Here is a 118,667-nt window from a genome sequence, read left to right on the forward strand (position 1 = left end):
TAACGGCAACATTGGACCTTGCGCTGTGGGAGTGTGAAGTCATCGGCTCCGCCTTCAGCGAGGATAGGTGGGCTGCGCTCTTGGGCAGCTCCGAATTTAACGGCCACACCCTGGCACACCAGTAAAACACGTTGTGGGGCTAGTTGGTGCATAGCTTTCAATAGATTAAGCGCCAAAAGTGCACAAAGCGCCAAAAGTCTTCGTCACTTTTGGCGCTTAATCTATTGGAAAACCTGGCAAACCACGCGGACGTTGTGCTCCGGGGGCAGCGCGCGCCCGCCCGCGTCGCTCTATCTTGAAAGCCATCTGCAATGGGAACACAGACCGCAACGCGCTGTGTTTCACCGGCTTAGTTGGCGTTGATGAAAGACGCAGCACGAATGCCAGTTCCCTCGCTGCTGCCGCCGCGTTTCTTCACTCTAGCGTTTTCGCAGTGTGTTTCCGCAATAATTAAGTAGGATGTCTTCATGTTTGCTTGTGCGCTCGTGACACTATGCTTGTTAATTTAGCTAGTTAGTCTATATCTACAAGTTCATACTGCGGGTAAAACTACTATGCTTACTTCGTATAGACTTCCAATAATTTTCTATCGCAATCGACACTCCGCCTTTCGGGTGAAACTGTGACTTTTCTTTATTTTCGCGACTAAGCCAAGATTGCTGGTTGGGCATATATTGGTAGCATGCGGAATTTGTGCACTCCTTGAAGGCCACTTATTCTTGTACAAATGATAAATATCGCGTTCGCTCACTATAAGTAACGTAACACGCAGATTTGGCCGAACTATACCGTCCATTTTCCCGTTCTCGCCTTACTGGCTCTTCCGGTGGCGGTGCAATGGTGGACTCGTGGTACAATGGTTTAAAAAAACAATAACCATGTTACCACCACGTACCACATCCTTATCTGCCACCGAAACATGTTAAAACGACGCACGCGATCATGTTAGGCGCTCTGGTAAATTAATAAATAATGCTTAAAATAGCTGGTGTCCAAAACAGGCCATCTGCGACGTATTTGCGGCTCTCAAGATCACTTTCGCCGCGAGCAACAGGCACAAGCATGACCTTTAAGATCTGTATTTGTTACAACAGAGGGCGTCAATAGTATGGGACCTTAGTTCCTGGCTTCTGCAATCGCTTTTGGCCCATTTAACCAGAAAAAGAATGGCCGTTGAAATTTGTTTTTCCTGAGTGGTGGATACACATTAAATGCACAAAATATAGCCTTATAACATTATGACATCATCTCAGCTGCAGCAATGGCTTTTGGCCACCACCGTGCTTCTGAGCATATCATGAGCAGAATGAAAGAAGGAACTGAGGCATAGCCTCCGAGATTTGATCTTGTAACGGAAGCAGCTGTCGCGGGCCTTAAATATGACACATCAGTAACGAAACCATTTGCCAAAAAAAGCTAGTTCAAAAGTTTACTACTAACAGAAATGCTTATATTTTTAGCCCTAGCTTTTTCTAAAGATGATGCCTAATTCACCATCATTATTGCCGTCGAAGCCAATCTAAGCCGAGCCAGGCTGAGCGGTTTTTCGTCGCAAGAAGTATTGCTCAAAATTTAGTGTTCTGCAAAGGTGACTATAAACGTTATTTCCATACGTTTGCACCGTTTTTCTCCCCTTTTTGCACGCATTCACAGTTTCTCATCAATCAGTGCCCTCGCGTTCGCTATTGCGCTTCTTTAGTTTGGATCTGTGCGCTTTCCTTAGTGCGAGTGTGGGAAGCCGATGCGGATGTCGAGCGATGGTGACCATCAAAAGTTAGAAGCAATGTAGTCTGAAAATAAGAACAATGAATAAATATTTGCATTCTGTTTTATAGGCTATGTTTATTTCTTGACGTTCACTTGTTTTTGTTTTGTTTTGCTGCAATTATTTTGCACTTGTACGGGTGAGCACGTATCTCCGCTAAAAGGTGTTCTATTGGGAAACATTTCAACAAGGCTACCTAGAAATGAGCTGGTCAGCACCCTAAGGCAGTCTTTCTGTACTAGCTGTGCTTCTATGCTTTCCGGGTTACCAGTCTCGCGCCTATAGCTGACGCACCTAATTTTGATGTCATTAGTTGCACAGAGTACTTATGGCAGTAAAGAGCCGGACGGTTTCGTACACTTCAAGTGAAAGCCAGCTGATCTCTGAAAATGTTAATTATTGAATAATTTCGTTACTGCGCCCGAAGATTGCCAGTGATTCTATTCTGTGTGATCTTGCTTTACACATGGACTAAGGTATCAAAATGAGCACTCAGTTTTATGTTTCTTTGTTCCTTCTCTTTAAGTGCGCATTACTTTTCTTCCCTCCTTCTAGAGGGGTCATATGGTGGTTCAAGGCAGGGACACAGCCAAGGAAAAGACATCACGCATCCTGTGCAGCATTCTCGTGCCAGCAGTAGCGGCGCAGTTCAATTTGTTCGGGGGCAAAGTAGAAAAAAGAATTTGTGGACGCCAACTAGCGCAAGCTGTCGTGCAGTGTCATTTATGTATGTATGCAATACACTAGTCTTAAAACCATACCTGATGGTTGTCTTGAATGCATACCCCTTGGGTTGTGAGCTGTGCAGTAGTGTGAAGCATTCACAGTAACGTTTACTAGCTGATTTGTCGTTAACAAGGTGTCTTTCTTGTTTTGCACGTTGTGTAAATTGGTGTTCCTTGTGACCTTGAGTCTTACCTGTTACGTTATAGCCATCAGTAGAACGCAACTGGGACTAAGTGACCATAGCAGAGTAAACATAAAATGAAGTTGAAAACACTTCACAATTTAAGAGAAAGATAGCAAAACACTTGAAACTGAGATGGCTCCTAGAGTTTAGTTTTTTCCTGCAGGTGAAAAACTTGATTTCTTTATCTCGAAAGTGGTCATCTTAAGAATCATTATCATTATTTGACTTGTAGATAGATACACATTTCAAAGAGACGACAAGGTCTACTGGAAATGTGTCATGAATTGAAGTTCACATTTTTCACTAGGGAAACAAATCATTGTCGAGAATTGTTCGTTAGGTAGTGCACAATAATATAGTTCAAGGTAGCAATAAATAAGGAGAATTATAATGAAATCCTGCAGCTACCTATGCCAAAAACAATCTGATTATGACGTATGGTGTAGTGGAGGACTGCAGAATAATTTTAACCACCTGGTGATCTTCAATGCGAAGAAGAACATTTTGCATTCTTCTGCCATCAAAATCTGTCCACCGTGTAAGGTAATATGGTAGGTTAACATGCTGCCCAACCATTCACATAAATCGCATATGCCTAAGGATGAGCGACATGTTAGTTCCAGTGGTTTAGTGGTATTTGTCTTGTTTGGTAGCTGAATTTTCAGGGTTCAAACAAATTAATGCCACCTAGCTCACACCCTTTCCGCTAATTCAAAGCAGAATGTATAGCGATTTGAAGGGTTGGCCTTGCTTTGAAATTTTGCCTAGTACCTTAATAACTAAAGCTGTCTTCGTTCTTGTGATGAAGTTAGCATGAATTCGTTTGCCTTCTTTTTTACTTGCGGCCACAATCACAGACAGGCAGGTTTCATCCTAAGCAAATGCATATGTAAAATAAGCATCAAAATGTGCAATGCGGTGATTTCGTCATGCGTCAGAGCAAGAAGCTTTCTTGCTCCATTAGAGAAGAACGGAGCGGCTGCTGTTTACCCGCCTGTGATTGTGTGGTTTCCTACAGAGTCTTGGTTGCTTCTTACTCTTGATGTAATTTATAGTGTTGCATTTTAGATGGAGGTTTACCTTAGCAGGAGCTCTTAGGTACGCCCATTCATTCAATGTTTTATCCCTCCGCAAGACCTTTTGTGACCTTAAGGGTTCCCTTCTCTTCATTGATGCATCGCTGATGGCGACTTTCAAAATCAGCAAGCAACCTGAACCTCATGAAATTGCACTGATTGGGTCATACGTAATCTTCAGTCATATCTAACATGGTCAAATAGATACTGAACTCTCTTAATTGCTGGAGTGCAAAATGTTTGAAATCAAGGGAGCACAGTAGTTTTGTGAAGAGCTGTTGGTGCATATGCACACTCACAGAATACTTTATTCTGTCAATGAGTACGTTGCCGTTTAACAGAATAATTACACAGGTTTATTTTATTTGTTCCAGAATAGAATTTTCAAAAATTGCCCGAGTGTAGTCCTTGATGTGGGCTAGTTGAAGCGGGGGAATTTACTTGCCCAATAAAGTTAGCAATTAGCAAAGTACTGACTTTTAATCTAATTACTCTATGGCACATATCGCAATTTAGAAATTGTGGCTGTCAAGTCTGCAAGGCATATCTACTAGACATAAATAGTGACGATTGCACTGGTTTTAAGATATGCACCGTAAAACGTAAGGAAAAATTAGCTGTTCCACTTTTAAAAGAAAATGTTGTTTTGCGCACTGGAGCACAAAAGTAACGGGAGGCCTGTATTGTGGTGCCAAACTGATAATTCCTATTGTATACGCTTGTTACCCGACTGGCTATAATTAAGAAAGTAAAACACGTGCTATTATTTAATTAATTGAAAGCGTGATTAGTGAATGTTTCTTCATCAGTCGAACATGCATTTAGATTTTGCATGCAAGTAATGTCTGCTGCTTTGAGTAATCCAGCAGAACTACTTCAATTGCGCTACCTGCCACCGACGATCTTCAAAAAATTTGTTCGGTCGAAGAAAAGCACTTCGCATTTGATGCACATAAGCCAGTGTTTCGTAGATAAGAGGGTGTTCATTGACATGCCTGTTTAATGTACTCTGGCTTTGCTTTTTAATAATTTTTTTCTGTTGGTTTCTTCCCCTCTCTTAAGGGCCTGATGCCTGTTCGCAAAATTCATTTACTTAGGCAGCCCGATGAAAAGTTGCAGTAGAGCTGTACAAGATTTACAATGTTGCTCCACTCATTTGCATGCAAAGGCCACCAGGTCGAACAAAAGCATTTTTTTTCGCAAAATTCATCCACTTAGGCAGCCCGGTGACAAGTTGCAATAAAGCTGTACAAGTTTTACAATGTTGCTCCACTCATTTGCATGCAAAGGCCACCAGGTTCGCAAAGTACATCCACTTAGGCAGCCCGGTGACAAGTTGCAATAAAGCTGTACAAGTTTTACAATGTTGCTCCACTCATTTGCATGCAAAGGCCACCAGGTTCGCAAAGTACATCCACTTAGGCAGCCCGACGACAAGTTGCAATAAAGCTGTACAAGTTTCACAATGTTGCTCCACTCATTTGCACGCAAGGGCCACCAGATCGAAGAAAAGCATTTGGCATTTTATGCACATAAGAGCTTGTTTTGAAGATAAGATAGTGTTCATTGACGTGCGTGTTTAATGTTGTCTGGTTTCGCTTGCTAATTCTTTTTTCTATTTGTTTCTTCCCTTCTCTTAGGGGCCTGATGGCAGTTCGCAAAATTCACCCACTTAGGCAGCCGGATGACAAGTTGCAATAAATCTGTCCAAGTTTTACAGTGTTGTTCCACTCATTTGTGCAAAGGCCACCATGCGCCTAGGACAAGCATGACTAATAACATCCATTTTACGTCCCGAGCCTCGGATATAACCTCAATACCGCATCCAAATAAAATCCGAAAAAGATCCGGCCGGGACCTCGGCATGAAAAATCTTTTGGTCTTTCACATGGGAGGTTTTGTGGATTGGCGTGGAACATTTTACAAACATCCATCAAACGTCCTCGGGGTGCCTGTGTGTTGTCTGGCTAGGTGTAACCTGCAAATTAAAATTTCTCAATAAAAGGGACTAGTAATAAAGACGTCTCGTTATTAATTGGTGATGATGATGATTTATTTACATCCGCTTTGAAACGGAGTGGTGACAAATAGTTACCTAACCTCCTTAAGGTAATTAGGTATGTTATACATGCTTTTCATTGTAGTAATTCTGTATACATCTCCCTAATGTCTTTTCTCTTCCTCAAACTTCCCTATCAATGGCTGTAACGGACGCTGTCTTATCACTCTCTTCCCTGATTTTCTTCCCACTAAGACGCTAAACGTCTCATGCTTATCTCGACTGCTCAGCAGTTCATGCTTCCATCCCATGTAAACCCAAGCGCTTCTGGAAACTTTACATTACTGACGGTTCTCACTGGGTGAATCCCTTCGCATGCCTTTGGACGTGCTGAGTCATAGAGGTCGGCAGTTTTGCCTGCAACATACACAGTCTCATCTTGTTGCGAATATTTCTCCGGTACGTTTTGTCCTTATGCAACCATATCGTGCCTCAAAAAGCAAGTCACTGCCCATTACGGTACAGATTGGTACAACATGTTATGGTACAGATTTTTCCTTCTAGTGTGTTTATTCGCGTTTTCCGACCGCTAAAGTGCCATCTGCCTCATCGTAGATGAGGCAGATCAGGTAGGTGCTGTCGTAGCCCATCGCAGCCGCAAAATCCACTGATGGAAAGTTACGCCGCAGCGACAAGTGCCAGCTATTTTGACCAAGACGTGTGACTGGGGACGGTCAGTTTCGTCCGTTTTCAATGTACCCGTGAAAGTTTCATCATTGTAGTCACTTCGTTTACGTTATTTATGACTACCGTAAGCGACACGACTATGAACATGAGACTGAAAATATGAAGAGTCGGGCAAACTCGCAGTTCCATTTACTAAAGACGCAGTTGGATCTTTGGAACCCGTACCGAGAAATGTACGCGTATATTCTCAGTTTTGCCGTAATGCTGCTCTTTCGCAGAGTAATTTTATTTGGTAGAGACCAGTGTCAAGAGATGTCAGTATAGTTCTTCTGACCGCCTTCAGGACTGTTGAGAGCGCTTGTCTTAAACAAGGCGGCCTGACCGCTAGAAGCAATGACGCTGTGAAGCTAGCATTTTTATTATAGAACGACATACGAATGATCGGATCCCATGGCACCTGTAAGTTAAAGCGTCCATCCGCATGGAGCCTACCTCCAACGGAGTTCATCCATCTCTTGCGTAACGTTTCTTGATTATGCTGATAAAGGTCGTCATTTTTGTACCTAGGCAAGTCGGAAGGGCATCATTTTCCACAGTATGGCTTTGAGATAAGTTCACTGTAGGGAGCCAGTGTTTACCATGCGGCAAATACATCGTACTCTAATATCAATGGGTAGTAATTGCAGAAAACTTGGCTGAAATACGAACTTAAATGGCAATGAAATAGAGCTTAGATTAGCGTCGTGGGTTATTGTTTGTCTTATGCGCTCTTTTTGTATTTGCGTTGGCACTCTCCACGAGGTGTGTAATGTAAAAAGAGGCTTGGTCCTTCCTAAAGTACTTGACAGGTTAGGCTTGTTTTTCTTATTCCACTTTTGCTTACTATAGTACCTGACAATGCTTTAGGAACAGTAAAAGCACCGAGATCAGAGTGCAGTGCTTCAAATATTTTAATTGCCTCAAGGAAGCAGTTTCCGTGCCGGCCGCATCGAGGTAGAAGGCATGTGACAGACATTTACGCTGCTTGTGCTCATTGATGGGAAAGAAGACCATACTTTGCATGTTACTTCCATATCTATAATCCCTATATTCAAACAGAAGCATAATTTGCGTTTAATATGCATAAAGGTCTGTGATTTGTATAACAGAAATTAAATACTTCACAACTAATGGTAGGTGTGCTGCCAAACGCTCTAAACAACGCTCTAAACAAAGCGCACTGAGCTCGATACCACACAACTGTTAATCAGGGGTTGTGGTTGAACAAACCCACAGAAGGTATCGCTACCAATGCTCCACTAAGATGACGACGTCCTTGAGAAAGTGCGGCTAGGCGTTATCGTGGGAAGGGCCACAATGGAAGGACAGCTTCCGCTACTGCTAAATGAAAGCCGCGTTGCGATTGTAAGCAGCATATGCCGCACTGGGTGAGTGAAATGCAAGAGGGTATGTCTTGTTTGTTTTTTCGTTCTCGTTTTTGTAGTAGGCGTTTATTTTGATTTTGTCAGTTGGATAATCTTAGTTTGCTCTCTTCAATTTGCGTAATTCTTTTAGTGTTCGCATCGAGTTCACACGAGAAACGAATTGCGATGCAGAATTCACGAACTGTGAAGCAGAACTTTGCGGGTAAAGTACGGTCTCAGGACCCCTATAAATTTGTACTGACATGATATTTTTGATGTGATGTGATAACTTTATTTGGAATCCGGCGATTGGGAGGCCCGGGCCTGGGGCCGCCTAGATGGCCACTGGGAGCTGCTGCTCCCGTGCGGCTTCCTTGGCTCGCTGGACGGCCCAAAGTTGGCCTTGGAGTTCTGAGCTGAGCAGCACGGCCGACCACCGCGCCCGTAGATTTTCTGGGGAGGCTGCCATTTTATTTTGGTATATTTCACATCCCCACAACATGTGTTGAAGGGTGGCTCTAACAGACTTGCATAGCTTGCACATATCGCTCTCGTATACATCGGGGTAGAAAGTTTTTAGTTGCACGGGACTCGTATAAGTTTCTGTTTGTAGTCGCCTCCAAGTAACGGACTCAGCTCTGTTCAGTTTAGTGTGAGGCGGTGGTAATACTCGCCTCCGATTCTGATAGAATTTGGTAATATCGCTAAATCTTGTTAATATATCTTTTTCTCTCCAGATTTCCTCCTCCGCGTTCTCTTGACCGATGGAAGTCACTCTTTGCTCAGCTCGGCGAGTAAGACCTCGAGCTTCGCGGTGTGCTACCTCGTTGAGGTTGACTGCGGGAATGTCTGGAGTCGTATGCGCTGGGAACCAGAGCAATTGCCTGCCGTTCTTCTCTGCATCGGAGAACTTTGCTTCATTGACTCTGATGATGTGCCATGCCTCAGGAGAGATCCTACCTTTTGCATAATTTCTAATGGCCGCTTGAGAATCGCTTATGATGTACTGAGCATTCGTGGAGACCAATGTTAGTGCAATGGCTACCTCCTCTGCGGTCTCGGAATGTTTGGTATTAACCGATACGCTTGTAAGGGGTTTTGGGTGTGATCTACGATTACTGCTACATAGCTATTTCTGTCTGGGTATTCAGCCGCGTCTACGAAGATTGCTCTGTCGTCTGACCCAAAGCTTCGGATAATTTTCTCTGCTCTACTCTTGCGTCTGCCGTCGTTGTAACCTGGATGCATGTTCTTGGGTATATTTGGTACCAGGAGTTTGTCACGAATTTCTCTCGTTATCGTCCCCTTTTCCCCGTATAGATTGTGATAATTCATTCCTAGTTTTCTTAGTATATGCCGTCCCGTTTTGGTTTTGGTTAGTCTCTCTGCTTGAGATGTTTGCTGTGCTTCTATGAGTTCGTCCAGTGTGTTGTGGAGTCCTAACTTTAGCAACAGATCCGTGTTCGTACTGATGGGAATCCCTAGAGCTAGTTTGTATGCTTTTTTATCATGTTGTTAATTTTACGCTTTTCAGCTGCAAACCAATTGTGGAAGGCTGCTGTGTATGTGATCTGACTGATTACGAATGATTGTATAAGCCGTATGACACTTTCTTCCTTCATACCTTGGTGCTTGTTAGTAATTAGTTTGATTAATCTCATGGTGTTTGTTACCTTTGTGTTTAACTTCTTTACGGCTTCCTTATTTGTGCCTTTGTTCTCGATTACCAGATCCAGCACTTTGAGCTGGTTGACTATTGGGATATTCCGCCCGTTCTTGGTGTGTAGCTTGATTTCCTCATGAGCCTTGTTTCTGTCGTATCCTTTGGGAGGCCTGCCTCTAAGTGTGGGGCGGTACAATAGAAGTTCAGATTTCTCTGCAGAGCATGTGAGGCCTGTTCCTATGAGGTGTTCCTCTACTGTGTTAATTGCAGTCTGGAGTCGTTGTTCTATTGATCCGTCGCTGCCATCACAGGTCCAGATAGTAATATCGTCCGCGTAGATTGTGTGATTCAGGGACTCTATGTGATTTAATTTTTCGGGGAGTCCCATCAAGACGAGATTAAACAGCATCGGCGAAATGACAGCGCCTTGCGGCGTGCCGGCCCCCCCTATGTCGATCTCGGGCGACTTGAGCCCTCCGACGGAGATGACTGCTTTCCTGTCTGATAGGAAGCTCTTGATGTAGTTATACGTCCGTCGCCCTAGTCCTATTCGTTCGATGTTTTCCAATATGGTTGCGTGGTTGGCATTATCGAAAGCTTTTTTAAGATCAAGGCCCAAGATGGCCCTTGTCGAGCGCGTGTTATAATCGATTACCTGTGGAGCATCGCATCTTGTGTCGAAAGATTTTTGCGAAATCCTATCATTGTATCTGGGTATATGTTATTATCCTCTAAGAAGTTGTCTACTCTGTTTAAAATGACATGTTCCATTAATTTTCCGACGCAGGATGTTAGGGAGATTGGTCTGAGGTTGTCTATCTCAAGCTTCTTACCAGGTTTTGGAATAAGCGTTATCGTCGCTTTCCTCCATTGAGCTGGCACTTCTCCCTTTACCCAACACTCGTTTATGTATTCTGTTAGTTTGGCTATCGATTCATCATCCAGGTTCCTGAGAGTCTTGTTGATTATACCGTCCGGGCCTGGGGCGGATTTGGTGTTTAACTTTTGTAGGGCCGCGCGGATTTCTGCCTCCGTGAGTTCCTCGTCTAATTTTGCGTTTGTATTTCCGCTGTAGATAGGATAGATGCAAGGGGGTGCCTGTTTTAAGTATTGCTGCTGTAATTCATTGAGAAATTCCTCTTCTGCACCCTCATATGCGTGTATTAACTTATTGATGGCTTGCATGTGATTTTTCTTGTTATTGTCATGGTCAAGCAGGAACCTGAGCATGTGCCACGTTTTGCCGGTGCTTAATTGTCCGTTCATGGAATTACATATCTCGTCCCATTGTTTGGTCAATTGCTTAGCATGTTCTTCTATTTTTTTTGTTGAGGAGTGCTATGCGCTTTCTTAACTTTCTGTTATGCTTCTGACCGCTAAGTCTATTCTGAAGCGACTGCTTAGCTTCCCACATGTGGAGAAGTCTGCTGTCGCATTTATCCAAGTTAGATTCAGGTGGTGCAATTTTTGTGGCAGCTTTGACGTCATCACTGAGCTCCTTAGTCCATTGTTCTATGTCTGCGATTGATCGTTGCTGTGTCTTCTCTCGCGTTCTACGAAATAGTTCCCAGTCTACTAATTTGATCTGTCGTTCCTTGGGTCTATTCGGCCCTTCTCTGACGTGTAACTCTAATATGCGGTGGTCACTACCCAAATCTTCCAGTGTGTTGTGCCACGTCGCCTTTTCAATATTCTCGGTAAAGGTTAGGTCTGGGGTTGTGTCCCTGTTTAGCGCCGTGCCTACTCTGGTTGGAGTGGCGGGGTCTGTGACGAGCGTGAGGCCTAATTCTTGCGAGTCGTTCCGTAAGTCCCTTCCTTTTGCTCTGGTATATAAGTATCCCCACGTGGTGTGTGGGGCAATGAAGTCTCCTCCTATAACTACCGGATTTTCTCCAGCAAGTCTGAGTGTTTTCTGGAATAGGTTCTTGAATTTGTGTTTAGGTAGCCTGGGGTTACTATAAATGCTGAGAATGAATAAGCTATGTCCTGTCTTTTTTTGTGGGATGAGTTCCAATAGAATATTGTCAATGTGCGTTATTCCTGTGTTGTGCTTCATGCAAGTTATGTTTCTTTTTACCAGCGTAGTTAATGCCCTGGTGTCCCCTTCGGCATAGCCAAAAGATCTGTATCCTGCTAGCTTCGCAATCCCGTGTGTTTCCAGCAGAATTATGACGTCCGGTGTATCCTTGTCTTTCAAATACTGCTGCAAAACTGACTTTTTGTTTTCGTAACTTCTACAATTCCACTGCCATATCCTGAACCCTTCTTTAGCGCGCCTCATTTCGGGTACGACCATGGGAGGGAGACGGGAGGTTGGAGAGAAGCTGATCTTATATAATTATGTGGTTGTGAAGTGGGTAAGGATTGTGGTGCTTCTGACGCAACGGAGGGGAGTCCATTACCTGGTGAGTGGTTTGCCTCTAGGATGTCTAATCTACTCATAATTGCTGCTATTGCCTTAGCCATTTGATTCATCATTTCGTCCCGTTTTTCATTTGACTTTTGTATTTCTCCTAGGCTCTTTTGAATATCGGCTAATGCTTTATCTGCCACTGCGTTATCTTGTTTATCACTGATGGCTTGGGCCTTGCGTTTGAGTGGAGGGGGGTCATCCCCTTCGTCCATCTTATTGTCCGGAATTTCTAATGGCTCTTTCGTGCTCGCCTGTGGAGCGGGAGTTGCCTGATTTATTTGGTTTTTTCCTTCCTTGAGAATTTTGATTTCATCGCTCATACGTGCTAGCAAAATCCTCAACTGTGCGTTCTCGTGTTTTAGTTGCTTGATCTCGTTATTAATGGCAGTCTCCCCACCAGCCCGCGGGCGCACGCCATCGACCACGTCTGCCCAGCTCACCGTGTTAGTCTGGTTTGCTGAAGAGGATGGCCTAGTTCTGGACCTGGATCTGAATCGTGTACCCGGTGTCCTGGAGCCGGACCGGGATAAGGATCTGGTGGTGGATGGAGACCTTGTTCTCGATCTGGAGCGTCGTTCCCTGGCGTTTAGGAGGCCAAGCGTTCCGCGAGACTCTGTTCTGTCTTCTCTTGAGATAGCGTCTTCATGTTCTTCTTGTCGTTCTCGTTGCAGTCTGTGCCATTGTCTCTGTTTAACGATGAAGGGCTTCTTGAATTTGGCTTTGCACGTCTTGTCTGCGGTCGGATGGTCCTCGCCGCATAATTGACATTTAGGTTGGCACATGTGGTTTTTATCTGGGTTTGATGTTCCACATCCCGCACAAATCTTGTTGTCAGGGTTGGGACATACATCTCCTCTATGTCCAAGTCTGTTGCATTGATGACAGAAATCCACTTGTTTCCTGTACAGGGAGCAAGGGAGTAGCGCTGCCCTGTATCGGACGTACGTGGGCACTTTGTGTCCTTCAAAGAGCACAATCACTGTGGTAGTATTACTGAGTCTTTTTGCTGCTATCGCCGTTGGGTTTTTACTCGTAACCACCGCTGCTGTGATGTCTCTTGGGCCCTCGTCGAGTGGGATTCCTCTGATGACTCCTTTGGCCGTCATGTCAGGCGCTGTCTCGTAAGCATTGGTCTCGTAAAACTTGTCTTGAATCTTGATACGTGCTACTTCCTGATAATTGTTTGCCCGCTCTTGATCCGAGGTACTGACGATGAGGATATTTTGATAATTGTTGGGGCAGACAATGTCCTCCTCCCTTTCGTCTCGAGGAATACCTGCCGCATCTTGTACCGCAGCTGTGAGGGGAACTATACCATGCTCGGATAATTTGAGTCCTCCACGTGGTCTGATCACAACCTTGTAATCCCCTCTTGGCAAATGTGGCATTCTGCTTGCCTTGCGTATTTGCTCTAGCCGGCCTTTCCATGGGTTATTGTTGCGCTTGTCGAGCCGCGTCGGCGACAAGGTGCTCTCGCGATGTTGGGAGGGTCGCCGGTCTGATCTTTTGTGTCTGACCTCCTTCCATCCCTTGCTTGTATCCATTTCTTCCTGGGATATGCTGCGCCCCTGTACGGTGACTTCCATCATTGAGAAAATGATCGGCAAATGTTGAAGAAGCCGGCTCCGGCGCGTGGCCTCGCGGCTCTGCCGCCACGAGGTCCGGCCAAAATATTGTCGTAGAGGCTTGAAAAATGGGAATCCCACCTGGTTTTCGGTATCCACTTGTTCCTGGGAACGAGCTGAGTCCGTTGGCTTGCAATAGCGGGTGGCTTTTCGGCGATTTGCGCTAGAAGAACATTCGTAGAATACGGAGCCGACGTGATGTGCATCCGCTCCCTCCGGCTTCTTCTTCTTCCCATGATATTTTTGACTATCCATCTTTTTCAGCTGGTCGTATAAGTACTATAGCCGTTACCTCCAGCAAAAAAAAAACAATAAAAACAGGGGCGCCTCTGATTACCCTAAATAATGTAATAGAACTCCTACAGCCACTTCCGGTTTTATTTCCCAAGTAGTTACTGTGTCGTGACGTCATGACAGAGTAGAGTATCGCCTCGGAGGAAGACAATTCGGTGTTTTAACATGCTTAGCCGCCTCCTATGACACCCCGGGACTTCTACGGAGGCCCGTGTAGTAGCATAGCTAATGACCTAGTGAGCCGGAGCAAGTGTCAAAACCTCACAGTCGAAAATATTTTGTCAGCACTCCTTTTAGTAATTGTTCAGCCCATTTGTGCGTCATCTATTTGAACATAGTGATTGCTCCCGCAGTTATATTCCATCTCATCAAATAGTCCAGCCTAAGATCCATTCGCCGCAAGATATTTAAAAAAATATCACAGACTCTTCAGCACAGATTCAGTGACTGCGCTACGTTGCTCCAATCATGTGCAGAAATCTTTAACATTGCCCCTTCAGCCATCTTTCGAACTTCACTGCAATGCACTAATTTAACTCAATATGCGCCACCTAAAAAATATATTCGAATAAATCGGCCGAAGAAGGAACGAAGGGGACGAGGTAGGAATGTTAACCAAGAATGCGTCTGGTTGAGTACTCTACACTTGGTGAAGGGAAAAGTACATTGAAAGGTGCGTAAGAGACAGAGAACAAAGAAAGACGCAGTGAGTTCGAGAATGCGCGAGCAGGGCACCCCTAAGGGAGGGGCGTTCACACAGACCTGTCGCCCTCAAGAGACAAAGTGCTTTCACAGCCTTGTGGGCCGATGAGCAGTACCGCCTGTATCGGCTGCTACGGCGCCCATGAACCGCACCGACAGGGTTACAGGTGCATGAACCACGTGCTTTATTGCGAGTTAGATTTATACCCGACATCGGCAGTTGAGGGCGAGGGAGTGACCTCCTCTCCCAGAGAAGCTGGATGTGCGCGAATGCCCTGTGGCTTATGGGACAATGACTCGGCTACTGTTACGTCCTCCTCCGTTAGGAAAACAAAACCCAATGAAAGTGCAGTCACAAACAAATCTCTGAATGTCGTATGCCGTTCACACAAACGGTTTGTTATAGAGCAGCGCTTGTATTGTACAGTATTGTACTCGCTCAATGTCCTTGTTGTACGCGAGGTGACGAGGTGGTGCTCGTTCTCGTGTCGACCTCCTCAGGGCTCGTATTGGTGCGGTACAGCCTGGGCGCCCGGACGCTGGAGGCACTGGTTGAGCTGTGGCACGGGTGTATGAAACTGCGGTATACCGACGCGAGACGTAGCTGAATTGTCGGAGCTGGCGTCCTCGATGAAATACGGCAGTTCCATAGCAAAGAGGTCTCTGGTCGGCAGCAGGTGCCGCCGGTTTCGTCGCAGCACTCTTCCATTCTTAGTGAGGACGTCGTACGACCTGGGAAACATGGCCTGCCGCAACACTTTAGCTTCTGGGGTTCACGCGCTCTTCCTCACCCGAACGACGTCACCCTTCTGTATTGGAGCCAACGGCCTCTGTTTGTTTGACGATGCTTGTACACCTTGTGTTCAGGACTGCAGCGCAAGTCGGGCAAGGTGGTGCAAAGGGCACGGCCCTGGAGGAGCTCTGCAGGGGTTCGGCCGCACTCTCTAAAGGGGTGGTCCTGTAAGCAAGAAGTCCCAACATGAAATCTTGTTTAAGTCCCATGGTTTTCTTAGGATGGCGCTTTGTTATTTGCACTACCTTTTCCGCTAGACCATTTGATTGAGGAAATCGTGTACTTGAGGTGGTATGCTTGAAATCGTATCGCTTTGCAAACGCAGCCAAGTCATAACTTGCGAATTGCGGAGCGTTGTCAGCGCACACATCCATTGGCATGCCTTAACGCGCAAAAATGGAACTGGTTGACGCAATGGCGCTCCTCGCTGACAGGTCTTTGAGCAGTTCTATTTCGGGGAAGTTAGACAACGCATCGTGTAAACACAAGTACGATTTCCCACCGTAGTGGAAGATGTCGGCGCCCACTCGGTACCAGGAATTTTTAGGCACATCGTCCATTTTCAGTGGCTCTCGCTGTTGGCTGTATGCGTATTTCATACATACACTGCACTTCTTAACGAATCTCTCAATGTTGTAGTTCACTCTGGGCCAAAAAACGAGTTTCCATGCCCTGAATTTGTTTGTGTTGATTCCAATATGGCCGCGATGAATTATTTCTAGCATCTCCCATCGCAAGCTAGTTGGTATTATAACCTTGCTGCTCGTGAGCAGAACCCCTTGAACTTCAGACACTTCGCCCTCGGATGACTTGAGCCGCCCTTCAATCGGAGTGTCGTTGCTTAAAAGTATGTTAGAACGCCGCTTAGATACGGATCGTTCCTCGTTTCTGCTGCCAGTCTCTTCCTGAAGAGATAGCGTTCGTGGATTTCGTTGCGTTGGGCAACGCAGTATTCTTCGAAGTTCCTGTCCACCGTCGCATAGTCAAGCTTACTTTTGCCGTCCGCAAACACAAACGTGTTGTAGAATTCGATGCCTTCTTCGGCTGCGATGATCAAAAGCAACGCAGCTTTTGCAGACTCCGGTCGAGGTTCGTCGGTTGGCTCCGAGGTTGTCAAGAGAAGATCAAACTCCTGTTTGAAGAGCTGCCAGCGTCTGCTGATATCCCCCGTCAAACGCAGTGGCTCCGGTGGCTTCAGAAATTCAATCTGGCTGGTCGGTGATGTCCGCTGCTACGTCGGCGACGATGTAATGTAATGTATCGGGTTTTACGTGCCAAAACCACTTTCTGATTATGAGGCACGCCGTAGTGAGGGACTCCGGAAATTTCGACCACCTGGGGTTCTTTAACGTGCACCTAAATCTAAGTACACGGGTGTTTTCGCATTTCGCCCCCATCGAAATGCGGCCGCCGTGGCCGGAATTCGATCCCGCGACCTCGTGCTCAGCAGCCTAACACCATAGCCACTGAGCAACCACGGCGGGTGACACTTCTGGCAGCATGTATTGGCTGTTGCGGCGCCGATGAAGCACACCGACACGGTTGCAGGGCAATGAACCACCTGCTTTATTGCGAGCTAGATTTGTACTTACCATCAGCAGTGGAGGGCGAGGGAGTGACCTCTCCCAGAGAAGCTGCATGTGCACGCATGCCCATGGCTTCTGGGGCAATGACTCGGCTACCGTTACACCGCCTGCACGGAGAATGGCCGATCGAGCAGTCATAGCCTCCTTTATTTTTGAAAAAAATATAGAGGAGGTGATGGTGCAACGTTCTGTAAGCCTTCCTGAAAGCCACTGGCAAACACAGCAGAATATCGGCCGAATTTTAGCAAGTTTCAGTTAGAAATGTCGGAAGGTTCCTTCGTTTTACTAACTTCAGGATTTACGGCACCAAGGTACAGAGATTTACGGTAAATTTAAGAGTTTGGCCATTCAACTCCATCGCCTGACATGCTAACCCCAATCATACGACTGGCCGAATGTTTGTGGAAGCAACACTTGGCATTAATTTTAATTTGCAACGTCTCTGTGTACTGCTCGTATCTATTGTGAGTTTGAGGCACCGCACTGATAAAACACGGAAATTGGGAGGCCTGTGGAGCCTTGGGTGCAGAGTCAAGAAAAAATTCTCCATAGACGCACTCTCGTAATCACAACATAAAGCACGGTTTCCGTCGACACCGGCTGATCTTGAAGGGGACTTCGGCTTGAATGAATGCGTACTGTGGGAAAGAGGGTGTCCCAGTAATCACGCACAAAGTTCATTTAAAACTTGTGAAGGCTTGTTTATGTGTGAAACAAATAATCTTTGCAGCAATTACTAGAAGGCCCTTTATTTAATTTTTATTTATTTACATAAACTGCAGCCCAATAAAGGGCTGTAGCAGGAGTGGGAACATTATACATTGCTATACATTACACTTTAAGAACACAGATATACACAAAAAGATGAATGATCAAAAAGAAGTGCTTTACATCTTAGCGAATTCCTTACCAATGATAGCTTTAAAATCTCTTAGTGATAGTGAACGAATTTTACCGGGTAGATAATTCCAAAGCTCCATTGTAAGTGGAAAAAATTGTACTTGAATGTGTTAGTACGGGCATAAATAGGTGTTTTGTTCAGGGCGTGGGAGCTGCGTGTACAACTTGCGTTAGTAAATGTGATATAGTTACAGTGAGAAAGACCAAAGGTGGAGGTATATTTGCATATAAATGTTTTAAGGCTTCAACGTGATAACGGGAAAGTAATGGCTCAATGTTCAAAGATTGTTGAGCCCGCGTTGGTGAGACACTGCGGGTGAAAGTTTGGCATGTGAAACGGATAGATTTTTGTTAAACGTTATTTAGTGAGCTTATTTCAGTGTTTGCAGGGGAACCAAACGGCAGATGCATATTCTAGAACAGGGAGAATTAACGTTTTATATAATAGCAGTTTAGTATTGCGGAGGGTCTTAGCTAAAGTGCGGCGCAAATAACCTAATTTTGAGGACTTTCCCGTTTATATTTGATGTGTTTAGACATAGAAAGATGTTCTGTTAGAATGACGCCTAAGGGTTTATACTGAGACACTCTTTTAAGTTGGATGCCCTTCACAGAATACTCGTACGAGAGAGGGCTCCGTCTATTGGCAAATAAAATTCTGACTGTTTTACTACAGCTGATGTTCATTTCCACGTTTTTCACCAAGCACAGAAAAAAGGGATTGGGCAAGACGGTGGTTGTAATCAATGGAATTAATAGATTCGTATAATACACAGTCATCTGCATAAAGTATGATTTTAGCGGAGGTGCTACGAGTTAAGTCACTGATTGATATTAGAAATAATAAAGGGCCTAATACGGGTTCCTGAGGAACGCCTGACGTAACGTCCACAGGAGTAGATTCCACTGAGCTGAAAGAAACAAATTGTGAGCGATAATGAAGAAAACTGGCTATCCAAGAAACAAAAGAGATTAGTGAATATGGCGTTTAACTTTACCAGTAGTTTAGAATGAATTTCAGAGTCAAAAGCTTTAGAGATATCAATAAAGGTGGCATCCCACTTGATTACCTATGTGTAGGTTAAAAGCGATATCATGAACCAAATCGACTAATTGTGTTACAGTGCTATAACCACGAAGGAAACCATGCTAGGCAGATGTTAGAACATCATTAGAGCTAAGGAATTCGATTATATGTTTGTGAGTAATGTGCTGTAACATCTTGCATGAGTGGGTTGTGAGAGATATCGGCCTGTAGTTAGAGAGTTGTTTTTCGCCTGATTTATCCAAAGGCAGGACTTTGACTGTTTTCCATTGAGTTGGTACTTCACCAGAGTATAAGGATTTCTGGAAGAATACGGTAAGGTACTGAGCTGTCCATAGGGCGAACCTTATAAGAAAAGACTTCGGGATACCATCTGAACCGGTACACATTTTGGTGTCGACATTCCAGAGTAGGTATAAGACACCATCAGAACTTATTACGATATCACCTAATTTATTAGTTTGTACATCATAACTATACTTTGGGACTACATGGTTATCGAGCGTGAAAACTGATTGGAAGTACGAGTTAAAAGCTTTCGAAGCTACAGTGTTAGTACAGTTTTGTTAGTAATAGTGTCCTTAATCTTGAAAGAGGTACTGCACGTTGCACTAGGTAAAATTGATGTCCAGAACCTGCGAGCATTTGATTTAGGTAGTATTGGGAGTTGGACTGAAAAATGACAATTTTTAGCATTTTTAGTACGAGTACGAAGTTCCTCCTTGGCTTTTCAAAAGGAACGCGAAGCACAGAATTAGAATGCTTTGATTTACGTGGTCTACCGACTCTGCATGGCAGGTGCAAGATATCCCGGTTAATCCAAGGAAGCATAATATTTATCTTTCTTATTTTTAATGGAAAATAATTATTGACGCAAGATCTCACTAACGACTCCAAACAATCGAGAAGACTTTAAACATAACATTCGGTATTGAGTGACAAAAATGGCCAAAGTTATCAGGGATAGAGGCACTCATATTGTCTTATGTTTCTTTAAATATTTATTTTTTATTTATCGCTTACACAACTTCCTGATTATTATATTCACATTAGATTTGTCAATGGGGAAGTGTCGATAACACGTCAAAGGATGAAAGCATGTTCAGTTCGCTCCAGCGCCGAGTCGTGGTTGGTATTGAGAGTTTGTCGCTGAAGAGATTCGGTGAGTCCAAGGAAGCTGAATGATGTGGTGGAGGTTTAGAAAAAAAAATTCTAACAACATACACAAGCGCTATTCCGCTAACAGTGCACAGATGCCTCGAACACCAAGACCGAGCACACACCACGATGTCACGTGATTCACCGGCGATGAGGGTTTTTTCTCTAACCGTTGTTCTAACGCGTGACCTTCTCGTCGTCTCTGCCGTGGATTCACTCTGTCGAGAGGCAAAGCTCCTTCGGAGCAAGCTGGGAGCGGCGCTGGGCTAGTTTCCGCCGGATCTTGTCGATCTCCACGCCTTCCCAGTGGCTGCTCGTTGGCTTCCGAAAGAACCTGTGACAAGCGTGGATTGAGAAAATTGAAAGTACGACAACCAGCTAGGCAAAAACCTTCTTTTGCCCCACAGCGGCGCAATGTGGAGGTGGTGGTCAGCTCTTCAAGTGCCACACCAAATGCCCGCCACCTGACACGCTGAATCGATTATCAGTGCTAATAAATACTTATAGAATATGAATTTCGAATATCTAGCCGATGAAATGTTCAACCCCGTTTCTACAGAGACTCTGAAATTTGCTAAAACTGTCGATCACTACTTTATGCAACCTTTTTTCATAATCTACACACCGGCTTTCCATTATGGTATCGACACATGGTGAATAAATACTTGCAAATTCGACAAACACATGTTACCTATGTGAAAAGCGCAACTCCAGCAAGCGCTTTGAGCGCTCGGGAGGCCAGTATACATTGCAAAAACTGAAGAATTCTCGATTGAAAAAAGAGTGAACAAGCCTGCATTTGATTTGAGACTTCAATTACGTGAACGAAGACGCCACGTTCACAGTGGTCACCTACAATTCATGTGGCGGCAATTATAGTGCGTTCAGATTATTCAACAGGTAAGGACTAAACTATAGCAAAGAAAGGAAAGGCTGCAACAGCTCTAAACTTTCCAGAGTTCCACAGCCACCAATAGTGACAAAACTGCTCACGGATGACAATCCGCCTCATGTAGTTCTCTTTAGCGGGGCTAGCCAGGTTGTGTCGGGTTACTATTCCAGTTTCGAACACTTATAAAAAAGAAAAAAGTTCAAATTTTTAAATTATCTTTTGCGTTCCAAAATTACAATCTCATAATGAGGCATGCTGTAATGGGGGACTACGGACAAAATTCGGTCACTTGGGAATCTTTAACATTCCCTCAATGTACGGTAGGTGGCTGCATTTCGCCTCGATCAAAATACGACTGCCGTGACCGGGATTTGATACCACGATCTCGTGCTGAGCAGTGAAACGCCATAGCCACTAAGCCACCAGCGCAGGTGGAAAAGAAAATTAGGAATATTCGATTTCTGAACCAAAGTCCACCTCCTTCTCCTCATCATCATCATCAGCCTGGCTATGCCCACTGCAGGGCAAGGGCCTCTCCCATACTTCTCCAACTACCCCAGTCATGTGCTAATTTTGTCCATGTTGTCCCTGCAAACTTCTTAATCGCATCCGTCCACCTAACTTCCTGCATCTCCCATGCTACGCTTCCCTTCCCTTGGAATCCAGTCCGTAAACCTAAATGCCCACAGGTTATCTTCCCGCCTCATTACATGTCCTGCCCACGCCCATTTCGTTTTCTTGATTTCAACTAAGATGTCATTAACTCGCGTTTGTTCCCTCACCCAATCTTCTCTCTTCTTATCCCCTTAACGTTACACACATCATTCTGCTTTCCATAGCTTGTTGCATCGTCCTCAATTTAAGTAGAACCCTTTTCGTAAGCCGCCAGGTTCCTGCCCCGTAGGTGAGTACAGGTAAGACACATCTGTTATACACATTTCTCTTGAGGGGTAATGACAACCTGCTGTTCATGATTTGAGAATGTCTGCCAAATGCCTCGCAGTCCATTCTTATTTTTCTGATTATTTCAGTCTCATGATCCGGATCTGCGGTCACTACCTGCCCTAAGTAGATGTATTCCCTTACCATTTCTAGTGCCTTGCTACCTATCCTAAGGTGCTGCTCTCTTCCGAGACTGTTAAACATTACTTTAATTTTCTGCAGATTAATATTTAGACCCCCCCTTTTGCCAAAGTAGGTTACCACATAAGGTGCGGGCTCTGTTGATTTTTTTGCCCTCGATGCAGACTTCGCTCCTGATGCAGGCATGCTGGGTTGTCACATGCATCACTGAAGCATAAAGTTAATTTTAGCCACGACAATTTCACGCAACTAGGGTGCTTCAGGGAGTCAAGAAATACATATAAAACCGATTAGACGCGACCTAGTACTGACCTACAATCAAAGAGAGCCTATATGTTTTCGTATGCTGCGTGAAACAACGCCAATTAGGGCAGTGGTAAATGCGTGTCGTCTGCGCTGACACTGCTCAAAAGATGCCGATTTCTGTGCGACAGAACGGTTACGCCATCTGTCACCGCGTGGCGTGTTTACCGCGTTTTTGTGTAACGGTGACAAATTTTGCCACTGGTTCATTGCAGTGATATCGCGAGCTGCTGGTGTGTTACCACGGGCTAGCTTCAGCGCCTAATATCGAGAACCAATCTCAGGAAGGCAGCCGCAGAGATAACATACGAACTTTTCTGCCGAGGTAAGATAAAGCGTGTCAGCTCAGCAATGATACTCACTTCTATTGAAGTGGGCAAACGGGTTATAAACAGCCGCCCGCTCGACCTGAAACGTGTAGGCTCAGGCTGGTGTCAGAGGCCACCACGTGAAGCGATAGCGCTAATTCCATTGCATCCGCGCAAAGAAAAATTGGAGGACGCTTAAGCTTCGCCTTCAAGAGTGGGACGCGACAGCGTTCCCGTCGACCCGCCAAGGGGTATATGACAATGCGCTACGGCACAGCAATCACTTACGATGCGCCCCGCATCGGACTTAGCGCCCACCTATCACGCGGTGAGCGTCGAGCAACGCAGCGTTGGGCGCGGCAACGAAACGTGCGCCTGAGCGAACGAAACGAACCAAAGAACTCGGTGTCTCGGAGGGGAAACGATCTCGTGATCGGCACGGGCAGAGAGATAGATAGTAATCTAAACCGGAAGCACGGCGAAGCGTCGTCAGGGGAGAGGGAGTCCCGCGACGCGCCTGGCAGCGGTCCCAATGCGCGCGCGGCGCGCCTCCTGTCGGGGCAGCGCCGTACATTGAGAGGAGGGGGTCTTCTGTGTTTGCCGCAAGATGGCTCTGCGTGTGCGGAAAGCGCAGAAGAAATGCAGCGGAAACGCACTTCGCAACTCGTGTAATTGTGACTTCTGTACGTTACATGTTCATAATTACCGATATACACCGCAGTATAACTTTCTACGGCTCGTTTCGAAGGCAACACCGCATTCACTAGAGGCGCGTTTGCACCGCTTGGAAGCAACGAACTCGTGGCTGAGTGGTAGCGTCTCCGTCTCACACTCCGGAGACCTGGGTTCGATTCCCACCGGGCCAATCTTGGAAGTTGCTTTTTATTTATGAAGCGCCTGCCGTGATTTATCGCTCACGGTCAACGCCGCCGACGCCGACGCCGACGACACCGGCTTTTCTGCGACACGAGCTCCTTAACGCTATCGCGTTAAAATCTGCAGGAGACCAAGAGATGGATTCAGGGTACCCTCCGGGGAGATGGGATAGGACCTGATTAAGAGGAAACTTTAGCTCGGGCCCAACTCCGATGCGGCCTATAATCAAATACATGTAAAACGCAAAAACGTTTTCCTGAGATAATCCCGGACCGATTTTAATGAAATTTGTTGCATTTGAGAGAAACAGTTAAATTCTAGTGACTGTTGGAAGCGCAATTTCGATTTTGGACCTGAAGTGTGTTAAAAAATTTTTCAAATATTCAACAGTTTGAAAGAAATAGAAGCACGAAGTTTACAAATTCATAGCTGTGCATCAAGAACATATATCGCAGTTCTGTAAAGGGCATCCATTAGATAATTCAAAGCGGACAAATCGGATGTGTAATTTTACAACTTATATGAATTGGTTACGTCATTTACAAGGGTTCTGCAAAAGCTGCATTTTCGCATTACAAAATTTTTGAGATTCATGCGTAACAAATCCATTTGGTCCGCGTTAGATTTACTATTAGATGGAACTCACAGAATTGTCATATCATTTTTTTATTACTGAATTACAGTTTTAAATTTATAGTTTTGTTTTCATGAAAGTTTTCGATATCTGCCAATCTTTAATAAAAAATTTACGACAAAAGTAAAAAATTCTAAACCAACAGTCACTACACTAAGTTTTTATTTTAAATCCAACAAACAACGTCAAATTTGGTGCAGTGGTTGCTGAGAGAAAGAATTCTCCTTTTACATGTATTTAGACAGGAGGACCCGAGCAAAAGCTTCCTCTTAAACGTACAGCTAACGGAGGGGTACGGGATTGCCGGCTCGCTGCACGCTCAATACTGGGAGCCGGCGTGCCTCGGAAATGTCCCTTTGGCCCTCTCCCCATCTACCATTGCAGTGAGACCTCGACAGAAACAGCTTCTGCAATATCGCACGGTATGGAGAAACAACCTTAAGCCAACCGAGATAATTGACAGAGATTGCTCTTCAAGTGAGGTCAGCGGTAGTCTACACCATCATTCACTTTCCGTGCAGTAGGCAAATGAGTACAAGGACGTAAAAGGGCAGAACTTGGTGCTCTCTCGCCTGAAGAAAGCAGGTTGCGCACAGCTACGCTCATCAGGGCAAAGGAGGTTGCCTCCGTTTCCCTGGTACAGCGGAAGTGTTTCGGGGACAGCCATAAACCGCTGCTTCTGTGGTACGAATGACGCTTGTCAATAGTTCAGCGGGCACTATACTTTCCAAGTCCAATAGAAATTACACAAAGCAGAGTAAGTCACTCACTTTGCCTTGAGGTCGTGGGCGATGTTCTCTTCTTCCTTGCGGACCGTGCTCAAGCAGGAAATATTTTTGTGCAGCACTTCTGTACTGTAATCGAAACAAATGCGAGGTGTGACAAGGTGGGACACATGCTCAAATAAAAACAAACACGATTTGCTATTGGTATTTGTTATACCAGGTGGCTTTTTTCTCTCGCTTTTTTTTAATTTGAAGACGTTTGTAGAAAAAATGTATTCGGCAAATGGCGTTACTTTGTTTTTGCAGCTGCATTTATGAAATAGGCGGATCGTACTTGCGCGAGAAATCGCAATTTGCAGGTAACATGTTCGACATATATTGCAAATTCGAATAGCTATATTAAAGCCGAGCAGCAGTGATGTCACGTTTTCTTAGCAGGAATTGTTAGCCTAGCAGTTCGAAATATCCGGCCTTAAGGTGTTCCACGAAATACACGGACGTTTGAGCCTACTGACATGTGGACGTGTTTATGTTTTACGGGTGAGCGCTTTTCACCATCTATCCAATGTTATTGCTCAGCGTGGGACTCGGCCGCATTTATTGGAAGTTTCTCAAATGGTATCGATGGTGCCGTTGTCAGCGAAGCTTGTATAATCTGATTGCATGTGCGACGTGAATTGCGTAGAACTTTCGGAAAGACACGCGGGCACAACTGATTACTCTGGAACTTTAGATGACTCGTGTATAAAAAAGGGCGCACTTGACCAGCACATCAGATTTTCGGCATTCGCCGACTGTGTTCTCCGCTGTCGCCGTTCTTTGAGTGCAGTCTGTTTTTAAGGCCACAAGTTCGCCCAATAAAACGATAGTTCCGTCATTCCTAGTTTTGTTGCTTTTTTGCCGTCACTACCACGTGACATCTGGTGGAGGTGCTAGTGCGTACGTGTACCGAACAACCCCGCAGAGGCCCGATCCAAGCCCGAAGCCGGACAACATCAACGTCGCCAAGGGCCAATGAGCTAGCCGTTGGCAGCTGCCAGCAGACTGCTACTGGAATACGGAACTCTTCCCGAGAGGACCATAGGGATCAAGCCCAAGTCAGCAACCCCAATGGCTGCCCCAACATACCCCATTCTGCTGCAACAACCTCGGGACCCACCAACCTACTATGGATCATCGTCTGAAAACCAAGAAACCTGGCTGGAGACCTATGAACGAATCGCAACTTTCAACAACTGGGACTCCGATGACTAGCTGCCGCACGTATTCTTAGCCTTAGAAGACGCCGTCAGAAGGTGATTTGAGAACCGAGAGTCGACGCTGACAACGTGGGACCTGTTCCATAGCGGCTTCTTGCGGATCTTTAGAAGCATTTTGCTCAAGTTAAGGGCCGAAGCTAAGCTAGATTCCCGAATACCCAACGGGAACATAGCAATCTTCTCCGAGGAGATGACGCGCTTGTTCTGCCATGCCAACCCGTATATGCCTGAAGAGAAGAAAATCCCATTCCTCATGCGTAGGGTAAAGCAAGAGCTCTTCGCCGGATTGATACACAACGCACCCAGAACTGTTGCTGAATTTGTTTCCGAAGCAACAACCATTGAGAAGACACTCGATCTGATCCGTCGATAGCTGAGTTGGTAGAGCGGTGGACTGTAGGAGTGCTGCAGGGGAAGACGCTCGATATGCGGACAAGCCAGTATAACCACCGAATCTACACCGATATTCAAGCACTCGGCAGTGATCACATGTGAGAGACTCTCAGAGTGGCCGTTTGCGAGGAACTGCAGAAGCTCTTCCCAACGCTGCAGCCTCAAGTGGCCTTAATCGCCGACATCGTCAAAGAAGATGTTCAGCGATCGCTTGGAGTTCTTGAGGTGCAACCACAATTAGCGAAACCCCAGCCAGAATAGATGACATACGCCGCCGTAGCTCGCCGCCAGATTCCCCTCCGCGCCCGCGCCAGGGCCCCATGACACCGTGATTACGTCGCCAGACGCCACAACCACCCCCGTCACTTCGCCCTCCTGTTGGCCAGCACAACGCCCCGAGGAAGATAGACATTTGGCGCACCCCCGACCGCCACCTGCTCGGCTGCCATTTTACGGAAGCCGGCCATGTGTACCGCCGATACCCATACTGCGACTCGGGACGGCGAGGGTTCGCCGTCAACCAGCCGCGTCCACAGCTTCGGGAGCGCCCTCGTCACATCACCGACTTCTTCGCCGCCACTCAAGAGGAGGTGTTGGTGACTCTCGCGTTCGCCATCACCAGACCACTACCTGTCACCGCAACGCCGACCGTGCAATGGCCGAGCCCGGGGCCGGTCTGCGAGCCTATACCTGGAAAACTAAAAGCAGCAACCAATGGAGGTACGGTTGCTGTTCGTCGAGCTGACGAAGATCCTCGGCTGCCGACGAACACACCGAAGAAAAGACCATCTCTACGATATACCAACGAGACGCCGCCATCCCGACGTACTATAGAAGTATAGAATACGCCGACAAAAGAGGACCTGACGACGCGACGTTCTAGCCACACGTCAACACGACGCAGTCAAGATCAAACGCCAGGACCTAAATGTAACGCAAGACAAAGAACCACCGACCTCGGTGTCCTTCTGACAGCTACGCAGTCACCATGCAAAGTAATCACGTGGACCGTCGCGTTTGCTGACGTGCGGTGTGGTGAGAAAAGACTCGAAGGCGGTAATGGGATGGGTTGCACAAGCGGCCATATAATTCACACTATTCTCTTACATGCAAACAAGTAAGATTCCCTAGCACAGATTATCTTCTAGCGTATAAAGTCTTACGACGTGGCGTACTACGGAGTTTCAGTTACTCGCCCAATAACGCGCAAAGTCCGGGCGTCGCAGCATACGGCCCCCTCGTGGTCGTTACGTGTAGTAGGAGCTTTCGTTGACATGCCGGATGCGTCGGAGGCGGCTTGGGTAGGCGATGACGGGGACGCGGCGACAGCGGCTTGGTTGGTGGCTCAAGATTCTGACACCGGAACTTTGAGAGCACCAGACTTCTGAGCGCACAGGAACTGCAAGATCTCAGGGCCCTGCCGGGCACAGGACATGGGCAGGACCTCGGTTCGGCGGCTCGCGACCCGTCCGAGGCTGCCGAGCGGTACACCCGGGTAGCCCTGTCGGGAGTCCTTCCACGAACCTCGCTTGGTCCTCCTTCGATCGGCCCTGCTGGCCGCAGCTGCCCGTTCGCCGTTGTCTTCCTCTTTCTTTTTCTTCTGCGACCAACTCTTGTGCTATCTTATTTCTCGCGTCGTGCCGCATGTGCAGTTGACATCGTCGTCTTTCACCAGACACCGCCTTAGTGGACACAGGAGCCGCCTACTCCGTAATGAGTGGGCCCCTTGCCGCCCAGCTAAAGGAAGTTAAAACTGCATGGGAAGGCCCTCAAATCCATACAGCTGGCGGACATCTGATAACTCCGACAGGAATCTGCACGGTAAGAATTACGTTTAATAACTGTACCGACAATAACAGGGTCGTTATCCTCCAAGAGTGTTCACGAGAGGTCATTCTCGGCATGGACTTCCTGAACAAACACGGCGCAATCATCGACCTGAAGTCGTAGTCCATAACGCTATGGGAAGATCAAGCGATACCACCGGAAAGCCCTCGTAGTCGCCACGCCTTGGGTGTGCTTAAATATTCAGTGTGCATCCCACCTCGCTCCAGCATTGTTATTTCCGTCGGCACTGAAACACTCGCAGACGTAGAAGCTGTCATCGAGCGTGATCAGTGACCACTGCTCCATCGTGAAATTTGCGTCGCAAAACTGCATGGAGGAAAAGCGAAAGTGATGCTCACAAGCATCAGCCAGGAGTTCACACACGCCAACAAGGGCACGACAATCACATCTGCATTGACCTATCGGATTATGCCGCATCTACCCCCACGACAATAGTCCCCGAACAAGATTTCGACATAACTTCGTCGCCCCGTAAGTAAGCAGCTGCAGCAGCTCGGAAAGCTCCTCCGACGATACAAAGACTACTTGTCGACGTCGTCGAGGATTTGACGAACACCAGTTGCAAGGCATCGCATAATAACCGAAGAGTGCGCTCGACCACTCCGCCAGAGCCCTTACCGAGTTTCGACGCGTGAAGGTGAAGCTATAAGGCAACGAGTTGATGAAATGCTGCGCGACGATGCCATCCAGCCGTCGAAAAGCACGTGGGCATCTCTTGTAGTTTTGGTGAGAAAGAAGGACGGAACCCTGCGTCGTCGACTAAACAAGGTCGCGAAGAAGGACGTTTACCGCCTCCCACGGATAGACACGGATAGGTGCGAAGCAACTGACCATGGCGGCGGTCAGACCTGTGACGCAGCGGAGGGTGCTAAGAATATCTGGATCCGGACAGGCCGCCATTGGAATTTGAACCTGGTAACGTTTAACGCTAGAACGTTATGTAGTGAGGCGAGTCTAGAAGTGCTATTGGAGGAATTAGCGGGCAGTAAATCGGATATAATAGGGCTCAGTGAGGTTAGGAGGACAAAAGAGGCATAGACTGTGCTAAAACGCGGGCATGACCTGTGCTACCTGCGCTCGGCGGAATGACCAGAACTAGGGGGCGGATTCCTGATTCATAAGAATATAGCTGGTAACATACAGGAATTCTATAGCATTAACGAGAGGGTGGCAGGTCTTGTGAAACTTAAGAGGCACAAATTGAAGGTCGTAAAGGCCTACGCCCTTACATACAGTCATAATGACAAGGAAGTCCAAAGCTTCTATGAAGACGTGGAATCAGCGATGAGTAAAGTCAAAACAAGATACACTATACTGATGGGCAACTTCACTGCCAGGGTAGGCAAGAAGCAGGCTGGAGACAAGTGGTGGAATATGGCATAGGTTCTAGGAATAGCAGGGAATGGTTATTAGTAGAGTTTGCAGAACAGAATAATATGCGGGTAATGAATACCTTCTTCTGCAAGCGGGATTGCCGAAAGTGGACGTGGAGGAGCCCGAACGGCGAGACTAGAAATGAAATAGACTTCATACTCTGCGCTAACACTGGCATCATACAAGATGTGGACGTGCTCGGCAAGGTGCGCTGCAGTGACCACAGAATGGTAAGAACTCGAATTAGCCTAGATTTGAGGAGGGAACGGAAGAAACTGGTACACAAGAAGCCAATCAATGAGTTAGCGGTAAGAGGGAAACTAGAGAAATTCCGGATAAAGCTACAGAACAGGTATTCGGCTTTAACTCAGGAAGAGGACCTTAGTGTTGAAGCAATGAACGACAATATTGTTACGTAAGAAGACGCAAATGAAAAGCTATATACAAGTATATTTACAACATAATACGCCGCACTTGGCCAAGAGGCAACAGCCCGCGCTAGCCTCCAATCGTTGTCGTCGTCTTCGTACTGCTCGCCTCTTCGTCATCGGTGAGAGAGAGAGAGAACAACTTTAGTGAAAATGCCTGCAGAGTCGGTTAGGCTCCCTCCACGCAGGGAGGACAAGCTTTCACCGCGACGCGGCCACTACGTCAGTCTCGTGCATTGTGCTCCTCGAGGTCTGCGTGCCTCGCTACTTCCGGGGATCCGAGAGGGTCGCCGCCCCCTTCCTGGGGGTGCTGCTCCCTTCTCGGTTTCGCGCCGTCGCTGCCTCTCTAGAGCTGCGACCAACAGAGACCAACAGAGCGCTCAAGAACCTCAACGAAGCGGCCATCGAAGCGCTCACGAACTTCTACAACAAGTGCTGGCAAGAAGGAAGGCTGCCCAAGCAATTGAAAGCAGCCAAGACGATCCTCATCCCCAAGCCTGGCAAGCCGCCCAACATAGAGAACCTCAGGCCGATCTCGCTGACTTCGTGCGTGGGAAAGGTCCTCGTCATCGGTAATACTATTCCGTAGCACTACCCCCGGCGGCAAAAGCGCCGTCCCGGAGCGACTAAAGGCCGGACTTGGAAACAGTGTAGTAGGCCTTGAGCCTACTGACGTGCACGACATCACTAGGTGCCACAGTAGATGACGAGGTTGAGCTCACAGGGGCAATTTCGTACGTCACAGGCGTCACCTGGCGCAGCACGCGGTAGGGCCCTGTGTATCGCGAAAGGAGCTTCTCTGAAAGTCCGACGTGACGGGAGGGCGACCAGAGGAGCACGAGCGCACCAGGCGAAAACTGTACGTCACGGTGGCGGGCGTTGTACTGACGCTGCTGAGTGGTTTGCGAGTCCGTCAGTCGAGCACGGGCAAGCTGGCGTGCATGGTCGGCGAGAGCGATGGCGTCGCGCGCATACTCGCTTGTTGAGATCGAAGCAGGAGGAAGTGCCGTGTCAAGGGGCAAGGTCGGTTCGCGACCGTAGAGCAGATAAAAGGGAGAAAATCCGGCGGTGTCGTGCCGGGAAGAATTATAAGCGAATGTGACGTAAGGAAGGGCGATGTCCCAGTCGCGGTGGTCCTTGGAAACGTACTTTGACAGCATATCGGTAAGAGTACGGTTTAACCGCTCTGTCAGGCCATTGGTTTGAGGATGGTATGAGGTAGTCAGCTTGTGTTGAGTGGAGCAGGAACGTACAATGTCGGCGATAACTTTCGAGAGGAAGTTACGACCACGGTCAGTGAGCAGCTGTTGCGGGGCGCCATGAAGTAAGATAATGTCACGCAAGAGGAAGTCCGCGACGTCAGTGGCGCAACTGGTAGGGAGAGCCCGCGTGATAGCATATCGGGTGGCGTAATCAGTTGCGACGGCTACCCATTTGTTCCCAGAGGATGACGTGGGAAAGGGACCGAGGAGGTCTAATCCAACACGAAAGAACGGTTCCACAGGGACAGTGATCGGCTGGAGATGACCGGCAGGTAGCACCTGGGGTGTTTTCCGACGCTGGCAGGTATCGCAGGCAGCAACATACTGTCGGACGGAGTGAGCGAGACCAGGCCAATAGAAGCGGCGGCGGACGCGGTCGTACGTGCGGGTTACGCCAAGATGTCCTGCAGTAGGTGCGTCATGCATCTCAAAGAGCACAGTCTGTCGTAGATGTTTTGGCACGACAAGAAGAAGATCAGATCCGTCAGGAAGGAAGTTCCTGCGGTACAGAATGCCGCCCTGGAGGACATATCGGCGAACGGATGCGTCGGTAGGTGTAGAGCGCAGACGCTCGATGAGTACTCGCAGCGATAGGTCTCGGTACTGCTCATCGGCGATGTTAGCGAAGGCAGACACAGAGAAAATGCCGTCGGCGGTACTACTGTCGTCGTCAGGCTCGTCTACCGGGTAGCGAGACAGGCAGTCAGCGTCCTTGTGTAGTCGGCCAGATTTGTAGGTGACAGAGAACGAATATTCTTGGAGGCGTAAGGCCCAGCGACCAAGTCTTCCTGAAGGGTCTTTCAATGAGCATAACCAACAAAGCGCGTGATGGTCTGTGATAACGGAAAAGGGTCGGCCATATAAGTATGGGCGGAACTTCGCAACCGCCCAAACTAGGGCCAGACACTCACGCTCAGTGATGGAATAGTTGCGCTCCGCGGGTGAGAGGAGCCTGCTGGCGTAAGCGATAACACGGTCGTTGCCGCGCTGGCGTTGTGCCAGTACTGCGCCAATTCCGTGACCGCTGGCATCAGTACGAACTTCGGTAGGCGCAGAAGGATCGAAATGGGCCAGAACGGGAGGCGTTGTGAGAACGTCGATTAGATGCGAGAATGCAGAGGCCTCGTTATCGCCCCACTGGAAAGGGGCGTCTTTCTTCAAAAGCTCGGTTAGTGGTCGTGCTATGGCCGCGAAATTTTTCACGAAACGGCGGAAGTAGGAACAAAGGCCGATGAAGCTGCGCACATCCTTGACACACTTCGGAACAGGAAAGTGCGTAACAGCATGGATCTTGCCTGGGTCCGGTTGCACTCCGTTCGCGTCAACGAGATGCCCAAGCACGGTAATCTGGCGACGGCCGAATTGGCACTTCGATGCGTTCAGTTGCAGACCGGCGCGACGAAAAACGTCCAGGACTGCCGAGAGGCGCTCGAGGTGCGTAGCGAACGTTGGGGAGAATACTATGACGTCGTCCAAGTAGCACAGGCATATGGACCATTTGAAACCGTGAAGAAGGGAGTCCATCATGCGTTCAAAAGTGGCAGGAGCGTTACATAGACCAAACGGCATCACTTTGAATTGATAAAGACCGTCCGGAGTTACAAAAGCAGTCTTCTCGCGGTCGAGATCGTCCACAGCAATCTGCCAGTAGCCGGAGCGGAGGTCAATAGAAGAGAAGTAGCGAGCACCATGGAGGCAGTCAAGGGCGTCATCGATCCGAGGTAGGGGATACACGTCCTTTTTGGTAACCCTGTTAAGGTGCCGATAATCCACGCAAAAGCGCCATGAGCCATCCTTCTTTTTTACCAGTACAACCGGTGACGCCCATGGACTACATGACGGTTCTATGATCTTATTGACAAGCATTTTGCGAACTTCAGCGTGAATAACTTGACGCTCAACCGGTGACACTCGATACGGGCGGCGATGAATAGGAGGGGCATCGCCGGTATTAATGCGATGTTTAACAGTTGTAGTTTGGGCCAAAGGACGATCGTGAAAGTCAAAAATATCGTTGTAGGAAAACAGAACGCGGTAGAGCTCACGAGCGTGCTCGGACGGCATGTCTGGCGCAATCATTTTCTGTAAGTCGGCGATGGTGCAAGTTGTCGACTGAGATGTTAGAGGAGGATCGGCTGAATGGCTGTCTACCTCAATAGATGCTATTGAGTGATCTTCGAATGAGCAAAGCTGGGCCAGAGACATCCCGCGTGGCAGCACTTGTGTCGTCAAGCCAAAATTGACCACGGGCAGGCAGACGCAATTAGCCGTAATAGATAAAACGGTATGAGGTACCGTGATCCCGTGTGTAAGGAGGACGTCTTGTATAGGAGCCGCGATATAGTGACCGTCGGGCACTGGTGGGGATGACACTAGGTCAACGTAAGTCAGTGCCGTAGGTGGCAAGCGAACAAAGTCGACGGAACTGAGGCGACTGGGGTGTGGTTCAGCGGGATCCAGAACAGGCAGGTCAAGGCGGAGAGTACTGGCGGAACAATCAATTAGAGCAGAATGTGCGGAGAGGAAGTCTAAGCCGAGGATGATGTCATGGGGACAGTGGGCGATGACCGTGAATAGCACGACTGTTGAGCGATCGGCGAAGGAGACGCGGGCGGCACACATACCAATTACGGGGGCTGTTCCGCCATCGGCGACACGGACAAGAAGCGTCGTGGCGGGCGTGATTATTTTTTTCAGGCGGGTACGAAAGTCCGCGCTCATTACCGACAAATGCGCCCCAGTGTCTATAAGAGCAGATACAGGAACACCGTCGACTTGCACGTCAAGAAGGTTCAGATGAGTGGGCAACGTCAGTGGAGGATTTGGCGGCGTAGGGAGCAATGCAGCGTCACCTCGAGGCGCTGCATCATTCAGTTTTCCGGCTGGGAGCGGCGTCCGAAGGGAGTCGGCGAAAAGGAGCGACGGGGCTGGGGAGAGCGAGATTGTCGTCCTTGGGGCGAAGGTGAACGAGAATAGGGGCGGTTCGGCGCAGGAGAGTCAGTGGCGGCATTATCGGAGCGTGCGGCATAAAGACGAGAAGGGCCACCCGAGGGGCGAGAATAGGCAGTATAAGCAGACCGGGTCGGGGAAGTCCAGCGACTTCGACAGTGCCGAGAAATGTGCCCGATGCGACGGCAGTGAAAACAAATGGGCTTGTCGTCAGCAGTGCGCCATTCAGCTGGGTTGCGGAAACGTGGTGGGTAAGACGATGCGGGACGGGCGGAATCGAAGAAGCCGGATGGGTATCAGGGTGATGGGCCGAGCAGATGGTGTGAAGGCCCATGTTTTCGAACTCCTGGCGGACAACTGCCTGGATCAGGGAAACCGTGACTGCCGGTGCGTTGGTGGGGCTGGAGTCGAAGGCAGCCGGATAGGCGGCCTCAATCTCACGCCGAACGATCTTGGTAATATCGCCGGTGTTGTTGGGACGAGGAGCGTCGGCACAGGAAGAAGTCGCTGGGGTGTTGGGCAAACGGGCAAACTGCTGATCGATACGTCTGCTTTTAGCGAGTTCCAGGCGGCGGCACTCTTTGATAACAGCATCCACCGTCGCGACGTTGTTGAACACGAGCAAGTTGAAGGCGTCATCGGCAATGCCTTTGAGGATGTGGGATACCTTGTCTGACTCAGGCATGTATGCATCAACTTTGCGGCACAGAGCCAGGACGTCCTGAATGTACGTGACATAGGGCTCTGTTGACGTCTGCACACGGCCGGAAAGCGCCTTCTGCGCGGCAAGTTTCTGACCGTAGGGGTTGCCGAACAAGTCTCGGAGCTTTTGCTTGAACAAATCCCAACTAGTGAGCTCCTCTTCGTGCGTCCGAAACCAAACTCGAGGAGTGCCACCGAGGTAAAAGACTACATTGGCGAGCATGATAGTAGGGTCCCACCGGTTATTGCGGCTGACGTGTTCGTACAGGCTGATCCAGTCGTCGACGTCGTCCCCATCTTTGCCCGAGAATACGCCAGGATCACGAGGAGCAGGGAGAGAGATGTAGGTCGTCGAAGTGGCAGGAGGGGTCGGAGGCGGCTGAGTCGAATTGTCATCGCCGGGAGCCATGAAGCTAGGCTCGACGTACCGTCCACTGCGAAGCTCCGTGACGAGGTACAGGGAACGTCCACCTCCACCAGATATGTTACGTAAGAAGACGCAAATGAAAAGCTATATACAAGTATATTTACAACGTAATACGCCGCACTTGGCCAAGAGGCAACAGCCCGCGCTAGCCTCCAATCGTTGTCGTCGTCTTCGTACTGCTCGCCTCTTCGTCATCGGTAATACTATTCCGTAGCAATATCATGGGCATCATTAAGGAGTGCGCAATAGAAGTCGGTGGTAACGCCGTTAGACAGGATACCAGTAAGCTATCGCAGGAGACGAAAGATCTGATTAAGAAACGCAAATGCGTGAAAGCCTCTAACTCTACAGCTAAAATAGAACTCGCTTAACTTTCCAAGTTAATCAGCCGGCGTAAGACAGCTGACATAGGGAGGTATAATATTGCCAAAATTGAACATGCTCTAAGGAATGGAGGAAGCCTAAAAGTACTGAAAAGGAAACTAGGAATATGCAAGAATCAGATGCATGCGCTAAGAGACAAAGTCGACAATATCATTACTAATATGGATTAGATAGTTGAAGTGGCTGAAGAACTCTACAAAAGCTTATACAATACCAGTGGCACCCACGATGATAATGGAAGAGAGAACAATCTAGGGGAATTTGACATTCCACGAGTAACGCCGGAAGAAGCAAAGAAAGCCTTGGGAGCTATGCAAACGGGGAAGGCAGCTGGGGAGGATCAGGTAACAGCAGATTTGTTGAAGGATGGTGGGTAGATTGTTCTAGCTAAGCTGGCCACCCTGTATACTCAATGCCTCATGACGTCGATCGTACCGGAATCGTGGAAGAACGCTGACATAATCCTAATCCATAAGAAAGGGGATGCCAAAAACTTGCAAATTATAGACCGACCAGCTTACTGTCCGCTGCCTACAAAGTATTTACTAAGGTAATCACGAATAGAATCAGGAGCACCTAAGACTTCTGTCAACCAAAGGAGCAGGCAGGATTCCGTAAAAGCTACTCAACAATAGACCATATTCACACCATCAATCAGATGATAGAGAAATGTACGGAATATAACCAACCCTTATATATAGCTTTCATTGATTACGAGAAAGCGTTTGATTCTGTCGGAACCTAAGCAGTCATGGAGGCATTACGGAATCAGAGAGTAGACGAGCCGTATGCAAAAATACTGAAAGATATCTATAGCGGCTCCACAGCCACCGTAGTCGTCCATAAAGCGAGCAACAAAATCCCAATAAAGAAAGGCGTCAGGCAGGAAGATACGATCTCTCCAATGCTATTGGAGCGATCGGTATTCAGAGACCTGGATTGGGAAGAATTGGGGATAAAAGTTAATGGAAAATACCTTAGTAACTTGCGAATCGCTGATGATATTGCCTTGCTTAGTAACTCAGGGGACCAATTGCAATGCATGCTCACTGACCTGGAGAGGCAAAGCAGAAGAGTGGGTCTAAAAATTAATGTGCAGAAAACTAAAGTAATGTTTAACAGTCTCGGAAGAGAACAGCAATTTACAATAGGCAGTGAGGCACTGGAAGTCGTAAGGGAATACATCTACTTAGGGCAGGTAGTTACGATGGATCCGGATCATGAGACGGAAATAATCAGAAGAAAAAGAATGGGCTGGGGTGCGTTTGGCAGGCATTCTCAGATCATGAACAGCAGGTTGCCATTATCCCTCAAGAGAAAAGTATATAATAGCTGTGTCTTACCAGTACTCACCTACAGGGCAGAAACCTGGAGGCTTTCGAAAAGGGCTCTACTTAAATTGAGGACGACGCAACGAGCTATGGAAAAAGAATGATGGGTGTAACGTTAAGGGATAAGAAAAGAGCAGATTGAGTGAGGAAACAAACGCGCGTTAATGATACCTTAGTTGAAATCGAGAAAAAGAAATGGGGATGGGCCGGACATGTAATGAGGAGGGAAGATAACCGATGGTCATTAAGGGTTACGGACTGGATTCCAAGAGAAAGGAAGCGTAGCCGGGGGCGGCAGATAGTTAGTTGGGCGAATGAGTTCAAGAAATTTGCAGGGACAACATGGCCACAATTAGCACATGATCTGGGTAGTTGGAAAAGTATGGGAGAGGCCTTTACCCTGCAGTGAGCGTAACCAGGCTGATGATGATGATGACGGACAGACAACGCTTAGGTGTGGCTCTGCAACGCTAAATACTTCTTGTTGATGGATCTCAGAACTGGCTGCTGGCAAATAGAAATCGACGAAAGTGATCGAGAGAAGACTGCTTTCATCGAGCCAGAAGACTTCTGTGAGTTCAAGGTCATGGTATTTGGACTGTTCTCGGCGCCTGCAATGTTCCAGCACGTCATGGACACTATGTTAGCAGGATTGAAGTGGCATACCTGTCTTGATTACTTGGACTACGTCGTCGTCTCCGCTGCAAATTTCAACGATCACCTTAGGTGGCTTGCGACAGTACTAGAGGTCATCAAGTCATCAGGGCTCATTTGAAGCCGGAAGAGTGCCGCTTCGCTTACAATGAGCTTCTTTTCCTACGCCGTGCCATCAGCGAATCTGAAGTCCGCCCCAACGCGCAGAACACATTTGTCATCGCAAAGTTCCAGCAGACCATCCACAAGAACGCAGTACGTAGATTCCTTGACATGAGTGCCTACTATAGGTGCTTTTTCAATGACTTTTCACGCATCACTGAGTTGCTGACACATCTAATTAAATGTGATGTCGAGCCTAAATGAGAAACGCCCCAGGCCGAAGCATTTCAAGAACTGAAATTACGCATGCAGGCGCCAGTGGTACTTGCTGACTTCCACGAGGACGCTGATAGAGAAATCAACACTAACGCCAGTAGCATAGGCCTCGGTGGCGTCCTAGTCCAGAGGAAAGTCGGATTTCAATGGGTGATAGTTAACGCTAGCCGGTCACTGTCAAAAGCGGATGGCAATTATTCTATGAGCCAAAATAGATGCCTCGCCATCATTTGGGCTACAGCGAAATTCCGCCCTTACATATACGCCTGGCCGTTCAAAGTCGTCAACGACCATCACGTGTTGTGCTGGCTAGTGAATTTATAAAAAACGCTTCAGGACGACTGCCACGATGGAGCCTCAGACTGCAAGAATACGACATCACTGTAACCTAAGAGTGCGGACGAAAACACTCTGATGCTGACTGCTTCTCAGAGCGCCCCCATTGACCCACCACCGCAAGATGACGAGGATGACAACGCTTTCCTTGGAATAATAAGCGCAGAAGACTTCGCTGAAGAGCAACCAGTAGAGCCGGAGCTGGAAATCCTTTTCGAGTATAGGGATACGCTGTCCGCTTTTATAGTATAGGGTATACGCTGTCCGTAGGGCGTATAGGCGAGGATTGTCTTCATTCTCGCTTCAAAACAACCTACTCGTAAAGAACTTCTCGCCAGCCTGCGCCAACTACCTTCTTGTTCTTCAGTCAGCGCTGCGTCTAGATATACTGCACGCCCTACATGATCATATGACCACTGGTCAAATTGATTCTCCTGGACGCTATCGAGGATACAGGAAAAATATTACTGGCCGCGCCTGACCGCTGACGTCGCCCGTTACGTCACGACGTGCGGAGACAATCAGCGACGCAAGACACCACCGACAAGCCCAGCGGGGGCTCTATTCTCAACTAGCATGGCGACTGCACGGCCGCTAATACCCGCCACGTCACGCATCGAAGAAAATGGCGGAATGGCGCAGTAATCGTAGGCTTTGAGCTAGCTGCTTTATTTGTTATTCAAGGAGAAAACTGCTTTGCTTTACGAAGAACGTTAGGTTCGGGGCCTTCATTTCAGGGTCTTAGGCAAAACGTCAAGTTTGCGTGACGTTACGAAAGCAAAACGGGGCCATCAGCGCCATTTTGTATGTGTCGAGGCTACGTGACGCATCGAAGAAAATGGCGGAATGTCCAGAATAGTGCCTCAGGGCTACTACACCTGATAGAGCCTCGTTGACGACCATTTCAGCAGATGGAGATGAATTTATTTGGACCCTTTCTAACGTCAACATATGAAAATGAGAGGATCGTCGTGGAGACGGACTACCTCACCCGCTTCGCTGAAACGAAACCTCTGCAGAAAGGTGGTGCAGCCAAAGTGGCGAAATTCTTCGTCAGGAACATCCTGTTGCAACATGGCACCACAGAAGTCCTCGTCGCCGATGGAGGAACGGCCTTTGCAGCGGAGCTCACCCAAGCGATTCTGCAATACAGCCAGACAAGCCACAGGAGGACAACTGCATACCACCCGCAGATGAATAGTCGTACGGAGTGCCTGAATAAGACCCTCGCCGATAAGCTGGCAATGTACGTCGACGTCGAACACAAGACCTGCGTGGCCGTCCTGCCGTACATAACCTTCGCATGCAACACGGCGGTGCAAGAAACAACGCAGATAGCGCCGTTCAAGCTGGTTTACAGGAGGAACCTGACGGCGACTCTCAACGCCGTGCTGCCGCACGTCTGCGACGAAGACAATCTTGACGTTGCCACCTATTTCCAGCGCGGCCCAGAAGCCCGGCAGCTCGCGCACCTGCGGATCAAGAACCAACAGAGGACCGACCGCCGATACTACAACCCTCGACGGCGATACCAGCCAGGTGTCCTTGTTTCGGCTTGGACCCCGATACACCAATCAGGACTTAGCGAGAAGCTTTTACGCCGCTATTTCGGACCCTACAAGATCATCCGATGCATTGGTGCACTCGACTATGAGGTCGTACCAGACAGCATTTCGCTATCACAGCGGCGCCGCTCACGACCTGAAATAGTACATGTTGTACGACTAAAGCCGTTCTACCAGCGCGGCAGATCAAATTTTCGCCGATCGCAGACGGTGCTCGCCGCTGTCGCTGTTCGTTGAGTTTATTCTGTTTTGGAGTGCACAAGTTCGCCGAATAAAACGCTAGTTGCGTCATTCCCAGTATTGTTGTTTCCTTCACCGTCGCTACTACGCGACACTGCAGTCGAAAGCGCTGTGTGATGCAGTTAGTGACCATCCTAAAGAAATCATGACGCCAAATTTTCGAACATAATCTGTATTTTTTGAGGTAGTCGTTGTGATTTCAAGAACACGCTGGAAAAATTCTAGCGCATTTGAGCCAGCACGTAATTTGTAACTGAAATTTTTCATTACAATCGAAAGGCATAAAGTCTAGCAACACTGGCACTCTCGCGAGCCGTGGCGTCACAAGCTGCATGCTTGCCGAGCGAGCATGTATACTCCGTCGAAGGCTCCGCGTTTCAGCTGTGCGCGCATGCGGGAAACTTATATTTGTTCAGCTTGCCTCTGGAATTGCCACTACATAGACACCCCACCGCGGCGCCTATGTAGTGCGCTGGGTTGCCAGAGCTAACGGAGGAAGGAGAGTGCTGCGTATTGTTATTCAGTTTCTCTGAGGAGCCCGTCAATCGTAAGGCTTGGGAGATGAATGTGAGCAGGAAGAATACTGGCGCGTGTCTGACGGCTTTGTTTCCTTCTCGCAACAGTTCGCGCCAGATAGCTTTAACGAAGATTTGCGCCTGCTCGCCGAGTTTGTGATACCCGTGAAAAAGCTGAGGTTGCGGCTAGACGCGAGGCCGACCATGCTCGCGCACCGGCCCATCCGGCAGGCCAAACATCAGCCTTGCTTTCTTTTTTTTTTACAGCGAAGCTGTATACCGCTACCGTCCGAGGAAATTTCCGTGTTGTTGTGGTAAGCAAAAAAATCCCCATACGTAGGCTGTTCCCGAAGATATATTGCAATGCCGGGCCGACCCGCGGTGCAGGTGAAGCAGGCGTTAAGCACTCCTCATACGGGGGTCAATTCCAAAGATAGTGCAATGCCGGGCCCAGCCGCGGTGGAGGTAAAGCAGGCGTTAAGCACTCTCCATACGTGGGCCGATCCCGAAGACAGTGCAATGCCCGGCCGACCCGCGGCGGAGGTACCGTTTGCCATTAAGGGGCCCACATTGACAGCTTGGCTGATCATCCTTCTTCACAGAGTGGGAGGACACTGAAATCTTTGTTACCGATATCGGGTGCACTTTGCAATAAAGCAGTAAAGCAATAAAGCTTCAGCCAAAGCGTATATCGCTCATATCCTTGCACCATGGACACATGTGCGCGGCCATTTTTAACATATGACGCGCGGTACTAAAACGCGGGGCAGGTTAACAGAATCGTAGTTTTGTTGAGCACAGATTCAAGAAACATGCATGCACAGAATGCATGCCAGAAAACAATCCATGTGCATAACAGCGTGCATTGTGCGAAGAGGCGCCATACTTCGCCTCCCGTGAATGGCGGCCTAAGCACCGCTGCGCGCATGAAATATGATGAAATAAAGCTGTAGTAATCGACAGTGTGGAAAGCAGAGTAATAAACAATGGGCTTCTTGGATTTTCCACTTCTGGCTACCCGGGGGCTGCCAGAGCCAGCCAGAGCGTCTTCGTTTTTCTCGGTTTGCTCCGCCCACCACGCCACGCACTTCCGCCGGGCGTTCGTTCTGCTCGGGCTGGATGGTTCTGGCTACCCGCGGGCTGCCAGAACCTGCCAGGACGATTTTGGTCTGGCTGCTCTCTGGACGTTCTCTGGCTAGCAGATGACTAAAAGAGGCGATGGGCGCTCGCCACCATCTTTGCGGGGACTTCCTGGATTGCAACGCGGGCGCTTGAGGACTTAAATTTACCTCGCTCAGCCTACGGTCATCATTGCATTTCCTTACTTCTATCTTTTTAGGTGCTAATGCACCATCCCACATTGCGAAGCGGTGTGATACGAGCAGTGGCGAACCCTTTGAAGCTTTTATGTGTATGTGTGTATGTCCCCAAGGCTTCTTCGCGGCGCTGATCAGCGCGTCACGCTCTCATGCGTGCATGCTATCTGCATCGTGTTCCACGCAAGTTGTAGACGCTCGTCCACACATATTGCGGTACATTTTCGGTTCGTCTTTTTCTGGTGGTGTTCCTTTTCAGGTATCTCGCATATGTATGTGGAGATATCTCCTTTTTTGCAGTTAGCGAAGGCGTTGCAGCTAGCCCGTGTTCACTCCGTCTTTCCATCGTATGCTTTGGTGGCAGCTCGAAACCGACATGTGTCCGAACTGCAGGCCGTTTATGTAAGAACGCACTGATTGAGTAAAAGGCGCACGTACATTAGACACACGTGCATTGGCTTATTGCTCTCATGATCGCGACCAATGTTCTTTTTCGTGTGAAACTTTTCGCTGGTCACAGGCAGCGTGAATTTTCATGCGCCAGCCCCATCCCCAGCTCCTTAGTGTCAAAATGAGAAGCACCACCAGCCACGACAAACTTTCTGAAATCGAAGCTCAAGCAGGTCGGTATGAAGTTTTACGCGTATAAGACGTACCCGATGTGCTGCTTTCTCATGTCTTGTGAAATGATGACACAACGCCAACTCATCAATGTAGCCGATGGGCGACGTGATCGCTGCGAACAGTGATCCTCGAGCTATCGCTACCGAGGATACAATCACTTACGCACGATTTCACGTCTTGCTACCGGATGCGTCGGAGGCCATCTGTTGCGATGCACAAGATGAGGTTGGCCCAGTACGCGCCCTGTGCCGAGTCACGCAATATCGCGCGAAAGTGATCGTATCCCTGAATGCAACAATATATTTTCAATCTGGCAACGCATAAATGGGCAGCCTACGTCGAGCACTGTTAAGAACAGCCAGCTACAGTGCAAGTTTTCCCGGCCAGTTGCGACTGTGGCGGCAACTTTCCTGGAGCGTCGCTGCACACCTCTAGCCACGGCGTGACTAAGTCGACTGTGTGTGAACAACAATACGTGCGTCTTCGACTCGCCGTCGCTGGAGCCGAGTTTGACGAAGTCGCCAATATGACTAAACCGGCTCGGCGGACCAACTATTGTTACTGAGCCGCGGGAACGTCTACTGACACCCCTTCCCACGTGCCGACCAAGACGCCAGACAATGGGCGGCCGGCGGGCGCACTGCAGCTCGGAGAATAAATGCCCCTACCGTGCCGGGTCGTCTCCCCTACGGTGCCTCGTCTCCCCTACGGTGCCTGGTCAACTCACCTACGGTGCTTGGACGGCCGTTTCCGTCACCTGGGTGTCGGGGGAGGACCGAGTGTTTATAAACTGCTGTTGTGCGGCTGCTCAGGACACTCTCTCTCAAGCAGTCATGTTAGACTGATGTATTTTCTCAAACAGTCATGTTAGACTGATATAAATACTGTAAATAAACCCATTTTCCTCGTTCTCGATGAGAAGCAGTCCTTCCCTTCATCAACGTCCTCAACGCGGATAAGTTGGACGACGGCATGGGCCAGCTACCTTATAATTCATGCCCGACTCCAATCTTGACAATGGATCACGAGCGATGGGATTGAACCCTCAATCATAACAGCACGCGCGCCGGCCTCGCCGGGCGCTGCCACGCTAGTAGCATGTTTGCAATCGGCCAGCTGTCCCGGCGTTCGATTTTGCAAACTTCGGGCAGGTTCGGGTTGCCTTACGATAGCAGATCGCAAATCTAAACAAACTCTGGATCGGTAGCTAGGGCCTTTGCTTCTGGCTTCATTTCCGTCGAAGCCTCTAAAATTCTCCGCAATAAGATTATTCCTTTGGACTTCGGAGAGGAAGGCGCGACCTCGATCGCTCAGGTGTTCATTATAGCCCCGCACACCATTACTTGGTTTCTGGCACATCTCGGTTCTCAGCTAGACTCCCCCACCAACCTCAATGATCCTGCTCACTCTCGGGCGCGTGCTTTATCCCTCAGCGCCGGGGAGGACACACGTCTGCAGGATGAGAACGGGTAATTTAAAGACACTTTATTCACTTCAACGGAGTCACCAAGCACTATCAAAAGGGCAGGCGGGCTTTTCCGCCTCCGCACAGTAAACTCTCCAGGTCTCAGGCAATCACCTTCAGGATGTTGCAGACTAGGTCATATCCCAGTCTATCTTTCCTCACCATTATTGCCCCGGACGCCTTCGAGTTTTCCTAGCCGGACTGCGGGTTGGTTATCAGCTTAGAACACATGCTCTGGCAGTGCCCCTCATTACGGGGGCCCAAAGAAGTCACCGAGGAGGAGTGGCGCTCTGCCATTAAGAGTTCCGAGCTTCTCCCACAATTATGGGCTGTCGAGAGAGCTCACGATGAGGCGGTGAGGCTAGGCCTCCCCGTCCCCACGTGGGAGCAGATCGCGGTGCTGGTCCAAGTGCGGCGCTTCTCTGGACCTCATTAAAGTTTTTTGCCTGTCTGCCTGTCTCGCCACGTCTAGAACCCAATAAAACTGGGTCCCCAGTGTGGTACCACACTTATACAACGAACACAGCAAACTTACAAATATCTCTACGTGTATGTGAGGCATGCAATTCCTTTAATTGCAGCATTATTGTTCTTATGAAAATGCACCGGACAACTCAAAAGAAACAGTTTATAATAGAGAAGCTGTTTAGCTGAGTGGACGTACAGTTCGGTACGGCATTACATTTAGGCATGAAATACCAGATATGCGTAACGTGTTTTTCTCAGAATCAGACTCGCGAATAATTTCTTTCATTTACGCCCCTAGAAGAAAGCGAAAGGACGCAACTACCGTCCTTATTGATTTCTTAATTAAACGAATTCTGGCGTTTCACGTGTGAAAATATTACTATGAGGCACCTTGTTCAGTTCCCACCACCTGGGTTTCTTGAACGTGTACGTAAACAGAATTACACAAGTGTTTTTACATTTCTTTCCTATCGAATCGCGCGACATGGTTTGAACGAGTTAGCTCGAGTTCAGCAGCGCAATGCCATATCCAATATGTAGCCACTAATCAGGCTGCGGCACGGTTTTTGTGTTTCTTTCGTGTTGTTGTTAAGCATGGACTGGACAACAGATTTCACACGGCTTACAGGCCAAACACTAGCATATATAACGGCTACGTAAAACAGTTTTCAGCCATAGGTTCAATAGCAATACGCCATGCCAATTTCTCAGCATTCTGTTACGCGAGGAAGACAGAAACATAAATGGAATGGTACATTGCAGTTTTTTTTTTCTATAAGAATAATTCCCATAAATCCGAGTATACGGGGCTGGATGGGGCGGACATGTTTTATTTATTTGGATAAGCCAGCAGGAAGCTTACTTACGTTTTTCCGTCTGTGGTTCGCTAGACCCACTGATGGAAAACTACATGCGCAAGAATACACACGAGAGATACATGCTGCTTGAAGAACAAGAAAAAGATTTGTTCTTTAAAGAGAACTCTGCAATAACGGACTGCAAGCATTACATTTCTGTCTTCCGAGTTTACTGAACAAATGGAAATTAGCAGTTGAAAGTTTATATATGTTGTCCAAAACTGATATACTTTATAGGATGTCCTTAATGTGCTATTGAAGTAATATTAGGTCATTTTTGTGATGGCTAATTAGTGTCATGCAATTATCTATTGCCTTGTTATTTAATGATTTTATGTATTTCAGAGTCTCTTTCTACGCTTTGCTGGAACCAGCCGCATGCGTGTTCCTTTCGAATGGTCGCTCTCCGCTGCATGTAATTTTGTAATTTTGTTTTCTGGGTGATGGGGCCAGTCAAGCTGCGAAATGAAGCTTTCGTTCTCATCACACCTGGCCACGTCTGTGTGTACTCTTATGTGCCTGCCATGTGCTTGAATAAACTCAAACACTGCAGAATGAAAGCCGACGCTGCGGGCACAATGCACGCGCAATCACCAAACGGCATTAAAAAAATAAAATGAAATACAGAAGAGAAAAAATGTATCTTTTCCTAAGGTAGAAATACGTGTCATGTGCACTTACAAACCTGGTTTGCGCGGTTGTAATGCATACCCCAGCTCGCGAAATTGCACAAATGACTCTTCCGTGAAGTTCGCCAGCAGATTCTAACGGGGCGACCTTGATGCAGCCCAATCCACTTAAATATCCACTTCGATTGCAGCGTCGCCAGAGTATTTTGCGTCGTCGCGCAAATCACTCCAAAGAACTCCACTTGTGAGGACCAACTACGGAACCCAAATGCTTTCATACTTAATTCCCAGTCTTCTCAACAGACATACAGAGGCCATAGAAATTATCCAGAAATGCATGTCCCTAAAGTCTTAAAGAAAGAATGTTAAAGCTTACCTCCTTTCCTGCCTTAATAATCAATAGGTTGTGTATACAGAACTTTTTATGATCCTAGGGTTCCTTATTTGTACGAATTTTCCTTTAATATTGTACGAGCTCGTACCTTGTTCGGTTGTTTACTTTGCATAAAACTGTGTTGTGTATGTGACGGTAGTCTATTATGTTCTTTCTCTTGCTACATGCTCTGAGTGTGTGTATTCGGGTGCTTGGGTCCCGTCAGGCAGAGCATATCTGCCTTTTGCCCTTGTATCCGAGACCTTGTTGTCTGTAATAAAGATTATTATTATTATTATTATTATTATTATTATTATTATTATTATTATTATTATTATTATATGGACGCCCAAGGCGCATATTTAGCGTCGCCGTCGCCGTGAGGTTTCGTATAATGTCCAACGGTGGTAAAATCGTCGCCGCACTCCGTATGCTGTATGTGTGAGTGAAAGCGTGCGAGGGTGTGCCGACGAGCGCGGCTCAATCTCGCGTGCGCGAGCCAGGAGGGTGGGGCAGAAGCGCTGGTGCAAGGCGAAGGAGGGGGGGGGGAGGCGTTCTTCTCCGGTGACTGCTGAACACCGCATTCAATAGAGGCGCTTTTGTACCGCTTTGAAGCATCGAACTCATGGCTGAGTGGTAGCGCCTCCGTCTCACACTCCGGAGACCCTGGTTCAATTCCCCCCCCCCCAGCCCATCTTGCAAGTTGTGTTTTATTCTTGAAGTGCCTGCTGGGATTTATCGCTCACGGCCAACGCCGCCGACACCGACACCAACGCCAACGACACCGGCTTTTCTGCGACACGAGCTCCTTAACGCTATCGCGTTAATAAAGGTCGCTTGTCGGGCTGTGTATTCAAATCGCCGGGTTGCGAGACCACCATGGTAATATATTCAGCCATTGTCCGATCATCATGCGCGCCCTTTAAAGCGGGGTTTTATATACATAAAGAAGTAGACGCAGCGCAAGGCGCGAGCCAATCACAGACATGCCCTCACTCCGGAGGAAGGAAAGGGTGTGATCGCGTCTTCGCGCCCCTCGCGCCTGCCGTTTCCCGTCAGTTCAGGCCCGGCATTTAGAAGACAAGGCCGCATTTGGTTCGTTCTGTCGAAGAGCAGGCTGCGTTGAAGGAACGGAAGTGGGAGCAGGCAGCGCGTCGTGCGTTTGGCCGAAGAACAGATGGCGTTTGATGAACGCGGCCGCAAACTCGCTCAAAAAAGGGCTGGTTGTCGACGTGCCGTACTCGCCGTGAGGGAGCATTGCCGTGAGGGAGCAAGCCGAGGCGTTACGGCAACGAAGAGCCACGGAACCCAGCTTCGCTTGTACCCTATTCACAGTAGTGGAAGGGTGGTCAGTTTTTTTCATATGTGCTCCAAAACAATGATGTCTCTCAGCCATCGCCTCTAGAACCTCTTCTTGGAACACACAGGACAAATGAAACATCAGTGAGAAATGCTACGCAGACATAGAAACAGGAGAAAGCATTTCCAATTGACACCTGATCTTTTACAATCTATAATGGTTCATTATGCAAGCTAAGTTTGCAACTAAGGTTCTTCATTCATTTATTTTTAAATATTACAATCTTGAAAGCAGTGCTCCCGCTTTTCCTGGGCAATTCGCTCGTTTGGTATTGTTAGTGATTCAGTGCACTAAACCTTAGGCAGCACTCTGCGATATTGCTGTAAAAGGGCTTTGCGCTCTTGTGTTTAAGCCCAGATTTTGCAACAATATTTCTTCCTGAGATAGTTTGTGCAAATTATTGAACAGGAAACCCACGAAAAAGAAAGGCGCGTACGCAAGAGATGTGGTCAGAATAAGCACCGAACTTACAGCTCTTCCGTTATAAATCCAGAGCTCGCCTTGTCCACATGCTCTCCTGTGTACGCGTTTGTCTTGCTAGCTTCCCCTATTAATGTACAGTCGCTGCGCGGAATGCATACGGTACAAAGCAAACACAGTATGTTGTCGCACAAACACGCCGCCTATGGATTCGAGCACAACCTAGACCGCTACAAGCCAGCGGCCAAATCCCGTCCTCTCCTCCTAACATGTAGCCTATGCATGCGCTGCATAAAAACCGCAGGCAGTGACGTTCCAACGAGCATTTGTAGGACATAAACGTAATATTGACATATGCGTATCCTACGAGCACCTTCCCAACCGCTGCCAGATGAAGCGAACGCACGCACAACGTACAATATTCCTAAAAAGACGATGCAAGCTTATGTCCCAAGTGAAACGTTACATGTGGCTTCATCTCTACGCGACTGGTGCAGCTAGGACCTGTGAACGTGTTGCACTGCCCTGGGAAAAGATGCCACAATAAGTTAATCAATGCTGCAACAGCGCGCACCCAATAAACACGACGAACATACGATGTGCTCTGCCACGGCAGCTACGGTGGTTCGGGCTTCTTACCTCTAGCAAAAGGGCGGATACCGGCTTTGCTATTGGAGAGCCACCCATTCCAGAAGCTTAAGTATATAATCTCTTTGCTCCTGTATCATCACCTTTACGGCGACTTGCTCTCGTTTTTTTATTATATCCTTAGTTACGGACTATTGCTAAATATTCTCGGAGGAATCGTTTAATTCCATTCTCGTGTTCAAATGACATATTCAAGCCACCTAACCAACCGCCAATTTCCAGAAGTGGTTACAAGATGCACAAATTCCAGATATGCCAAATTTGTCTGAAGTCTGCTAAAAAGACCTTGTCTTCAAAATCATAGAGCGAATAAAGACGGCAAGGAAGAAAATATGATTTATGAATTGGAAATCACGCCTTCACTTAGGGCAGATGGTGATAATGACTTATGGGCATTCTCTTTGAAACGGGGCTGTGAAAAAATAATCGCCAAGCATGCTTGTTATAATCAGGTATACTACACCACGGCAGCTCTTGAATGCTAGCATTTTTGGGTATCCATGTTTTCAGTTCTAGCATTAATTGGCCTACATTTCCTTAAAAGTTTATCTCTGCCGTAAAACTTGTGTATTTACCTTGTATAAGTGCCCTTTTATGTAATTGAGCTGATCCTGTCAGTCTTTCCCTTCCTTTCTTTTTCACCAATACTGTCAACGTTATTTGCGTATCTCGGCGGCTGACCAGTTAAGGCTACTATAAGTTTTAAATCCCAGCGCTTTTGAAAGGTGGACACTGCAGCCTATTTGTTGGGCGAAGAAAGGCGAAGTCGACACAATAGCAGTTCGCAACGTTCTTCAAAGCATGTGAGAGCTTCTGTGCGTTGGGAATAATAGCGCATATTTATTACATGCGAACAGCTTCTTTCTCTTTTGTCGGCTGTTGGGCCTGGTGGTCCCTCGGGACAAATGATACTTCACCGGCAGACGTGCAGCTGTGGAGTGCTATTCACGCGCCGTCGTTTTCTTGAGGCCAGGAAGCCGGCGACTAAATCAGTGTCACCTCAGACTAATGGGCAAGCAGTTATGTTTCGTATCTTCTGCTGTTGGACCGCGCAGAGCTGATTAGCGAGAGGGGTTCTGGGACCCAGGCTGCAATAGGTCATCAGCCTCGTGTGTCCCTAAACGGCAAGGTTGCTTATTGTATGCTTCCCGTGAGGTACCAGTGCCCGCCCGGACTACGACGTGGCCCGGCGCCGAGTGTGTCGGAACAACAAAGGAGCTCACTTCGATACGAAAACCACCGCCCTCCGTGGAAGCGGTAACTACCGCTAAGGCCAGTCTCTTGCCTTTGAGAAGCTGACTGTCATGGAGGGCCCACTAAGTGACGAAAGTGCCCGATGTGAAGGGCTTCCATGATAACTTATTGAAATACAGGTTCCCACATTGCCACGTGGTTTCCTTGTATGCGGGGGTGACCATGCCACAATGGAGGTGGAGTACACGGAACGGTACGACGTGTTGGGGGATTTTGCGAACGGTTCGAGGGTTGTGATTGGCCGAGAAGAAGGGCATTCAATTCCCCCGTCGAATGAAAGGTGGAAATTAACTGCATAAAAAGCGGAGCTTGAGTGTTGTGAAGGTGTTCGGACATGAAAAGACTTTGACATGCTGTGGGCCAGAGAGCCGTTCTTGTAATTCATGCGTATCTGTATATAAAGCCTTTTTTCCCCCCATCTCTTGGACATCGCTAGAGACCTTTCTTTCTCCCGTCACTTGGCATTGTACCATCTATAGAATCTTGGTAGCCGCTCGGACCACCGACTTTACAACACGCCATACTCACCGCGGTGGCTTAGCGGCTGGGGTGTTGATCTGCCAAGCAACGAGGTCGCAGTGTCAAATTCGCGCCGTGGAGGCCGCATTTTGATGGGTGCTAAATGCAAAAGAGCCTCTGTCTTGTGCATTGGGGATACAGGGAAAATCCCCTACTTGCAAAAATTAATGCGGAGTCCCCCACTATTCGTGACAAGTAAAACCTCAGAATTCAGTTTAATTGTCTTTTCTTGGTTGCTCGTTCATTTTTGTAGACAGCATCGTCTTTTGGCAAACGGTGTTGTTCGTTTCCACAGTATTTCGTGCTGCTACAATTGCTTTGTGTAGTAACGGCATCAGTACGTAACATTGGCTATTCCTTGACGCTCTATTTTTGCGTCTTTATCTTTATTATTGGCCGCAGAAAGGACTGGCTATCCCAAAACCCTATTTTAGAAAAGCACTATAAAAGAAAAAGATAAGAAAGAAAGAACACACTGTCAATATTTTATATTTCGAATAGACAGGACACCAGCAAATAAGTCTATGGATCACGCAAAAAAATAAAAGAAAGTGTCCGCGCCGGCTTTGACGTATTTCACCAAGGAAAAAAAAATATAGGGGAGATCACTCAATTGACTGGAACTCGTGCTCTGTCAACTCAAAAATAAACAGTATACATTGCTTACCTTGCAATACCAACTATTGTAGTGTGAACGCCAGGAAACTTGGTCAAACTGTACTGCAGGCCCAGTCTCTCTATGCTGTAACCAGCCTCCTAGAAAAGAATAGTGAGTCATTCAATTTACGACGATGGTTGGGGGTTAAGACACTGCGGTACTGTCGGTACTATTGGTCGCATGGGGTTGTCGGCAGAAATAAGTTGGCAGGATAACGGGCTTGTCTTAGGTCTGATTTGCAGACATTCACTGTACCTGTGCTTTTCAGTGCCTTGTTTCAGTGCTCAGCATGATAATCACTGAGTTCACGTTGCCCGCAGAACAAGAACAAAGCTTCCAATGCAAAAACTCGCAATTTCTACAGTATCTCTTTCTATCTATCTATTTCTGTAGTATATATCTCTTTCCGCGAAGTCGGCTCTAGATGAGCGTCCTGTGCTGTCATTTTGTTCAGTGTGATTGGCCATGTTGCTGCTGTGTACGCAAAGATGCGAAGTCCGGACAGTCTGTTGAGAAATGTGTTTTTGGGACTCCCACCGCAAAGTGGTTTATTCAATGCTTCATGCCTCAATGTTGTTTAAGGCGCCTACGTAGCACGCATGTGGTACATGCTTGGTGTACGTATGTCGCATAGCTGGGACTCCATGCAATCAGGTACCATCGAAGGTTGTTATGACGCTGGGTCATTTCAATTTTGTCGTTATCGTATACGCTTTCATTAGAAGCCTGAAGTCAATCGCATTCAAAGAGAACTCTATTTTGTTTGGTTCCATTTGACCCCCATGACCCTTTAGTCAGACGACCGCTCGGCTACAGAAGACTGGAGTCAACATACAGTAGGCTGCAGACGCTGCGCCATGATGTACGACAACCTTCGCTTCCGAATGTACCCGATATCCAGATTACTCAATTGACGAGGGAAGGCAAGTGAAAAAAGTCACTTGCGCTCACTCCAATGCCTTTAGAATGTAAGGCTCACTCAGATTTCGACTCATGCAATCAAGCCGAGAAAAGAGGGCCACACGTAATGGTACTAATTTGTACTTACTCAGACTCGGATTAGTCGCACTTGAACTCGTTTGTACCGTAGGGCATGCTTAGAGTGCTAAAAACAGGTTATGGAATAGACGTGCAATACAAAATAAACAGGATGGGTTCCGCCAGCGTACTCGTCAATTGCCTGGCAAGCTAGTCTCACCGAAAGCAATCACCTGCTTTAGCTTCATGTGCTAGGTCTTACTTGAAGTCTGTTTCAATTAGAACTATTCAACATTAGTCGGAAGCGCATGGACTCACAAACCAGTTTGAACGTCACGGAGTCAAAGAAAGCAATCATGAGAGTTAGGATGCCAACGTAGTGACAATCAGTTCCACACCCACTTTAATTCCTGATTTAAATTGATTTGGTTTCTTTTCGTGCAATTTTAACGGTGATTATTGTTTCTCAATAAAAATGCAAGCGTAAGTATTCCAACTATAGTGTCTGTCGCATAGGGTAGAAAGCCAATCACCATAGGTGGATTTTCCCTGCAACATCTCGTATTGCGAAGAAACCAGCTCTTACACGCAAAGGAAAGCCTCGCAAGAATGGGTTAACTTGGTTGGAGAAAAATTGGCGGCACATCCATGCTTTTGAGATGACTGGCTATGTTAGAGGGATTAACAATCCATCTTATGATGTCCTGTAAGTAATGTTGATGTGTCTCAGATGTTCATATGATAATTAGGAAAAACGGCTGATACCCTGTGACGTATACCCAGTAAGCGTATTTGGCGGGAAAACGTTTGGAAGCGGACCGACAGATCGGCAACGAGACATAGAGATTTACCACAAACTAGTTGAAGGAGGAGGAGGAGGAGGAGGAGGAGGAGGAGGAAGTAAACTTTATTGCTCTAGAGAGAGTAATTCAGCGGTCAGGCCGGATGTCTTCATCTTCTACTGGTTGATGACGATCACCGGCCTGAATGTTTGCCGCCCCTATTCCAGGGCGCCACTGAGCGTCGCTGCTCGTCGGGCATGATCCACCAGCCTCCGTTGGAGGCTAGGGTTGCCGCTGGAGAGCACGCTCTCCCACTGCTCCTCACACGATTTTTTTTATTTTGTGGAACGTCTTATTCGTATTGCACTCCCATGCGATATGATAAATTCTGGGTATTGCGCCACACCACAGGCATGTGTCCCTGTATTGACTTGGGAACATTTTGCTTAGTATATGTAAATTTGGAAAAGTTCCTGTCTGCAGCTTTCGCCAGTGAACTGCCTTTTGTTGAGTGAGTGTATTGTGGGGTGGGTCATATCTGATCCTCGTCCCTCTATGATAATTTAGTATGTCAGAGTACGTTGGGATCCCTGTCATGAAATCCTCAGGATCTCTGTTTAGGTCCGCTCGGTTTGTATGCTCGCGATCGATCCTATGAACCCTTTGGTTGGCCTCAATCTTAGTGTGCCTGGGTAGCCAAAAGACGGTGTGTCTAATGCGTTTATTCTGTCGCGGCCAGCGCGGAGGAAGATTTGGAGTGCTTTTTGACCGACTCTGCCGTTAATGTAGTTTCGGCATGCTCCTTGGAGTCTGTTAAAATTAGAAGGGATCTATTTGTGCGGTAGGCCTCCACAGCTGCTAGAGCAACAGCCATTTCATCACCCTCGGTTAGCATACAATCCCGTGCCGACGCACAAGCGATTTCCCTATAGTACGAGTCTATTACTGCCACGACGACTCTTTCTTGTGCTTCCATTCGTTCTCGAGGACACCTGGTTGTGTGTAAATTCAGGTCCATGTTTCTTGGCAGGGACCATACCTTGATGGTGCTGCGATAGTCATGGGGTAGGCTTGCCGTTCTTTGTTCTTCCCTTTCAATTTATTTGTGCTCCAGTTTTTTTAGGAGCTTTCTGCCCGTGGTAGTCTGCTGGAGGCTGAGTAGCTGCGACCCTAATTGTGCTTCTTTGAGCGCCTCGAACCTGTTCTGGAGTCTGAGTGCCAGCAGCTTCTCTGTCGAGGTGTTGGCCGGCAGGTGAAGCGCTGTTTTCTATGCTTTTCTTATGATGGCGTCGGCCTGGTGCCGTTCGCCTTTGTTTGTGTTGCAATATGGGAGGGCGTACGTGATCTGGCTGATTATGAGGCTCTTAACCAACTTGACCATATCTTCCTCTTTCATGCCGCTTCTTTTTTGCGAGACGCGAGTCATCATACGTGCCACCTGTGCCGTCGTTTGCTTGAGTAGGTTTATGGTGTGTGTGCAACGTTGATTGCTCTGCACCCACATTCCCAGAATCCTGACGGCTTCTTTTTCTGGTATCTTCTGTCCTTCTAGGGTGACTCTGATTTGTTCTTCCAAGCGCTTTTCTCGTCTGACTCTCAGGAGCTCGGACTTCTCCGTCGAGCAGGCGAGGCCTCTTTCCCTAACGAATTCTTCCACGCATGTTGCTGCGGCTTGTAGTCATTCTTCTTTTTGGCTGAGCAACCTTGGTTAGTCCAGATGGTGATATCGTCGGCATAAATGGCGTGATGTATGCCGTCGATCTCTTCCAGCTTCCGGGCTATCCCAATCATTGCAATGTTGAAAAGGATCGGTGAGATCACGGATCCCTGCAGGGTTCCTTTGTTTAGCATGTGCAACTTGTCTGTCCGCAGGTCTCCTAACCCCACCGTGGCTGTTCTGTTTGATAGGAACGCTGTCACGTAGCCGTGGATTCTTCGTCCGCTGTTGGGATCGTCCAGTCCCTTGAGGATGGCCGCGTGGCTGACGTTCTCGAACGCTCCTTTGACATCGATAGCCATTATTCAGTTTTCTCCGTTGTATGAGATGTTGCTTAGAACCCCTCTTTAATTTGTAGTAGGACGTCTTGTGTTGATAATTTGGTGAGAAAGCCGAACATACTGTGGGGATACAGATCTTCATCTTCCATGTATTGTTGTAGCCTCCTTGTCACGATTCGCTCGTACAACTTGCCAAGGCACAAAGTGAGTGATATCGGCCGTAGGTTTTCTACTAGTAGCTTTTCCCTGGCTTGGAGATCATAACTACTTCTGCATGTTTCCATTCCTCTGGCAGTGTCCCCGCTTCCCAATGTGCATTGAGGAAGTTCGTCAGCTGTGTGACCGCCTCATCACTTAGGTTTCGGATTAGGGCGTTTCTAATCTTCTCCGCGCCTGCTGCTGTAATCCGGGTCGATGCCTTAACTGCTGCGAAAACTTCCTCCTTGGTGATGGGTCTGTCTAGGTCGGGGTTTTCTTCGCCTCGGTATCTCTCCGTGTACGCTTCGGGTTTATCTTGCCCGTAGCACTTTACACAGGCTTTTTCTAGTAGCTCTTCTTCTGTCCCTTCAAATTGGTGTACTAGTTTTTGGATGGCCTTGTTACTTTCTGACTTGGTCTTGGTTGGGTCCATTAGAGCCTTGAGGATACGCCAGGTTTTTTGCGGGGCTGAGGGTTCTATTCAGCGAGTCTCTAAATTTTTGCCAGCTTTGTCATGTGAGTTAGGCTGAGTATTACTCTGCCTCCTTCGTAACCTCTGCTTTCTTCTTGAGCTTCTTATTTAGTCGTTTTTTCTTCCACCTTTTGGTTAGTCCACGCCTTACCTCCCATAGCCTGAGGAGCCGCGAGTCCACCTACGGCGTTTGCTCTGACCTTTCAACCTCCTGGGTGTATTGTTGTTATATTTCCTTAAGTTGTTTGCACCATTCCCCTATGGTGGTTATCCCCCTCCCCATGTGCTTGCATTCTTTGCGAAAAGCGTTCTAGTACGTTATTCTGGCTGCTCCTATCTTGCGCTTGATGTTGTCTGCTGACACTTGCGTTCTTATAATGCAGTGGTCGCTATCCAGGTTCTCCAGCAGGCTCTCCCACGTGGCTTGCCTAGCTCTCCTGACGTATGTCAGGACTGGACATGTGTCGGGAGTAACGCTGTTGTCTAGTCGCGTTGGTTGGTTTGCGTCCGTTAAGAGGGTGCAGCTTGTGATTTCTGCTGCGTCACTAACTTGCGTTCCCTTCTTAGTGTCTTTTTGATATTTCCAGCTCTGCCCCCTGGCACTAAAGTCGCCCATTATAAGCAGGATGTTGGATTCCGCTAGTTTGCTGGCGCCTATGAAAAGTTTCTGAAAATCCCCGCCATCTTGTCGTGGTGGACTGTATAAGTTTACGGTTACTGTGCTTTTTTCTTTTCTCTTTTTCTTTGGAATTATCTCTATCACGATGTATTCTATCCGCGTATCCAGAATTTGATCGTATGCTATGACGACTAGTTTTTTACTGATTAAGATGGCCGTGCGACCTTTTTCTTGGCACGTGTACCGCTTGAGTGTCGGCACGGTGTTTGTCTCCTGCATCACGATTATGCCAGGAGGACTTAACTGTGAATTTATGAATTGCTGCAGCGGGCCTTGCTTTTTGCGGCAGTCTCTGCAGTTCCACTGCCATATATCTAATATGTTATGTCTAGCCATGTTGGTTTATCGTTGGTTGTTGTTATACTTTGGTTTTCGGTGCCGAATCTTTTTTCGTGATAGAGTCTATCTCTAGCCTCATTTGTTATCTTTTGCGTATTTTGATTTTTTATGTAGTTGCGAAAACTTTGACCCTGAATTGCGATCTTTTGGTGCATTAAATTCATTTGCTCCTGCATTTTTCGCATAAAGGATTGCATTTGCATTTCTACGGTTCCCTTTTCCAGCTGCTGTGGCTGTTGATCCATAGCTGGAGGTGGGGTCTGCTGTCGCGGCTGGCTACCCAGCCTTTGCTCTCGCAGTTCCCTGATTAGTTCTTTGATTCCCTCCTCCAGTTCTATTTTCTTCCTACTCTGCTCTAGTTCTCACCTTAGAGCCTTATTTTCTTCCCTTAGTTGTTTAAGTTCGTTGTCGTTATTGTTATTATCCGAGTGTGGAAACAGTTATTTGGGAGGGCCTGCCTCCTAGCTTACCTTAACTCCGCCCTTCTTTTGCTGTTGTTGTGGTCGTGGCTGCTGTTTCCTCTGCCCTTTCGCCGCGGGTGGTGGCCCCAGCGGTGGGAAGGAGCTGTCCCTGGACTGGCTCCGGTGCCGGCTCCGCGTTTGGCTGCGGCCCCGGCTCCGCGAGCGGCTCTGCTCTCCTTCCGAGCTCAGCCATCTGGGACGGCACCTACGGCTCCAGTTCCGCCCTCGGTTTTTATGCAGGGCTCGTCCTCGCAGCTCGTCGCTGTTCTTGAGGCGCATCCGGCAGTCCCTGGTACCGGCGGCGTATTCACCTCCACATGCCAGACACTTTGGTTGACACTGATGTCCTTTAACTGGGTTGTTTGCTCCGCACTACCTGCACGTTCTCGCTCCCGGCGTTGGGCAGGTGTCCGAGCGGTGTCCTTGCGTGCCGCATACGTAGCAAAACTGTCTGGTTGGTCTGTAGGGGTATGTCTTGTATTTTACTGCGCTGAAGATGGCCCACTTCGGAATGATGGGGCCATCGAAGGTGATTAGCGCCGTCTCCGACTTGCCTAGCACCCTTGCCGCCAGGATCTCCACCCCTTGAGTGCGTAGTCACAGCTTGGATTGCAGTATTTCAAATGGTAGTCCTATGTGTAGCCCATGGATTATCGCCCGCTTTACGTACCCAGGCATGGCCACGTAAGCGCTTACTTCGTAATTGATTCCGTTGTATGGGAGGTACTTGATCTTCCTGATGATGTCCGCAACTTCTTCCTTGAGAGCGCTTGCGATGACGATGTTGGGCCCTGGTCGAAGCCTGACCAGAAAGTCTTCCTTGAATTTCCTCCCGCCGGCCTCTATGATGGCTTGCGTTGCTTGATATGGTTTCATGTCCTTGATTTTCAGCCCCCCTCCCCTCCCCCCTGGGCCAGATGATGATCTTCGCGTCGTCCGTCGGTATCGGTGGCAGCCTCCGCCTCGGCTGCCGCGGCGCTCCCACCTTTTGTTGTTGTTGTGGCGGCGGTCTCGTCGTTGAACCACAACAACTGGTTGAGGTTTTCCAAGAGTTCTAATCGAATTAAAAATACAAGAAAAGCTGGACCCCTTCCCGGCCTTAGCGCGAAGCCTTGAGTGAGTGGTGCTCACACACGACTGCGAGTAGCTCCGGATGCAACGTCACAGATTTCCAAATACATTCTTATATGTGGACTGTCGTGGCGCAGTAAGATATCTTGAAGCCGGACACGTTCAATATTTGGTTCGTTCACAATACAATGTAGTCCATCTTAACAGACAAAAATTCAACCATGCCCTTGAAGACGTCGTCAAAATGCATGACGTCACGAAGAGCTGGTGTGAGAACTGAAGGCGGTGGCGCAAACATAATGCGAGTTTATGTCTTTCAGCTTCATGTCAGCAAGCCTCTTTTCTCAGAAAGAGTGGAATTTATTTTTAGCTGCTATAGGAAGCAATATATTAACATGGCTAAAATGTTTTCTTTGGCGACCCTTAATGAATGGCTAGTTTATTTGACTGGATTAAAACCCTGCAAGACCTGCGGGGGTGGGAGACTACAGACACATGTGCTCGCAGTAGAGCTCCATCACCTCGACGCCCCAGCGCAGGAAGTTGTCCTGCAGGCCAGGCACAGGGCTGCCTAGGGTCAGCCCCTACAGCTCCACACATTTAAGGCGGGGTGGGAGGGGAAGTGCGATGACGATATTGGTTGTAATGCTGAGAGATCTCAGGTGGCCGAGCTCACCTTACAGAATCGGGCGGCCTCAGCGCAGGCATTCTTGAGGTCCTCCGCTGCAGGGTGCCAGGCGGGCGGTGGCGATGACGTCAGCAGGCCCATGCCAAGGGGGGCCGCGTTGGCCACACCCAGTCCCATGCTCTGCGGGTTCAGAGCGTCAGCGGCAATCGTTGGAGGAAGCGAGAGACGCGAGGCAAGGTGCTTACCATAGCCGCCCATGAATTTAACAATGTAAAAGAATGCGCTAGCCTTTACTGACATTCTCCAATCAGGCGTGACCAGCGTTCATTTACCTTAAGCAATGGTAATAGCCATAAGAGGCATTTTTCGTCAGGCCTGAAGTTTACACAAATCACAGCCAAATTAGTAGTAGAAGCTCAGTACGAGACAGTACAAAATTTAGTAACAAACAAAGTAAAGCCACGAGGCGTGATGTTGCAAATTGCATAACATCACGTCTGACGTGTAAAACTACCTTTATAACGTCCCTGAAAACTTGACCAAAATGGCTATTGAGACCTAACGACATATAGTCCAGAATCTCGCACATCAAGGTTGAAATGAGCACCCGTATACGTTCTGAGATGATAATGTGAGCCTTGCAAAGTTAGCGTGCTTACCGTGCTTATTGTGTGCACGACTCTATCCGCTATTGATTTGTCTCCAGTCGCATTTACTGTGGGAGAGGGAGAGAGAGAGATCAAGACATCCTTATTATTATTATTTGAACGGAGAGAGGAGCGGGGGAGGAACCCTCAGTGCAGCGTCTCTAAGATGATTCCGGCGATGTTTCGGGCCCGTTGTGTCATAGCTCGGAGGACCTCGGGAGGTCCGTCGCGGAGGGCATCGTCCCACAGCTCTTTGTTTCGTAGGGGGCAAAGCAGAGTTGTCAAGGGAGGAATGAGGTTTGCAGTGCACTCGATTCTGACATGGAAGATTGTGGGCGAGCTGCCACAGCCAGGGCAACTGTCTGCGTAACAGTGTGCGCAGAATTTATTGAGAGAGACAAGATTTGGAAAAGTTGCGGTTTGTAACTAGTGTGATGCCACTGCTCCCTCTCGCAAGAACGACGGTGGTGGTGCGATGTAGGTGCGACGAATTTGTGCATAAGAACGGAGGATGTCTTAGTAATGGAGCAAGGGATGCCCCGACCCTGAACTAGTCGCCTCACCATGCCGTGCCACCTGGAGGGCAATTTCTCGGGCAACCGCATGCGCGCGTTTATTACCCGGCCAAGGGGTATGATCAGGAGTCCAGATTAAGTGGATGCAGGGAGGTGTGGTTCATGCATTTAGCGGGATCTCTTTGAGAATGTGGTGTGCCGCTCTCGGGATGCCATGTCCTCATAGGAACGCCCAATGCCTGTTGCGAATCCATAAATATATACGCTTCCTCTGGAACACGGATGACGTATCGAATCGCAAGAGCAACCCGAGAATTTCTCCGTAAGCGGCATTTGTTGTGCGCACTGCAGCAGAGTCTCTCAGGGACTCGGTGTCATCCAAAACTACCGAGGTGCAGCCGTCTTGAGTGCGTGATGTGTCCGTGTATAAAGTATGTGTTTCCGGGATGTTTGCAAGCATGCGGCCGAGGTATCGTACAAGGGCTTTGCACCGTCCTTTGTCATGCTCGGGCTGCATATTACGTGGCAATGGATAGATACTTAGTGCTCGGCGTATCGCGGACGACAATGTCGTTGGACGAGTTTCAGTCTTATGGGGTGGGACAGAGTATCCTAGCCGTGGGAGAAAATGGCGGCCAGTAGGGAGGAGTAGGAGGCGCTGGCGATGGCTGACCCAATGTGCCTCTAGCAGCCCGCCTAGTGCGTTATGTGTCCCTAAGTTAGAGACGGCGTGTGGAGGTATAGTTCGGGAGGCCATGGGCCAGCTTCGTCTCTTTGCGAATCATTGTGTCTATGTGAAGTTGTTGCACTTGGATCAACCGCTGAAATAGGAGATAGTATATAAGTTGGCCGATCACGCATGCCTCGACCAAGCGCAGCAGGTCCTCTTCTCGGAGGCCCGAGCGCCTGCTGGAGACCCCTCGGATCATGACCAGAATTAACTAAATGTGTCTGGATGTGTGGTAACAGTATAGTTATGCCTGCCATCCGCCTGTACGTGTAGGTCAAGGATGCTAGCACCATTACCCTCCAGTATGGGTAATCCATCCACGTCCACAGTGATAAGGAGAGTAGAGGAACGCTTGCGGGGGCGCATGATTATGCGCTCCAACTTTTTCGGAGCCCATGTTAAGCCGCGTTTTCTCCCGTACTCGGAGACTGTGTCGACTGCTTGCTGCTGTCCGTCCTGGATGGCTCCGTGGAAACCCTGTGTCGACCAGATAGCAATATAATCCGCATAAATAGCGTGGGCGACATCAGGGATCTGGTCGAGTAGGCGGGGAAGCCCAGCGAGCGCAATATTGAATAGAGTAGGGGAAATAACTGAGTCCTTGGGTGCTGCATGTCCTACAGGGCGAATCGGACTGGATCGATGCGGTCCCATTTTTACGGTGGCTGTGCGATCTCGAAGAAACGCGCGGATATAATTATACATACAACTTCCACAGTGCGAATGTGCAACATTGCGAAGGATGAGATCATGTTCAACATTATCGAATGCCCCTTTTAGATCTAAGCCGATGAGTGCTCTCGTTTAGGCGCACGATGGAGGTCCTATTACTTCCTCCCGCAATTGTAAAAGCACATCTTTGGCACACAGATGAGCTCGATAGCCGAATTGAGAGTGCGAAAAGAATGCTTTTTTTTTCGGGGAAGGGTCGCAGAGGCCCCAAGAGTACATGCTCTATGAGCTTGCCAATGCAGGATGTTAGGATGTTAGGGAAATGGGCCGTACGTTTTGGCCCTTTACAGATTTGCCCGGCTTGGGGATCAGTGTAATGTCGGCGTGTCGCCATGCTTGGGTAAGCGACCATTTGTGCCAGCAATTATTCAAAATAACGTTGAGGTGGTTAATATCCGCGACCCTCAGGTTACGAAGGGTGGCGAATCGTATGTTGTCCGCTCCCAGTGCCATGTTGTGGCGTAGGTCTTTTAAGACCACGAGCACCTGGTCAGATGTGATGTCTGCATCCAGCAATTCATTGGTCTCGCCTGCATAAGTATAGTCAGAGTACTGCGGCGGCCGGCCTGTGGGTATGAAATGCTTCTCTTGCTGCCTAAGGAGTGTCGACATATCGTCCCTGTACTCGTGCATTAGGATGTGAAGCCGTTGAAACGTTTTTCCCTTTGTTGTGGTGGGGGTCTGTAAGTGAGAGAAGAATCGAGCATGTTTTTGCTGTGCTCAATGTGCCTGAGAGGCGATCGCAAAATGCTCGCCAGTTATTCCTCGCAAGGGTCCTCGCATATACTCCTGCGATTCCCGTGTGATTTGGTCAATACGTTTCCTAAGTTTGCGGCTGAGACGTTGTCGTTTCCATCACCGTGGCAACTCTCTCCGGGCGTTCCAAAGATGAATTCAATGTGGGTTTATGTCTGGTGTCTCAGTTGTGGTACTCAGTGGTGACTTCAGTGGTGACTTCAGTACTCAGTGGTGACTTCTAGACCTTGTGTGAGAGGGTCAAGCCAGCGTTCGTACCCCTGGCCCTCAGGTGGGTCCTGGCGGCATTCCCCCAATTTCGCCCAATTCGTTATACGCACATTTCGCTCGGGCCTGGGCACGCCGTAATGACAAGGTGGTCGCCACAATGCAGTGGTCACTACCAATGTGCCCCTCTAAAGGACCGTGCGCAACGAGTGGGCCAGTATTGCGCACGAAGGTTAGACCAGGGCAAGTGTCACGAGATACACTTTTGCCTATTCCAGTGGGGTGCTCTGGGTCGGTAAACAGTGTGTCTCTCATATTAAAAATGACATTCCACAAGCGGGTCTCATTAGCCTGTGATTTAACGTAACCCGATTAATTATGCGGGGCGTTAAAGTCGCCGCACACCCTAGAAACGCGCTCAAAACTACCAAATTCTGTTAGTAGGTGGTGAAAACAGCGGGTACGCGAACAGGCGGAACTGTATGCATTGAGTATAAACAGACTCTCGCTGCGTTTTCCTTGCTTAATTGTTTCCAATATTTGATGCGAGATGTCAATGCTAGTCGTACGCATGCGACATGTAACACGTTTCGAAACTAAGGCTCCCACAAGAGGAGAGACACCCGAGAGTGTGCTGTAGCCGGAAAAAAGAAGGGGTGCAATTGGGTTCTTGTAAGAGGATGACATCGGGAGGGTTCGTGGATGTGACGACCTCGTTTTTGGCAGAATCCCCTACAATTACACTACCACACCAGTAGTTGCTCTGCGTTACGCGGCGCCATCATCATCGTGAGAGGAAGCAGGAAGGCGTGTATAGGGATGCGTTGGAAGGTTGCTTTGGTAGGGCGGTCGGCTTTCGTTGCAACCGCTTAGCCCAGAGATGTGCATGCGTGCGAAAGGGCACTCTACAGATGGTTTGACTCGCTCCATAATCCCTATTCGAAGGTCCTCCATTTGACGTTCTCTCCTGTCCAGGGCCACCTGCATACTAGTGCTCATGTCTGCCACTAGCGCGTCCATCTGTTTTTGCAGGCGCTCACAGCGCGCCTCCATGTCACGGCGTAGACGGGCTATTTCTATTAGAGGATCGGTGGTTGACAACGTATTAGTAATAGGGGAAGGAGTAGGGAGACATTTCCGGGTTGGAGTTAGCTGTGGGGGATCCTACGCCTTACCTACCTCCCGAGGCGCTTCCGTTGCTGTTTTCTTCTCCGGGGTCCGCTGCAACGCTGCACCGCTGAGGAGGCCAGGGTCACATTGGCTGGGGCGTTGGTCTGCAGGATCTTCTTCTAGGGTTGTTGGGAGGATGGGGAAGGAGGGCACTACTCCGGCAAGCGCACCGGTGCCTCGAGGGATCGGGACCAAGACGTGGAGTGGGTCCGGAACTAGCGACGCGATCTCAAACGGGTCTCCGACAAAACTTGTCTGGTCTCCTTCGTTGGGTTGCGTGACGTTCACATTTCCACCGTATCTGTGATTGTTGTCGGGTCGCTGGAGGGTTAGAGTTCACGCTGCTCTTTGTCGGGAGCTTTGCGCCTTGTTCAGTCTCTGCTTAGCACGCCGCGGGCGGTTTCGATCCATTGTAGGGTGGGTCCCGTCACAGGATCTGCAGAGTGGGGTGCACGGATGCGATGGGGTGGGGTTGTCAGTCCCGCACGTCACACAAATGACCACATGTGGCGTAGGACAGTAATCAGCCCAATGGCCGAGCTTGTGAGGTATTTTGCATACCAGTTGGCGGGGGCGATGGGGTAGCAGCGGAGTTCCGCACCATAAGAACGCACGTAGCGAGGCACTTTAGGTCCTTCAAATGTTACCAACGCAACTTTGGTCTGACCCATCATTCTTGCTTGAAGTATCTGAGTTCCAGGAGCGAAAAGTTCATCCAGCATCTTGGAAGATGGCGTACTGGGCGAAAAATCAGGAACAATTCCTTTGCATGTGTTCTCTGGGGCCGCAAATATGTTGTGATGGGATAGATCCACTGACCAAAGTTCAGCTCCCTCGCATTGTAGAATGTGTAGGCCACATGTGACTGGGGTGCGGTGATGATTGCCTGGTTCTGCTGAGGTCGCAGTCAGAATATGATGCCCTGACAATCCTCTGTGGTCAAGCCGGCTGCACTCCATAGAGCATCGGCGAGTTCTGGGTGCGTCCACTTATCAAGACAAAGTCCTCCGTGAGGCAGCAGAATTATCTTTTCGTCGTGCAAAGGAAGTCGAGGCAGGCTCTCATTCCGACTGCGCTTGCGTACGGTAAGCTGAGAGGCGTCCGGAATGCCCAAGATGTTCTCGGAAGGTTGCGTCTTGGCGTGCATTTGATGGACGCGTCGCTTACGTATGACTGTCTTCCCACAGCCACCTGCGTCGTCGTCGTCAGTTTCATCGTCGTAAATGGTCAGGGCAGGATCTTCCACCATCCCTTTCCCGGTCGGAGTGGTGTCCACTTGTTGTTGAGAGGGAAAATTGGCGATGATGGGATCGGCGGCCAGTCCCGCGGTATCCACCTCGCGCGTCTTCATTGTTGCCGAGCAACGCACGGCGGCATTCTGCGTCGCCGATTGCGTCTCCTGCTCTTTGGAAAATGACGTTGCGGTGGATAAATGCTCCATCGAAACAGAGCGGTGGATTGGAAGGTACCCATCATCAGCCTGGCTACGCCCACTGCAGGGCAAAGGCCTCTCCTAACTACCTCGGTCATGCGCTAATTGGGGCCATGTTGTCCCTGCAAACTGCTTAATCTCATCCGTCCACCTAATTTTCTGCCACCCCCTGCTACGCTTCCATTCTCTTGGAATCCAGTCCGTAACCATTCATGACCACCGGTCATCTTTCCCTCCTCATTACATGCCCGACCATGCGCATTTCTTTTTCTCGATTTCAACTAAGATGTCATTAACTCGCGTTTGCTCCCTCACTCAATCTGCTCTGTTCTTATCCCCCGTAACGTCACACCCATCATTCTCCTTTCCATAGCTCGTTGTGCCATCCTCAACTTAAATAGAACCCTTTTCGTAACCCTCCAGGTTTCTGCCCCGTAGGTGAGTACTAGTAAGACACAGCTGTTATACACTTTTCTCTTGAGTGATAATGGCAACCTGCGGTTGCTGATCTGAAAATGCCTGCCAAACGCACCCCAGCCCATTCTTATTCTTCTGATTATTTCAGTCTCATGATCTGAATCCGCGGTCACTACCTGCCCTAAGTAGATGTATTCCGTTACCACTTCCAGTACCTCGCTACCTATTGTAAACTGCTGTTGTTTGCCGACACTGTTAAACATTATTTTAGTTTTCTGCAGTATAATTTTTAGACCCACCCTTCTGCTTTGCCTCTCCAGGTCAGTCAGCATGCATTGCAATTGGTCCCCTGAAATACTAAGCAAGGCAATATCATTAGCAAATCGCAAGTTAGCAAGGCATTCCCATTAACTCTTATCCCCAATTCTTCCCAATCCAGGTGTCTCAATACCTCCTCTAAACGCGTTGTGAATAGCATTGGAGAGATCGTATCTCCCTGCCTGACGCCCTTCTTTTTGGGATTTCGTTGCTTTCTTTATGGAGGACTATGGTGGCTGTGGAGCCGGTATAGATATCTTTCAATATTTTTACATACGGGTCGTCTACACCTTGATTCCGTAATGCCTGCATGACTGCTGAGGTTTCGACGGAATCAAACGCTTTCTCGTAATCAATGAAAGCTATATATAAGGGTTGGTTATATTCCGCACACCTCTATCGCCTGATGGATAGTGTTATTATGGTATATTGTCGAGCAGCTTTAACGAAATCCTGCCTGGTCCTTCAATTGACAGAAGTATAAGGTGTACCTGATTCTATTTGTGATTACTTTAGTAAATACTTTGTAGACAATGGACAGTTAACTGATCGGTCAATCATGCTTTCAAGTTAGCCGCCGTGGTTGCTCAGTGGCTATGGTTTTGGGCTGCTCAGCACGATGTCGCGGGGTGAAATCCCGGTCACGGCGGCCGCATTTCTATGGGGGCGAAATGCGAAAACACCCGTGTACTTAGATGTAGGTGCACGTTAAAGAATGCCAGGTGGCCGAAATTTCCGGCGTACTCCACTACGGCGTGCCTCATAATCAGAAAATTGTTTTGGCACGTTAAACTCCATAATTTAATTTTTTATGTCGGCGTTCTTCCAAGATTGCGGTACGCTCGAGGTCATGAGGCATTGCGTATACAGGGTGGCCAGTTTTTCTAGAACAATCTGCCCACCATCCTTTTACAGATCTGCTGTTACCTGATCCTCCCCAGCGGCCTTCCCCCTTTGCATAGCTCACAAGGCTTTCGTTACTTTTTCCGGCGTTACTTGTGGGATTTCAAATTCCTCTAGACTATTCCTTCTTCTATTATCTTTGTCGGTGCCACTGGTACTGTATAAATCTGTATAGAAGTCCTCAGCCCCTTCGACTATCTTATACATATTAGTAATGATATTGCCAGCTTTGTCTCTTAACGCATACATCTGATTCTTGCCAAGCCCTAGTTTCTTCTTCTCAGCTTTCACGCTTCCTCCGTTCCTGAGAGCATGCTCAATTCTATCCATACTATACTCCCTTATGTCAGCTATATTACATTGTTGATTAACTTGGAAAGTTCTGCCAGTTCTATTTTAATGTAGGGTTAGAGGCTTTCATATACTGGCGTTTCTTAATCAGATCTTTAGTGTCCTGGTATCTTGTTACTGGTATCTAGTCTAACGAAGTTACCACCTACTTCTATTGCACACTCATTATGATGGCCACAAGATTCCAGTCCTCAAACACATTCCTAAAGCGCCGCCAAATCACGCTTGAGACTTGACAGCTATTCGGCGGTCAACATTTTGCTGCCTCTTTCACTGCTTTTGGATGGTGGTAGATATCGTCATCTTCTGGGGTGTGAAGGCCAGTTTCCTCATCGATTCGGTGCCCGCGCGACTAACTTGAGATGCATTCAGTTAGTTTGTTGTTTTATTTATAATATTTTATTTTATTTATAATGCCAAATCCCACTTTTATGTCACCATCTGTTGCAACTCATTCAGACTCATTCAGGGACTCATTCAGACTCATTCAAGACTCATTCAGGGACTAGGAAAGGCATTTCGTAGTAAGCTGGTCGTAGGAGGCTGTTCTGTATGCTCTTGCAACGAATTGGGGCGGGAGAAAACGCCAGCTACGTTTAACTTTTCCTTTTGCCTCATTACTTTGTCGAGTGATGGCTCGCCGCGACGCTGGCAGATCCTCGGAACCGTATGCCAATGAAATGGGTTAGAAAGCTGGAAAATGAGATCATGCGAAACAGTGTACGTCATCAAACTCAGCAATAGCCGTTAAACTAATAAGCAATATGAATGTCACCTGTCACTTCGTATGGTTTTTTCATAATTCCACAGCACTTTTCACGCAAATCAGCAACAGGAAACAAAAGTCGCAAGCAGTTCAGAAATTACGTGATTTACTAAGGGAAACAGCCGAGGCAACAGCGAAGCAGGAAGGAAAGGCGAAAAATAACAAATTTAACCATTGTTTGTGAAAATATTTATGGATCAACATCTTTATTTAAAAAGGAAGTATATAGAGAAAGTTCCGCCGGAAGTTGAGAATGATTCCGTGTGTTTTGAATGAAGCATCTAGAGTTATCGGTCGAGACACCTGACGAAGCCTTTTCTCTGCTGTGCTTGTGTGGGTTTTACTCTAACCTTCCTCGGTTGGCGTAGTACGTCTGGAACCGCAATGTCCTGCGCTCTACGTTGTTGTACGGGACTGGCGGCCACGCATCGTTACGCAACTTCCCAGATAACATCGCGAGTCGGTTTTGGCCCTTGGTAGAGCAGTAAACGAGGGACATAAAAGAAATGTGATTGTTCCGCAAGTATATATTTCTCTATAATTCTTCCACACCTAATTCATGAAACGCTACCAGAAATATTTATTTTAGACTTGCGCTTGTTTACTTGCTTTTGACAGTGCTCTTCCTGTGCTACTTCCCTGCGCGAGGCCATTTAATGTGGTTCCTAGTTTGTAAAGGAGACGTGCATCTCGCAGGCTACCCTGTAAGATGCACCCCCGGCACCCCCCCCCCCCCCCCCCCGCGCCCCCGAAAAAATATCCTGGGTACGCGCCTGGCAGTTACTGGTATATATAGCTATATGCTATACTGTTATTTGTATATAACGTGCAGGATCAGCCTCCTACAAGTACTTGAAATAAAAAGTGCAAGCACTAGTGAACTTTCAACTTTCCAGCGAAAAAAAAAAGTTTTTTTTAGGCCATTTATGAATTCCGCAAATTTCGCCGCTCTAAGGCGATATAAGGTACCCCCCCCCCCCCCCCCTTTTCCAGGGTCTTTCTATTCCATTTCTTCCATTAGCCATGCAGTGGGGCTGTAAAGTAAAGCTATTTTAATTCTGGATTTAGCCTTTTACGATTGGTTAAAAAATTTTCGGGCCACCAACTCACTTCGCCTGTCGGTCGCGCAATGTCACGAAAACCACGATAACGCCCCATCTGATGTGACATGTGCTCACTGATTGTGCGTGATTAGACCAAACGAAGGAAAATAATAATTTCTGATCCGACGCCTTTTTAGCCATTAGTACTCTGCTATTGGTCCAAAGTTTTCGGGCTACGTCGACTTCTACTGTTTTTTACGCGACGTCACAAATCCGCCAAAAGCTTATCACTTCTGCGCACTCCTTGCCTTCTGTAAGTCAATTATACCAGAAAAACGAACCAAGGTAGACAATGCTGTTTACTTTGAAAGCAAACAAAAAGACCTCTTGTTAATGAAGAGAGGGCATGATTGTGCTGTTGGAGCAACGTCATGGGTCCACGCCAGATTTTTGTGTCAGCACTAACGCGAAGCTGCCGTTAAGAGATTGGAATAGAATGAGAGTGGAATATTTGCACGTTATATAGCGCCTAGTGTGACGCAGTCGCAAGACTCATTATAAATATCACCTCGTCTTTATCCCGTATGTAGCGGCGCCAGTGTCTGAAGTTGCAAGCGCGAGTGATAGCTCCAGAAGATTGGCTTACTTGGCATCGCGCTCTTGGTATACGTATACCACAGCGGCAAGCTCGTGTGTGTTCACAACGTTGCCACGAGACTATACAACGCGCATTCATGCACGCATGCACGATAAGGCTCTTGTTGTACGCTGCAGTATTTATCAACGACAGAGAAGGAAAGGGCCGTGAAATAGCGTCCTGCCAATATTACGTCCCATGGTGGTAAAGAAAATGTTAATTAATGGGCTATAGGGCTGGACAGAGCGAAACCTGGTATATATAATGAATGCGCCCGAAGGTAACGTTCACGAAAAAATTGGAGAAACGTAAAACGAACTTTATTTTCTAAAATAAAAATTGAATCCCCCCAAGAGAATTCACTCCATTGTTTGAAGCTTTCCCGTACATGTCTTCCTGTAGTTCCATTATTTTCCGTGTGTGTGTTTCTTTTACGACTCGAGTTAGGCAATAAAAAAAAAATTGCATCTTCCTTTGCCTGCTAAACGCGTTGGGAAATCTGTAGGACACAATATCACATACGGCATCGATTCCTCTCGTTTCTCGCCTCTATATACTAGTCTTAAGCGGGCTCAGCTTTTCTAACCAAAATATTAATGCTGCGTTTCTGCTAGATATTTTTATACGTATGGCCACAGCATTCCAGTCACTACGGTGTTGGAGTGCTTAGATCGAAGTCGTGGTTTGTGTCCTCGCCACGGTAGCCGTAATATAATGAAGCGGAATGGAAAAAAAAACTCTTTTACCGTACACCGGGTACACGTGAAAGAGCCCTAGGGAATCCTAAATTAATTAGACGTCCCTCACTACTGCGTGGTTCATCATCAGATCATGATTTTGGCACGCAAAGCCCTAGAATTTTTTTTTTTCATGCACGTATCCACGCCTATGTGTCCGTTTCATAAACACGCCCAGATCCCTAGGAAGTCGAATGTACGACAAATCGGATGCGCGAAAAATAAAATTAAGCGTCGACTTTCGTCAGCGCAGCGTGACCCACCTGGAAAAATGGCAAGTAGTCGGCCAGCGAGTCGTCGAACAGCGTGCCGCGACAGTAGCTGAGGACTGTGTCCACTCGGACGGAACTTTTCTGGAGCACTTCCCTGAGTGGGGATATATGAGGGAGGTTTACTATTCACACTTTACTGTTACCAACTTTTACACAGTAAATTTTGAAATAGAAATAGCAGCGTTTCCTTATTTGCATCAACTAAAATATTTAGAGAAGCTGGATTGTATTAAACTTCAGAATTACGAATATGTTCATCGTAAGTGGCGGCATCAGACAGGAAGTGATTCTGTGATCACCAAGATCCGCACACCGACTCCCCGTGGCATAGCAGCTATGGATCTTCGATGCGGTGATTTAAATGCTGCGCTACTTCTTAGTACAATGCCGCTTGTCTGAAAGGTATGTATCACCATGCAGACAAGTTTGCGCAGCAAATTTATCAGAAAAGCAGCGATGTAAGCATGACCTTATGCTTTCCAGTATGGTTCTAGCCAAGCATCACAACTAAATGCATGGTGTGCCAGACTCGAGAAGCTTACCTGAACACGTGCAGCGGGTAGCCGGTGATTCCGATGTACCGAATGAGTCCGGCGCACCGAAGACTTTCCAAGGCCGGTAAGGTCTCGTTGACAATCACATCCACAGTAGGTGCGAACTCGACGTCGTGAACCTAGGCCACACGAGAAGCAAATGGGGCATCGAAAAAAAGTGAAACAGTAAAAATCAAGCCAACGGTAAAAGAAATGGCGTAAGTTCCCGTTCTGCTGTAGCGCGAAAGTGCGTCTGACATTGCGGCGGTAAACTATCGGTTTGGAAAGTTTAACATCAACACACAATACTGAACAACTCGAAAACGAACACCAAAACAAAAAGCAAATGGCCTTGTATGTTTTTTGCGCACTTGTAGTCAATATTTGTGCGCTAAGTCTTGCTTTAGGTAAAACCTGAAACAATTTCACAGCGACGCTTCCCTTATACGCCAAGCGCAAACGGTCATCCGCACGAAAAATGTCGTCAGAATCATCACGCGAGTGCTGCGCGGTGCCTAATGTATGCGCGCTACCCAGCCGTCCTCCGTGTTTACCCACAGGACATGTCCTCGCACTGATTTTTTTCTTCTACACTAAACCCTTCACACTCGTAGGTGAACCAATCTTCTCAAGCAGAGGACTTCCGCCGCAAACGTAAAAAAAAAAATTAATGGTCTCCCTTTGTTTTCTGCAGTAACAACCAACTTTCCGCGACCAAATCAGTAAGAGTAGAGTTCTAAAACTTCATTTTTTAAAACTAACTTAGAGTGGTTAATTTATTTTAATATTTCTTAATTTTGATTCAATATTGGTAAGGCTGGTGGAAACAGGTTCAGCCAACGAACCTGTTTTACATGTGTTTTTTAGTTGCTTTAACGTTATTTATACCAACTCGGGAAATCTAACTCAACACTCCCACATCAGCATACCATTCTGTTTGAGGATCATTGTGGCTATTTACCGCTTAGTTCACTGTAAAGAAAGGACTCATTACTATTGCCCACAGCTGGATGAGAATGCATGCATGTATAGCGTTCAGTGCACTCCTAAAGTGGTATGTGCAGGGTACCTGCAAGTATTTTACACGTTTCGTACTAGTTCTTTCGCGTAGCTTCAATTGAACTTTGTAAAAAACTGTTAGAGCTTTTGCAAGTGTGAACACGTATTGTTTGCAGTCTACTATGGTTTGTAGTTCGCGCAGCCGCACAACTACACTATATGCAGATAATTTCTTAGAGACGGGTTTTGCGGAAACCCGCAATCTTAGTTTACGTCAGTAGGGGCTGCCATCGGCCTAGCTGAAACATGGAGGTGAAGAATGTAAGATGACCTGTTTACTTTAAACATTCGGGAAGGAAAAATAAAAGTAGCCGAAGAGACCGACACATGACCAGTTTCTCTCGCCTAATATGTGCATATTTTTTTACTTACAAATCCTTCCGACAAACCATCGCTAGCCGCAGCCTACACACAGCAGTGGCTGTTCAGCGTTCTTACGCATTCATCCCATTTATATGTTTAAAACTATTGGCAACAGCTGACAAGCATTTTGCAAATCTGTGCGACATGTTACATCCCTCCCCGTCCCCTTCTATAGGTTGGCTTTGTTTACTCGAGAGAGAGAGAGAAAGAGAGAGAGAGAGGTGGGGGAGCTTTGTAATTAATACTGAAGAGGTTAGCCTGTCGGCATGCTTGAGATGCAGCTACAGACGGCTATGACGAAGAAGACATGGTATGCTCAATGCATGGCATAAACAACATGCACAAAATACGCCAAAACACTTACCAAACTGAATTGTCTCCATGAGACCAGTATCTCCGAGCACTTTTATAAGCACCTCCATTGCCCGAGATGCACTGGTAACGTGAGTTCATGGGCCAAGGATGTGTCGGAGCTTAATGGACAACAGTCTTGGATGAATGCTCATTGCGGCCATTAAGGCTGTTCTTGATAGTTAAATAGCCCACAAGCATAGATTAGGTGAGCTATTCCTTCCGGTATGTTGCACGCAAAGCACGGTGGCCACCTTTTCTGTTTGATTTTAAACAGGAAGTATTTTGTATTTGGGACATCTAGCCCTATGCGCTAGGGTCATGCCAGATCTCACCTGTCAAGGCCACATGGCATGCGAAACTCCAACGTAAGATCTTAAGTGTAACTGGTCCCTTTCTGCTATGGTCAAATGAATTACGCCGAATACAAAGACTGAAAAAGAATAGGCTGCGTCAGGCTAATGACTAGCCTAGAATGCCACCACAGGATGTTCACTTGCCTGGACAACGTCGAAGTAGGTGAGCTTCATCTTCTCCAGGCTCTGCCTGACGCTTTCCAGTGTCCGGCTGCCGCTGAAGTCGAACATGCGCTCGCAGTCTGGTTCGTAGCGACCCACTTTTGTGGCCGCATAGAATGCGTCTCGGGACAAACCTTGCAGCGCCTTTAAGGAACAGCGTAGTACTTGAATTTCTACCCACCAGTGCAAGTTTTCTGAAGGCATGCATTGAGCTGCCATCCTGCTTAATTGTAGTACGTATTAAATACGTTACTCTTAATAAATATTTTGACTAATAGCATTTTGAATAATAACATTTAGCAGTAAACTCAGGTAAACGTTCCTGAACCAGTGCGACAACGCGAATGTGAAGGCTCTCTTGGCTAGGGCGCTGCGGCGCAATATGAATCGAGATAATTTTCAAAAATATCTGGAAAATCACAAAAATGCATGCCTATCGCACGGGAGCAACATATCACACGGTGGTCTCTGATTATCTTTCTGCGCTCTCCTTTTTCGGAAATCCAGCTGACAAGAGGACAGCCATGACAAATGATGACTTCTTGAAGAGGGAGCACACACAGACGGTTATTTTGTTTCGCGTGTGGACGGCAGCAATAGGCTTGTTTATGGTCGAGGGTGCAATCCGACCGACGGAGCCCGGTAGGGTATGCCAGAAAGAGAGTTCTACATCTTCGATTGGTTGGTGTTAACTGCTTCCGGGGCTACTTGTGTGTTCAAACTTTGCGGGGACGCTTTTGAAGTTAATTGCATAAAAGTACTAATATCAGTGCCCACATAACCGACAAATCATACCGCAACAAAGCAGATGCTGGGCTCACAAGCAATGGACCTTCGCTTATTATGGCTTTTGCCTCAGCGATGACATGATTCTGGGAGCTTGCTTATTGAAATTATCATGCTTACTGAAAAATTGGAACAATTTCACGGTCACTTCAATGTCATCGAAGTGATAGCCTCTGAAACCACAACGTTTCGTTCGTGCTCTCTTAGCCTGCCAGTTACACAGCAAGGCCCCATCTGTACCATCTATTTCCTTTCAAACCTCCCCCGCACACACTGCCTACCATACTGTGGTCCTTGCCCGCAAGGTTAGATATAGTGTGCCTAGGTTCTACTAGCTTCACACTAAAAATAACACAGCAGAGAACTGCTTGTTAGCCTAGCTTGTGCTTGCTGAAATACATGTTTTTTACCGCAAGTTAAAACACACACAAAAGGAAGATACATAGAAGACAACACGGATAACACACGCACAAACCCAATGTGCCGTTTAGGAGCATCATGAGCGAACGAGACACGTGGCAGTTGTTACTTAGTAGGCGCATTCTAAAGGTTCTAAAATGTGTTAATATTAATGACCCTTTCTCGACAGGCAATTCACAAAACATAGTGCAATTTATACGAAACAATCAATCCATAGGCAATACGTCTTCTCTAGATGTTGAGGATCCTTTTTATTCGATTCCACATGATGTACTTTGTGTTGCAGTAAATGTGTGCATGGAAGAAAGCAGCATCATAGCCTTCCAAGATGCAGCCGGTGTTAAGCTTGATAACGTTTTAACGCTATTAGAAGCCTATCTTAACAACACCTTTATTTGCTTTGACAAACAGCTCTTCTAGCAAAAAAGCGGCATTTGCATTGGTTCGTGTATTGCGCCGCTGGTGTACAACATGTTCTTATCTAGTGTTGATTGCCTGCTCGGTGAGGCTCTCAAACGGGACATCACTTTAAATATTTTAAACGTTTTTCAATATATGGACGACTTTTAAATCCTTTTTCACAGAGAAGACTCAGTGAAGCGCTGCGATGATTTAAAAAAAATTAGGACGAATGGCAAAGCGGTTACGTTTACGCATGAAGTGCCACAGCGTAGCACCCTGCAATTTTTAGATTTAAGATTAACCTTTTAGAAGGAATAAGCTTGTCGGCACTATTTCCCGCGTGCCAAGAAAGGGTTGCTGCCATGTCGCTCTTGTCATTCTAAAACTGTCAAGCGTGGAATTGCTTCTCTCTTCTTGGAGCCCTCAGGAAATTGGGTAGATACATGATGTAGGCCTCGTTCGATAATCAGATCCCGCGACTTAAAGTAGCATGGTTGCCTGACTCGTTGGTGGCATAAGTGACCGAAACTCTTTTACGGAAGGTTAAAGGTACCTTCGCCACAAGTGAGGAACAAAGTGTCAGAACCGTAACACCTGCAGTGATTCCTTATGTTCATAAGGTCTCTTTTACCCTCAAGGAGGTGGCTGGCCGGTATGGCCTTGTCCATTGCCTTTTGTGCCCCCGTCAAACTTGTTCGACTCTGTCCGAAAACCACTCGCAAGGAGACCGGTTCGCAAGGCTGTGGCAAGAAAGATGGCTCGTCCTACGAAAAATGCGCCACGAGGGAGGTGCACAAAATTACCCTTGAGTGCGGCAAGCCCTACATAGGGCAGACAGGACGGTGCATAAAGGAATGAGCCAGGGAACACGAACTAAATCTAATGAAAGATGGCGTGGCACATTTGCCAGCGCACTGCAAGGCCTGCATGGGCAAACCACGTTTTTCTGAGGTTAAGATTCTTGATAGAAGCAGAAATCAAACTGCACGTGAGGTAATTGAAGCCTATATAAAACGAAAGGTTCAAGTTGCATTAGCGATACATCTATCTTGCTCTACAAATCAGAAAGGATATTGTTTGACCGCTGAATAACATAGCCTGCGCATGCGTGTATGTGTATATATATCTGTGGGTCACCGCCCTAGTAAAATAAATTGGAAGTGGCGCTAGATGTTGTGATGTTATAACTTTATTTCGAATCCGGCGATTGGGAGGCCGGGGCCTGGGGCCGCCTAGATGGCTACTGGGAGCTGCTGCTCCCGTGTGGCTTCCTTGGCTTGCTGGACAGCCCAAAGTTGCGCTTGGAGTTCTGAGCTGAGCCGCACGGCCGTCCACCTCACTCGTAGATTTTCTGGGGTGTCTGCCATTTTATTTTGCTATATTTCACATCCCCACAACATGTTCTGAAGGGTAGCTCCAACAGTCTTGCATTGCTTGCACATATCGCTCTCGTATATATCGGGGTAGAAAGTTTTTAGTTGCGCGGGCCCGGGTGTTGTTTTCCAGGTGCCTTCCTTTTGTGTATGTTTTACGTTGCGGCGAAAAACGTCCTCTTTAAGACAGAGAGCTTCAGCGATTGCTATGGCTCTGCACTTATTTTCTGCTGCAACAGCATTCTCCCACAATAAAAATCAGCATCTTATTTGTTTCGGTTGCCTGCTTCTTTCTCGGATAACCGCCTTCACCCACTACGAGTAATTGTAAAGATCCCTGCGGTAAAACGGTTTTCTAGGGGAGTAGGATCTGGTTGTGTAGGAACGTATAAATTAAAGTAACAATAAAAATGCATGTATATTTTGACATTTCTGAAAGGCAACCATAATTTGAGATAGTGCTGAGAGGGAAGTGTGGAATAGGTAAGTTGTGCCCTTTTCCTCTTCGTGATCTATGAAACCTGCTTTCTGTATAACAGTAATTCATGTTGTGAGAATGTAAGCACGTACATGAAAATACGCATTCTTTAGTGAAAATACACAACTGCATAACACATTTTATTCGCTATGGTTTCGCCAAATGATTGTGCTAATCTTTTTGTTTTGTTCGCGACTGTTGCACATTTCACATAGTCAATATATTTCATTGGGATAATATTTGTACATATTCGTTATTTTTTGGCTCATGTGAACATTCACATTTCTTTGTTTCAATTGTCAGCGTAGGTGCAGGACAAGATGCTTGACGTAACTGTAGCGTAGTATTTATGATGACCTTCAGATATGCAGTCTCCCAACGCTTTCTGCTGTGTTGAGTTTTTGTGTAAACAATACTGAAGCCGCAGGTGACGAGGCAGTTCCTCTGTTAAAGGCTTCATGCGTTTATGGTATGGCGATCCGTTTAGAATGCCCTGATTAGAACATTCAAGTAGACTTCTGGGCCAAAACTGCTACAATTGATGTTAGGAACGAAATAACGCAGTTTCACTTACAAGATTTGAGCGATTTCATTTTCTCTGTACACTTACAGTGCCATTCGGTGCCTCTTAATACTGTGAGCTGCTGTATCAACTACGCGCTGATGTCGCTGCAACGTCGCAGTTGGTATCGGCGTTGTTGATGCTTTCGAAGTCGTTTTCCAGTAACAATCTTATTCTCGGAGTACTCTCTATGATGACTATGTGGAATGTTCGAGATTTATCATCACTGTCATGTGCGCCATTTTGCGTCGTTGAGCGTTGGTATGATCATGAGAACGAAAAAATTCCCGCAAACACACCGACACTTGCCAATAGCAATTTCGATGCGATACACATAACATATTCCGTTTCCAGTACACTATTGCTGTTTACAACAATAGACTTTTCAAATTTGATGCCATTTACAGAACACTCATAGAATCTCTCAGAACCAATAAATGTTATGGCTGTTTTTATAAGCAGAAATATGAACCTTCAACGAAAATGTTCGTGTTATCCACATGTTAGTCCACTTGCTAAACTGTGATGTGCGTCTCCCGTGAGGCAGGTTTCACCTTTAGGGCATGGTATTAGTCATAGCCATCGAAATGTAAAAGATTTCGTGTTTTCCGGCAACAATCGAGAAACTAAGCAAGGTCAAGGGAGTGATATCACTCTCCTTGCTCCTGTACGAAGATGGCGAATACTGCCCCAACACATGACCAGAATGACCTTTGCAGTGCCCCGTCACATCTGCAGTTACTCGTATGTCACGTTGCTGTAGACCGAGTGCTGAAGTATTTCTGTAAGAGCAGACTTGCGTACCTTCCCGAGAACCTCTTCAGATCTGCCCTGACCGTACCAAGGAGCCGTGTCAACGTAGTTTACTCCGCAGCGAAGGGCGTTGCGGACGGCGGCCACAGCCTCCTCCTCTTCGGCACTTCCTTCTTTCACGAGACCCAGACCGGAGGCACCTGCATAGACAGGTAGCCTGGTCGTTTACAAAACGTGAGTCGTCCACAGGGACGAAAGTGGCCCCAAATAAATTTAGTCTGACAAAGCATTCCTGGAGAACTGCACATTTCATAGTTTTGAAGTAACAGGCTGATTATCGAAAAAAAAAATGGATGTCAAGGCTCTACTTTCATATTTCATGCGGGAATGCCAGTGCCGGGGTGCCGGTCATGAGTTTTAAGGGGTGTTATCATACCTATTTGTTGTTGTCCCGAAGCAATAGAAATTCACGAAGCTTGCTAAGTGCGCCCTTTGGATATTTGATTATACTATGCATAGCAAATTTTTACCTAAAAATAGTAAGTGTATCCTAGGAGGCTCCGCCAAAGTTTCGACATTATGGCATGCTGCAGATAGAATTTCCATACGATGTTGCTAGCCACCTTGTTTCTTGATTTCAGTTTATTCATACAAAAACAATTCCCGCTTCTGGTTCTTTGATTCGCCATATTGTTTGCTGGCTTACCAACAAACATTTGGAGTTGTTTATTATGCAGCCGATGCGGAATACTGGGTCGCTTTTGCCGTCAGCTCCTAGCAGTATGCAGCGCTGGAGGTCCGGAATGGAAAGAGCAACGCGATATTTGGCACGAGGATACGCCAGCCACTGACCTATGGTGACAGACAGAACAGACTTTTCACGGCACCCTGAAGTTGTGACGCTCCTGGAGTAGCACTCATCAGCGGAAATCTCAAAGTTCGTAGCAGACCATCTAAGCTCTCATGCTTACAAGCCGATTCGCATTCGTGGTGTAAATGGGATGATGTAACGTGCGTTTGATTCGCCTTTCACTTCCTGCCTAGTTCCCACCAGTTCAGTGTTAGTTCTTGCTCGTGCGTAACATGCACGGCACTTGTTGCAGGAATGCTGCGCTAACTTTCTGACGAGTGCAGGAAATGATGTGAACTCGTACTGCGCGAAGCGTACCTGAGCGAAACACATGACAAAGTGCAGAGGCCGCCATGGTACACCAAACGAATCGTGAAGTGGAGCCCTTCATTAAATAGTTCAGAAAGTGCAGGCCAGTCAAATGAACCTGATGTCTTCCGCCAACCACAACGCTGACATCCACACCGCGTCATCGCTATGTGATGCCACAGTGTATGCATTCTCTGAACTACTAGATTGCTTTTTGTGGTGTCAATTCACACCAGTACTTTCATCTTCGTCATCCCACGAAAGCGGTGGATATTTTTTTCTGTAGTTTATTCTTAAATTGTGCACGCGCTGTTAATAGGTGCCAGTGCTGTCTCAGTGCCGACTTCTTGAATCAGGTTTCCTTGTTGAGTCCTGGCCTGCTCCAACATCTGCTGCACTCGAGCAGAAAATGTTCTATCGGGTACCGGTGGAAGGGCTATTTATTTTTGTTAATTATTAACAGGAAGCTTTGCCTTATTAAATTCTTTTTGAAATCCTTTGAGAGGAGAAGGCGCGTTGCTCGGCAGTTACGTAGCTCCCTTGATGCGGCTTATTATCTCTAAACGAAAGAGTTAAATGTACCAATTGCAACGATCGTATTCTTTATTTAGGGCGACATATTTTCTTCAAAATTGCCGACAAATTTTTTAGCACTGAGCCGCCAACTAAAGAACTTCGCAAAAAAGAGAGATGACCATTCGGTGGCATTGCCACGATGCGATCCACTAACCCGCTGCTGTTCTTCGTGCAGGTTTTGACTTCAGTTATCATGCGAATGCTGCTGCTTCTTCTTGTGAAATCAACGAGCGTCACCTTGGGACGATCGCACCCGTGCTCCGATGACATATTCACATGGGACATCAGAACCAACGTGGATTCAGCCTATCTGGCCACGCCGCCAGTGAAAGAATGGATCCTCGACGAAAAGCCGCTGGCCCTACTACCATCGTCAACAACAATCCAGCTGCCTATAAAAGGGGAGCGACTATCCCTGCCGCTCTGTGGGCTCGGTGGCATTGCCACGATGCGATCCACTAACCCGCTGCTGTTCTTCGTGCAGGTTTTGACTTCAGTTATCATGCGAATGCTGCTGCTTCTTCTTGTGAAATCAACGAGCGTCACCTTGGGACGATCGCACCCGTGCTCCGATGACGTATTCACATGGGACATCAGAACCAACGTGGATTCAGCCTATCTGGCCACGCCGCCAGTGAAAGAATGGATCCTCGACGAAAAGCCGCTGGCCCTACTACCATCGTCAACAACAATCCAGCTGCCTATAAAAGGGGAGCGACTATCCCTGCCGCTCTGTGGGCTCGGTGGCATTGCCACGATGCGATCCACTAACCCGCTGCTGTTCTTCGTGCAGGTCTGTGAACCAAACTCTCTTTACGCTAAGAAAACCAATAATTATTCTCTTGTGCAGCTACCGAGCCCGCAGTGCTGCTTGTGTGTTGTCTCTGAGTGCTTATGTGTTATCAAATACCTTTTGTTACTCTCTGGGGACATTGAAAGTAATCCCGGTCCGGATTACGCCGCATTACTTGCCGAAATGAAGAAGGTATCCGCTGGCCAAGATAAAATTATCGCTGAGATACAAGATCTCAAAAACAAACACGTGGCTACGACTGCATCTCTAGAGGCTCTAAGCGATAGGCTGACCCACCTGGAGGGCAATTACCGAAGTGTCTTATCCATGCAAGCCGATATGCAATCCATACGGGCAGACAGTGAACGAACGACGCAGCTGGTTCATAAACTGGATGCCCGTGTAGATGATGCTGAGAACCGGTCAAGGCGAAATAATTTGATTTTTTATGGCCTTCCCGATCCATCAGCATCAGAGCCATCAAGCGAATCAGAAAAAATGATCTTACGCCTCTGCTCGGATCATCTGAAAGTACCGATTGAGCCTAAGGAAATAGAGCGAGCGCATCGAATTGGCCGGTATTCCCCTGATCGCAAGCGCCCAATTATAGTTAAATTTGTATTCTTTAAAACAAAGGAAGCTGTCATTTCTAATGGCCGCAATCTTAAAGGCACTGACTTCAGCGTTGCCGAAGATTTTTCGCCGGCTGTTAGGAATGCTCGTAAACACCTTGTCGCCTTCGCAAAAACTAAGTCTGTGCCGTTTTCCCTACGTTTTAAAACACTATTCATAGGTTCCAAGCGCTACGTATATGACGAAGCTTCTCAGACGATTAAAGAAGCATAGCAACCACTTCGTAATCAAAAAATAAATCGACGCCCCTGAATAGCAGATATACCACGCACTTCTATTTCCGTAATCTTTACTAACATACGAAGCTTCATTGCAAAACGCGAACACGTGTCTAACCTTGTACTAACGTCTAAAAGCAACGTGCTGGTACTCACGGAAACCTGGCTTAGTGACCATATTCCAGACTCGGAAGTGCTGGCTGATCTACCGAATTTTAACGTGTTTCGGAAAGATCGCACGGCAACACGAGGAGGAGGCGTCCTTATAGCTGTCAGTCAACAGTTATCGTGTTCTGTTGTTAGCGTCACATCCAACTTAGAAATCCTTTTCATTCATTGTCACGCCGCTCCACAATCAGTTCTTTTGGGCGTTTGCTATAGACCCCCTCGCAGTAGCCCAGATTTTGCCTGCCAACTTAGCAATGTACTCTGCAAACTAACCTTACAGTACCCCAAAGCTGACCTCCTACTCTTCGGAGACTTTAACTTTCCAGATATTGATTGGCACAATATAGCTCCGTCTCTCGTAAATCAGACAGAAGCAAGAAATTTCCTTGATGTTTGTTTTAATTTTAACCTCGCTCAACTTGTATCTGATCCAACGCGCATCACACCAGACACAGCTAACGTATTAGACCTAATACTAACAAGTCGACCAGACAGTTTATCGTCAATTACATATCTGAAGGAAATTAGCGACCATAAGGTTATTCACGCTTCCTTTCACTTTGCACCAATTCCACGCCAAAAACTTCAAAAGACAATACATCTTTATAACGAAGGCAACTACGAGGCTATACGCGATAATCTGCACGACTTCTTTATTTCATTCGAGGCATCCTTTAACAAACACGATATTCATACCAACTGGCAAAGGTTCAAAGAAAAAATAAATGATCTAGCTGACAGGTTCATTCCAACGATAACGTTTCAAACGCAACTTCAGAAGCCATGGTTCACCAATTCTTTGAAGAGACTTGATAATAAAAAAAAACGTTTGTACCGTGCAGCAAACGGCAGGACAAACACATGCGCCTGGGATAAATACTACGCAGCGGAACGTGCATACTTATCAGCTATAAGGGAGGCAAAACAGTCTTTCTTTCACGAAGATCTACCAAACATGCTGGTCACTAATCCAAGAAAGTTCTGGCAGGTGATCAATCCTCGGGAACTAAGTAGTATTGCGTTAGTCAACGAGAACGGTGAAACGGTCGATGATGTTGAATGTGCTAATCTTTTTAATACAGCTTTTGTGTCAGTCTTCTCCCATGAACCTAGCTTGTCATTTCCTTCTACAGTTAACAACTCAACTAGTGTCATGCCATCAGTAACCTTCTTTGCCGATGGTATTTTGTCTCTAATTGAAAATCTTAAACTAACATCCTCAGCCGGAGTGGATAACATAAACTCAAAAGTGTTAAAAAATACTAAAGACATCAGTGCTGCTTATTTGTGCTTGTTGTTCTCGCAGTCACTCTCATCTGGCATCATACCACATGACTGGAAGGTGGGGAGGGTTGTTCCCATCTACAAATCAGGTGACAAGAACTCTCCACTTAACTATCGCCCCATCTCACTGACAAGCATACCTTGCAAAATCATGGAACATGTCATTTATACAGAAATTATGAAATTCTTGGACGCAGGAAACTTTTTTCATTCTTCACAGCACGGATTTCGCAAGGGATTTTCCTGCGAGACGCAATTGGCACTTTTCCTTCATGATCTTCACACTAATCTAGATACTAACCAGCAGACAGACGCAGTATTCCTAGACTTCGCCAAAGCATTTGATAAGGTACCACATCAACGACTATTACTAAAGCTATCTCTAGCGAACGTGCACCCCGATATATTGCGATGGATTGAAGCTTTCCTTAGTAACCGCTCACAGTTTGTTCTTATTAACAACAGCCCATCTGTTTCCCTACCGGTAACTTCTGGGGTTCCACAAGGATCTGTCCTTGGGCCTCTCCTCTTTTTAATATATATTAACGACTTACCTCTGCATGTATCCTGCAACATTCGCATGTTTGCAGACGACTGCGTCGTTTACCAAACAATTACTAACATGTCTGACCAAATCTCCCTTCAGGTGGATATTAACCGCTTGCAACAATGGTGCGATTGCTGGTTAATGACACTTAACCCAAAAAAATGTAAAGTAGTGGTATTTTCCCGCCGACATAACCCACTAACTTACCCATACACAATAAATAACGTAGACGTAGAAACTGCGCAGTCCTATAAATACCTTGGTGTTACCCTTACAAATGACTTGACTTGGAGCACACATATTACTAACGTCATCTCATCTGCTAATAAATCTCTTGGTTTCTTAAAACGAAACTTAAAGCAAGCACCCACGCATGTGAAATTACTAGCCTACAAGACCATAATCAGACCCAAACTCGAATATGCATGTGCCGTATGGAGCCCTCATCAAGCATATCTAATCAACGCACTTGAATCGGTGCAAAACCGTGCCATAAGGTTCATTCATTCAACGTATTCATATGATGTCAGCGTGTCATCACTGAAAAAAGAATCCGGACTGGTTACACTCGCTGATCGCCGTCGCATCTCAACTCTCTCTCTTTTTCATAAGTTTTATCATACTTCACTTAATCAACCACCATACATTATTCCCGCTGCCCGTGTATCACAACGCACTCGGCACGTGTACCAAGTTGGCCGCCCTCGCACTCATACTACCACTTTTTCAGGCTCATTCTTCTTTCGCGCAGCAACAGATTGGAACAACCTGCCCCACCAAATTGCCGCCATAGCCTGTGCACCTACATTCATGCAAAGACTGACAGACCATTTTTTAGAATAAAAAATGAACAGGATATGCTATCTATGTGTGTACTAGATGGAATTATGTACTTAATTTTCGTGTGTGTTGTAACTTATGCTCTGTTATTTTTACTTATGCTCTGTTATTTTAAAAAATGATGTATAATAAATACATGTATGCCCACCCCTTATGTAATGCCCCTATGGGGCTTTTAAGGTAATAAAATGAATGAAATGAAATGAAATGAGACGAGAGAATGCCGGTATCTTTTCATTTTAGGCTTGTGGCGTGGAAAAAATAGATATGTCCTACAGTGCTGTAAAAATAAAACTAGATTGCGGATAGCACTTGTGCAATGCGCTCCTAAACACTAGTAATTTCACGTGAACTATTGAGCATAATATTTCACATTGGCCTACTTAAAATTCTTTACGATATCTGGAGTGGGATTCGCTAAACCATGCCCTTCTTGTGCGATTCCTTAGCCAAAACATCCTTGCACCAAGAGTGCAACGAAATTGGCAGCGCATTACCTTACGGCATCGTATGTGTGCGAGCAGGAAAGAAAGCCCGGTAAACTGGACCTTTATTCTGGACATTCTGCCAGTTTCTTCGAGGTGTGACGTAGGCGCGGTGCGTAAAAAATGGCGTTCATGGCCCCTTTTGGCTTTCGTAACGTAATGCAAACTTGAGGTTTTACTAAAAAGCTTAAAATGGACGCACTGAACCCAAAGCTCGAGATAAAGCGAAACAGTTTTCTTCAACAGATATTCACCGACGATTACGATACTCTCTAACGCAAAATTTGAGCGCAGCTCTATATGGGTTTTTATTTCCCGATATATTGGCTGGCGCGGACAACCTGTCTCGTGCGCCTCGTTGCAAACGGAGCCAAGTGAGGCGTTACTGGTTCGCTAATCGGGAGATTGCAAGAGGCATCGCGTGGGGAATGCGTAGGCGTGAATCACAGCACCCACCTGAGACTTACCTTCGCTCATGCAGCGCTTTGTTTCCACAGCTTGTAAGAGCTGCGCAATAAAATAAAACAGCTAGCTCAAGGCATTCGGTCAAAAGCGTCTCTTGTTTCCTTCGTCTGCTTCAGACAAGACGTCGTCAGCTTCAATGGCCAAGATGCGTGTCTACGAGGAACAAAATGACACATCTCATTGAACCACCAACGTCCTACAGATGTCGACCAGATGTCCGAAACGGGATATTCGAATGTACCTAGGGTACACGTAGTAATGTATTGTTCTTGGATGTCCATGGGATCGTCCACTGAAGACGAACTGACGTTCCTATAAACGTCCCATGAACGTCATAATGGGATATAGGGACGTCCAAGAGATGTTTAAATATGAATTATTCTGATTGTACAATTCCGAGCACGTCCTAAGGACATATTTGTCAGGATGTAGGACGCTTCCAGGAGATTGTGTGTTAGCAATCGTCGAAACTAGGTTTGGGGGACATTTGTTTGTGGATTTAGGAATTTCAACAGGACGTCCATACTGAGTATAAATTTAACTAATAGGGACGTTCCTCAGTATGTTCCCCAGCGGTGCAGCAGGCCTGCTGCATTTACGCACATTCCACTAATAAAGTAAACTTGGCCTGGTTTAACATTGGCTTGTGGGGCAGGATGAAAAGGAACTGCATGGCTCTTGAAGATCGATCCCAGCGCTCCAATGAGGCGACCAAACATGCTTGAATGAATGTGTGGTGTTTAGTGGCGCAAGGGCCAGGTATGCCCAAAGAGCGCCACGCCAGTGTTAGTGAGTTTTGCAGTGGAGTTATGACTTCTATGAAGTCGATGTGACATGGCTGCTAAGGGATCCTAAAAATAGTGGCTATAAAGTGCGTAAAATCTTTGTGTAGTAAGACTATGGTGATAACAAATGACGGGTACTATGGGCATTAAGATGCATTGGGAAAAAATGATACTATATAAAAATATGTCAGATGCTAAAATTGGCTGTAGCACTACTGCCTTACCTTAGATCCTTAGGCCGTTGTGTTAGATCCCTTAAAACACAACGGCCTAGAGGCATGTGCTATATGGAACAACTATAACAGCGGCATTATCTGAAGAGAGGAAGCGCTGTAAATGTACGGGGCGAGTAACATGTAACACAACATCTTTCAGGAAACCAAGGACTGTGTTGATGTCAAAGAGTGGTTCTGGGCCGAGGAACATTAAAGGATGAAGGAGGATGTGCTGCCTGTATGCTAGGGGGAAATGTTTCTTTCCCTCAGATTCGGCTTCAGGACACTTCCGGAGAACGTGGAGGATGGTCAACCTCGTCCCGCATCTGCCACAAGCCATCTGCCGGTGATTAAAAAATGATGGGTGCCAAATGTGTGTCCCATTCTGAGACGACAGAATAGAACATATGTTCGGCGTGATCTTGTTGCAGAGGGCCAGAAACCTAACTGTGGCTTCATTACGTGCAGCTTATTATTTGTTTTCACGTCCCACAAACGTTTGCAGTGATTTCGCAGTTTCCTTCGTAAGTAAGGGCTCAGATATGAGACAGGGACTGCAGCGGTAGGATTAACAGCATACGATACAATTGACGTGGCCATCTGGTCTGCCAGAACGTTACCCTCGACGCCTCTATGGCCAGGCACCCAGCATATAATTTCATGCTGGTTAGATATATACGCTTTACACAGGACGGAATAGAGTTCATTAGGCAGTGGATTTCTGTGTTTACAGAATGACATCAGACCTTCACGACACATAGGGAATCTGTATATATAACTTATTTTTTGAGTTGTGATTTCTTTATATGCTTCACAGCCAACGATAGTGCGTAAGCCTCAGTCGTAAAGATACTTGTTTCCGGATGCAGCATATAGGATTTCGAGAAGGATGGACCGACAGCTGCATAGGACACCCTGTCGTGTGACTTCGATGCGTCTGTGTAGAACTCCATGCAGGAGTGCTTGCGCTGGAGTTCCAGGAAATGCATTCGGATTTCGATCGTGCTTTGTAACTTGTAGAAAGATATAACACATTGTATCAAAGGCGGTAGCAGCTGGAGGCATTAAACGACGTTTGAGGAGTGGGACATCCATTTCGACGCTAAGCTCCCTCACACGCAGTGAAAAGGGCTATCTTACAGAGGGAGGATTAGAAAAGAGTGTAGCACATGTCATAGCGTTAACGGTATGAGAACACGTAAGTTGATGATTAGAGTGAACTTTCAGAAAATATATTAGGTTGATCTATCCTCTCTGCAGATGGAGTGACCAATATTCTGATGCTACGTATAAACTTTCAATGGGACTTGTTCTGAACGCGCCAGTGGCCAGTGGGATCCGTAGATGGTGGACGGGATCTAGCATCTTGAGCGCGCTCGGGGCGGTAGAATGATAAATCACGGCGCCATTGTGCAATGGCGATCAAATCAGGCTCTTGTAAAGATTCAATAAACATTGCTGTCGCTGCTCCACGTCTCGTGGGATGAAAGTTTCAGTAAGTTCGTTGTTTTTAAGCATTTCGCCTTGAGATACTTTATGTGTGAAATAAAAGTTAGTTCAGAGTCGAGTATGATGCATAAAAACGTGTGCGTTTTGTTCGCAGGTATTATTTGCCCATACATTTCGATACTGAGATCTGCAACGAGTCCCTTGTTTCTTGTGAAAAGCACGCAAGAGCTTTTGTTGGGGTTAACTTTAAATCCGTTTTCGTCTGTCCATTTGGACACTTTGTTCAATCCCTCTTGTACTTGTCTCTCACACACTGCAGGGTTGCAGGATTTGAAACCTATTTGTATGTCGTCTACGTAAACGGAATAAAAACATGGCTGGCGGTAATGATTCAAGAAGCGTGTTCGTCTTTACGATAAAAAGTATGCAGCTGTGTACACCTCCTTGAGGTATAGGTGTTTCTTGTATAAAATGTCGCGACAATACATTGCCGATTTTCACGCGGAATGTGCGTTTGGACGAATAGTTTTCTAATATGTTTGAACGAGAAGAAAAGGTGTTAACCGAGGGGCCTGATTTTTATTAGTCATATCATAAGAATCCAACAAACACTGACACCAAGGACAACATAGGGGAAATTACTTGTGCTTAATAAATGAAGTAAAGAAACGATAAATTATTGGAAAGTAAAATGGATGAAAAATAAACTTGCCGCAGGTGGGGAAGGATCGCTCAACCTTAGCAGTTCACGTGTGATGCTCTACCAATTAGGCCACCACGGCTCTGTTTCCCCATCCACTTTCTTGGGTTTTTATGTTTCCTAGTAGAACCCTGGAAGTGTTAGCCAGCGCCACCACTCACAGACCTTAGCGGCGGACGTGGAAAGTCCTTTTTGCCGCAGGCGTCACGAGAACGTGATCTTTTTGGGTGAAGGCAAGAGGTAAATAAACCCACATATGTTACCTGACGGCATCAATGTTACCGTATTCGAGACCCTCGTTATGCAATTAACGAGACGAAAACGGGGTTAGCCGAGGGGTCTAATTTTTATTAGTCATATCATAATAAGCCACCAGACGATTACACCAAGGACAACATAGGGGAGATTACTTGTGCCTAATAAATGAAGTAAAGAAACGATAAATTAATGCAAATGAAAGTGGATGAAAAAACAACTTGCCGCAGGTGAGGAACGATCCCACAACCTTCGTAGGAAGGATGTTCCACATCCATCGCCAAGGTTTGTGACTTTCCATTAATTTATCGTTTCTTTATTCCATTGATTAAGCACAAGTAAGTTACCCTATGTTGTCCTTGGTGTCAGTGTTTGTTGGCTTCCTATGATATGACTAATGAAAATCGGGCCCCTCGGTTAACCCCTTTTCTTCTCGTTCATTAAATAACGAGGGTCTCGAATCCGGCAAAATTGATGCTTTCAGATCACTAATACTAATACTTTGCATTAATTTTTATTTCACTCGTGCTCAACAGCTAGATGCCATAGAAGCTGAACTACTACTGTGGGCTTCAAGTTGATAGGTTGCCGTGTAAAAGCTTATCTTTTCTTTTAGAGATAAAAACACCTGAGCCTAGTTTTCTGTCTTTAGATATACTACTGAGATAGGCAAACATCACTTGCATGATAGATAAGTGATTAGTTATGTGTTAAGTTTTTGCCCCCGCCACAAAATAAGAAAGTGAACTTGTGGGATCGTTCCCCACCTGTGGCAAGTTGTTTTTTCATCAACTTTCATTTCGAATAATTCATAGTTTCTTTATTTCATTTGTTAAGCACAAGTAATTTAGCCTATGTTGTCCTTGGTGTCAGTGTTTGCTGGCTTCTTTTGATATGACTAATAAAAACCGGGCCCCTGGGTTAACCCCCTTGTGTTCTCGTTCATTACATAAGGAGGATCTCGAATCCGGTAACATTGATGCCTTCAGGTGGCATGCGTGGGTTTATTGACCGGTTGCCTTCACCCTAAAAGATCACGTTCTCGTGACGACTGCGGCAGAAAGGATGTTCCACATCCGCCACCAAAGTTTATGAGTGGTGGCTCTGGCTAACACTCCCAGGTTTCTACTAGGAAACATAAATACCCAAGAAAGGAGATGGGGAAATGGTGCCTCGGTAGCTTAATTGGTAGAGAATCACACGTGAAAGGCGAAGGCTGTGGTATCGTTCCCCACATGAGGCAAAGTTGTTTTTTAATCCATCATCCACTTTAATTTCCATTCAGTGCATCATCATCATCATCATCAGCCTGCTTACGCCCACTACAGGGCAAAGGCTTTTCCCATACTTCCCCAACTACCTCGGTCATGTACTCCATAAGAAGCCAACTAACACTGACACCAAGGACAACGTAGGGGAAATTACTTGTGCTTAATAAATGAAGTAAAGAAACGATAAATTAATGGAAATCGTTAGTTATCGTTTCTTTATTTCATTTATTAGGCACAAGTACTTTCCCCTATGTTGCGCTTGGTGTCAGTGTTTGTTGGCTTCTTGTGATATTTCTAGTATGTTTAACACATTTTCACGTATGCCCATTCCAAACAAGTCTCACAAGATCCCGTATAGCCCCGTTGTGTCATAAGCTTTCTCCATATCAAGGGATATCGATAAAAAGAACTGTGTATGGACAAATGTATCACGCATATTTCCTTCAATGCACACAATATGATCCGTCGTGGGGCCCCCTTCTTTGAAGTCATACTTATAGGGATCAAGCATATTGTTCAGTTCAAGGAAATGTACGAGACGACGTATATTCATTTTTTCAAGTAGTTTACACAGGCAACTTGTAAGAGCTATCGGCCGATAACCTGCCGCCATGGAAGGGTCTTTACCCAGCTTCAAGACGGGAAAAACAATAGCTTCCTTCCATGAGGATGGGAGATATCCGCCAGCCCAGATAGAGTTGAAAAGTGCCAGAAGTGTCATCTCTGTGTAGGTGTGTAAGGTTTTAATGATGTCATACATGATTCTATCAGCTCCGGGTGCAGAGCTTCTACATGTGCTCAAGGCAGCTTTCAGCTCGGCAATATTAAAAGGATGGTTGTATGGTTCACCCGGACGCCATTTAAGATCCAGTGCTTTAAGTTCAGCTAATTGTTCATATTTGAGGAATGATGTTGTGTAATGTGCGGAGCTTGATACACGCTCGAAGTGTTCTCCCAGAGCGTTTGCCTGGTCTTTCAAGCTAGTCCCTTGGTCGTCAACTAAGGGCAATGGGTGGATTTGCTGCCCCTTTTGCTTTCGTAGGCCATTCCATACTTTAGACTCTTGAGTGTAGGATGTGATGCCCGAGATAAACCTCTCCCAGCTAGCCCTCCTTGACTGTCTCCGCGTGCGCCTTCCCTGTGATTTTACCAGTTTAAATTCCATGAAATTTTCTGCAGTCGGGGAGCGACGCAGCATACCCCATGTTTTGTTTTGTTTCGTTCGCGCCGGTCTGCACTGCTCAAGTTTTTCATATGAGAGACCTTGTGCTTGTGGAATAAGCTTTTCAGCTGCGTCCAGTATAAAACAAGTAAAATATGCTACTGCTTTATCTATGCTCGAATACGTGTTAAGATGTCGCGATAAGTAAGTGGATTCCTTAAAATGATTCCATTCGGTGAAGGCTAGTTTCCACCGGGGGTCGTGTGGAGGGCATTCGTTTTGATGTATTAAATTTAGCGTTACAGGAAAGTGGTCACTTCTATAGGGATTCTTGGTTACATACCATTGCAAGTCAGGGAAAACTGAAGCAGGGTCTATCGAATATAAGTTATGATGAATATTGTCGCGTGGTTAGTGCCGTGGGGCACGGGCCCGCAGGGGCACGGGCACGCCGGTTGCGCTGTAGAGTGCCACCTCGCCCACCCTTTCTGCATGTACTGCGCCAATTCCGTGACCGCTGCCATCAGTACGGACTTCGGTAGGCGCAGAAGGATCGAAATGGGCCAGAACGGGAGGTGTTTTGAGAAGGTCGATTAGATACGAGAATGCAGAGGCCTCGTTATCGCCCCACTGGAAAGGGACGTTTTATTTCAAAAGCTCGTTTAGTGGCCGTGCTATGGCCGCGAAATTTTTCACGAAACGGCAGAAGTACGAACAAAGGCCGATGAAACTGCGCACATCCTTGACACACTTCGGAAAAGGCAAGTGCGTAACAGCATGGATCTTCCCTGGGTCCGGTTGCGCTCCGTACTCGTCAACGAGATTTCTAAGGATGGTAATCTGGTGACGGCCAAATTGGCACTTCGATGCGTTGAGTTGCAGACCGGCTCGACGAAAAACGCCCACGACTTCTGAGAGGCGCTCGAGGTGCGTAGCGAACGTTGGGGAGAATACTATAACGTCGTCCAAGTAGCACAGGCACGTGGACCATTTGAAACCGTGAAGAAGGGAGTCCATCATTCGTTCAAAAATGGCAGGAGCGTTACATAGACCGAACGGCATCGCTTTGAATTTATGGAGTCCGTCCGGTGTTACAAAAGCAGTCTTCTCGCGGTCGAGATCGTAGACGGCAATCTGCCAGTAGCCGGAGCGAAGGTCAATAGAGGAGAAGTACCGAGCACCGTGGAGGCAGTCAAGGGCATGATCAATCCGAGGTAGGGGATAAACGTCCTTTTTGGTAACCCTGTTAAGTTGCCGATAATGCACGCGAAAACGCCATGAGCCATCCTTCTTTTTTACCAGTACAAAAGGTGACGCCCAAGGACTACATGACGGTTCAATAATGTTCTTGGCAAGCGTTTTGCGAACTTCTGTGTGAATAACTTGACGCTCAGTCAGTGACACTCGATACGGGTGGCGACGAATAGGAGGGGCATCCCCGGTATTAATGCGATGTTTAACAGCTGTAGTTTGGGCCAAAGCACGATCGTTAGAGTAAAACATATCGTGGTAGGAAAACAGAACGCGGTCGAGCTCACGAGCGTGCTCGGACGGCATGTCGGGCGCAATAATTTCTGTAAGTCGCTGATGCTACAAGTTTCCGACTGTGATGGTAGAGGAAGATCGGCTGAATTGTCGTCGACTGCAACAGATGCTACTGAGGGATCTTCGAATGAGCAAAGCTGGGCGAGAGACATACCACGTGGCAGCACTTGTGTCGTGAAGCCAAAATTTACCACTGGCAGGCAGACGCGATTCGCAGTAGTAGATAAAACTGTATGAGGTACTGTGATCCCGTGAGTAAGTAGGACGTCTTGCATAGGAGCCGCGATGTGGTGACCGTCGGGCACTGGTGGGGATGACACTAAGTCAACGTAAGTCAGTGCCGAAGGTGGCAAGCGAACGAAGTCGACGGAACTGAGGCGACTGGGGTGTGGTTCAGCGGGATCCAGAACAGAACAGACAGGTCAATGCGGAGAGCACTGGCGGAACAATCGATGGGACCGAAATGTGTGGAGAGGAACTCTAAGCCGAGGATGATGTCGTGGGGACAGTGGGCGATGACTGTGAATAGCACGATAGTGGAGCGATCGGAGAAGGAGACGCGGGCGGCACACATACCAATTATGGGGGCTGTTCCGCCATCGGCGACACGGACAACATGCGTCAGGGTGGGCGTGATTAGTTTCTTCAGGCGGTTACGAAGGTCAGCGCTCATTACCGACAAATGTGCCCCAGTGTCTATAAGAGCAGATACAGAAACACCGTCGACTTTCACGTCAAGAAGGTTCAGATGAGTGGGCAAGGTCAGCAGAAGATTTGGCGGCGTAGGGAGCAATGCAACGTCCCCTTGAGGCGCTGCATCCTCTAGTTTTCCGGCTGGGAGCGGCGTCCGAAGGGAGCCGGCGAATAGGAGCGACGGAGCTGGGGAGAGCTAGATTGTCGTCGTTGGGGCGAAGACGAACGAGAGTAGGGGCGGTTCGGCGCAGGAGGATTCGTGGCGGCATTATCGGAACATGCGGCATAGGGACGAGAAGGGCGACCTGGGGAGCGAGAATAGGCAGTATAAGTAGACCGGGTCGGGGAACTCCAGCGACTGCGACAGTGCCGAGAAATGTGCCCGATTCGATGGCAGTGATAACAAATGGGCCTGTCGTCAGCAGTGCGCCATTCAGATGGGTTGCGCAAACGTGGTGAGTAAGAAGATGCGGGACGGGGCGCAATCGAAGAAGGCGGGTGGGTATCAGGGCGATGGGCCGAGCAGATGGTGTGAAGACCCATGTTTTCGAACTCAGCGGCGTCATTGTCAGCCGCGCAATTATCGGAGTGTGCGACATAGGGACGAGAAGGGCCACCTGGGGGGGGGGGGGGGCGAGAGTAGGCAGTATAAGTGGACCGGGTCGGGGAACTCCAGCGACTTCGACAGTGCCGAGAAATGTGCCCGATTCGATGGCAGTGAAAACAAATGGGCTTGTCGTGAGCAGTGCGCCATTCAGATGAGTTGAGGAAACGTGGTAGGTAAAAAGATGCGGGACGAGGCGGAATCGAAGGAGCCGGGCGAGTACCAGGGCGATGTGCCGAGCAGATGGTGTGAAGACCCATGTTTTCGAACTCCTGGCGGACAACTGCCTGGATCAGGGAAACCGTGATTGCAGGTGCATTGGAGGGGCTGGAGTCGAGGGCAGCCGGATAGGCGGCCTCGATCTCCCGCGGGACGATCCTGGTAACATCGCCAGTGTTGTTGGGACGAGTAGCGCCGTCACAGGAAGATGTCGTTGGGGTGTTGGGCAGACGGGCAAATTGTTGGTTGATACGTCGGCTTTTAGCGAGTTCGAGGCGGCGGCACTCCTTTATAACCGCATGCGCCGTCGCCACGTTGTTGAAAACGAGCAAGTTGAAGGCGTCATCAGCAATACCTTTGAGGATGTGGGAAACCTTGTCGGACTCTGTCTTATGTACGTCAACTTTGCGGCACAGAGCCAAGACGTCCTGAATGTACCTGACGTAGGGCTCCGTTGACATCTGCACACGGTTGGATAACGACTTCTGCGCGGCAAGTTGGTGACGGTATGGGTTGCCGAACAAGTCTCGGGGCTTCTGCTGAAGCGAATCCCAACTGGTAAGCTCATCATCGTGTGTCCGAAACCAAACTCGAGGTGTGCCACTGAGGTAAAAGACTACGTTGGTGAGCATGATAGTAGGGTGCCGCCGGTTATTGCGGCTAACGTGTTCGTACAAGCTGATACAGTCCTCGAAGTCTTCCCCATCTTTTCGCGAGAATACGCCAGGATCATGGTGAGCGGGGAGAGTGATGTAGGTCATCGAAGTGGCAGCAGGTGTCGGAGGCGGCTGAGTCGAGTTGTCATCGCTGGGAGCCATGAAGGAAGCCTCGACGAACCGTCCACTGCGAAGCTCCGTGACGAGGTACAGAGAACGTCCACCTTCACCAGGTATGTTACGTAGGAAGACGCAGGTGAAATGCTATACACAAGTATATTCACAAGGGAATACGCCACACTTGGCTAAGAGACAACAGCCCGCGCTAGCTTCCAATCGTCGTCGTCGTCTTCTCACTGCTCGCATCTTCGTCATTGAAAATACTGTTCCGTAACAATATTTCAGAAATGATTTTCAGTAATGTGTGGAGCTTCATACATGCTGTAAATGTTCGCCCAGAGTGTTGTGCTGTTCTTCCAAGATATTACCTTGGTCGTCAACTAAGGGCAATGTGTGGATTTGTGGCCCCTTTAGCTTTCTTAGGTCATTGCATACTTTAGACTCTTGAGTGTAGAATGTTGTGCCCAAGAGAAAACTCTCCCGGCTAGCCCTCGTTTGCTGTCTCCGCGACCGCCTTCCTCGTGATTATACCAGTTTAAATTCTATGAAGCCTAAATTCTAAACAGGCCTAAAGTGCGGCCTGATCCCGGTGACGAGAACCGGTAATACGCACCCTCACGAGAGCAGGATTGGTCACTACGGTGCAGTATTTGGCCACAAGCTCCTATATAAATACAACAATCAAACCCCGGCCCTCATTCCTCAGCAGCTGCAAAGCAACTGACCACGGTGGTGGTGAGACCTGTGACGCAGCAGAGGGTGCTAAGGATCTCTGGATCCGGACAGGCCGCCCTCGGAATCTGAACCTGGCTATGTATAATGCTAGAACGTTATCAAGTGAGGCTAGTCTAGCAGTGCTAGTGGAGGAATTAGCGGGCGTTAAATGGGATATAATAGGGCTCAGTGAAGTTAGGAGGACAAAAGAAGCATATACAGTGCTAAAAAGCGGGCACGTACTGTGTTACCAGGGCTTAGCGGAGAGACGAGAACTAGGAGTCGGATTCCTGATTAATAAGGATAAAGATGGTAAGATACAGGAATTCTATAGCATTAACGAGGGGGTGGCAGGTCTTGTTGTGAAACTTACTAAGAGTTACAAATTGAAGGTCGTACGGGTTTACGCTCCCACATCCAGTCATGATTACCAGTAAGTGGAAAGCGTCTATGAAGACGTGGAATCGGCGATGGGTGAAGTCAAAGCAAAATACACCATATTGATGGGCGACCACAATGCCACGGTAGGCAAGAAGCAGGCTGAAGACAAGTAAGTGGGGGAATATGGCATAGGTTCTAGGAATAGCAGGCGAGAGTTGTTAGTAGAGTTTGCAGAACGGAATAATTTGTGGATAATGAATACCTTCTTCCGCAAGCTGGATAACAGAATGTAGACGTGGAGGAGCCCGAATGGCGAGACTAGAAATGAAATAGGCTTTATACTCTGCGCTAACCCTGGCATCATACAAGATGTCGACGTGCTCGGCAAGGTGCGCTGCAGTGGCCATAGGACGGTGAGAACTCGAATTAGCCTAGACTTGAGGAGGGAACGGAAGAAACTGGTACATAAGAAGCCGATCAATGAATTAGCGGTAAGAGGGGAAATATAGGAATTCCGGATCAAGCTATAGCACGGGTATTCAGCTTTAACTCAGGAAGAGCACGTTAGTGTTGAAGCAATGAACGACAATCATGGGCATCATTAGGGAGTGTGCAGTAGAAGTCGGCGGTGACTTCGTTAGACAGGATACCGGTAAGCTGTCGCAGGAGGCGAAAGATCTGATTAAGAAACGCCAATCTATGAAAGCCTCTAACCATACAGCTAGAATAGAACTGGCAGAACTATCGAAGTTAATCAACAAGCGTAAGATAGGTGACAAAAGGAAGTATAATATGGATAAAATTGAGCATGCTCTCAGGAACGGAGGAAGCCCAAAAACTGTGAAGAAGAAACTCGGAATAGGCAAGAATCAAATATATGCGTTAAGAGAATAAGCCGGCAATCTGCAGTGGGTCCGGTGGCGGCATGGCGAACGCCCGTTTCAAGCACGTCTGTTTCATCTTGCAGATTGCCGCTATCACCAGTAGTCCCGATGTTCTGCTACCAGATCCTGCAAGCGACACGCCGCACAGGCTCCTACCGCGATAGAGTAGCGCCCAAACCGACAGTGGTGTTCCATCTGCGCCTGCGCAGGGATGCGCTGCTGTTCCGGAGATGGATTTTCCGTCCATCAGCGTGCCTTTGAACGACTATCTCTACCGCACACGTCATGGTACAAAGGTGGCGCTGGCAGCATGGATGCCCAAGGCTATAAGAGCAGCTCCGTGGGATCACTACTTCAGTGGGTCCGGTGGCGGCATGGCGAACGCCCGTTTCAAGCACGTCTGTTTCATCTTGCAGGTAACATACAATTGTAAATGTTACAGAAGTGATAATCGTTGTTTGCTGCTGCTGCCGGACCCTCTGAATTGTACTGCCGTTTTGAAAGAATTGGTGCATTGCCTAAAAATGTCATTGCTGTTGCTTTGCGGTGACGTTGAGACCAATCCTGGACCAAATGTGGACGAAATGCTGTCGCAACTGCTGGCTGGGCAGGCCCGCATTATCCAAGACATAGCTAGCCTATCAGAAACGGTTGCATCCTTTGATAGTCGTCTAAAAAATGTTGAGCAAATGGCGGCGACTATGTCAAACATTGCACCACGTGTAAGCGAACTGGAGCACACCGTTGGTGCGCTTCAAAAACTAGTAGGCAAGCTAGATCGTCAGAACGATGACTTAGAAAATCGACTCCGTAAAAACAATTTGGTTATTCATGGCTTGCGTGAGAAGCCTTCCGAGTCGGCTGATGATCTGCTTAAATCTGTATTGGAACTTGTATCAGTTAAACTCGGTGTAAAATGTGACGACATAGAGCGTTGCCACAGGCTTGGAGTTGAAAGAAAGGATAAACCTCGGCCGGTAATCATTAAATTACTGGATTTCAGAACAAAGGTTGCTATATTGAACAACGCCCGGAAACTTAAGGGGACTAATATATACATAAACGAGGACTACTCTGCACGGGTACGGATGGCACGTAGAGCGCTGTGGCAGAATTCGCAAGATATGCGCAAGAATGCTGGTAAATTTAGACTTAAACATGACACACTCACGATTGATGGTGTTCGTTACATGTGGGACACTGATAAAAATGTCATTGTTCAGGCTTCAGCGCGTTCGCCTTCAACGGTGTCAGCCTCTGTGCCTTCGGCTCCCGTGAAATCGGCTTCTGCAAAAGCGACTGGCAGGAATAGAGCTTCGGCTAATACTGCTTCGGCTCGTGTTGACTGACGCTGCGAGCAGAATATAACTGTCCTCAATGTAAATGCGACGAGTGTACTCAACAAAGTTGAAGCTCTCAATTGTTTGGTGGAAAGCCACAGCCCATCAATTGTCTGTCTTACTGAGACTTGGTTACATGAATCTGTTATTGATATCGAAATTTTGCCTCCCGGTTATGCACTACTTCGGAAGGACAGAGATATTGGCCGTGGTGGTGGTGTGGCAGTTCTCATTAAAACAAGCCTTAAATTTTCTTTATTACCTGAACTTCCTGGCATTGAGGCTATTTGGTGCAAAGTATACAGCAGAGGTATTGTAATAGTTGTTGGTGTTATTTATCGCCCTCCGAACTCCGACGATATTTTTCCTGCTATCAATGAGTACCTTATTAGTAACAAGTTGGGTGGTTGCAAATTATTGTTAGCAGGGGATTTCAATCTCCCATGCATTAACTGGAGCACACTTACCCCAACTGGCCGTGATAGGGCGCTTTGTGCTTCCCTGATCGACCTGGTTATTTCATTTGGGTTAACTCAACTTGTGGATTTTGTAACACGCGAAAACTCAATATTAGACCTTGTATTTGTAAACCAACAACTCTTACCGCATGGAGTTAAATGTGAAGTCACCGAAGGCTTATCTGACCACAAAGCAGTTGAAATTGCCTTGAACTTAGTGTGCCCTCGACTAAGACCTGCATTCACAACCGTTTTGAACTTTTCTGCAGCTGACGATACTTCCGTACTTGACACTTTAGCCTCAACTTTTGATGACTTCCAATACTGTAGTGAACTGTACAATGTAGACACGCTGCTCCTTAAATTTTGTGACATTGTACATGAATGCCTGTCAAAGTACGTGGCCCAAAGATGTATTAAACGGAACCGAAGACACCCTTGGTATAACAGGGAGATAATTCAGCTCACTCGTCGCATTAAGCGGCTGCGTAAGCGAAGCCGTTCCGAGTGTAAGAACAATGCTTCTTTATTCAACACGTTGAAGTCTAAATTAAGAGCGAAAATGCAAGAGGCTAAGAGCTTTTACTTTAATAATACATTGGCTACATTTATGAAAAAAAAACCATCTAGGTTCTGGAGATCGATTAGTCCTGCATCGTCTCTACCTTCTTCCTTTATTGTTAATGACCAATCCTGCTCCCAATCTGAAACTATAGCCAACGCCTTCAACAACTTCTTCGAATCGGTTTTTTCTACCGATAATGGCACCAATCCCCCATTTTCCGTGTGCCGCAATCTGCCCTCTCTTCCAAATCCTGATGTAACCTCCTCTGGAGTACATAACCTCATATTAAAACTTGATGTAACGAAAAGCCCAGGCCCAGACGGCATTCCAAATATGTTCCTAAAGAGGTACTCGGAATGGTGCGCAAGCTATCTGACTATAATATTTAAAAAATCAATAGACTCTACAACAGTTCCCCGGCTGTGGAAATTGGCTAATGTCGTGCCCGTATTCAAATCGGGAAACAAACAAATAATACCGAATTATAGGCCAATATCTTTACTTTCCACCAGCTCGAAACTCTTGGAGCACATTATTCACAAGCACATTGTGGAATACCTAAATGCCAACAATATTCTTTCCCAATCGCAGCACGGTTTTCGTGCTGGCTATTCCACTGTTACGCAGTTGCTTGAATTTACGCATGACATTGCTTCTAACCTTAACAGCCGAGGACAGCTTGATGCCATATTTATTGACTATTCTAAGGCCTTCGATTTGGTTTGCCATGCTAAGCTTTTAGTTAAACTTCGTACATATTTTGGTGACAGCAAGCTGGTTGATTGGATAGCTGATTACTTATGGTCGCGCTCTCAGTTTGTTACGTATAACTACGCGAAGTCGTCAGAGGTACAGATTACATCTGGGGTGCCGCAAGGCTCGGTGCTGGGGCCGCTTTTGTTCATTATTTTCATAAATGACGTAGCAGAAATCATTGGCGATACTCAAGTTAAACTTAGAATGTATGCAGACGACTGCGTAATTTACAACACCATCTCTGATGCTCATGATCAGGTTGCGCTAAATAACGTTTTTTCATTGTTTTGTAACTGGAGTGAAACCTGGCAAATGTCTATTAACCTAAAGAAGACTGTGGCAATGACCTTTTCAAACAAGAAACAACCCCTTTCTTTTACTTATACTAATGACGGGGTCGGACTAATACATGTTACGGAGTTCAAGTACCTCGGTGTAACTCTAGCGTCAAATTTAAAATGGCGCAAGCATGTTGAAATGATCTGCAATAAGGCTCGTCGAAAACTTTGGTATCTCCAGCGCACGTTAAGCAACTCAACAAGAGAGAGAGGTAGTTTAATGAATGGAAAATGTAGAGAGGTCGGCCGGATATTGGAGCATCTGGCCTGCTACTCTACGTAAGGGAAGGGGAAGAGGGGAAGAAAAAGGGTCACAATGGGGGATGATAATGGGAGGAACGAGGTGAATGACACATTACACAACTGATATCACAGGCGTGAGTCCAGGCCCGTCTCAACTCAACAAGAGAATGCAAATTGACTGCGTACAAAACTTTGGTCAGGCCCATACTAGAATATGCATCGGTTGTTTGGTCACCTCACCTCAAGCACGACATAGCTATGATAGAATCTGTCCAAAAAAAGCAATCCGGTTCATTTTTTGTCGCTATGACCGGCAATTCTCGCCTACTTCGCATGCACACGTGTTAACGTTGCAATCTCTCGAACATCGGCGTAATTCTGATCGCGTTATCCTTCTTCATAAGATAGTTCACACCGGCTTGAGTGTTGTGGCGCCGATTTCTTTTGTTGCAGCTTCTGCACGCTGTACTCGACGATCTGATCCCCTGAACATTGTGCCCTTCAGGTCAAATATTGATTCTTTTAAGTTTTCTTTCTTTCCACGGACGGTGGATTTATGGAATAAACTTGATGGGTCTCTGCGCAGACTCGGTACTGAGGATTTTGAAAAAGAATTACGTAATTATGTATTCTGGTAATGTTTTCTAGTATTCTGGTGAATTTTGTTAAAAGTACTTGAAATTGTATTTTTTTTATTGTTACTCTGTACTCACTCCTGCTATGTCTCAGAAACTGAGACAGCAGTATTTGTAAATAAAATAAATAAAATAAAATAAATATCATTACTAACATGGATGAGATAGTTCAAGTGGCTAAGGAGTTCTATAGAGATTTATACAGTACCAGCGGCACCCACGACGGTAATGGAAGAGAGAATAGTCTAGAAGAATTTGAAATACCACAGGTAATGCCGGAAGAAGTAAAGAAAGCCTTAGGAGCTATGCAAAGGGGCAAGGTAGCTGGGGAGGATCAGGTAACAGCAGATTTGTTGAAGGATGGTGGGCAGATATTTCTTGAAAAACTGAGAACCCCGTATACGCAATGCCTCATGACTTCGAGCGTACCAGATTCTTAGAACAACACTAAAATAATCCTAATCCATAAGAAAGGGGACGCCAAAGACTTGAAAAATTATCCGTTGCTTACAAAGTATTTACTAAGGTAATAGCAACCAGAATCAGGCATGCCTTAGACTTCTGTCAACCAAAGGACCAGGCAGGATTCCGTAAAGGCTACTCAAGAGTAGGCCATATTCACACTATCAATCAGGTGATAGAGAAATGTGTGGAATATAAGCAACCCTTATATATAGCTTTCATTGATTACGAGAAAGCTTTTGATTCAGTCGAAACCTCAGCAGTCATGGAGGCATTACGGAATGAGGCTGTAGACGAGCCGTATGCAAAAATACTGAAAAATATCTATAGCGGCTTCACAGCCACCATAGCCCTCCACAAAGAAAGCAACAAAATTCCAAAGAATAAAGGCATCAGGCAGGGAGATACGATCTTTCCTATGCTATTCACACCGTTTTTACAGGAGTTAATGGAGAATACCTTAGTAACTTGCGATTCGCTGATGATATTGCCTTGCTTAGTAACTCACGGGACCAACTGCAGTGCATGCTCACTGACCTGGAGAGGCAAAGGAGAAAGGTGTGTCTAAAAATAAATCTACAGAAAACTAAAGTAATGTTCAACAGTCTCCGAAGAGAACAGCAGTTTACAATAGGTAGCGAGGCACTGGAAGTGGTAAGGGAATACATCTACTTAGGACAGGTAGTGGCTGCGGATCCGGATCGTGAGACTGAAATAATCCGAAGAATAAGAATGGGCTGAGGTGCGTTTGGCAGGCATTCTCAGATCATGAATAGCAGGTTGCCATTATGCCTCAAGAAAAAAGTATATAATAGCTGTGTCTTACCAGTACTCGAGTACGGGGCAGAGACATGGAGGCTTACGAAAAGGGTTCTACTTAAATTGAGGATGACGCAAGGGGCTATGGAAGAAAAAAGGATAGCTGTAACGTTAAGGGATAAGAAAAGAGCAGATTGGGTGAGGGAACGAACGCGAGGTAATGACATCTAATTGAAATCAAGAAAAATAAATGGCATGGGCAGGACATGTAATGAGGAGGGAAGATAACCGGTGGTCATTAAGGGTTACGCACTGGATTCCAAGGGAAGGGAAGCGTAGCAGGGGGCGGCAGAAAGTTAGGTGGGCGGATGAGATTAGGAAGTTTGTAGAAATGTCATGGCCACAATTAGTACATAACCGGGGTAGTTGGAGAAGTATGGGAAAGGCCTTTGCCCTGCAGTGGGCGTAACCAGGCTGCTGCTGCTGCTGCTGCGGCTGATGATGATGATGATACACAAACAGAGGGCATGGAAAGTTGTCGGTGCCAGGACATATGTCCAGACCAGGACAAGATGTTCAACTGCCGATCTTTCTGCCGGAAAATCCCGTAAGGGTTTCCTTAGAACGTTCGTTCTTCATTACTGAGTGTATGAGAATATCTCGCTTTCAATATGCAGTAAAAAATCTGACTTTGAGGTATGCAAAAATTTGGCAACGGAGCTAATTAGCGTAGTATTATATAATGGTTAAACGTCGTTTAATATGAGGCGAAGTGAAGCCATGTCGCTTCGTGGGACGGCTTTGATCACAGCAGTCATCGACGCTGTAAACGAGGTTGTCTCTGAGCGCAGTATCGTGATCGTCGTGTCACTGCTTTTTTAGGTGTTCTTGTATTCTTACCACTGTGCTTGTAACTGAGTCTCCAGACTGTGAGTTGTGCAATGTTAATGAGACTATAGGTCATGTGCTTTGTGACTGCCCTAAGTACGTGGAAGGGCGTAAATGACCTTTCGTGTCTTCACAGCCCCCCGCTGTCGGAGGACGTTATTTTAGGCCCTTGGCCAGACGCTCAATCGAGTTTCAAGGCCATCCAGCCGTTACTGAACTTTTTAGAAAGTAGGGCCTGGACTGTAGGCTCTGAACATGCCAGATCGCTTACCATATGTTTTACATCCTCCGTCTCTCGTCACCCTTCCTGCGCCTCTTTCTACCCTCTTTCTTTCCATCTTGCCCCAACGCCGAGTAGCTGGCTAGAGGAACGTAGACCTCAGGCCGACCTCTCTGCATTTCGTATCATTAGGCTTCTCTCTCTCTCTGTAACTATCTTGCTCAGTAATTGATTCAAATATACGAAAAGTGCCTAAGCCTGTGTTTCCAAGCATTTTTCAAGTTCTAGAAGTTGCGCTGCCAGTTGGCATGCTTCATGAATCTATAATATTTGAATAAGGTCGAGTGTGCTCCGCTAGAATGCGTATTCATACCCACGCTGTGGTGCCACTTGGTGTATAGGCTTTCAGAAAGCACTAGACTAAAATTAGAACTTTGATTGATATCTTGGTGCCCTACTGACAACCTTGTTTGTGCTTATTTTATGTTTCCCCTGTAGCCACTGAATGCTTCCTATCGTTTGGATGCTTTCCAGACATGTCATTAAGCTCTCAGGGGCTGCGTGAAATGGCAGCAGGGTGAATGGCACATGGTCAAGAATGGATGAAGTCCTCCTCCCGTAGAAAAGAAAAAAGAAAAGCTTAATGTTTTGCATGCAGTGCAGCATTCTGTCTTACGACACTCAGAGATGTGAAGCAACAGAGAATAAACTCGTGCTCATTACCTTTATTCCTTTCTTCTTTAACCTAGAAGAGATACGTAAAATATTCATACCGCATATAAAAATGAATAAATGCGGAACTTGATAAAAGCCAATTATTCAATTATTTATTTATTTAATATATAATTATTTATTTATATATTTATTTTTAAGCATTAGGTTCGCGTCACCTTTTACGAAAGTTGAAACTTATGTTCCTGGAGTCAGTTGGACCATAACAGACAACTAAAAACACCCGTGACGTACGCTTGTAATACCGCGAATGCACATGAGGACCTACCATACAAAATTACAGCATCATCTGCTGTATGTCATTGTTACAGCTTTAAAGCAAGTAATTACCTATTTTACCGCAAGAACATAGGTACACAGGCAGTTTCGCCACGTATGTATACGGGGTTGTTGCTTTCCGCCTCTACACGTAACATACTAGCACGTTGGTACCGTGCCAGTCAGCAACAGTAAGCGGCTTAAGCAAATTCGGCAGAACCCATTTCACTATTACTGCCGACGGAAATGGGATAACATTGAATCAACATAGCGGCACAACGTATTGCCACCATCGAAAACGAGTTATGTGGGAGGTGTGTACTGCAGTAGGACTCCTTTTCCGCTCTTGTCTAAGAACGCTCGGAGCCATATAACGGCACAACCGCGAAGCCTGCGTATGGCCTCCGAAGTGTAAGGGGCGCCGGTGTGTGCGAAAGCTCAAAAACGCCTGATGCAGTAACCGTACTCCTCTGTCTCTCGTCTTTCTGGACACTCCAAGACATCTAGCGGCACTGCCGAGAAGTCCGCGCGTGTCCTCCGAGAGGGGAAGCACGGCGCGCCGTTGCCTGTGAATGCTCAGCATCGTTCTCCCACTTTCCGCATACTCGGTGAGACATATTCAGTGACTTATGCTGGCGAGAGATTTATTGAAGAGCGGTACATACCCTCAGTATTCCTGGCTCCACTCGTTTAGGCGTAAGCGAGAAAGTGTTTAATTGAAAAGTGGCACATACCCAGTGTATTTGTGGCGCAGCCTGTTGAGGCGTCGGTTTGCAGCGCTTGATGAACCATTGTGATGTGGCTTTGATCCCGCGCAACATCGAGCAAATTTAAGGAATATATTTTTTTTGTATTTGCAGCACATTCCCAGTGGCACATAGCTAGCTACTCAAGTTGATGTTTAAGACCTTCATTGAAGAGCAGCACACACAGAGGGGCACATATCTAGTGTTCCAAGTCGGCGTCCAGGAGTTTCTAGGAGCAGCGGTACCTGCCCAGTCCCCCACATCTACATTAACCCAGGTTGGCGTCAGAGGCTCGTAGAAGACCGGCACGTATGTAGACATTTTTACATACTGAGTGACCCAACACGTTCCAAAGTTACGTTCTGAACCATATTCCTTCAACACAGCAACCCGATGAGCTCCCCATTCTACCAAGAAATACCCAGTGAGCCAGCCAGGCGGAAATACGGTAAGCCACAAAATTTTTCCGAACACGAAATCTGAGAAAAAGCTGAATGCCTCCGCAACCTCACAACGCAGCATAATATTAGCATTTGCAGCCTCTAGTTAAATTAAATTATGGGAGTTTAAGTGCCAAAACCACTTTGTGATTATGAGGCACGCCGTAGTGAAGGACACCGGAAATTTCGACCACCTGGGATTCTTTAACGTGCGCCCAAATTTATGTGCACGGTTGTTCGCGCATTTCGTCACCATCGCCATGCCGCCGCCGGGGCCAGGATTAAATCCCGCGACCTCGTGTTTAGCAGCCTAACACAATAGCCACTAAGCAACCACGGTGGCTGATTTACAGCGTCTACCAGTATACGTATGTTCCGTTTCACTGGCTACTATTAGAGGCTGCTAGTAAATCGAACGTTTTCTGAGATCCCGTAGTCTGTAAACTTTTGTAGTTGACTGTGCATACAAATATATATGATAGATAGGTAGCCTCGGAAAGTGCGCATAGTATCTTACTAGTGATAACGCATTCAAACGACTGCGTCCCTGAGCTATCTGGTGGTCTGAGGTGAAGGATAAGGAAAGGGGGAGCCTCAGACGTTAAAATAAAATCCTGGAGTTGTTTACATGCTAAAAACGGGATCTGATTATGAAGCAAGCAGTAGTGGGGCACTGCAGGTATAATGTTGATCACCTGCGGTTCTTCAACGGGCGCCTAAACATATGTACGCGAGCGTCTGAATGCGTTCGCATTCTTAGTTCATTTCGCGCACTTTCCTGGGGCAAAGCATCAATGTGGGTTTTTCTGGGCATGATCGCATTGTTTCGCACTCACCAAAGGACAGCTCCGGCACCATGATGTCCGTGGATCCAAACTGCCGCCTCTCGGGCATAGGGAAGTCTCGATGTTCCATTTTCAATGCGATGTGTTGAGAGAGGGATTTAAACAGAACTGGGTCGCTTTCATGGAGCCCGCTTTCATGGAGCCCGCGTTCAGACTGAATGCGATATGTGAACGGAGAGGGCCGTCGGAAGCCGCTATCGGTAAGCGCCGCCGGACGTGATAACGTCTAGTGTGCTAATCGCAAAGAACTCGTATTCTGCTTCTATGCATTGACGATAGCGGAAGAGCCAAGGCACGTCCTTGTTTACAGTTGCCGCTTGCACAGCCTTCCGCCAATCTTTCACAATTGGTTCTCATTTGTTTCGTTTTTTTCCCCCTAGCATATGAAAGCAAACCTGTTTCTTTTTCCTTTTTATTTTCGTATCCATGTTTGAGCGGACAAAAAGAAACGATATGCAGGTACCTATGCCAAGGGAACCAGGTACCTATGCCAAAAACTTATGCCAAGGGAACCTGAGCATTGTTTTTCTACGTAATTATTTTCAGGATTATACTGAGGTTTGCAATATAATAAATGTAACTGAATCCAGCGCTATTAGTTCCAAAGCCGCTATGGCATTATGAGGCACGCCGTAGTAATTTTCACCCCTTGATATTCTCTCATGTGTACCTAATAAGCAATACACGAGCGTTTTTGCATTGCCTACCCGTGGGAACGTGGCCACCATGGTCGGTGCCCTACCAGCGACCTCGAACTCTGCAGCGCAACACCATAACCACTGGCCATATCGGTGGGTGTTATTAGCTTGGCATGCGGCGCAGAAAAATGTGCGACAGGCATGCCCTCCTCAAGTCCCACACGACGAGGCTACACTTAAAGGCTTAGAGAAAAGCTTTATGTAAATGCAAAGCGTACATACACGTACAGTCAGTCGCGTTCTGTACGGGCCTCAACCCCGTTCCCATGGTCAATTGAGCTCCAAGACTGCACGGCGGCGCCGGCATACAAAAAATTGGTTGAATACATTACCAGTAATTGGAACCGTGTTTCGTTGTGAAATGTTTTGTATGTCAGCGCCGCCAAGCAGTCGTGGAGCCCCTCCGGCCATCAGGAACCTCACACTGAGCGCGACTGTACATGCACATACACACGCACAGAAACCTACGAGAAGACCGGTTGCCACTGGTGGAAGTATTTTTTTTAATGGCGCATCATATCCACCTTAAGGCTTTGCACCCTTTGAACCTTCTCTGAGTACTTGTCTGCCAGAAATCACTAACCAAACTTCACTAATATTAAGAGGAAGCTTTAGCTAGAGTGCTCTTATCTAAAGTGCATGGGTAAGGAGAAATTGTTTTTTCTCGACAACCACTACCCTAACATTTATGAGGCTTGCCGCGTATAAAAGAAAAAAGAAAGATCAAATCTAGTGCCTGTTCGAAGGACATCTTTGATTTTGGTTTGAGTTTTATTTGAAAAAACTGTTTAAAAAACTTTTCAGAAAAGAAGACTATCCTCTTTACAACTATAACTCAGCAACAACAAATAATAGCATCACACTTCTGTCAATTCCACATCATAGTACATCTATAGCAGACAAACTTGTATTATACATGGTACATGAATACTTTGTTTAGTGCAAAAAAGACAGACACAAGAAAGACGACAGGACAAGGCGCCTTGTCCTGTCATCTTTCTTGTGTCTGTCGTTTTTGCGGTAAACGAAGTATTCATGGATTCGCACCAACTAGCCCGCCAACACATTGTGCTATACATGGTACTTCGGCGCACCACTAATATGGAAGTAGGACTTCTGCAAATGCTTTTTAAATATTTTAACAAACTCAGGTAATCCCATTAAAATCGACCCAGTGGTTATTTCAGGAAAGCATTCTTGCGTTTTACTTGTATTTAAATAGCAGAATTGGAGTAGGGTCCAAGGTAAAGCTTCTTTTCCAGGACAATTCTTAACAGCACTTCACACTCATTACTTTTCTGTCAGAAGTTAAGCTATGCAACGCTTCTAATTGCAAACCACTTGTGACCTGAAAGAGCGGGGAGCCCAGCGATAAAGGAAACGCAAGAAAGGCAGATGATGATTATTGTTGGTCTACAGATAAGTCGCAAGGCGTGAAAAATGTTTTTGAAAGTGTATATTTGGGGAACAACAAGAGGAAACCACAGAATTCTGAAGGAGGCATCTCGATAATTAGAAATGCGTATTGGCATCTAACATGCATAGTAGCAGAAAAGGAAGTGTCAAAGCAAAAAACAAAAATCCTAAACGGTTCTCAAAAAGTGCTTCTGCGTCGCCATACATGGCAAGTTTTCCTCCTGAAAAAAGCCACATAGATAAATCAAGCAGAAAAACTAAACTCAGGGTTGCAATGTTGGACATTATGATTACGCACTGTGCCTACGGGTGAGTCATCTCGACAACGAAACAGTTAGCCCAGCGAACGTCCAAAACAATGACAGATAAACACACAAGTGCCCCGTGGTCGCTCATGTGTATGGAGGCCAGATGCGGTGAGGAGGTCGAAGCAATGTTGCTTCGTTAAAAAGTATAAACGGCGTTTAGAGCTATATGCAAAAAAAAAACGTGTTACACATTGTGTCGCACTTTTAAGAGGTCCCGGATTCACGATTTTGACCACGTTCAAGAGATTGCGAAGTGTTGTGTGCGAGGTCGCTCGGCACATGCCGTGCCTCTTGAAGGAGCGTAGTGTAGCTGGCGGTGGTCCATGTATATGTGTGTGTGTATATATATATATATATATATATATATATATATATATATATATATATATATACATATATATATATATATATATATATATATATATATATAATCGCAAACTTCCCACTTAACCACACTATTTTCCCTTTGACAATGCTGATACCTCCATATTAATAATATTATGAGACCTGGGGTCGCCAAAAAACGAGTCTCTACAGGAGAAGGCACCTGCCACGATACTCCTAATCTTGCTTCAACAAACAGATTAGCTATCTAGGCTGTACAGTATTTTCTCGTGCGCAGCAACTTCCTAAATGTGGCAGTTTCGGACGAAGGCAAAGCACTGAAAGCGACAGTGACGTTTAGCGTCGTCCTCGAGGTATGGCGCGGTTTTGAACACAATGCGGAGGCGACATGGCGTGACAAAACCCGCGATACAGCAGTTGCAGCGCAGCAGTAACTGCTGCGTGCGCGTGCAGTCGATAGCAGGACCGTCGATACCAGGATCAGCAGCACTGCTTGTCCTAGTATCGTTCAAAGACGCTAACGCCTTTTAAGTGTCCGTATCATCGCTGTCGCATTAAATTCCTTGTATAGTCCTTGTTCATATGCATTCCTAGTTTGTTCTCTAAGATCCCCACCGGTTCATGATTGTGTTCTACTTAAAGCCTAAAATCTTTTTTCTCTATATTTTATGAGTTATTCATGAACTATCAACGCACTGCTATTTCTTTTCAAGAGCCATTATTGGACTCTAGACACGTGTTCCGGCCATTGTTCTCTCTCAGTGTCGATGCCGCACGTGCGGCTCACAGGTAGGAGGTCGCCATGGTAGCGAGGGAAGAGCAGTGAAGTATGGACAGCTGGGCTAGTTGGTTATGATTAGCATTGTGAAACATAGTTCCAGCGCACATTTGAACAAGGACGAGGCGAGAAAGACAACACGAACGCCGGGGAAGGGTTTGCACATAAAGGAGGAGGGGGGAAAGGGCCCAATGTACTAGAAAGTATATCGCTAAGTATGGACAGCTGGGCTAGTTGGTTATGATTAGCATTGTGAAACATAGTTCCAGCGCACATTTGAACAAGGACGAGGCGAGAAAGACAACACGAACGCCGGTGTTCGTGTTGCTGTAGTTTTCACTGTTTCCCCTTTTATTTATTTATTTATTTATTTGTTTATTTACTTATTTATTTATTTATTTATTTATTTAGTACCCACAGCGCCCATTCAGGCATTACAGTGGGGGTGGGGGGGGGTACAGATGAAGAAACAAGCATAAGGATTGCAGGTTTGCATTTTGCAGGTAGACACCATGCAGGTAGCAAGAGTTTCAGTAATCTACAAGAATGGTAACAAAAATTGTTTAGGTAATTATCACCCTGTGTCAATCTTGCCTGTATTCTCTTAGGGACTCGAGAAAGTGATTAATTCTCACATTGAGAAATTTACCAAAAATATAACTTTTAACGTACTACCAATTTGGTTTCAGAAAGGGACGCTGCACCGAGACAGCACTTCTAGCTCAGAAGGAAGAAATATTAAACAATTTTGAAAATAAGTTAATGACATTGGGTATACTCTTAGACTTTAGCAAAGCCTTCGATCGAGTCAACCATCCAATACTGTAGATAAATTAGAGCATTATGGGTTTCGTGGCACAGCACTACAACTTATTAAATCTTACTTTAGTGCGCTCCATCAATACATCGAACTAAATAAGCATAAATCTCACCTACGATCTATTGAGTTTGGAGTTCCACAGGGTAGCATACTGGGACACTTTCTCTTTGTTTTCTATATTAGTGATATTGCAAAAATATATGAGAACTGTAGATATGTTATTTATGCCGATTATTGCTCGGTGCTCGTTAAGGGAAAAACATTGATATTGTAAGACAAAAGGGAAGTGCGTTCTGTCACAACTTGCAGATTTGGTGCCAGAACAATAGGCTCATTCTTAATGAGTCAGAAACTAAGTGTGTGTTGTTTCGCACCGCAGGCATATTGGAAAATATACACGACCATATTGCTCTCGGGCCATTCAAAATTGAAATAGAAAAGTTTGTTAAAGTTCTAGGTGTCATTTTCTCAGAAAACATGTCTTGGAATGAACACGTGAAAACTTTATCACCAAAATTAAGTAGAGCCGCCGGTGTAGTAAGCCAGAACCATCCCACTTTTCCAGTCAGCATTAAAAAGATGTTATATTTTGCACACTTTAACTCTCACTTACATTACTGCATGGTAACATGGGGAAACACGACAGCATCGAACTTGCAGAAACTCTTCCTTATTCAGAAAAATCACTTAGATCAATAGAAAATTCCTCGTTCTTAGAACATACAGAACCACTCTTTCACAAACATAAAGTTATAAAAATCCACAATATATACAAATACAAATTATTAAGAACCTATAAAAACGCCACATTAGGTAGGGTGGAACTATTCCAAGAATTGTCAAATCTCCGGAAAAGTACAATTTCTTACCCATTCCGATATCAACCGCCATACTACGTTCCCTCCTCGCGCACCCATTATGGGAAAGAAAAAAAATTATCCGACGATTACGATACTCCCTAATGCGAAATTTGAGCGCAGCTCTATACGTGTTTCCATTTCGCAATATTTTGAAGCAAAGAATTTGAGAGAGACATGTAGCAGAGTCGGTAATGGTCGAAAATCTGATCTGCGGATCAAGCGAGCCGGCGTTTATACATGACTCGTCAAAGGTTCCAGTGTGATCGCTGGTGCCGCATGGCTTCCAGAAAGTACTATACAATTCGCATAGCGCATACAATCAGATTAAGAAACAATCTCACACAATAACAACCAAAACAAGCGCGAACGAGACCGACCCAACAGAACCAAACAGGCGCGGGCGAGAGCTTTGGCGCGAGCACACGATAGTACGAAACGAGCGGATCGGCTGAGACCAGACACGAGTGCGCATCGAGCCGTAAGGAGGGTCCGCATGACACCAGCATCGCGCGCGCACGTCACTGAAGGGGCCGCTCTCATTGGTCTCCGCCATTCGCGGCTCGCGTCCTTCGTCTCCCACTCCAGCGAAGGGGGGCGGAGCTGGTTACGAGGCCGACAACGCCGACGACGACGCGAAACCCAGGAACGGACGCCAAAGAGCTGCGCTCTAAAACTTGACTACGCCCTAGCAACTACGCTAAATGAGCTAGACCGAAAAAGTGTGGACGTTCTCGACCTTACTAACAAAACCTTCTCTGACATGTTTGTTTGACCGTATTGAAACTGCTTATGATTCTAATTGTTCTTGTAATTGTCATTTGTGATGGGATTGTCTGATCATTTCTTTATTTGCTGATATCTTTATATAACTGAATCCAGATAACAAATCATCGTGTCAGTGCTGCTGTACGGGTGGCTAGAGCTTAGTCAAGCTGCACAGATGCAGCTTTTTTCTCTGGCCCCCTATTTTCGCAGTAACAATGTATTTTCTACGGCGAAAATAAAGATTGATTGATTGATTGATTGATTGATTGATTGAAATTCCTGCAAAGGAAAAACAGATTATTATATGGCAACACAAAAGCCCACAGCCACGTTGCACGCCGCCACGTCGGACACAGGCACGTTGCAGATGTCACATGTCAGATGTGAAAAAAAAAGTACGTAAAGCACAATGATGCAAAGACTCATAATGAAAGAGCAAAAAACGAAAACAAAGCGTTTATAAGTTGTAAGAAAAAGAATGCGGTGATTAAGATAGAGTGAGACAAGATGAAAAAAGAGGCACTAAAAGAAAATGTCATTTGCAACTGAGATACTCTATAGGTCATGATGATTGCTAGACGTACACGCGATATTTATCAAGCCTTAGGGATCAAAAGATTCTACCGCTTTTAATGCAGAAAAGAACTTGTTAGGACATGTAATTCCTACAACTGAGGAAGGAAGTCGGTTCCACTGACTGATTTTCTTGGGAAAAAAAAGCTGCTAAGGACCGATGTATTACATTTGTATTCTCTTGTCTTGTATTCATGATCTTTGCGTGCTGATGTGTAGAGGCTGGTTTATGTAGACGTCACGCGGAATTCGAGTATGAGAATGATATATCCTGTGTAAAAGCTTCAGTCGAAACGACGCTCTTCCGTGCTGGAGAGATTGCCAGGTTAGCATTGTCTTAGATTTAGTTGCACTAAACTGCCTGTTATACATTGCTATATCTAGTACATATCTTGCCGCCATAGACTGAACTTTTGCTAGTCTTTCTTTGTTAGTTGCTGATGAAGGGTCCCGCACAGAGCATGCGTATTCGAGCGCAGATCTTAGGTATTATTTATATAGTAACTCCCTGGTTTGTTGTAGAAACGCACGTGTATTTCAACGTAAAAATCCCATGCTCCGACAAGCTTTGCCTACGGTATAATCTACATGCCGATTCCATGATAAAGAGGGGCAAAAGTAAACGCCTAGGTATTTATATTCACCCACCATTTTTACTGGAGAGCAGTTTATCGTGTATTATAATTTTCCACAATTGTTTTTTTCTGGAGAACCTCATACACACTGTTTTCTCGAGATTCAGTTTCCTTTCCTATCGCTCACACCACTCGTGTGTGACATATGAGCCGTTCTGAATTACGAAGCAGTCACTTTCAGGTGTAACATTACGGTATAGTATACAGTCCTCTGCAAATAACCTAATATGGGACTGTACTTTTTCAATAATGTCATTGATATAAAGCAAGAAGAGAAGGGTCCCCAGAACTTATCCCCGAGTTACCCATGACGTAACATTAGTTATTGCAGCTTGTTCGCCGTTTACGACTACATATTGTCGCATCTCGCGTAAATATTCGGCGATCCATGCAATAACTTGGGGATTAATATTAAAACTGGTTAGTTTTTGCAGTAACAGGTAATGTGAAACGGTGTCGAACGCTTTTTGAAAGTCAAGAAAAATACAGTCATCCGATGATTTTTCGTCCAGGGCTGCCGCTAAGACATGTGTCAACTCTACTAGTTGTGTGGCGCATGATAATCCTCATCTAAATTCATGCTGATTTGAGTTAAAGAATTACTATCTATATGTTTGACTACTGCAGTATATAAAACATGTCTAGAACTTTACTGCACACAAAAATGATTGAAATAGGACGGTAGTTATTATTAACGTTGCACGGGCCAGTTTTATGTATAGGAGCAACCGATGCCATTTTCCAATCAGCCGGAAGTGAACTGTGTTCCAAGGACTTCTCAAAAATAATTTTCAAGTACATTGACAGTATATGAGAGCCAGACTTCAACATAAAATTGGGTAAACAGTCAGGGCCCACCGCTTTTGCACAGTTTAAATCACGAAGCAGTAATTCAATGCCCCAAGCTTTGATCGCCATTTTAGGCATTGGTGCGGATTCGTGTTTCAACAATTTTAGATCTTTCCGAGGATCTGTCGGGGCAGAGAACACTGATGTAAAATAAAGATTGAACAACTTGGCCTTTTCAGTGGCGTCGCAAATTGTAACATCGCAATTAGTCAAAGCCGGGATAGAAATGTTGTCTTTTTTATTTCGTTTTATATTCTTACCAAGTTGCTTTGGGCTTTGCTTCATCTTACTTTCTATTGTTTTAAAGTAGTCTGATTTTGTTTGGACTGTACCATTGTTCACTTCCCGCGTTGCCAGTTTTAGTTTACATAGGTTCTCTTTAGAAAGGTATCGTTTGAATGAACGGTAAATTCTTTGCCTATGCTTTACTAAAACATCTAGTTCTTTAGTGTACTATGGCTTACTTCGATTAAGCCTTCTAGTCAATATCTACGACGAAACAAACCGGTTGCTCAGGTCAAAGATTTTTTCTTTAATTATAACCCATAGGTTTTCCACAGAATACTCATCCGCAAGTGTTTCGAACAAAAGGGTATATATTTCCAGTGAAGTATTGATTACTTGAATATCAGTCTTGGTGTAATTGCACATGCATCGACTCTTCCCATTGTAAACAGTATGTTTCATATTTATTTCGCATAGCACGACGTCATGATCACTTATCCCTGGCAATATTTCTGTGTTCTGAACCATTTCTGGCACATTTGTAAAAAAAAAAGATCTAGGATATGACTTCCTCGCGTAGCTTTCAGCACAGTTTGTCTTAATGAAAGGAGGTTCATAAAATCGGCAATTTCAGATTTGAAGCTAGGGGAGCTTGCAGAGGGTATCGGCTGTTCATTCCAGTTGAGATTAGGTAGATTAAATTCCCCTCCCCCACCAATGACGTAATCGAATGTGATTTTTGTTGCTGCGGTGGTGAAATGGCACAATTCTCTGGCTGAACCAATTGGTGGCCGGTAGAAGGAGCAGACTGATATTGATTTGCCGTTCGAGAGTTTCAGCTGACACCAAACAGCTTCACTCCTATCTTCTATAATATTTACGCCTGTAGAAGGAATGAGCTGGTCTAGCATGATAAATACACCACCTCCGTGATAATTTCTATCCTTTCTATACATTGTAAAGTTATCAGGGAATACTTCATAGCTCACTACGTCTTCATCGAGCCATGATTCGGTGCCAATAACTACACTAGGTTTGACCATGCGCACACAGCTGCTGAAAACATCAACTTTGTTTTTAATGCTCCTACAGTTTACTACCAGAAAATAAAGTGAAGTCGATAAGGACTTCTTGGGTCATTCGCACGGCACAACCTTCTCTGAAAGGTCATCATAAATGCACTTGATGCCGTCTATGTGAAGTATGTCACGCTTTAATTGCATACGTGCGTCCTTGCTTTTGTGTTCGTGAGCAAACCGCCACAGGTTTCGCCTTCTCTTGTGCACTGACTCGGAAAGGTCTTCCGACATACTGATACCTGTACCTTTCAAGTTCTTGGCCTTGCCTAAAGTCAAATGTTTTTCTTTCAGAGACCCAAACCTTGCGATCAAGGGCCGCGTTTTCCGTTCTCGAAATTTTCTAAGTCGGTAGGCTTTGCCGCTCGGCTCAGGGTTAACTTGCAATTTTGTTCCGCATACTTCCTTCAAAAGCAATTCAGATGATGACCAAGATTCGCGAATATTTGCATCAGGTCTGCCGTAGAACTTGAGGTTGCGTTACCTACTGCAATGTTCAAGATCATCAACCTTATTTTGGAGCAGCTGTATCATCCCGTGCTGTGCGTCATAGTGTGCGGTACACTCAGTAATGGCGGACACTAAGTTTGGTAATACTGACACTTTTACTTCAGTTGATGACACACGGAAGGTCAAATCATTTATATCATCCGCAGTGGTTGCTCAGTGGTTATGGTGTTGGGCTGCTGAGCACGAGGTCGCGGGATCGAATCCCGGCCGTGGTGGCCGCATTTCGATGGGGGCGAAGTGCGAAAACACCCGTGTACTTAGATTTCCGGGGTCCTCCACTGCGGCGTGCCTCCTAATCAGAAAGTGGTTTTGGCACGTTAAACCCCATATTCTATGTTTTTAAATCATTTATAGCTGCCTTCTGTTCCGCTTGATTCGCCTCAATAGTATTAAGCTTGCGAACAACCACACTTCGCCCATACAAAATTTTCCGTAGTGTCACATCAGTGCTAGGGCCGGGATTCATTTCAATATCACGACAGAGCATTAACATTAAGTAATAAAAGGCATAACGACGCAACAACAAAATGCGATGCCTTGAGCGATTTCCGGCGTCGGAATGCATACGTACACAGTTATACAGGATAGGGGGTGGAACCGGCAGGACAAGAACTGCAAATGTTCTACATGGTATACATTCACTAACCTGCACGAGAAGCAAAACATGCATGAGCGTCACTGCCATAGCACTGCCAGTTCCACGCCCCAGAGAGACGCTGCAGTTTGCCGCCTTTTGTAAGCCGGTGATAGTGGCTGTGAACCATAGTTCGTTGACTGTGGCTGGACATATGCCGGATTCCACTGGAGTAGGCATCACCGGTCCACGATCGAGTGCGTTGAAGATTTGGTCACTGTTGCATGGGAATACTTCGGCGATGTTGGCCATAATCCTGTGGTTATCGATGAAACTGGCCATTTCTAGAATAAATAAATGAATCGGTTCGTCAGACGGACGAATTCGAACAGAGGACTTCTAGTACAAAAGCACAGCACTTTAGGCATCATGCCGAAGACACCACAGAGACAGTGTGCATTCGCACGAACATCAGTTTACCTTTCTGGATAGCTTGCGAACGGTGTATGTATACAGGACATAAACACAGACATTTCTTGGCATTATTTTGGTCACCTGCGTGGTTAATTGCATTCACGGAATCTCGTGAGATTAAGCGTTGTATGATACGACGATAAAGACAATTGTACGCACCGCATTAAGTTTTATAGCACTTCATTAGCCACTTCGCGAAAGCTTTGCTTCACGTAGATATCGACCTGTAGGTTGGATCTGCGTATGTTTTCTTAGTTTTCTTTATTTTCAAAATCATGTGAAAGGACCGCATGCAAGACATTTTGCAGCGAGGTAGATTATCTTTCGCAGGATTTGTCCGTCTTTCACAAGCGATTTCTTAGCCTAGTTGTACACACATTGAACAGAATAATTCTATGTGACCTCCCCGCTTTAAATTTCCAGAGGTCTGTTTCAATAACAACAACAATTTGTTTACGTGTACAGATTTTCTTCGGATACCAGCGCCTGTTAGGCGACGTACTTAATTTTTCTCACACAATTTTTCGACCTCGCGCTTGACCTCTAGAGCAACTGTGAAGCGTAGCGCAGTGCCCATGTCTTCGTCGCCATTTTGACTGCTTGGAGTCCATTGAGCGCCATTGGTGTTCCTGTCGTCGAGCTGGGTAAACCAAAGAAAACAAGACTATGTAGCTTTTTCATGTCCGCGAAAGAATAGGACACGATTTATCGGCCTAATGAGCTCAGAAGCGAAACTCCGTGGCACAGTGCAGGCCAATACAGGACAGAACATACAGAGACACAGATACAAAGTTCTCCGGCCGATAACAAGTCTTGGCTCATGCATTCTAACGATCCATCCCATGTTCTGTTATTATCAACCTACGTCATTCGTTCATATGTAAAATTGTTCTGCCCATTACCATGCCGGCCCAGACTACATTGGAGAGCCAGAGAACCGCG

The 118,667-nt window shown here is 46.7% G+C and overlaps 2 protein-coding genes across 3 annotated transcripts; one reads left to right on the forward strand and one right to left on the reverse strand.

Moving 5' to 3' along the window:
• Positions 1–17,639: 17,639 nt before the first annotated feature.
• Positions 17,640–106,972, reverse strand: LOC135912923 (uncharacterized). 2 transcript variants are annotated; one of them, XM_065445540.1, is made up of 9 exons: positions 106,811–106,972; positions 78,365–78,513; positions 73,522–73,683; positions 71,258–71,388; positions 70,707–70,809; positions 59,131–59,262; positions 51,486–51,574; positions 24,886–24,969; positions 17,640–20,353 (listed from the first exon to the last, which is right to left on the reverse strand). In XM_065445540.1, the coding sequence occupies exons 1-9, from the start codon at positions 106,887–106,889 to the stop codon at positions 20,233–20,235; spliced, it is 1,050 nt and encodes a 349-aa protein (XP_065301612.1). In that variant the 5' UTR covers positions 106,890–106,972; the 3' UTR covers positions 17,640–20,232. The 2 variants fall into 2 exon arrangements, 1 of the variants encoding a protein (XP_065301612.1); XR_010567831.1 differs by lacking the exon at positions 17,640–20,353 and adding an exon at positions 57,393–58,437 and having other exon boundaries at positions 24,921–24,969.
• LOC139055013 (uncharacterized) lies at positions 80,188–98,483 on the forward strand. The gene is made up of 3 exons (XM_070532720.1): positions 80,188–81,681; positions 97,344–97,550; positions 97,692–98,483. The coding sequence occupies exons 1-3, from the start codon at positions 80,188–80,190 to the stop codon at positions 98,481–98,483; spliced, it is 2,493 nt and encodes an 830-aa protein (XP_070388821.1).
• Positions 106,973–118,667: the final 11,695 nt, after the last annotated feature.

This window comes from Dermacentor albipictus, chromosome 1, assembly GCF_038994185.2.
Source record: "Dermacentor albipictus isolate Rhodes 1998 colony chromosome 1, USDA_Dalb.pri_finalv2, whole genome shotgun sequence".
NCBI classification, from domain to species: Eukaryota; Metazoa; Arthropoda; class Arachnida; order Ixodida; family Ixodidae; genus Dermacentor; species Dermacentor albipictus.

Bases quoted from the DNA above. Each gene is read 5' to 3' on its own strand.
- LOC139055013 (XM_070532720.1), top strand. From the start codon at position 80,188: ATGCGATCCACTAACCCGCTGCTGTTCTTCGTGCAGGTTTTGACTTCA. The intron at 81,682-97,343 runs GCATAGCAACCA...GCGCCTGCGCAG, and splicing joins CTTCTCAGACGATTAAAGAA to GGATGCGCTGCTGTTCCGGA. The intron at 97,551-97,691 runs GTAACATACAAT...GGTGACGTTGAG, and splicing joins ACGTCTGTTTCATCTTGCAG to ACCAATCCTGGACCAAATGT.
- LOC135912923 (XM_065445540.1), bottom strand. From the start codon at position 106,889: ATGGAACATCGAGACTTCCCTATGCCCGAGAGGCGGCAGTTTGGATCC. The intron at 78,514-106,810 runs GTGAGTGCGAAA...CTGTCTATGCAG, and splicing joins GGTGCCGGAGCTGTCCTTTG to GTGCCTCCGGTCTGGGTCTC. The intron at 73,684-78,364 runs GTACGCAAGTCT...TGTTCCTTAAAG, and splicing joins CTGAAGAGGTTCTCGGGAAG to GCGCTGCAAGGTTTGTCCCG.